This window comes from Sylvia atricapilla, chromosome 14 (assembly GCF_009819655.1).
Source record: "Sylvia atricapilla isolate bSylAtr1 chromosome 14, bSylAtr1.pri, whole genome shotgun sequence".
Lineage (NCBI taxonomy): Eukaryota > Metazoa > Chordata > Aves > Passeriformes > Sylviidae > Sylvia > Sylvia atricapilla.
Window position 1 is genome coordinate 14,066,648 of NC_089153.1, and position 132,250 is coordinate 14,198,897.

Sequence of the window (132,250 nt, forward strand, 5' to 3'; positions counted from 1 at the left end):
GCACAAATGGCCTTAGAATTGGAGAAAAATGGGGAATGAGCCCAAATAAACAACCACAGCCCTCAAAGCTATGAAATGGAAAGTTTTGCCTTCTGGAGCCTGAAGTATGTAATGAGGCATGAGTGAGTAGCCAGGAGTGTTGTTCTGGGATCCCAGTGGTGAGTCCTGAGGTGCTGGAGGATGGTGGTGGGCAGTTCTGTGTCCGTCTGTGGGGTGGGCAGGCTGAGCCTGCCCTGCAGAACAGCCCTGGGAGCCTGCAGGGAGAGAGGAAGCTGCACAAATGTAATGTCTGGGTTTGACAGTTGCTACAATTTGTAACAGGAAACCATTTTACCAGACAGAGGTAAAAAAGAAAGCAGAAATTTGAGTGTGGAGGGAAAAAACTGCTTGAGATTTTGAGGTTTTTCCTGGCACTTATTTAGTGATGTTTTAGCTGAAGGTACGACCAAACCTGTTTCTCAGCTGCCTGGTGCCTTGGGGAGGCATTTGTGGAGCAGGAATGAGTTTTGCCAGGCTCATACATATTCCTGCAGCCTACAGTGATGAGGCACAACTACAGACTCTTTCTGACCCAACATGAAGCCACCCCAGGACTGCACACTGTGCCTCCCCCTTAGCTGTGGCCCTTGCTGGGTGTGTTTGTCTATCCATGGATGTCCCAAAGCCATTATTCTTCCTGCTCCCAGTGCTGGAAATAAAAAGCAAACTTATTTTCTTGGAAGCAGTGGGAGATGCTGTTGTGACCAAAGGAGCTGCTGTGGTTGTACTCGAGGGATGTTCTGCTGTTATATTTGGTGCTTGTGCAGACACTGCCATAGTCCCTGTGTCCTGCTTGCTACCCCATCTGGCAAAAAAAAAAAAAAAAAAAAAAAAGTTGCAAAAGCTTAGAGAAAAGCCAAAGAGATGATTAAAGGATTTGAGAACATGCTCTGTAATGAGGCAGGCAAAGAGCTTAGCTGGCTTGCAGGGTGTTTTACTGAAATGTGTGAGTATCTCAATGGGAACTTTGATTTAGGGAGCTCTACTGTCCTGCACATCAGAGCAACGAAACTCAAAGGCTCACATTTCAAACTAGACAGGCTCTGAGAGAGGCAAGAAGCACTGGAGGGGGTTGATTTGTTAATTGAACGAGGTGTCAATATTTAAAGAATTCTCTCTCTGCTAATGTCTAAGTGCAGCAGGGTGTTTTTCTGGGAGACACAGGCTCTAGGTCAGCAGCAGCTATTGCACAGGATTAGGCATTAACTGGGGAAGCCCTGTGGCTGTGATTACACAAGGGCTCAGCCTGGGTGACAGCACTGTCCCCTCGTGCCTGAGCTCGAGGAGGTGAGAGCAGGGGAGCCGGGGACACACGGGTTTGTTCTCTGGTTCCCACTGGGCGCCTGCCTGGGGTAAGCACCAGCCAACTTTCAGTAGCGTTTCCCTTTGATTTTATTTGGTGTATTTATTTTCATTTTTGCAGCTGGCGCTGTTGGCAGCTCCAGGGCAGGCTGGGACTGGGCAGGGGATGCCACGTCAGTGGTAAAAGCAGGGAAATTTAACAGCAAATTTTTTTTTTTTTTGCTGCTTGCAGTGCCACAGCTTTGCCTGCGCAGCACTCGAGCCTTTCCAGTTCACCTCTGGGAATTAATGCAGTTGGTTGTTTACAGTTTCCAGGGCTGTTCATGTGTGTGAGAAGAAGAGCATGTGAGTGTCAGCATCCGTCGTACTTCTCTAATCAAGCTGCTTCAGGAGATATTCTTGATAGCACCACTTTGCATTTCGGAGCACACGCTTTCACCCCGGGCTGCTAAAGCTGCACTGCAGCACCCAGCTGCTCTGTCTGAGAGAGTTTTGCATAGAGTTTAGAGAGAAGTGCCTGTGTGGGTAGCTGTGTTTCTCTTGTTCTGCATTCCTGCTCTGCTGTTGAATCGCAGAAGGAGATTGTTGAAGGAGAGAGATGACACAGAGGTTTAATGAGATGCATGTACGTTTAATGCACAAGAAAAGGGAAAACAGATAGATTGGGATTTTGTCCCCTGCAATGCCAGCCAGTTGCAGCTCTGGTTTTGTCCTTTCCCACTCAGTCTCCTGCCTGCTGGCTTGTTGTCTTGTCTGTCTACCACCCTCTCTTTTGCTTTTAATTTAGCAGGGCACTGAACATCCGCAGCCATGACGACTCATGTCACACTCGAGGATGCCTTGTCCAACGTGGACTTGCTGGAGGAGCTGCCCCTGCCAGACCAGCAGCCATGCATCGAACCTCCTCCCTCCTCCATCATGTACCAGGTACTTCAGCTCCCCGAGCCACGGGGCTGGAAGGGTTGTTCCAGTGCTGTGAGAACCAGCCAAAAACATCCAGGGCTCAGTGTGTTGAAGGAAGCCTTCAGGACAGATCTAGCCACAGATCTGTTCCCAAGGACTCTAAAAGGGAGGCACCAGAGATTGGTGAAAGGGACTTTTAAGGCCGAGCGAAAATGAGGACCAGAGTGCCTGAATGGGTAGGAAGCAGGAGATAAGATTTGTGATAACAACAGAAAGTTCTCAGCCGTGTTTATTTGTGCACATATTTCTGTGCTTCCCCTTTCATGACCGTGCGTGCATCGAACTGAGCGGGGCAGGCTCAAAGTCCTGCCTGACTTTGGCTGGCCTGTGCCTCCAGCACAGCTGGAGCTGCTGGCATGCAAGGGAGGGCAGCTGCTAGAACCACTTCTCTGCCCTGAACAACTCAGATTTAGCTGCAGCTGCAGTGACCAAGCAGAGCTTGGCAGGTGCCCAGGGCACGGCTCCTGCTTTTGCTTCCACAGTGGGATGCCTTGGCTGCTTGGCCACCACACCCTGCCCTATAGCACACACCCAGGGTTAAATATAATAGGGGGTTCCTTTCTCCATCCTGCCACTCCTGAGCTGCTGGCTCACCCCTGGCAGTGTATAAATACACCAGCACTGTGATTGTTGTGCCTCGTACACGGGGCTCTGGAATTGCAGGATCACTTTCAGCAGGTCAGACCCCAAGCTTATGCCAGAGCCTTGGTATCTCTGTGGGTTATCAGACCCAAAGGTCATTCTGGGCTGTTCAAATTTCAGCTCTCCCTGAAAAATCTTGATGTAATTATTTGCTTATCTCTTCTTTCAATAAATTTTTAGCCGTTGCTGGCTTGTGTCTCAGGAGGGGCTCAGGGTGCAGCCTTATGGCACAGCCTCCTTTCAGGGCCATGAGTGTGTGGGGCTCATGGCTCATGTGGGCTCATGGCCCACACAGCTGGGCCCAAAAACCTCCTCTAAGCTGAATGTGGAGATGCTGGCCAAGCCTGTTTCCTCGTCATACTCAGTGTGTGTGTAGCCCTCTCCCCTGCTAGCCAGAGAAGCACGTGCAGTCTCAGCTTTTGTTGTCACATTGGTCTCATGTGCTGTCCTGGAGGCACTAAGAGGAGTAGCCCTGTGGCCACAGGTCTGTGCTCCCAGCTTTCCTACTCAGGAAGTCAGTTATTGAGGTGAGTGTGGTCACTACAGTGCTGCTGTCATCACAGGGAGCAGCTCTGGGTGCTTAGGACCTCTGTCTGCCCTGCAGCTGATACCATCAGCCAGCCTTGGCAGAGGAAATTACCAAGCACGGAGCGTGTGGAGGGCATTTCAGAGAGCCTCTGCAATTGCCTCTGCAATTTCTTGCTCCCCTGTCCCAACCCAAAACTCTATCACAGCGTCCAGAACAAATATTTGTCCCAACATCTGTTTGTGCTTGCAAGAGCAACAGTAGCAGTGATAATAGCACCTGGATGAGGACTGACTTTCATATTTATGTTTCCCAGACAGCTCATTCCCTGCCCTTTCTCTGTGTTTATCCCTTCCTCTTCCTGCTGACAGGATGTGGTCTTCCCCTAGCAGCCAGGGCACAAACAGAAGTTAATAAGGCCATATCTGTCTTTGAGTTACCAAGCTAAAATCCTTAGAATAAGTGCTGTAGCTTTTCTCTCTGGTGTGGCTGCAGTAAAGTTGGGCTTGGTTTTACAAGGATTTCTCAGTCTTGACTGTCATATTTCCACACATATTCCCTGCAGGATGACCATGTGTGATTCCAGAGCATCTCAGAGCGTGTTTGTGTATGAGACCGCTTCAGACCCAGAGCTGCAGCCTCTCAAATAGCTCATAAGCTCCTCCCATGCCCCAGGAGCCCTGCTAATTCTGCTTTTTGCCAACACATTCCATGTTAGGCTGTACCAGGTGAGAGCTGTGTGTTTTAATCCCCATCTCTCCGTTTTGCCCACAGGCTAATTTTGACACAAACTTTGAGGACAGGAACGCCTTTGTGACGGGCATTGCCAGGTACATCGAGCAGGCCACGGTGCACTCCAGCATGGTGAGTCCCCTGGCACTGTCCCCAAGGTGCTGCTGAGCCCCCAGTGCCTGCCCTGTGGCACTCACAGCCCTCTGTCTTTCAGAATGAGATGCTGGAAGAAGGCCACGAGTACGCCGTGATGCTGTACACATGGAGGAGCTGCTCCCGAGCCATCCCTCAGGTAGTCAAACCCTTCCCAGGCAGGGCTACTCCCAGAGCACCTCTCTGGTTTTGTCTTGAGGGTGGGTTAGTTTGGAGTGGAGACAGGAGAACAGAAAAAGCAAAGCAAATTAAAGCAGATGATGCTGAGACCCAGCCATGAGGAGATTGTTGATTGAGTACTTTATATGTGCTGCTGTGCTGCTATTGGCTCTCCACAGCAGAAGGCTGTGACCAAGCTGATGGCAAGACAACACTAGAAATCATCTGGTTTAGTGTCCTCCCTGTGACATTTGTGCCTCTCTGAGCAGCTTGTGAGGTCCCTGTCCTTTCCCCCTGTGCTCCCCTCAGGGCTGTGTGTGATGGAGGAGCAGAGAATGCCACAGCAGAGGGTTCAGTTACAGATTGATCAGGTTTGATCTTGCAGTGAGCCCTGTGCTTTGCCATGGGGCACATGGATGTGGCTGGGGGGGTTCTGTGCTCAGCCCCCCGATCTCCCTGCTGGCTCAGGTGCAGCTCCAGAGACTGTGGCTTCACAGGTGAGGGACAGATCCTGCACCTGAATGTGCACCACTCCTCCCTACCCCGACTGCATCCCCATGGCCACTGATGCGTGGTGGGGTTCTCAGGGCTGTCCTGGGCAAGGCCAGGAGCTGGACTTTGGTGACCTGTGTGAGTCCCTTCCAGCTCAGAGTATTCTGTGATTCTGTGGTACTGCCTGAGTGCAGTGTGGAACACCAAGGGGACATTAGATTGCCCACTGCTCCTTTGGCATCATCCCCCATGTCAGGCTGGCTGACGTGTCCCCCCATGCCCTGAGAATCAGCTGCTGGGTTACTGAATGTGCACCAGAGCTGTCAGCCCCATCACAGCCTTCTGGGAGCAGCAGCTGCAAACAGAACCAGAGGAGGACAGCAGGATGCCCTGGGCAGCTGGTGTTTTCCCTGTAAGTTTGAAGATGACTCCAAGTAACTGTTTTGGAAGCGAGATGGATGACAACTGAGTAAGCCTTTAAATTTAGCTTCCCAGGAGTCCGGCTGCAGTTCATTACTGTCAGCCACAGACAAGCCCAGGATTTTTAATGGATCCTCAACAGAACCAGAATAATCCCAGTGAGGCTCTAGCAGAGCTGTAACCTGGTGCCTTGTGTGTCTTGCAACACAAATCTCAGATGACTTCGTGCTACAACAATCCCACATTATACAGCAAGTCCAGACTGCATATTGCTTGTGTTCTAGGCCAGACAAATGCATTAGGAGACTTTTATCCCCCAGAGTCAGGATTGTGCCTTTTTAGAATGCATGGAGAGAATTTCAGATCTGAAATATCCCCTTTTTGCTTTCACCTGTTGTATTGAGAACCAGCTCCTTCTCAGGTCCCTCTGTTGTCCTTGGGTGGGGACAGGACTCCCTGTGAAACAAGGACAAGATGGTGCCACAGTGACCCACAGCTGGCTTAGAAGCTGATGCTGACGTGGATGATTTTCTTTGCGATGCAGGTGAAATGTAATGAACAGCCAAACCGAGTGGAGATTTATGAGAAAACAGTGGAAGTCCTAGAGCCAGAAGTCACCAAGCTTATGAAGTTCATGTATTTTCAGGTAAGTGGTAAAGGAGAGAGGCAAAAATGATCTATTTACTTTAGTGTTAACATCCTAAGCAAGGATCCTGTGCTATCCTTGCCTGTCAGGAGGTCTCCTCCACCTGAGCTGAAACCTAGGACCTATATGAAGGAAAATCTATGTGTCCTTTGCTCACCCCCAAAATCTTCTACACAGGTTAAGGAAGAGCACATCTCAGCCCTTCAGGTTCATGGAGCTAAGGAGCTAAGGGTGTCACAGGCTCCTGTTTTTGGGGGATGTTGGCTGATGTGAAGAGCTGTTTTTCCCTTGCCATGTGGCAGTCACAGAGCTGCTGTGGGCTCCCCATCACCACCTGCATTATAACTGATTGCAGCTGAGTTTCACAATCATCTTTAGGTTTTATATCCTGTGAGGTCTCTGCATCCCACTTTAAAAATGCAGCCTTGATTTTGCAGAACCCCCCACACTTGGGGTAGGTGCGGCTGCAGTGTTTTCTCCCCTCAAGCACCGAGCACGTTTATCAGCAGTGATTTATCACAATGCTTCATTGCATGGGAACAGCAGAGAGGAACTTGGAGCCTCCATCCCCAGCCAGAAGATGTTTTTTTTAAGGGTGGTGGGTGGAGGGGTTGCCACGGTGGTGCCTGACGCTGTGCCCCGCAGCGCAAGGCCATCGAGCGGTTCTGCAGCGAGGTGAAGCGCCTGTGCCACGCTGAGAGGAGGAAGGACTTTGTGTCTGAGGCCTATCTCCTCACTCTGGGCAAGTTCATCAACATGTTCGCTGTCCTGGATGAGCTGAAGAACATGAAGTGCAGCGTGAAAAACGATCATTCTGCTTACAAAAGGTGAGAGGGGAGGAAGGAGGTGGTGGGAGTGGGGACAGGACTGTGCCTGGTCTGCAAGGGAGCTCCTGGTGTGACCAGCACTGAGGGCAGGAGGACTGGGCTGTCCTCCAGGGCTGGAGATGGGGATTCTGTGCTGTCCCAGGCTCTCTTTGTGAATTTAGGCAAATCTTTGAGCCCTGTTGCTTTTCAGTTCCCTCTTGGTGAATAGAGCCATGGTGCAGGGGGGTCTGAGGCTGCAGTGTTGCTGCATGTCAGGTGGAGAAGGTGGGTGGTGACAGTCTCACGCTGGCTGAGTGACCCTTGGTGATGCTGGATTTGTCCCTTGCAGAGCTGCCCAGTTCCTGAGGAAGATGGCAGACCCCCAGTCCATCCAGGAGTCCCAGAACCTGTCCATGTTCCTGGCAAACCACAACCGCATCACTCAGGCACGTCTCTTTTCTCTGGGCCACTGAACCCTTCATGAGCAGGGAGCAGCAGTGATCTTGCTGAGGCTGACAGCACTTCAGACCAGGCTGTGGCTGGAGCTGTTGGGTCTTTGCCACTGACTCTGGTGGTCTTTTGGTCAGGCTGTGTAATTCTAGCAATGTCTCTTCATGTGTCATCCTGGGTGGCTTTGAAGGCCTCTATGTCAAGACAAAGATGAAGGTCTAAAAGATATAAGCTTTGGGAGGTGAAGGTTCTGCCAGAATTCCTGACTGAAGCTCAGCCCCCATGGCCCTCCAGACTTCACAGGCTCCTTTGGGTCTGCTAACTAGTTAAAATATTACACAGAGACAAGAGTCAGATAGTTTACTCAGTCACCCTTATTTATATCTCATTGTCTGATATTTGGGTGTTGTGATCAGTCTAAAGAAGAGTTGTCCTGCAGAGGAAGGTTTGTCTTTCCAGGTGGTGCCATGAGTTCAGTCTTCTGCTGGTAAACTTAAGTAAAGCACACAAATGAGGTTTGAAGGAAACTCTTATTCTACTCTTAATCCTTCAAATGTTTCCCCCCCTGGTTTCTGCTGCTCCTCAGCCTATGTGGATAATGTGGCTTCTGTTGTGTTTCAGTGTCTGCACCAACAGCTGGAGGTTATCCCTGGCTACGAGGAGTTGCTGGCTGATATTGTCAACATTTGTGTGGATTACTATGAAAACAAGATGTATCTCACCCCCAGTGAGAAGCACATGCTCTTAAAGGTAAAGTTGGGCCATGCTTGTGGGGCTGGGTGCTTGCACACTTTCACTGTTCTTTAACTAAAATGAAATTCACTCCTAGGACAACATCTCTCTTCAATTTCTTGATTTTTTGCCCCTTTGGGCTGACATGCATCACTTCTCTGCAGAGACAGAGCAGAGCTCACACAGGTTGTTGTGAGGGCTCTGCCTGCCTGGTACAAGCACATGGTGGGTGAGAGCACTGTTGGGTGCCCTACATCCCCCAAGGCTGGAAGGGATTTTTCTGTTGTGCGTGGAAGTGCAGAATCGTGGGCTTGACCTGTGTAACTGCAGAGGATATTGTAAAATAACCACCAACTTTGTAACCCAGAATTTTCTTCTTGATGCCCATTCCCAGCAATAATTCCCTGCAGAAGGCAGATGTTCCCAGGTTTGTTTTTCTGGCTGTAAAGAGTCCTCAAGATAAACATGCCAAAGTATGTCTTTGTTTGGTATTTGTCCTTGCAGTCAGTCAGTTATAGGTAATCATTGTAGTCACTATTGTTACCATAAAAACTTCATTATAATGGTGTGAGTCAGCTCAGGTTCTCTGAAGGGTAATGTGGGGAATTTGACTCTCTGTAATGATTTGTACTGAATTAATGGGGTGGGAGGAAATCAATCTAGGAGGATATTTTAAATCCTTCTCCAGGAGTAAACTTTTGCCTTTGGGTGGAGAAAGCTTTTGGATTGTTGCTATGTGGAGAGAGGAGGAGCAAATAACCAAGGGAAGCATCCTGTGTTTTTGCACAAACAACAGAAGCAATCCATCGTGTGTTCTCTGCCTACCATGTCCATCCTGGCAGATGCAGGCACATTTTAAACATTTCCTCCTGAGAATCAGGTGGCAACAGGAACATGAAATGGTCTTTCCTCATGCTGAGTGATGGAGAACTGTCTTTGACTTGTGCTGCTGATTTCATGCTGACAAAATCTCGCCTTTCCATCTTCTCCAGGTGATGGGGTTTGGCCTGTATCTCATGGATGGGAATGTCAGCAACATTTACAAGTTGGATGCCAAGAAGAGAATCAACCTTAGCAAAATAGACAAATTCTTCAAGGTCAGTGACCTGTCTGTGTGAGGCTGGTGTTTATTGCAGAGCCATGGATTAGCAGCCTGTACCCACTGCACGTGCTGCTAGCAAAAAGCAAACCACAGGAATCATTTACACATCCAAAAAACCCAAAGGCTGAGAAACTATCAAGGCCAAAGGCTGGGGAATGGAATTGCTGTGACCAGGCCCTGGCACAGAGCTGCAGCAGGGGTGAGGTGAGCAGTGCTGGCCCTCAGTGCCTGCAGATGTGGAGCAATGCTGGGGCTGGCTCTGCTCCCATGGCTCTGGAGCTGCAGCTCTGGCTGCTTCCTGCCAAGGGGCAGAGGATGGAGAGGCTCTTTCATGGATGAGGGAAGAATGTACCTGACTGACATGGCTTCTCTCTCCTTGCACATTCCTGAGGCAGCTTTGCAGTCTCTGTGGTTTCAGACTGCCAGCAAACCTAGCTGGTTTGCTGAGGTCACTGTGGGTGATGGTTCTGCTTCTCTTTCCTTCTGCAAGCTGAGGGACAGAGGACACAGCTGGTGAGCCAGTGTGTGATCTGGCAGTTTTATTTCATGTATAAACTGTGCTCCCTGTAGCACAGAGAAAGCTTTTGAGGGAGTTTGTGTCAACTGGGACTTGGAGGTGTTCAGTGAGATCCTCAAGGGTCACTCAGTGGTTTGATGAACTGTTTGTCTGAGATGTGGGTTTTGGGGAAACCATGAAACCTGGCTGTTCCCAGTGGCAGGGTGGGCAGCAGCCACACCTCTCTCTGCTGGAGCACATCTGGCCATGGTCTGATCCACAGCTGGAGGCCAGGCTGCACTGCCCTGGGACCACTCAGCACAGGAAAGGTTTGGGATAGCCCTGCTGGTAGAGAGGAGGGCTGAGAGCCCACACAGCACCTCAGGGAAGGTGGTGCCTCCTTTCCACTGCTTCTGGGCACAGCCTGGGACTGGGAGGCATTTAGGGTTTGCAGCAGGCAGCTGTAGGAGGCATGGTGGGATCTAGCAAAAGACAAATGAGTTGGTGGCAAAGAGCAGGAGGACAGCAGAAGAATTTCCCAGATGGAGCAATTAGTTTTCTTTGAGACCTACTGATCTTGAGAAGTCTTTCCTGAGTCCTTTATTAATCTTTCCATAGATGGAAAGATTAGTTTCTGTTACCAACACTTGCTCCAGATCAGGGAAAATGAGAAGGTGGTGATTTGTGGGAGGGCACAGAGAACTCCTTCCCCTCACTCTTCCAGCACAGTGGATTCTCCTTGGCACCTCACCCAGAGGTGGGGTGAGGAGCCTGCATGAAGACATGGGTTGTGGTGTTGGATAGAGGATGTCTCCCTGCTTATTGCCCTGAGGTTCAGTTTGTGGGTGATGTGCTGGGTGTGTGCAGGGCAGGGAATGGGTGAGCCCAGGTTTGATGGGAGGTTGATGTGCTGCATCCTCCTCTGAGCGAGTGGGAACCTTTTTACCCCCAGTTTGCACCATTTCCTGGTGACAGCCCCAAGAGCAGGGGCCACAGACACCATAACCCTATGGACAGGGCAATGGTGAAATGTTCAGAAACCCTCCTGTCACTGGGGAGACTGCTCTGCAAAGGTGATTTATCATGTCATTCTTTAGACTGTTCTGGGTTTTCCCTGATTCAGCTTTGCTAATTCAACTAAATCTCTAAATGAAACCTTCAGTGTAACCTGTAGAGTTTGGTCATCTCGGTGCATTCAGACAGATTTGCTGGTCATTGCAAAGTGCTGTGGACCATCAGAGAATGAGGTAAAATACCTTCCATTGCATGGAGTAACTTTCTCCTTTCCAGCTTGATTTCCATTTGCACTTCTCCAGCATCTGCTGTGGCCTCACCTAATCAGTTAAGTACCTCTCCAAACTATCAGATCTCAATAAGGAAAGACCAACTACTCCTTCACTACATCTGCTTATTGCCTTCTGATTAAATTTCTAGTGGATTGCCCGGGAATTTGAGTAGTGAAAATGAACTACCCCTTCATTAAAAACCTCTTATGGAAGTGCCAGTGGGAGTGCCTGATGACAGCATTACACATCCTGTGCACAACTCAGCCTGAGAAGTGTGTGGTAATAGGACAGGGAATTTGCCCCCATCTTCCCTGAATTTTGGGGCAAGGCTTTTGTAGCTGGGTGAAGTTGAAGCTTCATATTTTATTGATGAGATGTCAGTAGCCCTTGGTTGGATTTTGTTTGCAGGTGGAAGGAAATTTAGTGAAGGAGGGACCTGTCTGAGCTTGAGATATCTTCAGAGCATGTGGAAGTTATTTCCCATCCAAAACTTTCTGAGATGTAAAGGGCAAGCAGAGCCATGTTACGTTGCCTGTGTCTTTCTCTTTATGGAGAAGTTTTAAGACACATCACAAGCAACCACAGTGCTGAGTCCCTGGGGAAAGTTGACACCTTCCTGGGTGTCCAAAATAGCAATATGCTGGCTTTTCATCCCTCTGTTCTCTTGGAAGATTAGGCTGGGAGACAATAAGGCCTGCTCAGGACCACACTTCTCTCTTTTTGTTGTAAAAGGAGCTTTTCCTCTGGCTGGTTACAGCACTGAGCTGTTCTGTGCATAACCAGGTAGCAGTGAGCCCAGGGCTCCAGAGCTCTCACAGGGGGTGATTTCCTGGGGCAGAAAGGAGGATCATTCTCAGTCATTTCCTAGGTGTGAAATGACCCTGGCTCCAGGTTTGCACTTTGCTTCAAACATCCTGACACTTTCCAAAGCTTCAGAGGTGCAGCATTTCTCTTTGGAGTCCCTTGTGTTGTGCTGGGGCCAGGCTCTCTCTCTCTCTTTCTCTCTCCTACTCTCCTTCTCTCTGCCATGTTTCAACCATCTTTTGTTTTCTTTTCCAGCAGCTGCAGGTGGTTCCTTTATTCGGCGATATGCAGATAGAACTGGCCAGATACATTAAGACCAGTGCTCACTATGAGGAGAACAAATCCAAGTGAGTGCCTGCCATAATGTCTCTTGGCTTCTGTGTGTGTCCTGAGGGCCGTGGGGGCTGCAGCCCCGCGGGTGTGTGAGGTCTGTGCACACGTGTGTGTGTGTGTCTCTGTGAGGTGTGAGTGCTCTGTGCCAGCTCTGTGTGTCCCTGCATGGGGAGATGTCCTCGCCCTGGGGTGCAGCCAGCTCCCTGTCACCATCCCCTGGGAGCAGGCAGGGCTGGGAGGGGGCTGCCAGCGAGGCAGGAGGAAGGAAGGAAGGGTGGCTGGTGCATGGATTTGGGGCAGCGCCGAGTGCTTGCGAGCTGTGTGAGTGTGAGCAGCGTGTCCCTGCTCTGGGGAGATTTTAATCCACAGTTTGCACCCCCCAGGACAAAATCCTCCAGAGCATGAACACAGCAGTGGATCTCTGCAGTAGCCAGGGTGTCTCCTCTAGCTCAGGCAGGGTTTGTGAAGAAGGACAGCAGCAATGAGGATTAACTCTGGAAGTTAATGAACTGGAGAAGATTGGATGTGGCACTAAGGACTGGATGTGGCACTAAGGACTGGATGTGGCACTCAGTGCTCTGGTTTAGTTGGCAAGGTGGTGATCAGTCAAAGGTTGGACTTGATGGTCTTAGGGGTCTTTTCCAGCCTTAATGATTCTGTGATTCTGAATATTGTGAGATAAGAGCAGGAGTGGAGAGCTCAGGAGCAGCCTGGGCTCACGGGCAATTTGCTGCTGCCATCAGATGAATCCACAGACGTTGTTTCAGTCACAGCAGGCACCTGAGAGCTCCCATTTGTGTTTGTAGCTTTGCATCACACTCAGTGATTGCCAGAAGAATCGTGGTTAGGTTTGGATATCCTTGGAATGAGGTTTACAACCACACATGAGCAAAGCCTGTCTGGGCTGTGGCTGGCGGTCGTGGCTGGTGGGTGGCAGCCAGGCTTTCACCAGGCAGTGGCCTTCACCTGTGGGACTGTATTGTGTGGAAATCAGCTTTCTCTGGTGGCTGTGAGGAGCAGCCAGGCCAGGCTGTGTCTTCAGCAGGACAGGAACTAACCTGCAGTGTCATGGCTTCTGTTTGCTTGTCCCCTTCCAGCCCAGAGGGTCTGGCTTCTCTGCCTGCCAGGAGCAGCCCTCCTCCCCTGTCCTCCCAAAAACTGGTTGAAAAGTGCCCATTAATTGCTCAGGAGAGGTTTGAAAACAACGTGGCAAAACTCCTGAGCAAAAAGTTTTCAATTAAAATTGGGGAAAGAAAAAAAAGAGAGAAAAAATGATTCTTTGTAATGTGAATTTAAAGAATACTTTTGAAAACTCTTTTTAAAAGAGAAAAAAACTTCTGAAGGTTTGCACCTTTTAATCCCAAATCATTCAGAAAGCACATTTCAACAAAAACATGTGTTGGCAGCATTCCTCATTTTCTCATCTCAAAAGCAAGGTAGCTCATGGGCTGTTTTACCTGTGCACAATTTTAATGTGTGTCTTTGAAATCTGTCTCACCAGGTCTGTGTGCCGTACCGTACTAACCAATGTTTCTTCCTCACTCACTTTGCCTCCCCAGCAAATTGCATGGGACTCCCAACTCTAACTGCTGAGGTGCTTCCATGTAATCCCCATTTCTTACTAATACTGTTTTTGTCACTTTCTCTCCCTCCCTGTCTCCGTGCAAGTGGAATTAATTGGTGTTTTTCCCGCATGGCGCTTTGTCTCTGCACTGTGGAGTAGGTTGTGTGTGGCAGGGAGGGCTGGGGCAGCCCTGGCCAGTCCTGCCCATTGTCCACTGGGGAGCACGTGGAAACGGGTAAGAGCCAAACGGGGGCTGGGGGAGGATGGATTTCACAAGGGAGGACGTGGCCCAACATTTCCAGCACCTTCTACCACCACAAATACTGGCAACAAGGGCAACAATTGTAGAGGTATGTTATATCCATAATTAGGGGCAGGCTCGTCACCTTTCTTTTGTATGGCCAGTCTGAATTGGAGAACAGGACTATCATAAGATGGACAATCATTTAGGGGAAAAAAAAAGTATAATCTGAACCTCTACATGGTGATGACAGAGTAAGACAGGAGAATCTCGCTGATACACATTTGGTTGCACAAAACATTTTGGTGGAGCCGTTCTGGTTCTATATCTGGGGCTAATACATTACAGGGAGAAAGGAGATATTAAATTAAATAGACCTGGTTTGTCCTATTCCTTCATACAACTGTGCCTTTGGAAGGGGAGTGCTGCCTTTTTTTAGGATGACAATACACTGTTACATGGTACATGTGGCTCAATGCAAATGAAAATCTGGTTCAGGTTAATCATATTCTGCTCATAATTTATACCCAGGGTTGTTCACTGAGCTGATGGCATGAGCCAGAACCAAAACCAATGGGAGGACTAGTTCTTTGCAGAGTTTTTCTTTGCAGGAGAAGGCAGCACAACCCAGACCTGGAGGGAGGACCTCTAAGGGGAGGATTATCCTTAGGTTTAGCAGAAAGGATGCAAACAATGCAGGTCTTTGAAGTTCATCCTTCCCTGAAAGCTTGTCCCATGCTGGCCTGGGAAATTGCCATCTCTGCCCTTGGGGTAGGTGAGCCCACATGGAGAGCAGCCTTCAGGGTGGATGGAGCAGACACATTCAGGCTGAAAGGTGAGACAAATGTCCCCACCACGCTGTCTGAGGCCACCTCTGGAAGACCCCCCACACCAGAGATGTCACACAGGCTGACATTGCCATGAGGGTGGCACGCCTGGAGCACGCTGAAGCCAAGAGAGCAGCTGTCCCTGGGGTGTCTGAGTGGAAGCTGTGTCCTGTCCTTGACCCCGTTGCTCTTTTGCCCAGGTGGACGTGCACCCAGAGCAGCATCAGTCCCCAGTACAACATCTGTGAGCAGATGGTGCAGATCCGAGACGACCACATCCGCTTCATCTCGGAGCTGGCGCGCTACAGCAACAGCGAGGTGGGCACAGCTGCACCCTGAGCCAGGCCCCTGGGGTGGGCACCCTGGGGCAGGACACTGCCAGGAGCATTGTCTGTCACAGCTGTACAGCGAGGAGGGATGGAGGGCATGGGAGGAACAAACCGCTCTTGATGCAATGCAATAAAAAAGCAAGTTGCAAAAGGCTCCTGCAGGTACAAAATCGTGTGCACCAGGAGATCTACAGCAACAGCTTCTGCTTCTCCACCACAGCTTTGTTAAAATAAGCTGGCAACTTAAAATACTAAAAATTTTAAATTTTTTTAATACTAAAATTTAATGTATTTTTAATACTAAAAATACTTGGCAACTAAATGTTTATAGTCAGGCAAATGTCAGAGCACCAGTGACTTGCAAATGGGGCTTTTCAATTACACAGGCCTATCGGTCAGGGCTTTGAGGAAAGTTCAGGGAGGCATCTCTGTTCTTTTCATTCCTGAATGCCAGGGCCCTCTCTGATGCCATTGGGACTGTTTTTTGCACATGTGTGATCCTCATTCATCAGTGTCAGTTTAACAAATCGTGGCATTCTCAGGAGCTTCTTTTGTGGTATTTGTAAGAGCTTATTTGAACTTTAATCAGTAAAGGATTCTCAAGGATGTCAGTAGTATTAGACTATCCAAAAGGAGTGGGAAAGTGGAATAAAAACAGTCAGTTATTTGCTCTGAGGTGACAGGTCAGGCTCATTTTTTTTTTTTTTTGTAGGGAATAATTTGACTGCCTGTATAAAAAGAGCCTTGCCAAGGTCCCTTTTTCTGAGGGATAATACATGCTTTCCTCAATTCTGGTTTGGTCATAAGGTCAGGAATTCATTTCAAGTGGGATTTGGGAGAGAAGTCTGTTGACTGAAGCCCCTGCAGCATGTTGCTGATTGTAGCCCTGACATGGTGTGGTGTCTTCCAGGTGGTCACTGGCTCAGGCCTGGACAGCCAGAAGTCAGATGAGGAGTACAGGGAGCTCTTTGATCTGGCTTTACGGGGGCTGCAGCTGCTGTCCAAGTGGAGTGCCCATGTCATGGAAGTGGTGAGTGCATCACTGACAGCAGTTTGGGATGAGTCTGGGTCTGGGACAACTAAAACTGTAATTCAAACGATGATGGAAATTCTTAATTTGCAAAGTTTTGACCACATCTCAACACAAGTCTGTGGATGTCAAAAGCCTGGTATGACTGGCAGCCTCCCAGATAAAGAAAACCAATTCACTAAGAGATTATGAAGCCAAGAATGTCAAACTGTAGTTATGTCTAGTGAATATTTTTTTTGGCATATGGCTTAATTCAGTCTTTTCTAGCCTGTCTTCTTCCTCATTGCAATGTTGACATGGTCTCTTTCCATCTTCTAGTACTCTTGGAAGCTGGTTCATCCCACAGATAAATTCTGTAACAAGGATTGCCCAGGAACAGCTGAAGAGTATGAGAGGGCCACCCGGTACAACTACACCAGTGAGGAGAAGTTTGCCTTTGTGGAAGTAGGTGCCACTTGCACAGGAGTCAGAGCCAGTCCATGCTGGCTGCCTGTCCATGTTCCTCAGGCCAGGGAAAGAGAATGGAAAGGTGTTCTCACCATACTCTGCCAGTTCCTCATCCCTGTGACCCATGTTAAGGGATTAAGGGTTCCCACATCCCTTAATTTGCTTTAAATTTAAATTTTAAATTTTAAATTTAAATTGCTCCTTCAGATTGCTCCTGGCCAGCATTGGGTCTGTCATGGAGCAAGCTAACATTGGCTCTATTGGACATCAGGGAAAGTCACTCCTGCAGCCTCCTGCTTCCAAAATGCTGCCACACAAACAGAACAGGGGGTTTGCAGAGCACTGTGATCTGGAGCAGGAGCTGTGCAAACACAAGAGACGCTTGGCCGGTCCCCAGGACACATCAGCTCTCAGCCTGGCTGTCTGTCAGCAGTGGGAACACTCCTCTGAGCCAGGCTCTGGGAGGCCCTCACCTTCCTCCTGCCTTACACAGCCCAGGGTGGTTTGGGTGCTGCCCTATGGGTCCCTCCACTGTGCTCTTGGGCAGGGAAGGCTGTGCCCTGTGCAGGTGCAGCTCTGTGCAAGCTGGAGCATGTGCAGTTTCCTGGGTTTTTGTGGTATCAGGAGTAGAAACAAGGGACAGGAGCCATTTGCAAGAAACTGATGGTATAAATGCTTTCCTCAGCTTCTTGTGACCTGTAAAGCAGCTAACACCCAAAAATTAGCTGCCTGATTTCCAGGCCTATGTTACTTGAGTAGAATTAATTCAGTCCCGAATTCTCTCAGTGCTGGATTTACAGCCCTCTTCACACAACGGAAGAAAGGCAAATACATCTGGGTTTCACTTTTTCTTCAGGTGATTGCCATGATCAAAGGGCTGCAAGTGCTGATGGGGAGGATGGAGAGTGTCTTCAACCAGGCCATCCGCAACACCATCTACGCAGCCCTGCAGGACTTTGCCCAGGTGACCCTGAGGGAGCCTCTCCGACAGGCTGTCAGGAAGAAGAAGAATGTTCTGATCAGGTCAGTCTGTCCCTGAATGCAGTGCAAACCCCGTGTGTTTATTAGTGTTACACTTGCTGACAGTCCTTGGCCAGCAGCTCCTCCAGAGGTAACTTCTGGGCATCATCCCAGCAATCCCAGCTGTGTGTGACCCCACCTCAGGGACCTTTCCTGTCGTATGTGCACAGCCATAGGTATTTTCATCTTGGAGTGAAATCAGGCTTAAGCACTGCTTTCCCTCTGCCCCCACTCCAGTGTCCTTCAGGCAATTCGGAAGACGATCTGTGACTGGGAGGGAGGTCGAGAGCCTCCAAACGATCCTTGCCTGAGAGGTGAGAAGGATCCCAAAGGTGGATTTGATATTAAAGTCCCACGACGAGCCGTAGGACCATCGAGTACACAGGTATGTGAGGGTCTGTCTCCTGTGTGGGGAATTAATGGTCTTAGAGCCATGTAGGAGTCTCCCACCCTGTGGATTAGTAGCTGTTGTTCTGTTCCACAAAGTCTTCATGCTGTTGTGTGTTAAATGTTGCTCTCATGCCTAATTTGTTGTATAATTCCCAAAGGCTCTTCTTTTAGAAGTTTAATTATCTCTAGCTCTCTATTTCTGATAGTGGCTTATATATGCATAAGGTGGTCACCACCTTGGAGAAGTGTTGCTCCTTTGCTCCCAGAACACCAAGGCTGTGTGTGATGGTGTCTGGAGAGTGGTAACTGTGTGTCACCTTTTTCCCAAAGCTTTACATGGTGCGGACCATGCTGGAGTCCCTCATAGCAGACAAGAGTGGCTCGAAGAAGACTCTGAGGAGCAGCTTGGATGGTCCAATAGTCTTGGCCATTGAGGAGTTCCACAAGCAGTCCTTCTTCTTCACCCACCTTCTCAACATCAGTGGTGAGGTTATGGCAGGGGGAGGCTTGAACCCAGCCCTTGCATGCTCAGAAAGGCAGGGGCAGATCAGCTTTGCTCCTCGTTGACCTATGCAGAAGATATTCCTTGATTTTTCCCAGATGTCCCACTTCTGCCTGCTTCAGGCATGCTTCTGTGTAGTAGTCATTATGTGAACAGGGCTGTCAGCAAGAGCAAATAGCTGCAGGTGGTAGTTTATTTTCTAGGACTGGACTTTCCTTCTGTCCAAACAAACTGAGTCACTGGACACAGAAAAAGCCTTCCAGAATAACTCTGAGCCATTCGAGTGTTCTCCCTGACCCTCTAGAGCAAAAGGGGTGATCCCTTCCTTCTTGCATCACCAAGTGCTCAGGCAGTGTGGACACGGTCTGGGTTTGAAAGCAGAGGCATCCTAGAAAAATGTTCCATACCCAAAAGCAAGGCTGCAGCAGCTGCCTCCTGTGTCATGCCCAGGGGAGTAACGTGGGGGTAACATGTGTCCTCTCTGCATTCCAGAGGCTCTGCAGCAGTGCTGTGACCTGTCCCAGCTCTGGTTCCGGGAGTTCTTCCTGGAGCTGACCATGGGCCGCCGCATCCAGTTCCCCATCGAGATGTCCATGCCCTGGATCCTCACAGACCACATTCTGGAAACCAAAGAACCCTCCATGATGGAGTAAGAGCAGATGGGCTCCGTTGGGCCTGTGCACGTGCTGGGGTTTGGGGTTTTGTTCAGGAAGAAGGATAGGCTGGTGGTGAGCAATCTTTTTGACGTGGGAGGTAAATAGATGTTCCTGGATCAGCTGTCACATGGTGCTGTGTGAACACCTCATTAGCAGACACAGGGGCGACTTCCTGGCACTGGCACTTCTTTATGTGTCGTAAACAGCAGCTGGCAACTGTTGGGATGTGGGCAGGACACGCTGGCACTGTCACCTGCACACAGCACTGAGACAGATGTGTCACCAAAGGGGGTGGGCACGGGCTAAGCCACCTCAACTTTATTTTTTATATGTGGGATAAATGATGAGAGGAATTGCTGTTCTGCGAGCGTAATCATCTTCATAATGTCTTCCTCATTAGGAAAACTTGTGTTTTTGTTGCATGGGCATTGTCAGAGCACTCTCTGAAGTGAGGGCAGGGTGAAAGATTTTTTAAGGGCAGAGAAGAAGCAAGTGTTGGTTGAACAATTCATAATTAACTCACCTCCAGGTTGGTTACAGCTGATTCCTGCAGAACTCAGGGATAGAGGGACTATTTGAGAGGCTGCAGGGAGTGGCAGTGATTGGCATGAAGTCAGAGAAAAGCCTTTTTTTTTTTTTTTTTTTTTGCATCAGGCAGGGCACAGCATGCACTGGCTGCTGATATTTTATGCTTTATGCTGAAAAGCTCCAAAGTTAATTTTATATGTGGTCTGTGTTCTTGCCCTCAGGTATGTGCTGTACCCCTTGGACCTGTACAATGACAGTGCATACTATGCTTTGACCAAGTTCAAAAAGCAGTTCCTGTATGATGAAATTGAAGCTGAAGTAAGTTGTCATCATCTTTATTGTATGGAAAAATACAATACTCAGTGGGGTCGCGCTGCTCTATTTGACCCAGCAGTTCATTATAGGTACCTTTCTCCTGAAAGAAATATCCCATAAGACTGAGAAGTTTTCAGAAAGATCAGCATTTCCAGAGACCCTACAGACTCTCCTGATTAAGGGCTTCAGCTCAGCTGTACCTGTAAGGAGCCATGGAAGGCAAAAGCTGTCAAACACTGGGGACACGGCAGAGTTTGATGAGCAGAGGGTTTGAGACATCAGAGGAAAATGAGAAATTCCCTGAGAGGGAAGGATGATTGAGGGTGGGGGACCAGGACCTGTAAGAACATGCAGAAACTATAAAGAGAGAAATGCAACTACAATTTTCTGCTTACCTTCAGCATTTTGAGAGCTGCAGTGTGGTTTTTTAGGTAGTGTGACCTTTAATACATGTTTGTGTTAAATGAGAGATCTGTGTTGGGTTGTATTGATCTTGCATGCGTAGGAAGGAGCTGTTCTGTGCTGGTGACACCCTCACTAAGTCTTGTTTTTTCTCCCCCAGGTGAATTTGTGCTTTGATCAATTTGTGTACAAGCTGGCAGATCAGATCTTTGCCTATTACAAAGCAATGGCTGGCAGGTAGGAGAGCTTGACTGCTGATGGTGACTGATGATATCACTGCATCCAATTTGCTGTTAACCAAAAGGTTCCCCTCAGGGAGCAGCCACTGCAAGCAGACAAAACATAGATCATCCCTGTTCCCCAGAGCTGGCTGTCCACAGCAGAACGGTGTAGATGGGGAAAATTAATTAAGGAGACACAGTTAAAAGCGAAAAAAAAAAATAATTGGCATCCGAAGTAGCTGTCAGAGTCCAGTTTGTGAGAGCAGCAGAAAGGCAAACTGAGCTTATCACAGGAACGTCCTTGCTTGACTTCTATTTGTGTCTGACCAGGCAGAGGACTGGTCCCATCTCTACAAAACAGGAATATGCACTTGTCCTCACCCTAGTAAAGCAGCAGGATTTGTTCTCCCTTTGGGGAGACAGAACCTTTGCAGCATATCCTCCTTACCAATTTAAAGGACATGCATGAAATCTAGTGAGAGTCTTCTTCTCATGGCCCCAAAGGTGAACCAAGTCTGCCATGTGACTTCTAGTTCTGTCTCTAGGCCACATTTGGCCTTAGAAAAGGAGGACAATCACCATCACCAACCAAATGCTCCCACAGCAGATCTTCAAGGAGGGAGCGCACCAGGGGAACCAGCCAGTACCTGGCACTGATATCTTTCAGCAAAATTTTTAATCTTTTTGAATGTTTTAGCTACAAATGACAAGCAGGGCAGTCCCCAAGATAACAGCCACTGTTCTGTGATTTGGTGTGCAGAGATTTCTTGACATTCAGAGCCAAGATTAAAAGAAGGGCAAAACCAGCTCTGGAAAGAGGCACAGAGAAGCTGATAGAGTCCATTTCTATTTTCCTGACGCTGCTTCCCTTTTTCAGTGTTTTACTGGACAAACGTTTCCGGGCTGAGTGCAAGAATTACGGGGTGATCATTCCGTACCCACCATCCAACCGCTACGAAACACTGCTCAAGCAGAGGCACGTCCAGGTACAGTGCAAGCAGCAGGCTCCAGTGCTCATCACTCCTGGCCTGTTATCCTTTTGGTGGTGGAGGAAATCCTAGTTGAGATTGGCTCTGGACTGAGAAGAGTTGAACCTGTTTGCAACACAAAAATTAGTTGTGCTCCATGTTTCCCTCATTCCTTCTTAAGTAATCTACACTCGGCCAAGGCGTTTGTGCCACCACTTTCATGTTTAAGCAGACTTTGAGGTTTGGTTTTAATTTGTGTGTTGACTAAAAAATAAAACACTTTTTCCCATCAGTACACAGCATGCAAATCTCTTCTTTTGCCAGTTGCTGGGCAGATCAATCGACCTGAACAGGCTCATTACCCAGCGCATCTCTGCAGCCATGTACAAGTCGTTAGACCAGGCCATCAGCCGCTTCGAGAGCGAGGACCTGACATCCATCGTGGTGAGAACTTTTATTGACTCTGAGTATGAGCAGGGAGACAAATACACTGCTGTGGGTGCACAGTCAACTGTCTTCTGTTTTGAGTTCCCCTGCAGCAGGTTTCAACCACTCATGTATCTTCCTTTATGCTGCTGGCTCTTTTACTATTTCTGTTTACGCAGCTTCAATTGCATTATTATCAGACCATTAAGTATCTGTGTAGTCATAAGGTGACAGTCAGCAATTAGACTTTGCAGAGCTCGTGTAAGAGAGTCCTGTAAATTGGAAGAAGGAAATCTTGGCTTTAATTCCCAGCTGGATGAAGGGGGCTGTGACATTGTTCGTGTGTGTACAGGATTTGCTGTCTTTGGTATGTTACAGGAGCATCGGAGTCAAGTAGTGTAAAATTACCAGTTTCCACCTTCGGAGGATTCTGAGGTGAAAGCCAGCCAGTGCTCAGTGGGGAAGAAATTAATTTTGCTTCCTGCAGGTTCACAAAATACTGGACCAGGACCCCCCTGAGTGGAAGTGCAATTGGCCTTGGCCGCTGAGTTAAATTGATGTCTTTAGTTCTGCATGCGTGTGGATAAAAAACCATTCCCCTGGCAATTAAATCAGCTGTATCTGTTGTAATACGTTGCATTTTCTGCTGCTTTATGTGCTGCAGGAGCTGGAGTGGCTCTTGGAAATCAATCGCCTGACTCACAGGCTGCTGTGCAAGCACATGACCCTGGACAGCTTCGATGCCATGTTCCGCGAGGCCAACCACAACGTGTCCGCGCCCTATGGGCGCATCACCCTGCACGTCTTCTGGGAGCTCAACTTCGACTTCCTGCCCAACTACTGCTACAACGGGTCCACCAACAGGTGAGGAGGGAAAGCAAAGCCACCTGGAGACCCTGCTTTGCTTTCCAGGATGGCAAACCTGCCACGTAAAATTGACGTGCCTTGTGGCGAGGTTTGTGCTCCCTGTGGGTGCAGCAGGTACTCTTAAAATGAAGTTGAAGCCCACCGTGTTCCTTAGTTATTGAAAATGTTAGTAACAAATTCAAGCAGCAGTTAGACAGTGATTGAAGTGGCTGAGGGTTGTTTTACTCAGCAGGAGACCTCTGGTAGCTGCTCAGATAGTGCTTTCTTACCTGCCAAAAATGAGACGAAATCTCTCTTTTAGTAGATTTTACACCAACAGCAGATTGCGGCAGGATTTTGCATTCCTGCTAGGGTAGCTGAAGTGATGAATTCTAACTAGCCTGCAGCTGCAGGTAACCCCAGACCATGCCCTGTGTGTGCTGTTAACTAGGCTCTCACCACTTCCCTCCCCATCTCCCGTGCTCGCCGCAGGTTTGTGAGGACAGCAATCCCCTTCACACAGGAGCCCCAGCGGGACAAGCCAGCCAACGTCCAGCCCTATTACCTCTACGGCTCCAAGGTCAGTAAATGAGCCACAACAGCCAGCAGCGGTGGGTGTTGGAAATATTTATTTAGGAAGAGAAAGAAATGCAAGGATTAGTTCATTAACAGAGTGGTGGGTGAGAATGAGCGGGGTCACATTGCTGTGTGCAACCAATTGGCCATGCAAGAAGCACATTCAGTGTGCTGTTGCTGTTGCTTTTCCATATTCTTCTCCGTAAAATGCCCATGTTAAGGGATGTCAGCACTGCTCTTGCTTGGTGTTGGCACTGAGACTGAGTCACCTCCATCTAAATGCACAGGGAAGTGAGCAAGTTGGTGCTTTGATGCAGTGATGCTCCCCAAGGAAGGTGCCACTTCAGGAATCCCATTTTCTGCTCAAAATGGGAATTACTAAAATACTTGTGTGTGCACTACTTAATACTGACAAAAAGCTTTTTTCTCAGGCTGCAATGACTGTTTATACAGGCGTTACAAGGGCTTGGGATGTGATGCTAGTGGAGGGGCACTCAAGTGTGAAACTGCTTGAGTGGAGTTTATCTCTTGTGCACATTGATTGATGACTCTGAAGTGAACCTACAACACGGATGCACGTGAGCTAATGACACTACAGTCTGCCAAGCCTGGCTGTTCCCAGAGAGCTAACTTGGTTTCTTTTTCAAAAATCCTCAGCAAAGGAGAGTATTTGTATCACCTGATGAAAATCTTTCTTCCTGTGACCAATGTCTATGCCTCGTGTTCTACCCTGGGACAGACAGCTGCCATGGACACACAGACAGTCCTTTTGGCAAGAGCTGGGAAAGAGCAGGACAAAACAAACCTCTAAGCAAGATTTTCTTTTCTTCTGCTTTCATTGAAGGCCATGCTGTGGCAAGATGGCCCTTTTATCATCGCTGTTTTTATAGGAAAAAAAGCAGTGAGGGGAGTTATACGGGCTCTCCTTCATGAAACTGGAGCTCCTCATTAGCACAGTGGTCATGGGCACTTCCAGGAGCTCCTCTCTCAGTCCATCACTCAGTAGCTCCTCTGGTGAGCTGCTTCCTTCCACCACCTCTTCAGGGCTGCTGTCGGGGTGCTTCATCCCGTGTTCCCGGTGGCACCGTGCAGACCAGAACTGCAGGCAGCCGTAGGCCAGCAGGGCGAGGAAACAGAGGAGCAGCAGGCTGCTCACCATCCACATGGACGTGGTGGGCTCGTGCTTGGAGCCGCCGAAAACCAGGGGGATTTTGTCCAGGGTGTGGAAGGTGGTGCAGTGGTTGCTGGAGGGGTAGGAGTTCTTGCAGGTGATGCAGAGGACGTAGATGGTGGAGGGCGTGAGGCGGTGCAGCACCAGGGAGCTGAGCGGGTGCCGGACGCGCTCCTCGCGGTGGAAGTTCTGCCGCAGGTACCCGGCGAAGACGCTGTTCCAGTTGGGGCGGTACATGACGTGGTAGTAGTTCTCTGGGCAGGGGCTGCTGCTGGCCCAGGACACCGTGGCGCTGGTGTAGGTGATGTTGTGCACTTCGATGTTCATGGTGTCCCTGAAAGCAGATGCGGGGAGAGGCTCAGTTTTCTGATTCAGGGCTCAAAGGACACTGACATCGGTGAAGTCTTTGCACTGGCTTTTACTCTCCTTTAGCCTCGACTCAGGACTATCCTGCCTCTCTCAGGTTACATGCTACAATTACAACAGGCAAATCCTGCTCTTGCCTACACTATTGTATCACTCTGCTTCATAACAAAAACATCCAGCTGGAGCACAGGTTATATTGCTCCAGTTAGATTTTTTACAAAATCTCTCTGATTGCTTTCTTTGTATCAGAAGCATTTTTAGCTTTTTGTTTCACACAAAATAAAAAGGGTACTGCAAGTGTAATTAACATAAAGTGATATTAAACTAGATCCAGCTTGGTTTGTGCAGCTGCCAGTCAACAGATACTTAGATTTTAAGCCTAAATATCATTTAGAAAGCTCCATAATGGTTAGTTCACTGTTCTAAGTTGTCGCTGCGTTTTCTGTATCTTCCTTGCTTAATAAAGTATAAACTCTTTCTGTTCCTGTAGCATCTCACGTTGCAGGGTGATAACAGTAGGGTAATAACAAGATCTTAAATGTGAAGTCTGTAGGTTGGTGAAATATAAAAGCAGTGCCGTTAGGGAAACATAAATACATGAATAACAAAAACAAAGACAGAAAAATACACTGCCCACCTCGCAAATTTAAACATTTAAACTGACTTGTGCCAGAGCCAGTGAGTAGTAGATTATGATCCCTGATGGTGCATGTCCAGTAGTTTTTTTAATACTCTCTGAGCTCTGTGGCTGTTCAGCAGCAGCCACAAATTTCTTGAGCACATTACTCCTTTAGATCCCCGAAGTGCTCTCTGAGCCCTGCTGCAAGGTTCTCTCTCCCAGCCAGCGAGTGCTCAGAGCAGCACCTCCGTTCCGTTGAGCTGGTTTATTCTTTCCTTTTTCTCCTCTCTCTAACAATAACTAACTTTCCTTTAATTCACTCAAGAATAAGCTCATCCTAATGACTGCTGATCTGTTCCTGCATGAGGCTGTGTGTGCCCACGCTGAGCCCTCCCAGAGCCAGCACTTACCTCCAGCCAGGTCGGCGGTGGCCCCGTGGTGGTGACTCTGGTGACAGAGTGGCCTCAGGCAGTGCCTTGCCAGCACTCACCTCCCTCCTGCTCCTGCTAAATCCCTTCCCCTGAGCACTCCCTCATTTATACCCAGCTCGGGCTCCGTCATCTCTCACCATGGCAACCAATAGGAAAGGATGGGCATCTTTGTGTGATTTAGGTATGTTATCCCTAAAAGCTTCTGCCTGGGAGAAGTGTGAGTCTCCAAGGCAGGAAAAAACAAACCAGGTAGGTGTGGTTTTTTTGCTGGCTTATTTGGTTTTGTTCTTTTTTTTTCCTGTATCCATAGTCCCTCAGCAAAACTATCCCTGAACCCCAGCAGGGTCTGGGGTTACAGACACATTGGCACATGGTGTAAAATCTGGGATCCTGGACTGGAGTACCCATTGACTCAGGGACTTTTTCTTCAGTTCTGTGATTTCTTGCACACTTAAACTACTGATTTATGTTAGAGCCATAAGCAGTGCATTTTGATCCCTGATGGTGCTGCAATTTCCAGTATTTTTAATATTTTCTAAACTGCATGATGAGAGTAGGAATTGTGTTTTCAAAGACTTTGATCTCCTGCTGAGCTACATGGGATTAAGCCCCACTCTTCTTTGAATGCCTCTGACTTGGGGATGTAGACAGCTTGGGGATGTCCCCTGTCAGTCTGGTGAGAGGGCAGGAGGGAGAGGCAAAGCCAGTGCCTGTGCTGTTCAGGGAGGCAGGTCGAGCCTGTGGCCAGGAGGGGACAGATGGGCCTGGTGGGGAGAGGCTCTGAACAAGACTTGCTCCTCTCTAAACCCAAAATGTGCTCGAGAGGAACTTTCCCAGAAATGTTGATGCTGAGTCTGGAGTTACTCATTCCACTTTCTAAGACACTCTCAGCTGTTGCACTGAAATTAGGTTGGCTGGAAGCCCTGACTTGTCTTGGGCTGTGTGCAAGTTCTTTTTTTGGCTCCGAGTATATTGCTCTTTCATTAGCTCTTCATCTTTCCAAGGGAATTCTGTAGCAGTCAGTCCTATCTATTAATCTCTCTCTGTTCAGTTTTATCAGATAAAGCGCTCTCTGCCTTTCCTCAGGTGAGCTTAGACAGGTCTGAGTGATGGCCAGCAATAAGGTCAAAGACATGGAAATAGAACTGGGGTTTGATTTGCTTCATTTGTTGCTAAAGCTTCTCCAGAGCATTGCTGGTAACCTCCTGAGCTCCTGAAGCAACGCTGGGACCTTGCCCACACACTCACAGTTACAGATGGCTGTCCCTGAGACCTGGGTACATTGAGGGCTCTGTAGGACACTGGGAGCTCTGCCTCATACTGCAAATCCCAGCCTCCTATCCCCAAAACCTGTCCATTTGGCCCTAAACCAAGGATGGGCCAACCCTCCCCAGTGTCTCCAGCAGCTGCTGCTCCCAGGAAGGCTCAGGGTCAGCTTTTGCTTTGGTTCTCTGAGGGGTCAGAAGCAGCCACCCAGTGTGGGGGAGTGAGCTGTGCTGTGCTGTGCTCTGCAGCCAGCTTGTGCCTTCAGCTGCTTTGGCTTAAAATACCCACTGGTGTCATTTTTTACATCCTACAGTCTTTACCCCAAGCTGTGTATCTCGCCCTTAAATGGAGTTATATTTTTAATTGCTGGCAGAGCATTATTATTAGATGTGAGCCTGCTGTTAGTGCTCTGCAGAGAGCTCCATGAACACACCTCATCCTGCAGACAGGCAGGCATGAATCATCCTGCTCATCTGCAGCCAGTGCACATCCTAAAATGTGTCTTGTCCCAATCAGGCTAATTGCTGAGATCCCCCCACTCAAGGGAGAAGCTGGCTGGGAGCTGCTCTCCAGCCCCTTTATCCCATTGAGGAGTGAGGGAGTGCTGTGAACTGGGGGCTGTGCAGCAGCACCAGCTGCTGGCTGTCTGTACAGCCAAATATCAGCCCTTTGGTAGGAAAAACCTGATGAGATGCACCACAACTGGTACCATTGGTGGTATCCCATCTCAGGGGAGCAAGGCACATGCACAGACAGGAGTCCCCTGGCCATGGAATAGCAAAGAGGCCTCCAGAAATGAATGTGGATTCATGAACCCACTAAAATAAGGAATTTTTTATTCCCCCAGGCCAGGATGAGCCCCAGTGTGCTAAGCCTGGGGAAGTAACGGGGTAAAGGAGCCTACAGAGGGGTATGGAAGGAAGGTGTAAGCAGCCATTTCTGGGCCACTTGGATCACCCCTGCAATGATCACCACTCATTTTCTGGGGACACCTGGGGCTGGGACAGTGCCTTGCAAAAGTTAAAGCAACAAAAGCTGCTGGACAATGGCTGGGCTGGGGCCCTGGAGCACTGACTTCCCTCTCAGATTGATTTGGCAAATATTCCAGGTTGGGCATTACCTGGTGTTCAAACAGAAACACTTTTCAAAAAAAACGCATTGCAGTTTTTCAACTGTATTGGGGTGAATAACCAGTGGCTTTGGGTCTGTTTCTACCAGATTTTTAAAGACCTGGTTATCTGAGGATGCAGACAGAAGCCTGAGCAGGGTGCTCAATTCTCTTAAGAGCTGGTATCTAAGGAACTTTGAAAGTAGGCTTCTGTCTGCCTAAATAATTCCTAACTCTGACACATACTCAGGGACCTTTTTTTTTTTAAGTTTTAATGGGAGAGAAAGTTCTTGCTTATTGTGAATGAGCCTCCAAGGTGGTCTTTCTGCACTTAATAGTGTTTCAGGGCTATTTGCACCTACCAGGAACAAGAGGTGAAATTACATTTCACAGAAAATGAGAGACTTTCTATCTGCGCCTTATTTCTGCTGGTTCAAAGAGCACCTAGGAATTACAGCAGGTAACAACCTGCCAGACCAGATCAGTAAGGCTGTGACAAAATGAGGGACAATTAATTGATTAAAGTAATTGACAAGTCTGTGAAAGCATGCTCAGTACATTGGTGAAATTCTATAGCTGAGAGCAAAAGAAGATAACAATTTTTAGCAAATGACTTTGTAACCCATTAGCAGCTCAGATGATGTGTTAGAAGTAAATCCTGTGGAGTGAGTCAGGAGTGGAGGATGACGGGAGCCTCCAGCTGAGGGTACTGCAGCAGTGATGGAGCAAAGATGTTCTGCTGCTCTAGCCCCTGTTCCCTTTCACTCAGTGCCTTCCTCCCACCTCTCCCTTGGCTCCATTACTGGCAGGAAAGGGGATCCCTGTAGAGTGGAGTCTGCAATACCCACAGGGAGGCATTTGGGATTCAGTCGAATTTGTTTCCTTATCTCTGTTTTACCTTTAGGTAAGCAAGAGCCCAGGGTTAATCTGTGTTTTGCTGGAAGAGGCCACTATCTATGTGCCAAGATCTTTTCCAGGATAGCTTTTTTGCTGTTCACTGAGGCTGAAGTGGAGATGCCATGAGGGGAGAGTGCAGCCCCTCTGCTGGGCTGAGTTGTGATGCCAACACTCCCATTGCAGAGCCCTCTCTGAGCATGTGGTGTCTCAGCTAAATCTGATTCTCAGTACTTTTTCTCTGCAGAACACACAAGGGAATTAATTCCCCCTACATCTCCTTGCCTCACACCAAATGGATCCTGTAAATCTTCCAGTGATGAAATGTTGCAGCAATTTCCTTGTTTTCAAGATGACACTGATAAAGTACATTCCTGGAAATCACTTTCTGTTCTCTGCTGCTAAGAATTTTTTGGGGCAGTGTCCTGGGCACCAGTCTCCCTAGACCAATGTCAGATTCTTACCCTTGTCACAGACCCATGGAATGTCTGTTAAGTTGAGGCTGATGTAAAACTTTGCAGGGTGCAAAAAGGATCTTTTCTTTTGTCTTTTCCATCTGCTCTTAAATCCCGTTGCTTCAGTTCCTGCTTTTCTTAATAAGCCTCTTTTAAAGCAAGTGCTCATAGGGAAAAAAAAAAATCTGTCTGCTGAGATGTATATAAAACTTGTCATTTTAGTAGAGAAGAATTTGATTTTGAAGAGGCAAAGGGCCACTGAACTGATACATTTCATGGGGAATTTATAGGAGAGCAAATTACCTTGGAAAGGAAAGTGGTGTTGCTACGTAGGAGGATAATAAATAGGAAGATAATAAATTGGAGGATAATAAAACCTTATGACATGACGGTGTTGAGGTTAGAGTGTATCTGAGCACATAGGAAGAAAAGCAGTCTCTTCTCCTACGAGAGGCAGAAGTGAGAATGGCCATCGATATTATCATTTCTCCTCCTCCTTAAAAATTATTTATAGTGATGGAACATCATAGTGTGATAAGAGAATTAGAGGTCTGGTCGATGGCCCTGTCTGACTGTCACTGTGTTTCCACTTCCCCAGCCCCTCAACATTGCCTACAGCCACATCTACAGCTCCTACCGCAACTTCGTGGGGCCGCCTCATTTCAAGACCATCTGTCGCCTCCTGGGCTACCAAGGCATTGCTGTGGTCATGGAGGAGCTGCTGAAGATCGTCAAGAGCCTGGTAATTCTGAGCCTGGCCCTGGTGATGGAGAAACCCCAAAGCCTGGATGGGTGCAGGATAGGCAGTGTGGGCTTTGGGATCGGGGTGTTGGCGTCGGGGCACCTTCGTGTCTCCTGATCCACACTGGAACACTTGGAGCCATTTCCACTGATGGGGGAATCCCAGCGATTCCTGTGGGATGATGGAGGGTTTCCAGCAGGATCAGACAGCATTCAGCACAAAGATTTGATGGTTGACTAAATGGACTTCAGTGCATTATCTCTCATAATGTGTCCACAGGGTGCAGGTGTATAGCTCCAAATGACAGCAAGGGCTTTAAACTAAGCAGTGTGCTCTGCTCTGATCCATCTGTGTCCAAAACATCAGATCTGCAGAAACTCACTCTACATGGACATAAATTCTTTATTAAACTCTTGTATATCCAGTGATCATTCCTCAGGTGGAAGGAGCATTTCCTGTGCTAGGGAGTGAGTCCTTTGGCAGCTCTGGTGAAATGCTTTTTGGGTTAGAAGCACAAGTCCAGCTGCATCTGAGACTGAGCCTTGTTTTGGATTTCAGCTGCAAACAATGCAAACACAGCAAGCTGTATTTTGAAGTCGAAAATCCATGCAGCTGGGATTTATTCCTTGGGAGGAAGCTGTAAAAGCACTCTGACTCCATACACTTGGCCTGAATTTCTTATTTGAGTGAAATCCAAATTAAGCAAGTTCTTCTCAGGCTCCAGCTGAAGTTTCATCCTGTGCTGTCAGTTGTGGGCCCATCCACAAGCAGCCTCTTTGAAAACCAGTGCCAGGAGACTGGCATTCCAGTTTAACCTCCCTTTGTCTCCAACAGCTCCAAGGCACTATCCTGCAGTATGTGAAGACTCTGATTGAAGTAATGCCCAAGATCTGCCGCCTGCCAAGACATGAATATGGCTCTCCAGGTGGGTGCTGCAGATGGATCTGTGAGCAGGAGCTCAGCCACGTGCTGCTGCAACATTTACTCACACTCATGGTTAATCCAGGCTGGGCACCTGTCCTGCCAGTGCCACTTGCAGCCAGGTTTGCTGGGACACTTTCAGCTGCTCTGCTGTCGACACCGGAACAGGTGTAGGAAACCTTTCCAGGAAATCTGCTGGAAATTTCCATTTGAAGACATAGATGGCTGATAAGGGAATCTCTTCTGGTAGCCTCTCTTATGTTTTCAGGATTCTGTAAGCTTTTGTGAGTTCACTGGTGTTTTTTTAAATGCTCTGCTTAGCTGGTGAAGAGTTTTTTTGCAGCGTGGCTGCAGTCAGAAACTGTAGCTGCTGTACATGAGCCAGCACCAACTCATCCATCACAGTCTGGAACCTCTTTCCTCCTCTGATGAAGAAATCCAGGGAGTTTATATGACTTACTCCCTATTTCCCAAGGCTAACTGAAAGCAGGATAAGACACTGCATATTAGTTCTTCCCAATGCCAGTCTCTGTGTCTCCATTTAGCAGCTGCAATTTGTGATTAAGGAAATACCAGACACTGATCATCTTTTTTATCCAAATTACCAGGAAGTGATTCCAGTCTCTTTCTGACTGCCCTTCCTTCTCTTTTAAGGAATCCTGGAGTTTTTCCACCATCAGCTGAAGGACATCATTGAGTATGCAGAGCTGAAGACTGACGTGTTCCAGAGCCTCAGAGAAGTGGGCAATGCCATTCTCTTCTGCCTCCTTATCGAGCAGGCTTTGGTAAGGCAAAACCCCCACACCAACATCGTACCCGAAATTTCCAGCTCAAGAGTAGAAGTGCAAATGGGTTCTCCAGCAGAAGAGTTTAAGAAATGCTCCTTTCCAGCTTCTCGTGTTCTCAGAGTCTCTCTGGGGCTGTGTTGGTGGAGTCTTTGGGGATGGTGTGCCCTGGCACTCGGTCAGGCCTCTGGGATGGCTGAATCTGAATACTGGAAAATCCAGGTTTCATTCTTGGACCCAAAGCTCTGCCCCTTGTTTGTCCTGCTTAGAAATAACACCAACTGGAGATAATTTCTAGATTGTAAGCTCTCTGGGGCAGGGATCAATACTTTTATGTATACACATTTGTACAGTGAGAAGTAGATTTGATCCATCTGCTCTTTTGGGGTGCCAGTGCAATGGAAACAACCTGATGGATTGTAATGGTGAAATGGATAAAGCAATCCAACAGGAAGGAAACCTGCTGATGCTATATGTCCTATGACAACTTCACTGAAAATCTGGCTGGAGTAACAACTTGCTATTGCCCCCTGCACAGGAGTTTTACATGTGCACAAGTCTCTCAGCCTCCCAGCTCATGTGATGCCCTCTCTGGTGTGGGGCAAAAGCTGTGGCTGAGTGCCACTCATCTTCTTAGCTTCTAGTTTTTCACATAACAAATTCACCAAGCAATGAATTTAGTCTCATAATTTGGCCCAGAGCCAGCTGAGGAGTACTCAACAACACAATTGTACATTAAATGTGCATACTGTGTCGTAATGTCGTTTGGGCAGGGTTGTTTCAGTTTTTCCAGAAGTGTTTCAAAATTACTTCCCCAGCATAAGACAGGATTTTCAAGCAAAACCAGGAGTTTTGTTCAGAGCAAAGCCATAAGAAAGTTCAAAGATTCCAAGTTTTATCTGGCCATAGAGCACAGAGGAAACTTTTTAAAAGTCTCTGCATGTCCTCAAAATGGATATTTCTGCCCTTGCCTTTGCATTTTAACTCCAGACCTTGAGAGGTTTGATTCTTGATATAGTGTATCAAACACATTCAGTGAGCAGTGGTTGCATAAGATGAAGAGAACAAGAGATGTGTATCACCCAGCAGCTTGGCTTTTACAGAATTTTATAGAATGACCAGAGTTGCCAACTATATTCTGGCAGTTTCTCTTCCTTTTGTGGCTTTGTCAGTGCTTTCTGCTGTTCTCAGTGTTGGGTTTTCTGCTGGATGTACTGCATTTGCCTTTCCTGTCACATCTTTAATGGGACACTCAAGGGACATGGTGGTTCTTTAGAAATCCTTCATTTCAATGCAGAAATGTTCCTTCAGTCCCAGGAACTGTACATCAGCAGTGTACTGGCATTTTAGAATAGCAGAAGATAAAGATGGTGGGAATGTGGGGATCCTTTATGGAAGGCTGCCCATCAAAGTCCATATCTGCCTATTTTCTGTGCCAGACAAAGTCTCTCCCTTTTAGATCCTCTGTTTTTCCTCCCAGTAACAGACTCAGAACACAAAGCCATTTTGCATGCAGTGGGCTCTGACTCCCACTTGCTGGAGGATGTCAGATGCACAGAGCCATCACAGAACAAGATTTTCCCTCTAATGGAGCTCTTGTGCAGCAGGAAGAATTGCTTTTATACTGCAATTACCTTCAGAGCTGTCTGAGTGATCTAAGGCTGGTGGTATTTGCTGGCAAAAATGGCTCTGATGCAGATGTCCAGTCTGCTGCATTTTACCCCCATTTTACTGTTTAAGTTTGAAGAATGAGGGGTTGCTTGGGATGAAATTTCTAAGCAGAGTTTGAACTCTCGGTTAATGGGCCTTGGGGAAGAGGTCTGTTAATAACATGACTAATTTTGGGACAGATATGAGGTGAATGCAGGCTGCAAATGGCTGAAAATGCTCACTTTATTAGAGGAAAACAGCAGTGGAAGAACATTCACCTAGGAATGAACAGTATTTTGCAAACAAAATGACCAAGGTGACAGGCCCACTCCTTTAGCATCAGCACCTCTGTGCCCATGGAGGGGCCCCAGACTGTTCCTGTCCCTCCAGCACTGTGTCACAAACTGCACTCCCACAAACTTGCTCTCATCCCAGCATCCATGCGCCAGTGCAGCCTCCTGCAGCTCCATGCTCCACTGTCCTGCTGGCTGGAGGGGTGGTATCCACCCCTGCATCCCAAACTGGCCCAGCCCGGTCATTCCATCCAGCCCTGGGCACCTCCTGCTGCGCTGTCATGATCTGCTTCCCAGTGTGTCTACATCTCTCTCCAGTGAGCTCAGAACCGAAAGCATGTCCTAGGACAGGCTGTTGTAGGAGCAGGCTGGTGCCTTGTCGTGACACGATGCCTCTGTGTTGAACAGCTTTGGTTTCCTCGCTGCTGTTTCCCATTGCAGACTCGTGTACAATGTACTGTCGGCCATCGCTCCTCAGTCTCCACCTGCCTATTTCTAGGTTTCTCCTCCTTGTGCATCTGTGTTTGGGATTATTTTTTTCTCAAGTGCATTGGCATGCATCCCCTCAGGTGGCATCTCATGGTGTTATTCCTCTCTGGACTTCTGTTTTATTCTTCCTGGTGCCTGCACCACTGGGATTCTGATAGGCCCTGGCTGAGAACACCACACCAACAACCAAATCATTTCAGACCGGTTATGATGTACCCATTTGCAGAAGAGCCACATGTCAGTGTATTTTTCATGTACACTTCCTAAAATAACTAAGCCAAAGGGTAATTTCCACCTGGGCACTCTCTTAAAGAACAGGCTGCAGAAATTTATTCAGAGTAAGATGAAACAGAAACTTCCATATTCTTTATCCCCTCTTACTTTCAGGGCTAGTAAGTAGGACAGAAAATCTGTATAAAGGTCTGGCCTTGTACAGGCAGGAAGTAACTTACTGGAGTTAGGGAAACTTCCTGATTGAAGCTGAAGTGTCACTTCCAGTTTTAGATCATTTAGGTTCAAACCACTGGAGTTACTACTGAGCTGGGTTGGATCTGAATAGGTGCTGTAGGTGTGAACTGTTGTAGTGTTGCCCAGGCTCCTGAGCCATTCACTCTCCCCCATAGGTATTTTTTAACTTACTTTATCTTTCTTTCTTCCTGCCTCAGTCCCAGGAAGAAGTTTGTGATTTGCTGCATGCTGCTCCCTTCCAAAATATTTTGCCCAGGGTCTACATCAAAGGTAAGAAGCTGAGAGGGAAGCAGTGGGCAGACTCAGAGGTCTCTGCCCAGAGGCTGTTTTCTCTCCCATCTCTGCTGAGGGTTAGCTCTGACCCTGCTTCCCCCTCCAAAAAGATCAGTGGATACAGCCAAACGTCAGGTGCAGACAAAAGCCAGGGGTGCATTTCCTGTAGCGCAGTTATGACCCGAAACCTCAGGCAGTTTGGGGGTTCCCTTAAGGTTTGGAAGGCATTTCACAGCCTCTCTGGAGAGTGACAGCATGAAATGTCCATCTCAACAGGAGTGCTCGGTAACAGGGACACGCTTTGGACATGTGTGATAAAGCTGCTGCTGAGTCTGCACTCGCCCATCCCTCCCTTCTCTGCATCACCGGCCCCTCATTGCTGTGGTTTGGCTCCCTGATCCCACAGTCTCCTCGGATGGTTGCTGGGGGGCAGCTCTGAGCTGGAAAGTCGCGGGTCTCCACTTCCTCCTCTCATTTCACTGTTTGCTGCTCGCTTGACAGAAGGAGAACGCTTGGAGGTGCGCATGAAGCGTCTCGAAGCCAAGTATGCCCCACTCCACCTGGTTCCCCTAATAGAGAGGCTGGGCACTCCGCAGGTAAGGATTGCTTTGGAAGGGATGGCTGTTGGAAACTCGTAGCAGTCCCCACACGGCCTGCTTGGCCTTGGGAAAAGTGATCCTTTTTTTTTTTTTATTGATTGATTGATTTTTTTTTTCCCCCCTGAAGCATCAATTGGATGAGCAAATCCGAATCCTTGCCCCAGCAAATGCTCTGAAGGGAAATTTGTGAACTGGTCCAGAGATGTGTTTGCTGCCTCCAGTCAGGAGAGCTGGCAGGGAGCTGTAAGGCTAGTGTGCTAGAAGCCAGTTCTGAATCAGAACAACTCCAAAACCCTCTTCTTCTCCACTTTAAAAAGATGGGGAAATTGCTGGAGTGGTTTGAGGAGAATCTTTCCAGGGCTGTCCTAACAATCAATTGCCATCACTTTTGGAGATCCCATTTTAGGACTGCAGTGTGGTCCATTTAAGCTCATCCCTGTCAAGGAATACATCTGAGAATGGTTTCCCTCCTAGCACATGCTTAGAGCTTCAGCACATGCTTAAAATTACGGCTCCATTTAAGTATCTTCTTGACGTGGGTCTCAGCTTGGGAAAGATCTTTTGTGCAGACACTCAGTACTCTTTAAAATATCTCCATAAGACTGAGCAGTGTAATGGGCAAAATTTGAACTCCCTTGATAGTAATAATCAAACTTCAAGTGCCCATTTACTTGGGTTGATGGGATAAAAATCTTTCAAAGTATCAAATGAATCAACACCCTTTTCCTGTAATGTACTGATGAGGGAATGGAACAAACACTCAGCTGGTGTAGGAGGTGACAGATCTATGGCAGGCAGAAAGTGGTTGATACTTGTTCCTGTATTTTTTTTCTCATGGATCAAGGACATTTTGAACTTTGCATCATTGGAAATCATCTGAAACAGAGAAAGTGGCTGGATAACTGAGAACTTTGTCTTACTCTGTAGACACTTCCTTTTAAAGGAGACACTCGAGAAAAAGAATTCACCTCTGTGTTTTTGTGTCTTTGTGTTGGTCTTTCTATCTCTCCTTCTTTCCATGCAAAATCATCATTGAATTCTGCTATTAGAGTCCACTTGTTGCTTATCTCTGCTGTAGTTATAATGGTGATGAAAACAAAAGATATTTCATGTCCCACTAGGAAGTTCTTTTTCTGTAAATTGTTCCCATATCCATCACACAGGTACACTTGGGTAACAGATTTTTTTGGTTTTTTTGAGCTCAGATGTAAAGGAACACAAGAATTGCTTTCTATAGGTGCCTCCATAGCTTCTAAGCTTGCTCCTTTTATGCAGTTTTGGACACGCATTTTGGAAATGCAGTTTTGGACACAGGCTATACAGGATTTTTCCTGCAGAATGCATAAATGCCTTGTAGCAATTGTCCAGAATCTAAGCTGAAATTGCCTGCCTGATGCCTCTCCCAAAAGGTGGCCCCATGTGTGTTATAGTGGGGATCTATTGGTTTTTGCAGGTTTGGGGTAGGGTTCTGACAAGTTCACCAGTAAACAGGCTGCAAAAGAGGTTCAAAAACTGGAAAACCAAAACTGGATTTGTGCAATGGCAGGAAAACTGCCAATGATTGTTGTAAATAATTACTTTGCACTGGAAATCCAGAAGCAGCTGTTTGATGGACCATTTATAAAAAACCAGGGGGGTCAAAGTGATTCATTAAAGGAATCCTCTCCCTTTTAATGCTGACCATAAAGGTATTTAGTAAGGGGTTTTTAAAAGGGCTTGATCAGTCTGGTTTATTCCCTGGAAATAATCAGAGCCTTTGCTTCTGAAGACAGAAGGAATAATTGAGTCAGCACAGTGGCATCCTGTGACAATTTGCCTTGAGAGCATCCTTCCTCTCCTGATCTTAGAAATCAGTGGGAGCCCAGGCTGTGAGGCAGCTCTGCATACAGAATCAACAATTCTCCAGCTGCTTTCCCCATGTTAAGGTATCTACCCTAGGATGGTAGTCCTGTATCAAAGACTGGTCTTAGTGTGATGAATTTTAGAACCAAAATCTGTCTGTGAATGTGCATAACTGAGTGGCACTACGTACACTGAAAGCCAGATGCATTCCTTTATAAATTAAGATTTCTTCAGAAATTGTGTATTAAGATCACTGGAGAAGTTTGTTCTCAAAAGTATCCCTTTTATCACTATGTTTTAGCAAACAGTAATGCTAACAAATAATTTATATTTGAAATGGCTGTGTTTCTACTGTGCCCTCATTTTGCCATGATAGACCAGTGTGTGCAGGTCTGTGCCCATAACAGCTTGGAGCAGGTGAGGAGAGGGACAGTGTACAGCCTTTACCTAAAAATCTGGATAAAATAAACCTTTACTTGCCAGGCAGACACGTGCAGGTGTGTGCCATGGAATGAGTGATACCATTCCTGCTTTTAACAGGTCGGGGGATCCCAGACCAAATGTGGCCTCTGCACATGATGACAGCTTTCCCTTGATATTTGCTTTTAGTTGAACTAGTGTTCAGCTAACTGAGGTGAGGTCCCCAGAACATCCTTGAAATTGTGGCACAAGCAAGAATTGAAACGCTTCTGATTTCAAGAACAACCAAATTAATAATGCTTGAGGTTACAGGCAGCATAAATTGATAATCAGAAATGGGGATGTGCAGGCACATTCATGCATTTTTCAGAGTGGAATGAAGAGGACCCAAGTAAACCAAGCATAATTCATGTTCCTAATGTCTGGCCAGGACATGTGCCTGCCCTTTGTCCCAGCTGCTGCAAGTCCCCCTGGTGACTGATTGGGATAACATTTTTATGGGCATTGCAGGGACTGCTGGAAGTGGAGCAAATGCTTAAAAACTGCTTAAAGCTCCAGGAAGTCCTCTGGGATAGGCAGGGTCTCAGTCAGTGTCGCCCTTGTTCTGTGTGCCTGTTCACTCCTCTGCTGAGGTGAGCAGGGCAGAGCCAGAGCCTCCCACAGCCACAGGCACGGCTCTGACAGCACTCAGCTCCCATTTCATGAGTCATTTTTGGTAGCACAGCCAAGAGGAGTCAGTCCTGCCACTGGAACAGCAGGGAATGGGGCAGCTGAGAGGATACCAGGGCACTGAGGCCCCCATGCTTGCACCACTCAGTGAGCTTGGGGGAAAGTCCTGCTCGCTTGTTTTAAATCCTCACCTTTTTTTTTCTTTTGGCCTCTTGGGGAGCAATGGGCTGAAAGGAAGTTAATTCTCTTTTAAATTTACTCTAGTGTAAAAGCCAAAATAACTTCATCCAGTGGAGCTATTCCAGATTTGTATATCTAAATCTGAGCGGGGATGCCACAGAACTTATCCACACCTGTAAAGCTTCCACATCTGGGAGAAAATTATTTGGCTTTCTTATAAACCACAGATTTTTCAGTATCAAGTTTGCAGTGGCTTCTCATCTTCCTCAGAGCTTTCTAAGCCTAACTACAAAAGAAATCAAGAAAGCCATAGGCTATCTGCATTTTGAAGAGATGATGGCAATGTCCTGGGAAGCAAAATGTCCCTGTTCTCTCCCGTTTCATCTTCATAATCTGCAGAAATCATGAGACGAAACCCACGAAATGAATCATTAAATGAAAATCATGAAACGAAACGCTGAGTAGCACTAACAGGGCAGAACAGCACGCAGGCAGAATTAAGGATCAGTATTTCTGGTCAGAGCCTTGCCTTCAGCTCTGGCGTTCTGACGTACATAGCTGCTCCAAAAGTTACTGAGGTCGGTGCAACAGAGCGGAGCACGATGTTAAATCCTCCTGTTGGAGAGGGATGAGTATTCTCTGGTGGGAAGTGCAGCCACCAGAGGTAAGGTTGGGGCCTCCCACGAGGCGGGGAGAGACCAGGCAGCGTTACCCCCGGCGGGCGTGGGGTCCCCTCCTCACTGGTGTCCCTGTCCTCAGCAAATCGCCATCGCCCGGGAGGGGGACCTGCTGACCAAGGAGCGGCTGTGCTGCGGGCTCTCCATGTTCGAGGTGATCCTGACCCGCATCCGGAGCTACCTGCAGGACCCCATCTGGCGTGGACCGCCCCCCACCAACGGCGTCATGCACGTGGACGAGTGCGTGGAGTTCCACCGGCTCTGGAGCGCCATGCAGTTCGTGTACTGCATCCCCGTGGGCACCAACGAGTTCACGGCAGAGTGAGTGTCCCCAGCTGCTGCTGACGGGGCTGGACGGCCCTCGGGGTGCCCTCAGCTGTGAGAGCTGCTGCGGAGGTAGAGGGGGGAGTGTTGGTCCTCGGTTGTGCTCAGCTTTGTGGTGGAGCAGCTGGAGGGAAGAGGAAGGTGAAGGGATGTGCCCAAGGTGAGAGGCAGGAGGTGGGTAGATGGGCTGACAACCAGCATTAGGTTCTCACCTATAGCCCTGGTTTGTGCCCAAGATGTTTCTGTTTTCTGAAATTCTTTTCCCAAGGAATTTTCTGTAAACGAGAGACATGTTTTGGTAACTGTAAACTTGGTTTACATTCTTTCCCTAGGAGGGACTTCTTCTTGATGTCCCTCTGGTCTGACCAATGTGATTCAAGAGGTTTGTCTTTCTTTCACCAGTTGAACCGGTCTGTGTAGAATAGAATATAAGGGAGACACATCCCAAAAAGAGAGGAATCATTTTCAGCCTTCTGAAGTCAGAGTCTTTGTATTGTTGTGGTGTACAACAGCATCACTCACCCATCTTACCCTGAGGTTCATCTTACACAGCCTGGCCTGGGTGTAATTATTATCTGTATGTTCTGTATTATCTCCTTCTGGGAGAATTATTATCTGTATGTTCTGTATTATCTCCTTCATTTTCTCTAGGCGTATACTCACTTTCTTGGAGCAGGACTGAACCTGATTTCCCTAGGAGTTCACCAAAGAAAGTTCCTGGTGCCATGGTTACTTCTCTTGCCTGACCCTATCCTGTCATCTCTCCCCACCCATCACCCTGTTCCTCCCTGCAGGCAGTGCTTTGGAGATGGTCTCAACTGGGCAGGTTGCTCTATCATTGTTCTCCTTGGACAGCAACGGCGTTTCGACCTCTTTGACTTCTGCTACCACCTGCTGAAGGTGCAGAGGCAGGATGGGAAGGATGAAATCATAAAAAACGTGGTAAGTTGAATGGTGAGGTCCCAAAGGACCCAAACCAGCACACTTCTTTCTGTTTTCTATCCTGCTTTGTCCAAACTCATCAATTACAACGAAGCCTGGTGTTACTCTTATGCCTACTGCATGCCCTTGCTGTAAGGTTTCCATCTGCAGTCTCAGCAGAGAGGCCAAGGTTTTAATTGGCTTGAAAATCAAATCTTTTTTCTCCCAAAGCTTTTCCCTTCTTCCTGGGGTTGGGAAGCTGTACCTGAGGAGCTGATATTTCCAGCAACCATCCTGTGATCTCTGTGGCTTTATCAATAAGCAGTTGGGAGCCTAGACTTTGGAATGGTTAACTTAGGACCACTCACTGATCCTGTTAATGCTCTGTCTTGAGTCATCAAACCCAATAATGAAGCCAGTCACCGGTCCCTGCGAGGTGCTAAGTGGAACAGGAGCATGTGTTAGAGCTGCTTTGCCTTAGCAGAGCTCTCCAGCAGCACGGCCCAGGTTCTGCTACTCTCTAGCTGGTCAGATGGCAGAAGACCCTTCATGTACTGTTTCTCTCCCTCACCATCCCTCCAGCCCTTGAAGAAGATGGCCGACAGGATCAGGAAGTACCAGATCCTGAACAACGAGATCTTTGCCATCCTGAACAAGTACATGAAGTCGGTGGAAACAGACAGTTCCACGGTGGAGCACGTGCGCTGCTTCCAGCCCCCCATCCACCAGTCGCTGGCCACCACCTGCTAGTGTGGACACGGACCCTGCGTGGGGTGGGAAGGGAGCAGGGACTGAACCCAGACCAGCTGGGAGGGGTAAAATGATGGTGTGAGGCCTGACGAGGGAGTGAGGCCGGGTCAGCCTCTCCACACGAGGACGCATCTTCCCTCGGCCCCGTTTGAGTGCATGTTCCTCTGTACCATCCCTGTGATCGGTTTTACTCGTAGCTTTCGGACTCGGAGGGGGGGTGGGGGTGGGCGGGCAAAATGTGCTTTTTCTTCCATGGAGTGCTCCGGTTTTCCCTGTGGCTCACCCCGTGCACACATCGCTCTGAAGCCACGCTGCAGCCTCGGGTGGGACATCCCCACGCTCCCACGGCGCCGGGGACCCCCGTGACAATGTGCCACCAGCCACGGAGCAGGAGGGGCTGGAGGCAAGGCCCTGATCCATTCCTCGAGGGGAAGAAGGGATGAAGGCAGGGTGTTAGCCGTGGCAGTGCCCTGAGGATCGAGTGCTGGGTGCAGAGGAGCCTTGCCAGGCTGGTGGTGGATGGATGCCTGACCCAGGCTGGGGTGAGCTTTGTGCTCTCTGCTGTGTCCTTGGCCTTTCCAGCAGCTGGAGGGGGAGCTATGGCATGTGGGCTTGAGGATAGCAATGATGCAGTCACCAGAAAGCTCCTCAGCACTTCAGAGAGCTGGGGAAAGAGAAAACAGCCTGGCTTTTTCCATGCTATGGGACGTCCACTTACTTTAATGCAGAGGTTCTCCCCTGAAGACACTTATTTCATGGACTAAACTAGATTTCCTGTGGACTACAGAAGAGGCTGCATTCATGTGAATGTGCTCTCAAACATATTTAATTTGGGTGGAAATAATCACTGGTGCTGACAGGATGCAGGTGTAGTTACCTTGAACATACGGGATCTTTGTTCTTCAGCCAAGGCTGAGAGCCAGGGTGTGTAATCTGTGTTCTGGGATGCTATTTTCCCTTGGTTTAGTCAAATTGCTAGTGGCACAGCAAACAAAAATACCTTTCTCCAGAGAATGGTGACTACCAGCAGGGCTTAGGAAACTTCCCATCACTCAGAAATTATGTGATCATTTAGAAAAGATAAAATACAGGATATTTTAAAAAATACCCAGAATTTTCCACATTCAGAGATTTTCAGAGAGAACACTGGAGTCTGTTTCTTCTCCCCACTCAGCTAATCTAAGATCCCTGGATACTGAGAAGAAATTCAGGTGGGACTTCAAGGAGAGTTTCATAACTCCTGGTCTAACCTGCTTCCCCTCAGTAGTGTCACTGGAGTGATGCAAAAGCTTGTGCTTGATGTGAAAGAGGATCACACCATGTGCTCCAGGAGAAAATGATGCCAGCCTCACCACTGGCAGTGTTTCCTCAGCTCTAGCCTGGCCACAGCAAAAATTGCTGTGTCCAGGTGTGATAACATATATTTGTTCCGTGCATTTCATCATGCCTTGTAAACTGCATGCTGTTACAGATGTTAAAAAGGCAGAGCCTGGGCGTTTATTCTCTCAGAGGGAACATATAATTAATTAGTAGAAATGTCCCAGCTGGAGTTTTTGCTTTAGGAAACAGCAGCCAGCAAACTACTGCTGGCAAGAGGAGATCTTGGTGTGTGGCATGAATTTGTGCTCCCAGACTCTAATCATCTACTCCCTTGATAATCAATAAATACTCCACATGTGACAAGTGCTGGACATTTTCACACCTGGAGTTTCCTTTAATTACTGAGACAAGACATTTTCAGCTGCAGGGAGGAAATTGTGCAGCACAGTAATCTGAAAGTAAAATGAAATCTCAGGAAATCTGGCTGAAATCTTGGAGTGGCAGGAAGGACCCAGCCCAGCAAGGTGAGTTCTTTCCTCCATGTTGTGAGGAAGAGCAGCAGAAGAACATCTGGGGCTTCTCTCTGCTTATTCTTACACTAAGGATGTCACTTCTGGCATTCCACCATGTTCCAGCACTTCCACGCTACTGGAATGAGGGTATCTAGAGATATATATTTTTAAAAGGAAGAGAGGAATCGAGCACTTTATTTTTTGTGGAAAACAAGATGCGAGGAAGATAGATCCAACCAAGATCCTGCTTTTCCTGACCTAAATAGTAAGTGCTTGTTATTTTGGTATGTAAGTCGTGCTGAGAAGTTTGCACAAGTTCCTGTTGGCTTTCAGAGCCACCTCTAGGCACAGCACAAATTAGGTGTCCTACTACAGCTGACAAGCTATGGAATGCTGGAGCCTTCTTGGAAACCAGCATGAAACAAGAAGTTGCTACAAAAGGATGAACTGTACCAAATGGCCCAGTCTCAGCTACCTAGACAAAATGGGATACAGTAAGGTGAATTTAAATCCCTCTTTTAATCAGTTTGGGTCTGGAGTGAGTCATGAGATATTTCACCTAATAATCTGTAAATCTCTCTGCATTCTTTTCCTGTAGTTTTGCCATAATTCCCTGAAGCCCTGAAAATCACAGTTGCACTGGAAAGCTCTTGTACTTCTATAGGCTGTACTTGAAAAGAGCAGGTAGTTGAAATCTATTTGTTGCCCTCAGATTTGCTAGCAAAAATGTAAAATCCCTCCAGATTCCACGGGATTAAATGTTTTGAGCAAAATGTCAAAGTGCATGAACAAAATGTTTATTGTTTTGACTGTAGAGTGTGTGCAGATCTTTTGCCTTGTTGCTCAAATAGTATGAGACATCAGCTAGTAATAGTCACAGTCCTAATTTCTGAGATTTAATGTTACTGTCCTTTGATTATCTCAAGGATTAAGATACTCCTTAGCTTCAGTTTTCTCACCTTCCTTGTCTGTGTATGAGAAAGGTCCAGGCTTAGGTCTTTAAACAACCCCATGAAAATGTTTTGGGTTTTTTCTCACATGTTTTTTTAAATGTCATAATCGTTAATGGAAACAGGGAGCAAATTTGTAAGGGTAGGGCTAAATAGTAGCAGATTGCCAGGGGGACAGACATATTCCCCACACTTGCAGACTTTCTGCCAAGTTTGGGAGTCTTCCTTGCAGATGTGCTTCAGTCCTATATTTTTCAGTCTTTTATAATCTGCAAGACTTCTAATGTTGTTTTCTTAGGGAAACGTTGACCCCTGTCTGACTCATCCCAAGTCCACTGACAATGGACTTTTTTTTTACCTGTATTTTCCTGCTTATGCTAAAGTAGTCTGCAAACTCCCCAGCATTCACCAGCCACCACTTGGAATGTCTACTCCAAAGACAAGTTGTTGGATCCATGCAGGAATTACAGGGGGGAGAAAGGATGGTCTGTGTCATGAGTGAAGTCAGACTGGTTATTTTAGTGTTCCCTCTGGCTTTGCCATTATAAAAGGTGACTGTTAGCAGTGCACATGCTTTTCTGGGATGATGCTACACTTGCAATACAATAGGGGAAGCAAACTAGATCAAATTCAGCACTTCAGTGGTTTTCCTTTTAAACTCTGACAGCACTTAGGAGAATTGAACAGCATTAGTCCTTTTCCTCCTGCTTTACTCCAGTCCAGTAGGTTCATGTGTATTGGAGAACAAAAGAGAAAAGAATCTAGGGTGTAAAAAAACTGAGAAAATATTCTCAAAAACTGTTGTCAAATGTACCATATTTGTATGAAAGGCTGCTTGAGTTATTTTGTACAATGAATTTTATTTATGGTGAGGTATATTTACGCTTGTGATCTGATACAGTGTTAAATTTTTGATCCATATTTGCTATGCAGCTGAAGATGATATTTTCATTTTGTATTATTATTTTTTGCTGTTGTTCTAAAATTCAGCCAACAGAAGCTTCCATCTCCATTAGAAGTGCTTCTGCAAGAGTAAAGCATCTGATACCTGGTGATATGTCCTGTAACACAGCAACCAACAGTGTGTACAACAAATGTGGGATGACTTTTGTGATGAAGACAAATAAAAATTGGGCTCATTCATGAAATGGGCAGAATTTACCTTGTGGTACCATCATCATTGTGATAACTGTTATTTGGGGGAAGGTTTCAATTGTACCTTGCACAAAAAGAAAAAAAAAAAAAAAAAAAGCTAATTTGATAAAAATGTCAAGCTTCTGTAAAAAACAAAGGAAAAATAATAGGAAGCTTTGTGGACAACACCAAAACAGACATATTTTCCTATCAAAAAATTAATGATTTTTGAGAAGAGCTTCCTTGAACAGCACATTTTTCACTTTAAAACTTTTTTTAGTATAACGGGATCAGGGGAGGGAAAATTATATCATCATTTTTAATAGATCTTGACTGGCTCTACTCAAAGCCAAACTGGGGAGCCGATTTCCTCTCATCACTGCAGCCTTGCCAACTCCACAGGGCCCTTTTTGTATCCCAGGAGATTCTCTTTGCTATTATCTTCCCAAATTTCATTTGGAAACCATTCTTAGTTTTGTGGTGAAAGCACCCAAGGAGCAGCTGTGGTTGTTGACTGCTGAAGAGAAGTGGGAACCAAGGGGAAAAGATCTTCTGGGAGCTGAGGAATTAGGAAAAAACAACTGACATGGATCTATGGGAGCTGAACTCCTGTGCTCACCAGCTCCAGCCCAAACACTGTAACTGGTGTTCCCATTCACAGCTTCTTCCCAAGGTTTCCTCATGGGATCAGCTTCCTAGCTGAAGAGGAGCAGAAATGCAATGATTCTTCACATAACATCGGAAATGAACTTTACACCATGACCAGGGAGTTCTGTTGATCTTTCCAATGTGCTCTGAGGCTGTGTTGCAGCTCTGGGTGACATCCTGCTGTGCAGGACTGTTTGATTGCTCTACATTGCCCAATATTTACTCGTTTCGACATGATTCTGCTACAGGGAATGGCAGAGAAGAGAGAAGGGCTTTATTCCTGCATCAGCCACTGATGCTGGGCAGGGTGTTTGGGTTTCATCCTTTCTCCCATCAAGATGTCTCTTTTTTTTCTTTCTTTTTTTCTTCCTTTTTTTTTTTTTTTCCTTTTTTTTTTTCCTTTTTTTTTCCTTTCTTTTCTTTTTTTAAACTAATTTTAGCTGCTGCGTCATGGACACCTCAGCCCTAGGAATTGCTGAGAGCTCCTGGGAGCTCGCATGGTCTCACTGGAGCCAAAAGCAATTCTTGCTTTGAGTGTCAGGGTCTAAGACACTGAATTTTGACCAACCAACCCTAAGGGAGCAGTACCAAAGATACAGGTCCCCATCTTTCTTCTTCCTAATATGTTTACATCTCCAGATAAAAGTCACTTCACCGATGCAAATAACAGTTTATTAATGATTGTTTTATTCTTTCAAAAGCTTAACGAAATTACCCTTTCTGTGACCCCCTCTGCAAGTCAGGAGTGCCTTTCACATGTAGCTCTGCTTGATTTAGAGTTGTGATGCAAACGCCTCCAGATAAGAAGTCTGCAAACAAACGATCTGCTGATTACGTGTCACTTCACCCACTGCTGCCCATCACCAGCCCACCGCTCCTGCTCTGCCAACATGTGGCTTTGTGGGGCCTCAGTGACCTGGATAAAGTATTTAGCAGCCCTGGGAGAAAGGAGCCAGGATGTGTTTTATGGCCCTGTGACCCTGGATCACTCCGCAGCTCGGCACAGACCCACAAGTGCATGCACTGGCATGGGGAGGGCAGGGCTGCAAGGGTTGGAACCCACCGTGGGTGTGGCAGGCTGGGGAACTCTCTGTTGGTGCTGTCTAAACTCTGGTGGCACCAAAGGACAGCCTCAGCCACTGCAGACGTGGTTACCTTGAGATAGGCTGAATTAAAAGCTGTCTGTTCATCAAAGTTCCATCTTTCAAGCTTTGGGCATCCTTTCATGTAGTGCTGCAATCATCCAACACCAGCCAATTCCCTTAACCCCTACCACATCAAATCATTGCCAGAAAAAGGGTTCACCCTCTCTTTGAAGCAGAAAACAGCTCCTTGGAGCTCTAAAATGATACCAAGCCAGAGCAGAATATTACAAAGCTGTTCAGAAACTTTCCACAGAAACCATGCCCAGCAGACATCCAAGGGCAGAAGTTTCTATCACCTGTTAGCAGGATACTTCCACCATTATTTTTAACAGAGGACAATTGGTACTCAGTAGTTTTCCATCACTTTTTCCAGAACAGAAGAGATGAGCAGATGAGAGCAAGGGAAAGAACAGCCTTTGGATGTTGCTGGAGAGGTTATTTGCATGCAAAGCTGCCTTGTTCTGCTCCCTGGTTCCAGTCAAGGTTTTGGCCTGGAAACAAGTATTTCAGGAGGAACTGCATTGTTCAACCATGAGCTACTGAGGAAGACTCCCTGATTTCTGATGAGTTATTTTTAAGGCAGCATCTGATGTATCAACCCATGAGGTCATAGCTTGGAGCTAAATTCCCTTAATTACAGCCTTCCCATTAAAATAAGGATATGAAGCAATAAAAGAGGCATTGGCTGCATCCCTGCTTTATTGTTATCAGTCTCAACTTGCCCTTGACTAAGCACAGAAGGTTCCATGCCAGCCCTACCTGGCTCTTCACTCCCATATTGCCATAGACAGCCTTGCTAAATCCAGCAAATGCAACTCCTGTGACTTCGTGATTTTATGGGCTGCACCCCCTGCAGTCCCTGTGCCAGAAAGAAGGAAATACGTGACACACTTGTATCCGTGGCTGATTTCAAAATCTCGCTGAAGCTTCTCCCTTTAGTGGTGCCACCCAGGTACGCTCCTTCTCCAGTGTCTGATAGAGTCGGCTCACAGTGCAGTGTCCCCTCCTTTTGGGGACATCTTGCTCATCATGTCTCTCTTCCCAGGACTTAGAATGGCTTCTTTTGGAGGTCTCACCACTTGTCAAATCTGGCAGAAGTGGCCTACAGGCTCAAATTTATCTTTGGGGATGAAAAGGAGTGCATAAACACACATGGATGTGGTCACATCAGCCTTTTCCTTTAGGAAATCTAGCTGACAGGGGGAAGTAAAGATGTGGCCCAAAGGGCCTTTTTCGTCTGCCTGCACCATGCTGTGGCACTAATGCATGAAGCTGCACCATGACCAAAAGGATTATTTTAACCCGAGATCTCTTCCATGAAAATTTGCTGCTTCCTTCACACTTCTTTGTGCACAGTGAGCACAGATGTCAACAACACTCATCTGAAAAAGCTTGAAAATTATTTTGGACACAGTTTAAATGCCAATAACCACACCATAATTACTCCCCAGCTAGGAGCAAGACATCAGGGTGTTGGAAAAGGTCCAGCAAAGGAGAGAGCCCCAAGCACCAGAGTGAAGAGGCAGAGCAGCCTGTGAGGGGACAGGGGACACAAATTGCCCCAGCCAGCACTGGCAGCCAGCACTGCAAACCCAGCAAATACTTGTCCCACTTCACCATCACACTGGTTTTATACAACCAGCCCTGTAGTGACACATTGCACGAGTAGCTCCTAACCAGCATCAGCCAGTAAATTTACTAAACACAGGGCAAATCTCACCATCATCATCTTGCCCAGGATCTTGTCCCTTTTGGTTGCATAATAAATCACAGCAGCAGAAGTTGCTCCCAGAACACCGATAAATCAGCAAACATTTCATTTCCTACTTCAAAACCTGCTGCCATATGATTTGGATTGATTATCAAGTGCCCTGCCATAAAGGGGAGGACGTGGGATTTGGCTGGCACAGTCTCTCCCAGGCAGTGACCTGCAGGACTGCAATGGATGAACAGACTTGATTAAAATCAAATGACTCACAAAGCGCTTGAGCATTACATTTGCTGGAGAAAACAGTTGCTCAGAGATAGGATTAGGCACAGAATGAAGGAGTCATGAGGTGTTAGCAATGCTGCAGCCTGATGGTCTAAGGGTGATTCCTGTAGTAACAATTTATTTTATGAGGGGAAAAAAAAAAAAAGAGCAATTTTCCAGACATGTTCAGATCTTGTAAATCTTGTATCTTTATATTGCCTTATGACAGTGACCTTTTCTACCTATGAATGTGGGCTTGCTGAAGCAAAGCTCTTGTTTCACTGTTGGTTTTACTTATCTCTGTTGACCTACAGCAGAACTTGGCTGATGGCAACGAAAGGACTTTTCTATCAGCAATAGGTTTCTGTGTACACACTGCCACTGAGCACGAATGCAGGAAGGGAGGTCAGCAGAGGAGGATGGGGATGAAGGCAAAACAAGGGAGGTCGGCAGAGGGGGTGGGGATGAAGGCAAAGCTGATGTGCCACACTCTCTGAAACGTTCACACACCAGAATAAGCAAGGGAGGCTTGGGCTGCCCTGGGAGGGGGAGCTGATGGAGATTCCTCCAGTCTGAACAAACCAAGTGACCTCACATGGCAACCAATTTACTCTTCACATGGCTTCTCCTCCAGACCCTTCTTCATGGCCCTCCTTTGGATGCTCCATAACACCTTTGTATCCATATATCATTCAGCCCAAAAGGCTGGAAAATGCCTCTAAGTTCCAGTCCAACCATTTACCTGACATTGCCACTAACATTTTTCTCGTTTGCCTTTCATTTCTGTTTCCAGCACACCTGTGTTCAGCCCCAGATTTGCACAGCAGTCTCCCCTAACCCTCACACACCTCCGAGCCACCCTCCTGCTGCCCCAGCGCCTTCCCCAGCCTCTGCAACAAGGAAAACATCCTCCAGAGGAGAAAGCCCCTCAGCCCGGCTCTGTGCGAAGGGGGCAGAACCCCCCCCCGGAGGTGCCACCGCCCCGACCGGGCAGACAGGATGGAGATAAAGGGCTGGGAATATGGGACCAGGACTGGGAGGATGAGGACAGAGGGCTGGGAGGATGGGGACAGTGGACTGGGAGGATGGGGACAAGGGCTGGGAGGATGGGGACAGTGAGCTGGGAGGATGGGGACAGTGGGCTGGGAGGATGGGGACAGAGGGCTGGGAGGATGGGGACAGAGGGCTGGGAGGATGGGGACAGAGAGCTGGGAGGATGGGGACAGTGAGCTGGGAGGATGGGGACAAGGGTGGGAAGGATGGGAACAAAGGCTGGGAGGATGGGGACAGAGAGCTGGGAGGATGAGGACAAGGGTGGGAAGGATAGGGACAGAGGGCTGGGAGGATGGGGACAAGGGCTGGGAGGATGAGGACAAGGGCTGGGGCTGCGGAGGCGGCCCAGGGCACCGTGCGGGGCTGTCCCGGGCAGTGTGCCGCTCCCAGCGCAGCCAGGGCCGGCCCGGGGGAGGAGCGGGGCGGGCTCAGGTGTGTCCTGCGCTCGGCCCGGGATGCGCTGAGCGGCCGCAGAACGAGGGCGATGGAGCCGCTGGAGACCAACAGCAGCTGCAGCAACGGTGGGTGCAGCCCCGGGACAGCGGGAGCGGCCCGGTTCTGCCCGTGGCGGTGCCGGGACCGCGCTGGGCCAGGACAGGACCGCGCCGGGTCCGGGACAGGGCGGCCGCTCCGGCTCCGAGCGCGGGGCTGAGCCCTCGGCCCCATCGCCCGGCCGTAGGCTGTCCTCTGTCACTGCTCTGCTTTGGGGGCTTTTTCCTGGCTTTGGGGCTTCTTCCCCCCCACCTTTTTTTTTTTTTTTTTTTTTTTTTTCTTTTTTTTTTTTTTTTTAAGTCTCTGTAGGAATGGGGAAACTCGAGCAGCCGGCACCACGCTCTGCCAGCCCTAGAGTGCGCAGAGTAGCCGGGAGTTGGGTGGGTTTTTTTTCTTTAAAGATTATTTAATCCACCCCACCCTGCTGCCTTATGCTTGTGCCTGGTAGTACCTTGTGAAGATTTTCACCCAGCCGAGGAGGCAAGTTCCCCCTTTATTCCCCGGGAAATATTTCCACGACTAAAAATATTTTTCTAGTAGAAAAAAAAATATTAGGGTACTCTTGGAAACTTCAACTAGAGAGTCACTGGTATTTTTTCCTTTAGAAAAACGTTTATAGTCAGTTCAGATCCAAAACCTTAGCTGTGTTTGCCTGGGCCAGGATTGCAGCTGTTTAAGATCTAAGGCAGGCTCCTGGTTCAGGAAAAATGTGGGGCCCAGGCTCCTGACACTGCTGGGAGCCATTCCATGCTCCTGCCTGCAGAGGCACAAATACTTGCTGTGTAATTCCTATGTGAATTCAAGAAAAAAAAAAATTGAAGTCTCTTACTACAAAGAGACTTTTGTACTCCACCTGGCTGCTCTGTTCCTCATGGTCACAGTCACACCGTCTTTACTACACTTGGAGTAAAGATTGCGATAAAAAGATGTGCTGGGTGTGGTGGGAGTGTCAGGGGAAGGAGAAACTCGGCAATTTTCCCACCCCCACAAAGCAACACACCTTGGCCAGAGCCACAGGGCTGCAGTGCTTTTGGTGTTAACAGCAGAAGGCTGTGCCTGCTCTCAGTCCTTCCACACTGGCAGGACTGCGTTTGCTTTAGGAGCACTCAGGCACTCTGCAAATAGGTAGAATAAAACCATAAAAGACTAGAGGAAATGAATTGTCCGAGATAAATCTGATGTTGTCTTGTGACACAGCTCAGCACACAGAGCTGGAACAGATGCCCAGTTACAGTGTTGGAATCACTCCACGTTAAACCCAAAGTTACAACTGCAGATGAGCTGGCCGGTGTGAGGATTGGTTGGCTGGAAAGCACCAAAGCCTTTGGATCAATATGGTTAAGTGTTGATAAAGTTGAATTCTACCCCATAACATTGGAGTTTGGTGGAGATACTTTGGCATATGTGTTTGGAAATTCAAATTGTTTTTTAGAGGTCCTTGTGGCCTGCCAGCTCGGTATGTAGAGTCATTCAGTGTCAAAGAGATGCTTAAACTGCAGGCCATAAATCTGTCAGACAACACCCTGCCATTTCCATGTGGGAGTAAAGAAGTGTCCTGAGCTTTGGAGATCTTTGGGTATTGCTGTTAGGGTGCCAGCACGGGTGGCTGTGCAGGGGGACACCTGAACGAGCCTAAGGGAGTGGGGACACTGACAGTCCTGTCAGTAATTTGCTGTTTTATCTCCGTGGTCTCACAGGGTCTCTGATCACCCTTTCCTGCCTCTCCCACCGAGTCGTGTGCCAAGTGATCAGCAGTGCTGTCCCAGCCGACCCTGCCCAGGACAATGGCACTTCGGATAGTTCCTGGATAACTCGGCTGGAAAACAATTATGGATTCTACATTGGCCTGGGCTTGGCTGTCTTCTCCAGCTTCCTCATCGGGAGCAGCGTCATCCTCAAGAAGAAGGGGCTGCTGCGGCTGGTGGAGAAGGGAGGCACCAGGGCAGGTCAGGCTTTGGTGGGGGGACCACCTGTGACTACACACACAATCCAAATTCCAGCACTCCCGAGGCAAGGGAACACCTCTGGGTACAGCCAGTCTTCCATCAGCAGTGTAAATAAGAGCTTTTGTGGATGCATCTTGGTGTGTGGGACCCAGACAGCAGCACTGTGTGGGAGCTGATTTACAGGCCTGGCATTGGAAAGGAGTTAATTCACAGTCTCTGTGTTGGGAAGGAGCTAATTTACAGAGCCCTGCGCTGAAAGAGCTCGGCTAAAAGCAGCGTTCCCTTGGCTGGCAGCACAAATAGCAGGTGATCAGTGTGAGCTCAGACGTGCCCCCGCAGCAGAGCAGTGCCTGCCCATCACTCAGGAGCCTGTGAGGCCAGGAGCAGGCAGAGGGCTGAAAGCTCTTTCCAATGGGTCCCTTTGCACAAAGCCACAGCTCAGGGCTGTGCCCCAGCCCTGAGCAGAGCAGCACAGCCCTGAGCCCACTCCTGCTCCAAGGGAAGCAGCTTTGCCACCAGGTCACCAAGACAAGGATGCAGCTCCGTGTGCCTGGATTAGCACCAGCCGTGTGTGAATGCAGGACAGGCAGGCTCTGTGGGAACTCTGTGGTTTCAGAAGGGATCCTTTGGAGCTGTGTTGCACAACAACCTGCAGATAACTTTCCTCTAGCAGCAGGCTCTCAGGGCGAGGCCTGTGTTTATGTGTACACACACATATATATATATATATGTTTATGGATGGGCAGTGGTGGAGCAGCACTGCCTAGAGCAGGATTGCACTGTGGAATTGGACACATCCCATCAGCATTGCAAACATGCTCCAGCAGCAGGGTAAGTCCAACCTGAGTGCTGACCTACTTGCATAACTGCAAAACAGAGCAGTGATAATTAAAATACTGCTGCTTCCCAATTCTGGCTTAGGAAGAGTTTTTAAATAATCTTCCAGAGGAAGTAAATATCACCATCCCTGTTTTACTCTGTGGGGACACAGAGGCATGGAATGATGAAGAGACTGTCCAGAGACAGCCAGCAAAGCTACCAACAGCAGCTGAGCCACTGGGCAGTCTCGGGTCCATCTCCATCCTCTGCCACTGGGCTGGCCACATGCTGCTGCTGAACACAGATGGGTTTGCTTTTTGACATTATACTTGCACAATGAAATGTCAGTATTGCTCCAACTGTAGATGTCTCTCTCCTCCTTCCCTCCATGAACTCTTCCCACAGCAGAGCCAAACGAGTAAAACAAGAGCAAACCCTTCCCTGTTTTTCAGAATGTTTAACATTCTGAAAGGAATTAGAGATTAATGGCAGAAAATTGCAACTGACACAAAGAGCTCTTGGGAAAAACCCCGACCAAGCAAAAAGACCCTAAAACAAATAAACCAGCAATTTCTGAGGAATTGCAACCAAAGCATAACATTTGAACTTCAGCATTTATGGAGTTCTTGAGGAGCCAGAAGAGGCTGAACTCTAGCAAGAGATTTTTCCCTGTGTCCTGAAGTCTTCCCGTTCAACTCTTCATTGCCCCTTGTCCTATCTCACCCTGTAATCAATCTCTCAGTCCCAGTGTGTCACCCCTGCTATGTGAGCACATCACTTTTCTCCAAGACAAGTCAAACACTGCTGTTACTGCCAGCTCCAGTCAGGTCAGATTTATCAAAAACATGGGCTCTCCCTGACCCAGCAAAAACAGGGTTCATCACTGTCAACAGGCTCAGGCTCCTGCTGTCCAACAGCCTGTGGGTTAGGACCTGAACTGGATTAGCTCCCAGCAAAGTCCACTCTTCCCCTTGGAATTTATCCCCCTCCAAAGGAACATTCCCATCTCTTGTTCTGAAGAATATGGTTGTTAACTCCTGCATGTGCTTTTCTTCCCCAGGAGATGGAGGCCACGGCTACCTAAAGGACTGGCTCTGGTGGGCTGGCTTGTTAACCAGTAAGTAGGAGCTGTTTCCCTGGGTGTGCAGCTTTTCCAAGGCCTGTCCCTGTGAACGAGGTGTGAAACAAACTGAATATCATGCTTAAAGCCTGTTTTCTGTCGAGCTCCCCCATCCTCAGCAGAGGCTCCTCAGGGGAGAGGAGAGGCAGTGATCCATACAGAATCTCCCTCTCCATCCTCCTGCAGGACTGGCAGGACCTGCCGGCTCGGTTTTACCTGATCAAAAGCATGAAAAGCCAGGTTTTAATGGGGCAGGTGTGCCTGTGTACCAGGCACAGGGCAGACAGCCTCCCCTGAGTGCCTGGGGGCTCCTGCTGCAGCACAGGGAGATAACCAAGAGATGCTCGTTCCTTGAAAAAACTTGCTTTCCCTTAAAACAAGACTTAAAACCTTTATTTCCTGCTGCAGCATTACAGTAGCTCCTAAAATTGGACTCAAAGCTGCGGGGAGAGCAGCAGATTTTACAGCAGGGTGTTTCAGAGCCCTCTGTTCTGGCTCTCACCGTGGCAGCTGCAGCTCAAGGTGCCCTCACTGCTCAGGGACAGGGACAGGGACAGCCCAGCCAGAGAGGGACACCACAGCCCCAGGGACACGGTGTGGAGGGGACACGGAGGTTTCCTTCCCCAGGGGTGCCTCTTTGAATTTGAAATAGATTTTCACCCACTGTTCCAGCAACAGGATGAAACCCCCAGCATAAAACCCACTCTCCAAGTGACGTCCTGCTGGTTTGCAAACCCCCAAGAGAAAACGGAGAAAGTGCTCTGTAACTCACTGGTGTTTATTTTTCTTGTGTTTGTTTAGTGGGTGGAGGGGAAGCTGCCAACTTTGCTGCCTATGCCTTTGCTCCTGCAACTATTGTCACGCCTCTGGGGGCTCTGAGCGTGCTCATAAGGTGATTATTGTCTCTATAATTTGCAATTTGCCTTTTTTTTTTTTTTTTCCTGTAAAAATAGACTTGAAGGGATATTAATATGATTTTTTTCTGCCCAAAGGAAAAAAAAAAGTCTCGGTGTTTTCTAAGAAAACACTTTAGAGTTGTTGTCTTTTTGGGGGATCATTTGGGAACCATTGAATTAAGTAGCTTGCCCTTCTGGAAGTGCTGGATGTGGAGAGCAGCCACATACACTGCAGGGTAAATGATTGCACATATCTGCATTACTCCATTCCTTATTCCAGCTCTTTAACCATTGGTGGAGTTTAATGTTTGTTTCGTTTCGTTTTGTTTTTGTAATCAAGAGTACTAAAAATTTAAAAGGGTCAAAAATACCAGGCTTATTTTCAAACTGCCTTTCACCTGCCTTTTATTTTATAAGCTTTTAATGTCCTCTCATGTTGAAGGGTTTTATACTTCTGGCTGATCCCAAAAGGGCTGAAACCCTATTTTATTTCTTTATTTTTAAATAGGAGATTCCTACCAAAATGCATGACTCTGGCTACTTAAGGTTGTATAGAAAGACTGTATTATGAAATGCATGAGCAAACTGAGAGTTAGGACTGCTCTGGTGTCCTGCCTCAGATTTTTTTGGACAACAGCTAGATATTTTTGCAGATACATCTGTAGCCCCAGTACTTTCAGAGTTCCTCTGAGGCTTAATAGTTCTGATGATTTGGTCAAAATTAACACAGTTTTTTTGTTGTTAGGTTCACGTTTTTTCTCTGTTACACCGGCCCTTGAAGTAATTTTCTTGAGCACTGAAAGCTTCATAATGCTCAGCAGCTCATGAATGATTCTGCTGACCCTGAAAAAATGTTTCTGAGGATGTGCTAAAACATTCAGCATTTTTGCACCTTGCTGACACTGGAGCTGTGATCCACAGGTCACACCTGCACCCCTTCAGCTTCAGCTGTGATAGATGCCATGTGATTTTGTATTAACCCACCGGAATCCAGCTAATTTACACCTAAATTAGTCCTCGTGTCACTTGGAAGCATTGTTAACTTTCTTAGAGCTGCTGTTCCTTCTTTAAAGGAGTGCAAAGCGCCAGCTGACGTTTCTCTGTCTCATGCAGTGCCATTCTGTCCTCATATCTGCTGGGAGAACGGCTCAACCTGCTGGGAAAGCTGGGCTGCCTGCTGAGCCTGGTGGGCAGCACGGTGATGGTCATCCATGCCCCGGAGGACGAGGAGGTCACCACTCTGGAGGAAATGACTTCCAAGCTGAAGGAGCCGGGTACGCGGCCAGCCGTGTTTTCCCTCCCGGGGCCGGGCAGTGCAAACCTCTCCCCTGCCCCACCGCTGGTGTTCTGAGTTCTTCTCTCCCCTCTGCAGGTTTCCTGGCTTATGCTGCCATCCTCCTGGCTCTCTGCTTCCTCCTGATCTTCTGCCTGGCCCCCCGTTACGGCCAGAGCAACATCCTCATCTACCTCACCATCTGCTCCGTCATCGGCGCCTTCTCCGTGTCCTCAGTCAAGGGCTTGGGAATTGCCATCAAGGGCTTCTTTGCTGGCCAGCCTGTGCTGCAGCACCCACTGACCTGGATCCTGGTCATCACACTGGTGGCATCCATCACCACCCAGATCAACTACCTCAACAAGTCTCTAGACATTTTCAACACCTCTTTGGTGTTCCCCATCTACTACGTGCTGTTCACCACCATCGTCATCACCACTTCCATCATCCTCTTTAAGGAGTGGGTCACCATGACCGTGGTTGACATCATTGGGACTGTCTGTGGCTTCCTCACCATCATTTTGGGAGTGTTTTTACTCCATGCTTTCAAAGACATGGACGTCAGTTTAGGGAATTTACCCCAGGTCCTTCAGAATGAACAGCCAGCGCCGGTCACCAGAGATGACAAGAACATCCTGATAGAGGTGGACAACTCCAGCATCGCCCCAGAGGATAAACCCAAAGTATTTATGCTCTACACTTAGGGTGTTACCACAGGGGACTGGAGGTTGGGGGGGGATGATGTCAATATTCCAGGTGCCGGGGGAAATTTTAAAAAGGAAAAGGCAGAAATTGATAAGAATAGTGTCTTTTCCAAAGTCAGATCTTTCTCCAGGCTTTTGGACAGGATCTCTCTCATGGTGTGGCAGCAAGGGGTGTGTTTAATCCTCTCAAGGGCCCTAATACATGCAGCCACTGGAAACAAAAATCCTCTAGAAATATGATAGTGCTGGAACAAAGCTCCTCTCTGAGGCCCCTTCCCATCTCTTATTCTTGGCACGGCTGATGTTTACCCTTCACTCCTTCCCCCGGGTGGCCATTGATGTCTTTGTTTCCAGGCCTTGATGGATCACTGATTAGTGGTTTCTGTCTTTTTTTGTTTCCTTTCTAGACACTTGCATGAACTCTAAAGTACACACCAGCGTCTCAAGAGGAGGTGAGAGACAAGGACTGAACGGTGCTATTCAAACTCTGCTCATCCATGTTTAATCACTTGCTCTGCAAATAAGGGGACAAGAATATTGGTGAATATGGGCAAAACACGGTGAATTTTGCAGCAGCTGCTCACTCAGGCTCAGTGACAGGACTCAAGCCATGAAGTGTTTTTACAGAGATATCTTTTTCAGCGCTTTTGTGGGGTTTTTTGTGAGGTGCAGGAGTTTCCCTGAAGCAGTGTTAATTATTTTTATGGGAGTTTTGGTTGGTTGGTTTTGTTTTGTTGTTTTTTTTTTTTTTTTTCCTGAGCAGCTCTGGTTCCCAGAAGTTGCTGACCCAGACCCCACCTGAGGAAGGGCAGTCCCTGCTCAGGCTGAGGAGCTCTGGCAGGGTAAACTCCATGTCAAAATAAACTCTACCACTGTCTCCAAGGCTTCCTGTGACAATTTTTTTCAGCCTGAAAGACCAAGTGGCTGTAAATACTAAGTGTTTTTTTCCTCAGGGAATATCTCGACCTTGGAAAATCCCCCAAATTCTTTGAGCCTATGAGGTGTCCTGCTCCCCTCTGAGATGCTCACCTGATTACACCTGGATGTGAGAATCACTGAGCAAATACAGTGTGGGGCTTTGGGAGAGAGGATCATGCAATCTCCTATTTTAGTAACATTTCAGTGCTATCATTTTGGAATGTGAAAAGGGAAATAAAGGGTTTTTTCAAAAAAACAAAAAGAGTTGGAGGTGGATCTGAATCCTTTTCATTATTTCATCTTACTGGTGTAGCCCTGAAGGATAAAGAGCTGAGGGACATCTGAGAGCAACAGAAAGAGCATCTGGAGCAGAGTAAAACGGCAGCGACCTCCTTTGGTGGCAGAAAATAATCCAAGTCACTCACTCCAGCTTTGGTTTTGGCATCTTAATCAGTGTGATGCTTTTACATTTTATTTTAGAAAATTGTTGTAAATGAGACTCATCTTTCTTCACTCTAGAAGTGCATATCAGTAAAGCAATCCTGCCATCCCTGGAGAAATGCCATGTAGAAAATGAAGATTTGAACGGAGGTAATGAAATAATAGACAGTGAAACAGTATTTGCTAATGACAACCAACAAATTTTATTAAAACTAGGCAAAAGGCACAATGAATTGCATTCTTCAAGTATTTGCATAGATGCATAGAGAGCATTATTGTAAACCATTAAAAAGTGGACACGGGAGAAGGAGAGATGTATTTTGTAATGAGTTCTCCCAATATTATCTTTCAAAAAATGTCAGGTGTTACCATCTTTTAGTCCTCCTGCAGTTCCCCTGTTCTCATTCACTCAACTTGCACACATCTGAAAATTTAAAAGGACTTACTTAAAACTACCTTTTGGAGATTTTTGTAATATTCCAGCAATAAAGTTTTCTATGAGAGTTTGGGAATGTCCAGTTGTTCTCTGAGCACTGTGTGTCTGGTGGCATTTTTTGAAACCTTGAACGCATGCTCACATGAAATGCAGTGAAAATAATCTTAGTGATTTTTAGTGGCCATTTGCTGAAGATCAGGGGTTGGAGCAGAAGTGCTGCTGCCCTCAGTGAGGGCTCAGGTATGAGATCAAGTTCTTGTGGTTGAATCAATAGTTACAGTGTATGTACAGTCCTGCTGCACTGGGAGCAGCCAAACCTGCCACTACATACCAAGAAACAACAAGTTTGGGGTTGTAAGAATACACATTTTTATATGTAATATACCCCAACTGTTGGAAAAGACAGAGGTTGGAAAGCTGTTCTCTTATACTTAACCCTCCCTTATTTCAGAAAGGAGTTTTTTTTTTAGATTGGTTTGTTTTCCAGGCACATAGAAGGTAAGAAAAGGTCTAAAACTAGTAAGGTAAGGAATAAACTGTGAGAATTTCAAGACACACCACGTGAACTGTTTCCTTGTGGAGAAAGAGGTAGTAAAGTTGTGAAAACTAATGTGATGTAAGTCATCCTACAGACACACTACTACATGTAGCTACAAATTTATTGGGTTCTTAGGGTTTATCTGGGATTTCTTTAATGAGCAAATCTTAGGGAAAGAGAACCAGAAAACAAGACTCATTTTCTTTATGCCAATAATACAGTTTCTCACATGTGGAGCAGCAGTCATGCTCTTTGAGGATTTGTCCTTAATAAATCAGACACAAGAGGACTGTTGTAACCACAGCTCCAGAATTCCCTGTGTTCTCCTAGGAAATGATTTCAAGGAAAAAAAAATCTGGCATAAAAAATGGTCTTATTTTAAAATCCTGAGAAAAAAAAAAAAAAAAAAAAGAAACCCACATACAAAAGCCAAACTATTAAAAGAAGAAAAAACTAAATTCATAAGGGAGGGTCCTCAGGGTCAGAACCATCAGCTGCTTAAAGTGCACACAGACAGCTCTCTCCATCCAGAGCCTGGAGAAAAAACCCGGAGTAAGAGAGCTGCCCTACAAAAGCACCATGTGTTAATATTTTGGCTGTTTCACCATCTGGGCATCTTTCAGGTAAGTTTGTCACTGGTTTGGGGAGCAGACAGCCCATGCTGAGTTACAGCTCAGCACAGACCAAAGCCTGAGGAGACACAAAAACCTGCTGCTCACGGTACCGCACATTGCAGGGCACTCTCTGCACTGCCTCCTGCTCAGCTCCCTGCTGCCCTTCTGCCCTGTCGTACCTTCAGTGTGTCCTAATGACATGGATCGGAGCTCCTGGGCCATGCTGGGGCTGCTTTTGGGATTTACAGCACCAAGGGAAGACAAGTGAGTGCCGGAGGACAGAAGGGTTGCAACGCTCCTGCTGAAGAGGTTTATGGAAAACAATTCCATATATTCCATATGGGGGAAAACAATTAATCCCCTCTGCTAAAGCTGATCAAAATCCACAGTGGCCCCACAAATTATATTTCCACGGTTGGCTCCCTGTTGGGGCCCCACTTGCCACCCCCTGTAAACAGAGAATAAACTGAAGAATGTTATCACCAGCTGCCTTCTGCTCTCCCCAGAGGCAGTGGGTTCTTATAGCACCAAAATGCTCCTGCAGCTGCATGGGGGGGCTGAGGAAGCCAACAGGGCTCACATGAAAGCCCATCAGGGCCAGCACCTGCACTCACAGCTTGTTCCCCCTGGTAACACTTAAATAACTGATTAAAAACACGTGAAGCCCCCGTCACCCCATCCCTGCCCAGGATATTGCACAACAATATTTAAATACCGTATAAACAAGTCATCCTGACGTGGAAAAGGCAGAGAGGGTCCAGCTGAGCCTGGCGTGTACCTGGGGCAGCCCTGCCACCCCTGGCTGCAGCCTGGGGAGTCCCAGAGGGAACGGTGGGGCAGGAGGAGAGGAACTGAGCCACTGCCCTGGCAGTGAGGGTGTGAGTGTGGTCCTGCGTGATGAAGGCCATCCAGTGCCCTGTGAAGGCCAGAGCCAGGCAGGAACAGGCTGCTGCCTCAGGAATGCCCACGGGAGCCTGGCTGTCCCACTTTCAAGTTGTTCACTGCTCCAGCTGTCCAGGCACCTGCATTCTGGGTGAGATGGAAAAAGGGGAAAAGGAGTGAGCACTGATGGAAGAAGGAACACCATCCTTGCCCTCTCCTGGAGCTGATGTCAGCCTGTCTGCACTCACAACCCAATGCAGCACACGGGAGCTCTCCCACAAGGAAGCTCCTGCAGTTTTCTCCATTTTCCACAGCTGGCCTCCAGTATATTGCAGGAAGGAAACATAACTCTGCAGTGTGGAGATGTTTTGTGTTAAAAGGCCCACTTCGCAGAGCACTGCACTCAGTGCCTAAAAATCCCTTATTAAGTGCCTGTATTCAGAATGATTTTTGTGAAACACACCCTGCAGAAAAAGCATCTCCTTAGCTACAGCTAGAGAGGCTGGAAAGAATTTTTGTTCTTTACTGGCATCTTCAAGTCTTGTGTGAATCTTCATGTTTTGCTGCTCTTCACTAACACTTCTGGGTCCCACAGCCCCTGACCCCATTGCTGTGCCCCACTCTCACAAATGCACTTGAAGAAATGTTCAGGGATGTGGAGGACTGAACTCACTGAGTTTTGCTCAACTCAATAAATTCTTAATATGAAACAGATTAAAACAGCGATCCCTGCTATAGATGTGACCAACCCAGAGCCTCTCCGTCTCCACCCACCTGGGATGTGCACAAAGGTGTTTTGCAGGCTGATATTCCCTTCAGGGTGCTTTTATTCCCCAGGGGTGAGTGGTGCTTCCCTCCACCCCTCTCAGTGCCTACCTCTGCCACAGGCTGGAGGTGTCCTGGGGCTCTGCTGTGCCCAGGAGGCAGTGGGACAGCAGGGCTGCTCCCCTGCCAGCCCCTGCACCTGGATGGGATGGGATTTGCTGGCAGAGCTCTCTGGGGTGGCCGGGGCCTTGAAATATCCTACAGAAAAAAGAGATAGTTTTGAATTTAAGCCTTAAGTTTTGGAACTAAGAGGTAACCTGTGTTCCAGAGCCTCTTTAATTAGCCCCATTAACTGATGCACTTCATGGCTGGAAGCAAGTTCCACACACAGACACACTCATTGCTTGTTTGCTATACAATGCCTGTAAACACTACACATGTGCATGCTCTTGTGCCCATACAAACACACACAAGCAGTCATTATTTGTTTGTGCACACAGCTGGCCCTAATAGGATGCTCAGAGCATTATATTTTCCATTCATCTAATGAATTTCAGTGGAAAGCTTGTCCCAGGGGGTGAAGTTACCCCCACAAGAGCCAATTGCCTGTTGTTGCTCTGTGCTAAGCTGCTGCCTTACAGGTGTTGATTTAACAAACACAGCTGCACTCACGACTTGGAGGGCACCCAAAACCCCTGCAGTCTCCTCAGAATGTGCATAAATGCAATGCTTGATGGGTTGGGGATCTATTGCTCTCCAAGGATCTTGCCCTGTGACTCCAGGAAGGACAAGGCAGACTAAATTCCACTGACTGCCAAGTCTGAAGAGCTCCTATAGGAATAGCAAGAGAGCAAATCTGGCAGATGCTGCAAACATCTAGGAAGGAGACTGCAACTAGCAAAAAGTGACATTAATTATTTCCCCTTTGTCTTCCCCAACTCGTGGCTCTCCACTAAGCCAGAAACAGCAAGGTTTCTTGTGGAAATCCTATGGAAAGTGTTCCATCTCATAAACCTGACTGAGATAAAGAGACTGGATGTGTTGGGGAGGGAACACAAAGGAGATCACAAGGAACTTGTCAACAAGCAGCTGGGAAGAATACCTATTCCTTACTGACAACACTCAGCTTCCTGCTTTTGTTTTAGTTTGTTTTCCTGCTGAAGTGCTGGGTGTTCAAGGAACAATGGAGCTAGAAAAAAAACCCCATTCAACTGAGATTTTCCTCCATAAGGTTTGTTTTCCTCTATGTCCTTCAGAGAGAGACTTCCTGGGAGCCTCCTGCTACCTGCTGCAACTGAGCCCTTTGCTTCTCTGAGGGCCCCAATATAATAATATTATTTTGCAAAATGGGTTTAAGTCTGTCTGAATGATTTACCGTCTTTCCAATAAGAATGCGGGGTCCATAGTGAGTTTAGAACAGAGCTGCCAGCAAAAGAAATAAATCTTTCCTTTTAACCCTCCAAATAAGCTCATGGAGAGGACGCTCACATGAGATGGGGTCAGGCTGGGTGAAGATTAACAGTTCCCCCAGGGCCAGAGGCTTCACCAGAAGAGACCTCCCATCAAACAGCCATCTACAGGGCAGCAGCAGGACTCCATACCTGAGAGGTTGGAGGTTTGGGAGCAGGAGGGGCTGGCCTGCTCGGAGGTGTCCTCCGGGGAATGTCCTTCGGAAGCGCTGGTCCCACGGGCTGTCCCACCCTGCAGCTCTGGCTGCCAGGGAAGGTGCCTGGCTGCTGCCTCTTCATCTGGAGCCCTGGAGCTTGCTGAGAAGGAGGTTTGGGTGGGATTTCAGGGAAGCCAATCACCTGTGCAGAAGAGCCACAAGTCCTCATGTATTTCCTCTTCAAACCACCCTTTATACTAATTGCGTAGATCCACTTCTGAGGATCTGCGTGAGGTTTGTGAGCCACAGAGTAGAAAATATTGCCTGCAGCACCAGTTTGTGCTGTGTATGTCTAGTAGGTGCTGGTTAGATGGACTGGGACAACTTGGGATCATGAGGCAGAAATGGAAATCCAGAGAGTAGAGTAATCCAGGCATCAGTGTGACACTGATAAATAAACCCAGGGTGTCTCTCCTGTTTTGAGTTGGGCGATGTGACAACAGAGGATCCAGCAGGAGACACAAGCAGCCACACAGGTCTGGTGAAATCCCAGCTCCTTCCTTTGAGGAAATCACTAGGAACAGGTGCTACACTCAGCTAACACTGACTTGCAGCCACGGGTGTTGTCTACCTCCTTTTCCCATCCTTTGCTAAAACCACTCCCTAACTCAAATGTAAGGAGAAACCACATCCCACACCCTTGGGGCAGCTGCAGCTGCTCTGCAGGTGGAAGAGGACCCTGCCCTTACCTTCCTCTGCTGCTGGGGGGTTCTCAGCTTGAAGGCAGGGTTTGCATGCCCAGTTCCAGAGGCATCACTGACAACGAGAGAAAGGAAAGATTGTTAATGTCTTGATATGTTTTCTCCTTTATTTTCCTGTGTTTACTATTTTATCTTCACTGGAGTGAAAAAATGAGAAGCCAATAGTGACTGTACCAACAAATCAATTTAGTGACATTCCTCACAGCATTTGCAATGTCTCTTCTGTCCTGGCAGAAGAGGGGGGACAAGAAGACAAAGCACAGCACAGAGAACTTACCTGAACTGAGGTGTCTTCTTTAGAGAACAGATGGTGAATTTACTCCAGCATTTCAGATAATACAATAAAAACAAGATTCCTTTGAGAAAGAGGATGGGAGCCAGGATTGCCAGAGCTATGACCATCACTGAAGAGCCTGAGGGTGAGAAAGCAGAGTTTGTTAAATGGAAAACTCTCTGCTCCCAACCAACTTGAGTCCTTCTGAAGTGGCCCCGTAGCAGAGCTGGTCCCTCTCACCTTCAGGCAGAGGGGGACCACTGTCCAAGCTTCCTCCTGTCCCCTCCTTGTTGCAGAACGGGGGGGCCCACCCTGGGTCACAGTGGCAGTTCTTGTTGTTGTTGCACACCTGGAGTGGGAAGATTCAGAGATTCGAGTGGAAGCTACTAAGAAACCTGTGAGTGAAAACCAACTAAGCCCTTGCTGAATTAAACACTCCAATGGCAGCTGAGTGCCTGGAAACTCTTTCCTTCAGGGAGTAGAAGTGGCTTTTACTGCCTCAGAAATTCTCTCTTTCTCCAACAGACAAGGGTTCTTCAGCTGAAGTGCCAATAACCTGAACTCAGCAGAAAAAACAGTATTTAGAAATGCCTTTCTCTTATCTCTAAACTGAAAGACATGAGTTTTCCCTTTCATCAAGTCAAGATTTCTTATTTTTTAGGCTTTAGAGCTTGACCCATTGGCATTTGTCTTTTCTTTCCATCCCCTGGGGGCTTTATCTTAAAGCAATTTGGGTTAAACTGCCCTAATGTGACTTTTTGCTATGTTTTTTCTTTAGTAAGTCTGATACTTTTAATTCAATCTAAACTGGGCCCAGGATTTTTTTCTTTAAGATTACTCCTTGTTTTTCATTTATTGCAATTCATATCCCTCCAACAGACCTCCTTAAATCCTATGTCAAAAGGGCATTCATGGGCCAGAAAATGCATCAAACAGGAAAGAAATATGCAAATTGATAGCAAAGAAGCCAAAATCCAGACCAAATCTAACGAAGGTGTCAGAACAGAGCTGAACAAGCAGCCACAGAAGAATGGAAGTCCATCCTGCCTCAGCCTGGAATGGAAATTAAAAAGAAGACACTTACTCCATGCCCATGGCACTTCTTGTTACAGCTCTCAGAATCAAAGATGATGGACATGTTCTGGCAGCGCCCCTCAAAGCAAACCTGCACAGAAAACACCCAAACCCCCAGTGTTATCTCTCTGAGTTGCCTACCATGTCACTGCCTTGTGCTATTTTTCTGACTTGCAGGTTCCAGACACCTTGGAAATACAACTAATTAATTCCCTGGGCAGAACAACAGGAAATGAAGTTAACCTGGTTCCCAAGCAAACAGTTAATCACCACCCCAAACCCCAGCTAATGTGCATCAGAGAAAAGTGGGAGCTCAGCTGGCAATGCCCATGCCCACGTGGCAGGCCCCTGAAGGAGCTCTCACATCTCTTGGTTTCCAACTGTGTCTCATCTTTAAGTGAGACAACTTCAACCAGCTAGCAAATGCCAGATTCAGCATTGGCCCTGAACTTGGCAAAGACATAAAGCCTTTGGTGTGTGTTCTTCGAAGCCTCTAATGAATTATTTTTCTAGCAAATGCAGAAACCCCCTAGAAACGCATTAGACATAAAAAATTAATAGCTTGATAACCACAAAGCACATTCTGGGTGGAAAAGTGATGCTCTGAACCTCCCCCAAGCCACTCCAGGCAGAACTGTACCTACATGATGGCTCCCACACTTTGTTCCTGTCAGCACCAAGCCAGGGTCCATCATCTCCTTCTCCTCACTGTCAGATCTGTAGACGTGGGTGCCTCGGCACCTCTGTGTGTTCACAGTGGTGTCTATGGCCACTGCGTTGGGCTGCAGGGGCTTGAAAGCAGAGCTCTGGCACTGGATCTTCCCACATTTAGCATCTCTGATTTCAAAAGAAAGGCTAAAGTCATTATTCCTGGCCTAAATGTAGATTAAAGCAGCAGGGCTGAGTCATTGTTAAATGAGCAGGCACCTCCCAGGAATTATCCCAAGAATAGTGTCTGAGGGATACTGCTGGGACCACCCCACAGTCCCCACGGATAGGGGTTGTCTCCCATGGATGGCCAACCTCAACAAAATCAGAAGTAAGACTAAGAATTTTTTCTCTTGATTAGAAAGCTACCTTTATCTTAGAGATTAAAAAACAAAAAAAACCCCAACTTTTCTGTTGCTTTGGAAGAATATCAACTAGATGTTTGAAAATGGTGAACTGAAAGCTTCAGCTGTAAAGGCTCCAAGTCCCACCAGCAGGCAGCTGCTTTCCCAGGAGGCAGAGAGGGAGGGAGTGAACCAACGCATGCATCAGTTTTATCTGCTGGCCCATCATTTTGGAACATATAAAACCTTCTTCTCCAGTGGGCAACTCTGGGCTGCCACTCTGCTCTGTACCTGAGGTCACACTTCCTGTAGTTGCCATAGATGTCCTTCCCACAGTTCCCATAGATGTCTCCTGCAGCATTGACCTTCTCAAAGCAGGCATCTGGTGCTGGCCGTGCCCCTGCACGGGAGAGACTCAAGTGGCTGCTCCATCTCACCCCATGCCAACCACTCACTTGTCCTTTTTCGTGGAATAGTTGGAGCATGGGAAATTTTTTTGCTGCCTCCTCCACGTGAGTAAGGCAGGAGAAAAGGCTCCTCAGACTCTGCTGACAGCAGGTATGGAAGAAGGCACTCCTGCCTTGCACAGGGCGAGGAGCAGCGGGGTGAGGAGTATCAGGAGTAAAACATTTTCTGGCTCAAAGGCCAGCATGTTTTGCTGCAAGCAGTGTCCTTACCAGGCCCCCAGAGCTGCACACACTGGTCCCTGTAGGTGAGGCACATGCCACTGTAGCAATAGGCCTTTCCTCCATCACAGGGAGCCCCATCGATCTGGTAGGAGTTGAGGGGGCAGAATGGAGACTCGCCTGTGCAATACTCTGGGAGGTCACAGTGCCCTGACTTCTCCCTGCAGAGGGTTCCTGGGGACATCAGCTAAAAAGAGACAGTGAAGAAAAAAATCCAGAATTATTACTTGGCTCCTCTGTGGTTTCATGTCTGTAGATAAGACAGAACTTGGTGTGTGTCACTTTGTCCTCCTTGTCTTGATTTTTGAGGTCAGCAGTGACTCGTGCTCTGGGACTTCATTAACTGGGTCAACTGTGTAGAATAAAACTGCTGACTGGATCCCTTCCCCGGGTGGCAATGAGATCATGCACAGAATGTAAGGCTGCCAGACCTCATGGGGACCCTGATCCATCTCACTGTACCCTAGGGTAGGATCCAATTTACCTGAGCCATTTCTGACAGATGTTTGTGTAATCTGGTCTCAAAACCTTCCCTGGCTGAGAAGTTTGTTTCTGTGTTTGCCTGTCATTTCTGCTGGAGACATTTTCCTGATGAATAACTTATGTCTCCCTCACGAGTTTACTCAGTTCATTCTTCTCTTGTCCACCACACACGTGGAGAACAAAAGGCATTCACAGTTACATCTGGGAGGTTGTTCCAAGTGAGTCCAGGTGCATTTCTGGAAATTGTTTTCCCCATGCTCAGGATAGGTCAGTAAGAGAATGCAGTCCATGTGCAAACATAAAGCTTAAGAGAAATGTTTGCCCATGTTCATTTTTGAGTTAATATGTTGTCAAATTTGAGATCTTTGGCTCCAAACCCAGAAACACATTTTAACCAGTCACTATAAGGAAAGCTGAGATTTAAAATTATACTCTTTGCTAGCAGTTCTTCAGCAAACACCTGAGCTGAAGGAATTCAGCTGCACCTCAGAAAAGCGGGTTCAGAGCAAACACAGCATCCAGCCTAATCCCTGGAGGAAGTGTTTGCTCCAAGAGCTCTGTCTAAATTTCCTCTAGAGCAAATGGAGAGAAAGATCAGCTCTGATTTATTCCCCACTGCTTAAGATAGGCAGTGTGACTTCACTCCAGCAGCATTCACAGGTCATGTTAAGATACCACAGGAGTCAATTTAATCAGCCAGGAGAAAGGACCCCACTAGTTTGATTACACCCATGGCTGTTGCGCCTAAAGAAAATTCAAACCAGTTGAGGAATTAAACCCCGTACTTGGCTGTGTTTTTTCCCCTTCCCCCTCTAGTTTTCAGACTCACACTTGCACCCCTGTTATTCCCCCTCCCCTTAGGAAACCCAGAGACCCCACCTTGCACTGATGGCAGCAGCTGCCATGGGCACACTCAGCACCAGGTTTCAGGGAGCAGGTCCTGGGGTCACAACAGGGGTTCCTGCAGTCCTGGAAGACAGTGAGTGCAGCAGAGTTCACAGGGCAGGTCTGAGGCTGGCACTGGTGACTTCTCACACACACAGGAACACAATCCCTCCCACGCTGTCTCATGTGCCCAGCACCAGCTGAATGCCAGCACTGCACTGCCACCCTCTGATGGGACACAACTGCTGGTGTTTATCACATCTGGAGAGTCTGGGCTGCTGGTTCCAGCCCCCTTTTCTCTTCTGAGGCAAAGGGTGGAAATGCAGGAGAGATGCAGTGCTGAGAGAAGTCCCATCCTTAACAGGAGTGGAGACATACGTAAAGTGATACTATATTTTAAACTGCAACATCTGGAAGAGTTTTTTCACTGAAAGGGTTGTTAAGCACTGGGATGGGCTGCCCAGGGACGTGGTGGAGTCACTGTCCCTGAAGGTATTCAAGATATTACTAGATTTGACATTCAGTTCTGTGTTTCAGTTGCCAAGGTGGTGATGGGTCACAGGTTGGACTTGATGATCTAGGAGATCTTTTTCAACCTAAATGAATCTGTGATTCTGTGACCTAAAATCACTTTTTCATCTCCTTTTTAAATGAAGTTTTAATCACCTCTGTTCAGCCCTGGACCACACCATCCCTGAGTTCTGGAGTGGATTGCACCACACACACTGTGAAGTCAGATGTAATATTTTAGAATCTTGATTTATATTTACATACAGGAAAGACATTTTTGTCTCCTGTACAAGGAAAAGCTAATTACAGATCATATAACCATATTTGCAAAATACATAATAAAAAAAAAAATGTTTCCCACTAAACCCAAGATAGTTGGATCTGAACAATTTTTACCTCCACCTCTCCACAGTCACACTCCTCTCCTTCTTCCAAGTAGCCATTTCCACATTTCCCTCCACCATACATTTTTTTGGTGTCTGGCATGTTGGAGAGACACATCCCTCCACCAGACTGCAGATACTTCTCCAGCTCTTGTCTGTTGCACTGGTTGAACACCTTGGGGAATGGGTGCCTGAATACAGACAGGGCAGAAGAACATGAAGGCAGGTCTGGGCAATGGCTTAGAGAAGCAAAAAGAAGAACATCCAAATCCTGAAAAGTGCCAAAGGACAGAGGAGTCTCCCTGAAATTCTTGGAGTTGTGCTAAAGCAGATTGTGATTTCCTGTGCCTGCACTACACTGAAGACAAGGTGAGACTGCACTGCAAGATGGTTTAGTAAAATAATGGCCTTACAAAATAAACTTTATAGAACCAAAATATGTTGTTACATTTGACTGTGATTGCTGACCTCTCCTCAATACTGGAGCTGTGGTTTATTCCTAACTGCTTGAACAAGCCTGAGAATCCAGCACTCGGCCTGTGAATAACTGCCTGTGAGCCTAACTGCTAAAAAGTATATTTCATTTCTCCTATCTACCACCTCATTTTGAAGAACATGAATATTTTTCGTCACGTGAATTATTATTTCTTATTTATTATGCTATAATGCCTGTGCACTCCACGTGTGGCTGTGCATGTGTGTGGATGTTGTGTGCTCTACTTTCGTGCCACTGTGCTTTCACTTCTCACCCAAATGATTTTGGAGGAAATGATTTACATAAAAGAAGTTGCCCATGAGAAAAAAGAAAATCTGTTCAGATAGAGGAAGAGAAGATGGTGGATGTGGTTTTAAGCATATGGGTTTGTCTGGCATGTTTCGTGACTGAATGATAGAAATTTTTATTTCCTCATCCCAAACCATATTTTGAATTCCTATGGGCTCTAGAGCTTGCTTCCCCTTTCTCTCAAAGAGTTCTTTCCTGTTAAAACAGGCTCTCAGAAACTAAGGAGTATTCTTGAGAAAAGGGAACAGAAAAATTTTTTGCCAGATAGTTCAGAGCTTCACTTTTAAATGCTGCCATTACCTAATGCCAGTCTCAGGCAGGAATCAGTTCCTTGGGAATTAGCAAATTGCTACTGCTCCACGACCCAGGTTTGACCAGCAAATTATTGTCTATAAACACTGACTCCAGCGGGCAGCAACAAACCCACTTCCACCCTACATTTCTAGTTCTTACTCCACTCTTGTAACAAAGCCCATTTCATTCCTTCCTGGGCCCATGCAAGATGAACTCACCCAGTTGCAGAGGCCATGATGCAGCCCCCATCTGCTGCAGGGGTGGTACAGCAGCCAGCAGAATCGTGATTCATGCCAAAATTGTGTCCCATCTCGTGGGCAATGGTAGCAGCAACACCAATGGCATTATCAGAGTGGTCCTGTGCAAGGTCAAAGAGCCACGTCAGCATTTTACCTGTGCCTGTCCTGTGCTCCTCTGGGTCAGTGGGGTGAGATGTTTTCTCTTTAGTACATGTAGAAAATATCTACTAAAGGTATTCCTGCCTATAAGCAGGTGAGTGGAGAACTTCCCAGGGAATATTTTCTCCCTGGGCTTTAGGAGGCACCTACCCTATGTATTCACTGCTGGCAAGAAGCTTTATGCTGGGTATTGGCGATTACTTACCATGTTTACTCCTCCTGACTGGAAATCAGAGCACATGGCCATCACGGGAGCCAAGCCTACTGTGGTACCTTTGAAGGGCACACCCCTAAAATCAACCCAGAAAAAGCATGAAATGGCACTGAGGCACTCGAGGAGGCAGACAGAGAAATGCACCCTGCAGTGCACAGCTCCTTATACAATGTCAGGGGGAATCATTGTCTTTGTAGTGTCTGCCAGTGCAGGACATCACAGCAGAGCTACACAGCCTTAAGGTCTGTTTATCTTGGACTGATACTCTGCTTTATGGGCCAGCCAGACAATCCTATTTTTTATAATGGTTTGGTTCCAAAAAGTGTTCCTGCTGAGCTTTGCAACAAGCACAGAAAAGACTATTTCTGGATCCTTAGCTGAGTATTGTTTGTGAATACTTAATTTACCATAAACCTAATATTTGCCAGCTTGAGATTTGGGGACGAGAGAGAGTAGGAGGTAACACCTCTAAGGTGCAGCCATGCTCTGCTCCTGCCTCTGAGCTGGAATTTTGCACCACCCTGACAACATCTTTGAAATGAGAGCCCTGGATATTGTGCTCAGGACATGACCAGATGGAAAGGAAATATAGTAATGTTAAAGGAAAAAAAAAAAAAACCAACCAAACAAGGGAAAAGGCATTGTATCTCTGCATTTCAACCCTACAGGCCCTCTGACTCATCCTGGTGGATGAATTTCCACAGAAGAGGTAAGGAGATCTGAGAGCTGCTACAAGTCTTTCTTCCAATGCCATCTGCACTGCTGGCCAGGTACTGGCCCTGAAGGGATCAGTCACAGGCCATCCTCAGCTGGCTCCCAGCACCAGGGCTCTGTGTGTCAGTGGGATGGGTTAGGAGTGAATGCTTTCCACAAAAACCACCTTGAATGCTGGGAGGATATTGTGGTAAAAACTGATTTCTCACCCAACCCACTTGTCATAAACAGGAGAAATGAGCTTACGTGATTAGTTGGGCATTATCGTGTTTTCTGTGCAGCCTCTCTTTGCTGCTCCAGGCCAGAAAGGACTTGAGGGTGGAGTAAGGATTCTCTGTTACATCACATTTATCCCCATAATTCCAGATCTCCAGCCCCACCAAAGCTATACGGATATTCAAGGCCCTGTAAAACTAAGACACAGAAAAGAAAAGAGATGATAAAATGAACATGACAAAGTTATTTTGCTGTATTTTAAATCTTGAATATATGCTGTTAATTGCTACTAGAGATCCACATGTCCAGAGAAGATGCTTCATCTGGAAATTAATTTCAGCTTAGTGCTGAGCTCTGCAGACAGATATGTGCAACCACCCAAAAATCTAAACTTGACTGAAATAGAGCCACTGAGCTTCCATTTTTTAATGAATGGCAAAGACTTAATCTGAAGAAACAAAGACTGGAGACTGACAACGCATTTCATCTTCCAATATTTCAAAATTCCTGAAAAGAGTAAGGAAATAATCTTCTGCCCATGTCAAGTACAAACAGGAGAAGCATTCATGGGTAGTGGGGTGAGAGGAGTGGTGGAAGGAGTTTAGGGAGAGCAGAAAGGAAGTAGATCTGAAAAACAAGGAAGTTTTACTTCAGCAGTACTAGATACCACTGCAGGGAGATTTCTGAAGGCTCCTTCCAGCTCTACTTCCCAGGTTTTCTACCATTTCAAGTGAATACCTCAGTCCCTTTTCAAAAGTCATTACTTAGGTAACAGTGTTTACAGAGATGTAGTAAAACACAAGATGCTCATGCTGGCTCCAAGGGAAGGAATGAAGATCCCCTCACCCTGTTGTGGATTTGGAACAGCACAATGGTTTGGCAGAGGCTCTCCCTAAGTCACTGGGGAGAACTTCCAAAATATTATTCTCTCTCCCAAAAAGCCAGCCTTCCTCTGGTCCAATTAATTCTCATATTTCATGATCTGGGCTTTGCCTTCCTCCTATCACACACACCCAATCTCACCTTATCTACGTAATTAGCAGCTTCCACTAATTTTTGCCTCGTTGCATCAACGCTGAAGTGATGTTTCTGGAACTGAACAAAATGAACAGGTCAGGCAGCACAAAGGCAACTACAAAAACCTGAAATGTGTTAAAATGAGCCACATTATTCTGGAAATAAGAAGCTAACTATGAAGGGAAGTCTCCCTGCACTGCATATCTGACTTTAAACTCACCTATACATATGAGTACAGAATTCTTGTCTGGCACCCCATCACTGTGCACAGTGCAGCAACCCAAACTTATCAGTGCCCCTAGAGCCAGGGGCTGACAAAGAACTGGCAAAAGTGCCAGATAAAATGTGTGATAACAGGACTTCATGTCTGAGGTCAAGGACCTCTCACCACATCTCACTCATCCAACTAATTTGCCTGTACTAAACCACCTGGCAATTAAAGAGTTAATTTTAGCAAACTGTTTGGTTTGAAGAGTTAAAGTGGCAAAATGTTCATATTTTTGTTTAACAGATGAAAAACCCAGGACTTTTCCTCTAATGAGGGACTCAGCAAAGAAAGGGCAGTTAACAACAACCCTGTGAGACTCTGTCCCAGTTTGTCTGATCAAATGGTGAACAACATATGGCAGTTCCTGGGTATTATGTGTTTTCTCAGTTTCCCTGGTGTCCTGCTGCCTAACAGAGAAACCAAAATAGGTTCTGCCTCTTTAGCTTTGTTCAGAATAAATTATAGCCCAGAGCACTGTGTGGTTTTTTCCCCACTGGAGTTTCAAGCTGTAAATTATGGATAGGACCAGCCTGGCTCCCGTCAGTGCTGGAGATTAAACAATCAGGACAGCACTGTGTGGTTTGCACTGTCAGTGTGTCTGGCCTGCTGTCCAGGCTGGGGGTGGGGGAGGGATTGCTGACTTCACTCAGCTTTTCCCAGACCTACCCTGTGATCTGGAGCCTTAAAAATGTATATTTATATATCTGCTAGCAGCTCAGAGCAGAGCATAACCATGGTTATCTTCTCTAGAGATTAAGTGTACTGCAGTTAGAAGCACATCACTCCTGGAAACCCCGAAATTTCCCTCTTCTGAAGGCAAATTGTCCCAGCCATAACTAGAACAGACCACTGCTACCCTGGGAGACCAGAACTGACCCTCAGCCCTCATCCAAATGTGCATCTGTCCCTGGGCAGTGGTGGCTGCCAGGACAAAAGTGACCAAGGCACAGCTCTCCCTGTCTGCTGAGAACCATCGGGATTGCAAGAGAAAACTTGCTGACCCCCAGCAGCCCTCCCTGCCCCAGGAGATGCTGCAGGTGGGATGTTCTGTGCCCAATGCTCCCTGGGTACAAAAAATCCCTCTTACCTCTGCATAATCAGCCACGAGCAGCAGCTCCACGTACTTTGTAGCCTGCAGAGTGTCCCGTTTTACCTGCAGCAGCAGCCACACAGGTTATTGGGTTAATCCCCCAATATTCCCCAATAAATTCTTCACAAAACACAGGTAAAGGTCATTTTTCCCAGTTTGTGTCTCACTGGCCATTCACCCCACCCCATCACACACAGGGACCTCCCAATGTGATTGATTTAGGACAACCAAGGTCAGAATAGCTACAGCAAGTGCCCACAAGCCTGTCCTCAACCCACCTTCTGTTCCCATATTGGATGCAGGAACAGCTACAGCCCACCACAGCCCCCAACACTCATTTATTTTTCTGCTGGAGACAGTATTTCACAACCAGCTTGCTGCAAACCCTCCTAAATGTTCTCCATTTCACTTTCTCAGCTATGCTCCTAGGGAACAGCAGGGCTGGGAACAAGTGGGATATTTGGAGCATCATGCCTGGACTCAGGCTGAGCCCTGCTCACCCTCTGGCCTGGTGATTTCATCACAGTTGTGAAGTCCCTGAGCCAATCTTCTGCTGCATGCCCAGTGCCCTGGTAGGCACAGGCTCCTCTCTGCAGCCTCAGGTTGTCCACCCTGTAAATCAAGTGCTGGTTTGGGCTGTCAGGATCTGGCTCCAAGATATAACTGGAATTGCTGCTCAATACGATAAGTCCTCTGTTGAAACGGGAAGCAATAAAAGGGAAAGTTAATTACTATCACAGCAACTGGAGATAAATCCTTCTGCTGCTGCTGAGCTCTCATCTGACTCTGGCAAGGCATTTATCCTTACCAGGCCAGTCAGTTCATTAATAAAAATGGTGGTAATATTTTGAGTTCAGAGGGGGAAATCCCTGAGCTTCCATATATTAAAATCCATTCAGTGGGCCTCAGACATTGAGGGGCTGTTGGAGGATGTGCTGCAACCTGAGAAGTTTAACTCACAGCTTTTTCTTTAGGGCCAGAGGAAGCTTTTCTACCAATAGAAGAAATTTGCCTTTAACAGACCTGTCCTGAAAAATGCAAAGACTTTGTTTATCAACAGGAAAAGCAGAGTTCTCTCTGGGTCATGCACATTCTGAGATGTTTCTAGTTTTCTCAATGAGCATCTAACAGCCAGGAGAGATGGAAATCTGTGTGTGATGTCCTCTAGAAGATGTGTGGCTTGATGGCACCCACAGCGTGCAGCTCAGAGTGAGAACAGCCACGTGTGCTCAGCTCCTGTGCCTCTCCAGCAGTTAGAAAAAGATATCAAAGAGCTGCCAACAGATACTGACAGCTCAGGGGTGCAGGAACCCTCTGAACAGGCACACTGAACATCTCTGCTCCTCTGGAGCTGGAAAGCAGAGCCCAGGAAAACACAGGCTGGCAGAAGCATGGCACACCCGTGACTGCTTTTGCTTTTGGAGTATTTATTGCAAGCCACAGGTGGCTGCGCTGTCCTGTTTATCTCACTGGGCCCTTTGGGCTGTGCTGCACTCACCAAGATGTCTCAGGTTTGTTTTGGCAGGGGCTGTTTCCTGGCTGGAGCCAGTCCCACCAGCACAGCTTCCAGCCGGGCTCCAGAGCAGATGACCACCAATGTCAACAAAGCCCGTGTGATGTTTTGGAAACAAACTCTGAGGTGGTGTAAATGAATGTAGCTCCTTGGCCACAACAAACTGCTTCATGTACTCCTGGCTGAGGATACAGACCCCCTTTTCCAGCCAAAGGCTCCATTACAACCCAAAATAAAGGTTTCACACACACAGCTCTGGCATCGTCTGGGGACAGAGCAGAGAGCAGGGCTCCCAACCCAGGAGGGAGCTCAGACTTGAAGGCTTTGCCCCCAAACACACAGAAGATTTCCAGCTGTGACAGGCTGGGAGAAGGTTTCTGCACAAGCATGGAGCTCTGGGCTGGGACACGGTGAACCCTGTCCCTGACTGTGACAGACACAGCCCCGAGCCACTGACAGGAGTTTTGCTGCAGTGGCCTCAAGTTAAACTCAGTCATTGCACCGGTCCACACTGGCAGCACACAGGGGAAAGGGTCCTGCAGCTGCTTGGGAGGCCATGGCTACCAGTGATACCCCAATTCCTGCATTTTCCCCAGCGTGCCTCTTTTTAGGCCCTTTTTATGCTTTTTGAGAGCTGGTCCATCCACTCGGAGTGACACAGGGCAGCCAGGCTGCTGGGAGCAGGGCTGGGCTGTCAACACCTGAGCAGAGGCATCCCGGGGACATCCCAGGGACATTCCCGAGGACATCCCAGGGACATCCCAGGTTCCCGCACCTCACCGCACTCACCGCAGCCCCCGGCAGGTGCTGAGCGTGACGCTGGAGCGCTCCCAGCCGCGCACGACGCCGTGGTAAAAGCAATGCTCCTGCAAGGCAGAGGGAGGCAGGGTTGGAGCTGCACAAAGAGGATGGACACGGCTCTATGTGCTATATTTAGGCGCTGCCAACGCTCCGGGAATTGTTGCCTTCTGGCTGCTTTTGGCAGCTGATTTTCACCGCTGCATCTCCGTGACTCCGCAGCGAAATTCGCCCTTTCAGCTGCTCGTGTGCCAGAGCATCCATCAGCTCCTTGTTGCCAGCGAAAATCGGGAGGTTTGAATCCCCAAGGAGAGGACTCGGATGGCTGCAGCACTGGGGCAGACCCAAACCTTCCTGCCTGTCACAGGAGGTGCCCATCGATGGCAGCTGGCCCCGGGTCACCCCCCAAGGGATGTGACTTCAGCCCCAGAGAGGGTGACACCGTGGGCAGTGACAAAAGCCGCCTCTGGCTGGGAGAAGGGGTAGAAATGCCAACACATTCATCATATCCCTTCCCCTCACCCCGGGGCAGCAGTAGGAAAGATGATCTCATGGGGATTTTATCTCTTATTTTTGCTTTGTGGCCAATGCACATCTTTGTGCTGCTGCAGCAGAGCCAGCCAAGCCTGTGTGAGATCAGTAATTTGGGGGGTTTTTAGGACCAGGAGCTGGCTTATAGGGGCTGTGTTCCCCAAAGGCTGGGAAGGTTCCTGGTGTGGGGAACCTGGTGGCAAAACAAAAGAAAGAGGGTGAGCAGTGTGAGGAATAAACAATTCCCCAGCACCCAGAGAGAGGGGAGCAATGCTGGCAGCTGACCTTGGCTCTCATAAGAGAGCTCAGGCAAAACAGAAAGATGTTTTTACCATTTTTGGGGGATGGAGCAGCTTTCCCACTGCAACCTCCCAGAACAGAAAGCTGGACTGCCCTCCCCTTTAGCTTAAAGCTGTGGGGATCTGTGCCCTCAAAAAACAAAACAAAACAAAAAGGCTCAGGAGGAAGAGGGAAGAGGTTCACCTGCTTCTCCAAGCCCCAGCCTGGTGTCCCATGCAGGCACAGGCAGGAGGGATCTCTGCACTCACCGTGTGGCTCAGGGGGGTGCTCTGGGCTTGGCCAGTCTGGTTGTAGTGGGTCTCAGTGTAGCCTGGTGCAAAGAGGTTTCTGCAGGCACAGTGGAAGGGGTGAAAGAAAAGTAAATTTAAAAATCATGATGATAAGACCTTTCTTTTGACCTGGATTTCTGCTTCTTAGGGGTGCTGGAAAATCAGCTAGATCCAGCTCTTTCTGAAGTCAGTGTAAATATTCCTGCTGCTGTGAACCACTGGTGTGGATTTGGGGCAGACAGTGTTTTTTTACCTGTAGTGTGAAACCACCCGAGGGGGCAGGTGAGAGACAGGGATTCACAGGACACCAGCTGTGCTGTCTCTGCACTCTGCTCTCCCTCCTCCCTTCAGGGAGCAGGGGCAGCTCCTGGTGGCCCAGGAGCCTTGGGATCCATGGCAGGAGCATCCCCATGGGCTGTGCTACCTGTGCAGAGCACGCTGTGAGGGCAGAGGGTCAGAAGGGGGGAGCACAGCTGACCTTGCCACTTCCATCTCCCCGCTGCCCTGGCAGGAGCTGAGCACCTCCCACAAAGCACATCTGCTCCTGGAAGGGCCCCACAAGCCATCTAAGTGCTCTTTCAAGCCATTTATTAAATTAAAACAATAACAGAGAGACTGGCCCTGAGTTCAATTAGGCACCAAGATCCAGTTCCAACAGCTCCAAGTGAGCAATTCAATTTTTAAATGAGGACTTTTAAAGACCCAGCATCCCAACCCAATCACTCACCCTTCATGGGTACAAGTCTCTGTGCAAAGTTTCTTTCTGTTGCCAGATTATGCCCCAGATATAGTGGGATTAAATTCAAAGCACTAAGTCCAGCATAGCAAACACAACACAGGTCACTTCAGGACACATCTGGGTGTTGGTGTGAGTCCTCAGCTCAAACCCAGACTGTCTCCACTGCCCAAATCTGAGTACAATCATAAATCAATCTCTATCTGTGTCTCAACTGCTGCCCAGAAGCTGGTTCACATCTTTATTGCAGGAAAATGCTGATTCCCCCAATTTGAATTTGTTCATGTCATTCCCATGTACACAATATTCTTCCTGTCTTCAACCCAGCATCAGACCAAAAGTCTATAAAAGGAGCTCCTGTGCACTGAATAGAAAGCATTTTGATTTTGTTCCAGAGGAAACAGCCTTCTCCTTCTTTTTAAACATCTGCATTTGCTAAACAGTGATGTAAAAAGTAAAGCAAGTCCAAATCTGGGCCAAACCAAGAAGGTCATATCCTGTGTCCATCTCAGCAGCCATAAAATGTAGGTTTAAAGCAGTTTTTAAAAACAATAGTTTGTCTTGCAAAAAATCTGGAGAAAGATCACAGAGCATGAACACACTCCTGCAGCCACCCCAGGGTGCTGTCAGGCCACCAAAGTGCCACATTTGCCGTCCATGAGGATGCCACATGCACCCTGGGCAATGGGTCGTCAGATGCAGCTGCAGCTCAATCCCTTTGCATCCTTGTTTAAAACATGTCATGCACCAGATTTTAGAACTGAACTGCTAGAAAATAGGAAAAGAAGTTTTCTTTCCTTTGCCTGATTTCTTTAAGATGGATGAAGAAAGCTGTATCACAAGCAAACACAAAGATTTTTCCATCTTGGCTTTTGATACCTGTCAGTCAGATCTTATCAACCTTGAAAGCATCCCTGTTTAAAAAAGGGAATGGGTGCCTGTGGTATCGAATTAAATTACACCAAAACAAAGGGAAACAAACCCTTTTATCAGTGTTTGAAAGTGCTCCACCCACCTGGCACCCAAAGGCTCAGACTGCTCAGTACCCACAGCTTAACAACAGACAACTGTGCCACGGCTGTGTTTGATAGCATGTGATGTCAGGAAAACAGCAGCTTTCATCTCCACTTTTAAAGTTCAGCACTGCCCAGAAAGGCTCATTCTGTGTCTTTCTGATGTGTTAATTCTTATCACCAGATGCTGTCAGTGATCAGAAGGCGAAGTTGCTGCCTTCAGCTGGCCCAGGTCTGTAAACCCAAGATAAGCAACATCCCGTAGAACATAACTCCCTTCATCTCCCTGACTGCAGCGGCTTGCTCAGCAAGGGTGCAAGAAACAAATATTTAATCAACAGATTGCATTAACTGGCAGGAAATTGCCTTGAGCAGTGGTCTGGCAGGTATCTGGTCTGTGTCAGGGGCAGCCAGTGAAGCAGTGTCATCTGCCCTGGGCTGTTAAAGCCAGACACCAGCCCGTGGATTTCCAGTAGCTGAGCCTTTGCACAGCCTGCTTGTTTCATCCCCAAACAAGCACGCTTGTGTTTTCCTCCTGCTCCTTTATTCTTGGAAAGCATTAGCCATGAATAGCCACTTGATCTCCCCTTCAGCACTGCCCAGGAGGCTCCTCAGAGCTGTGATTCCTGCCCAGCACCAGAGCCAAGGGCACAGGATGAGGCCACACAGCCCAAGGGGCGTGCACATCCCTTCCCACTTGCACACTCAGGCTCCAGCCCCTTCCTAGAGTGGATCAAGGAGCTCTGCCTGAATTTTTAGGGACAGCTGAAAGCCTGTGTCGTCTCTATGCTGCAACTTCCAAGCCTCTCTGCACCAGTTGATTCTTACACTACACCACAGGGTGTCTAAGAAAAGTCCAGTTTCTTGTTCTGAGCTTGGAACAGTAATATTTTGAAGACAGTCCCCAGCCTCAATGCAGGGAGGGCCTGGGGCTCTTGCAGAAAGGGTTATCACAGGGGATTGCACAGGGTGTGGTGGGGAGGGCAGTGAGGAAAGAGGAAAAACAACAAAACATCTTGCAACACTCTCGGTGTCTTATTTTGAGCCCAAATGACTTCTTTAGCAACCACCAAGTTTTCCACCAAACTGCAAATAACCAGCAAACAAACCTTCTAGTCACCAAGAGTACACCAGAGTTATCGGCCAGTCTTGACTCTCTTTTTCACGTGTACCAGCTGTTGGATAAACAGCAGAGAAACACCCATACCCCAAAACCTTCTCTGCCATCATCCAGGACAGACAGCAGGACAACATCCCTGCCAGGCTGAACAGCTGATTCCAGGGCAGCTCAGTCCTGCAAAGCACTGATGGAAGTTTCCAGAAGAACACAGAGTTCACCTCCTTGCTGGAGAAGGAAAGTCTGGAAAAATGGGACAATTTGATTCTTTCTTCTCAGTTACATTTCATGGTTCAGTGACCACTTCTCCAGCAGCTCACGCTGAAGCTGCAAAAATCTGGATGCAGAATAACATCACTGAAAGGCTTCTGAGATCCAGTCAGGCAGCTGGCAGATCACTAGCACACATCATCTTCCTAAAAGGCAGCACAGAGCCTCTCATTAGAGGAGTTATCAGCATGAAGAATTGATGAAGTCAGAGAAAAAGCTGGTTTGGGATGGGAGCAGTCTCCTTTGCTAAGGCTGGACAGCAGCTGCAGCCAGTTTGGGGCCAGGGAAAGCTGCACACGAGCATTTGGGATGCTCCAGAGGAGCCTCACACCTTTCCAACAGGGACCAGCTTTCGGCAAGATCAGTCAGTCCCCAAGATCCAGCTCAGCCTCCAGGCCCAGGGTGGGACAGCCTGCTCTTGGCAGGATTTGTTCCCCAGAAAGCCTTGGGAGCCAGGTTGAGCACAAGAGAGGAAGGGAGAGTGGCTCGGTGCCATCATGTACAGATGGCCTGAGCCGGTTCCTGCTGATGGCTGTCCTGCTCCCCCTCCAGCCTGTCAATGATATCATTGTTTGACACAAAACCCTCCTCCCTGTGCTGCTCCCTGCCCTGACACAGGGCAGCCTGGCTCTGCTGGGACACTGTGCCAGGGGGTCACATACTTCACTCATGAGCTGAGATGGTTCTCAACAGGAGAGGCGGGCGAAGGGCTCGGGGCAAACCCAGCTCTCCTGGCAGCAGCTGCCCCTGTAGCACTGGGGATGGGGAAAGGACGTGGCTTCCAGCTCATCTGGCCACTGCTGAGGAGCAGAGAAGCAGCTGGGGGAAGAGGGGCTGCATAGCACAGCCAAACACTCCCAAAAGCAGCAGAGGCAAAGCTGGGGCCCTGCTCGCATGACCATGTCCTCTTGAGGGAGTGCACATTTCCCAGCTGCTCTAAAGAACCTCACCCCTATTTTCCTGATAAATGGGAGCAGTTTTGACTATAAAACATCGTTTGTCAGCACAAGCCTAAGGGGAGCTCAGGGCTGCCATGAACACACTCAGTTTCACCAGCCTGAGATTACCCACAGGCACCCAGAGTGCCCCAGCAGCATTCTGATGTTCTTACTAATTAAAGCAAGAAGGACTTTTAATAATTTGATCCCATCAGCAACTCTGTTAGGGTTCATTTTACAGAGGGGCTAGTCTGTATGGACAGCTGCCAGCTCAGAAACACCCAGCAGTATCTAGGAGATGGACATGGTTTTTATTTCCTCCCAAAAACAAAGGCCAAATGGCCCATGAAGCTCTCATGAGAAACACTGACATTGATTTTTCAGTCATGGGACCAAGAAAAGTGAAGCCTGCAGTCTCTTACATCTCTTTCCCTGTCCCTTTCCTCAAATCACAATAAATCTGTCCAGCCAGGCTGCCAGCAGCTGGGGGTGGAGGGAATTGATTTTCCCAAGAAACTTTAGACATGAGATTTCCATCGACAATTTGTGGTCCCACTCCATTGCCTCTCGACAGGATCCAAGTAGGGTAAGAAGGGGAATGTGAACTCTTGCCTCTCAGTCACATAAATGTTCCCTAAAGCCAGAATTTATTATCAAAACCTGAAGTGGCCCCATTTTGAACATCACCAACACATGACTCATGACAACACAGGCAGGCCTGCTTTCCATATCCACCACTAGTGGGAAATGGGAGATTTCAAGCCCCTGGAATATTGCAGTCAAAACCTGGCACTTCATAAAACCAATGAAATCCAATTTTTTTTTTTTTTTGTGAGTTCCAACCAGATGAATCCTGGAGCTCTTAAGCTCCCTTCCTCTAGAGCTTTTGCTAAGAACCTTTATTGTGTAAACACAGCAGTTTGGAAGGAAAAAGTGGCTTCCCAGCTATTGAGGTGGAACTAAACAAGCCATTTGTAAGGTCTGGGAAAGCATCATAGACTAAAGACTCTCCATCCCCTTCTCCCACCCACATCATCTGTGACATTCACTGTGTAAATTATGTTACAGCAAGATTTGTCACACAGACCCTTGACTTACCAATAGGAACCATAAAGGTTGCCTGGAGAGGAAAAAGGAAATGAAATAAATGGAAAACTGGCTGATAATGAGCCAGCACACAGAAGATTTAAAATGCTTCATTTTCCTGTCTCTTCCTCTCTGCCCCACACAGAGGAATCGCTGAATATCCTGAGGGGATCAGGAAGCTGAAAAGCAGCTGTGGCTTTCCAGGTCCCAGCCCTGTTTTTTTCTGATGATTCCAGGAGACAGTAGAGCAGGATAAACTCAATTTCCCCCCTTTGCCTAACCCTTAACCCCTGCCCATGAAGGAAGCCCATTAGACATTGATGATGTGTAGCCCATCAGTGGAATAATCTCATATATCCTTCCTGCTCCGAAACGGGCAGCAACTTCCTCACTCAGTTGGTAGGAGAGGCCCTGGAAATGTGCAAAGGCAGGAAACACTGGAATACAACTGACACACAGATCATTTACTGCTCTACTGAGAGCACCAGGCTGGGTGGGAGCACTTGTCACCTACCCAGGCAAGGCCAGCAGAGCTTGGAAATGATACTGCTCCCTATCAGAGTGGCCTAAAAACAATTTTCTGTTGGCTCCTGAGGTCAGAGCAGGTGAGCTCTGGACCCTCCTTTGCAGGCAGCTCCTGCACATCTCCACTGGGGCTCTGCCACCCAGTGCAGTGGCCAGAATCAGCAGCTGAAACAGCCCCAGGCTGTACCAGGAATTCATCCACAGGGACAGCCTCTGGAGAAACCTCCAAAACCCTTGGCAGCTGAGAGGGCTTTTCCCAAGTCTGTTCTTGAGGAAAGAAGAGGAAGAGAAGAGGAAGAGAAGAGGAAGAGAAGAGGAAGAGAAGAGGAAGAGAAGAGGAAGAGAAGAGGAAGAGAAGAGGAAGAGAAGAGGAAGAGAAGAGGTCTTTTTGCTCCCTTTCCTTCACTGAGAAGACAAATTCCATGCAGGTTTCTGCTGTGCAAATGGGAGCTCCCCACTAAGAAAAGGCTCACACTAGGCAGTGCTGCCACACACATTGAGAGGCTCTCAGCCTGTCCCTGCTTGGCTCAAAGCTGCTTTTTATTAACAAATGCAAATGCCTTTTAAAAAAAAAAGTCACTTTTCATCCAAGGTTTGCAACTCAGATTCTTCCGCTCCTAAGCCCCAGCCAAATTTAAAGCTGCTTTATAGGCAACTCTCCATATATTTGTTGTTTGTGCAGCTTTCCAATCCCACAGCTGCAGGACACGGATTTGAGTCATTTCAAACAAGCCAGAGTCATTTGAGCGATATATTTTGTCATTATATTGAAATTTTAGCGTGTCATGAACTCTGAAACTCCAGTGTGCTTCGGACTTCTTATCAAATTCCTGGACAGGAAATAATGCAATATTATGCTAACTGCTAATGCAATAATTGTATTTACAGATATATGAAGCCCAAATGCAGATGTGTGATGGGCTTATTACAAAACACTGGGTTGGGTACAGCTCTGAAGCAAGACATGAAATCATTTCTGTGTTTCACCTCTGTGGATGAACACGGTGTCCTTTTCATATGGAATATGAAATTGGGTGGTGTGAACATTTCTTCCATATATTGAAACTAGAATGTTTCTTCCAAAGTTAGTGCATCCCTACCAAAGTACAGACTATGACACTTCCCCACTTTTCAAAGCAATTTTACCAGAAAGAGAGTGGAGAATGTGCAATAAGGCTGCCTAATCCACCAATAACATAATTTGAACTGGTTTCAGTGGCTTGGCGTATCTCCTTTCTAGTTTTGGGAACCGCTGGGCAAATCATATCCCAACCAAACCCAAATTATGCCAATCATTTCATGCTTTCCTTGAATTGATTGGAGTCTGGGACATGGATCCAAGATTAAAATGTGGGTCAGGTGGGTGAATTCACCTGCCTGTGCTGAGCCCAGGGACAGAGGGGGGAGCACAGCACCAACCTCAGCAGCAAAGCTGGTTCCCAAAGCCTCCTCTAAACTGGAGCAATTAAATAGCCCAGTACTCTGAGGCTCGTTTTAGTTTAAAAAGCCTCAAGTACCTTCCTTGAAGTTGCAGTTCTCTTATGCCCATTTTGATACAAATCTGCTCCTGGAGCTTGGTTGTACAGCTTTGAGGGGACACTTCCCACTTGGGGGACTTCACTTCCTCTCCTACTGCCCAGGCAGCCAACTCTTCCCAGAACAAGTCCTGGATGCTGCAGCTACTCAGCACCCCAAACCTCCAGAACCTCAGCTTCCCCTGTAAGACAAGCAAGAGCGGTAATGAGCTCCTGGCCATGTGTCACACTCTTCAACAACGAGAAGAGGTTTGTCTCCACTTAAAAGTGCTCTGTGGATGCTGATAAATACACAGAGATCCCAGGGACTTCATCATTCCTCTTTCAATTTAAGTCTCTAAACTACTTCAGCATTTTTACAAGTTTCTGAGAAGTGGAGCCTTTTCGCTTACTGCATTTGGGGATTGTACCATCACCTTTCTTGAGCAAGGACTTGAGGCCTGGCAAGATTCCCACATGAAGCACTGCTATCTATGAATCGCCTGCATTTTCCACAGAAAATAAAAATTAAAAGTTCCAAACCAGTTGCTTTGTTTCATCAGCACTTGTAAAGGAGATCCATCCTGCAGTGGAAGTGTGTGCACACACATCCAAGCCTGTGTGTATACATCTCAATGAATGAAAATGTATTTCAGGAAACAAACACAATAGGAACCTTCTATTATTATAACCCTGTTTACTAACACCAGCAAAGGGTTTTTCTGTGCTGGAAATAGAAAATCCTGTGAGCACCTGGAGCTTACATCACTGTGTTTGGAGCTCAGCGAGGACCCTTTCTCTGGCCATCTTCTGCTGTGCCAGAAATATTCACCTTTGCATAGCAACTGCAGAGTCAGCAAGGCGTGGCAGTCCTGGAAGGAGACCCCCAGCAGCAGCAGGGGTTGTGCTGCTTCCAGGCTCAGTTCAGACCTGGCACAGTACCACTGTCACCAGCAGCAGCCAATCCTCCAGACAGGGCTGCCTTGGCAGTGCTCACGGTGCCTGGCCTTACTTTCCCGGCTAAAACATGCTAAAAACCACTGAATTTAGAGCTTTTTCTGTTTAGTTCTACACAGGTGCATGACTGCCTGTGAAAAGCATCCAGTTTTTGTGGCACTGGAACTCCCAGTAGCTTTTATGACTTTTTACAGAAAACGCCTCATCTTCTATCAGCCATCACATTTCAGGTTTTACTGCAGACAGTGACAAAAATAATCTGCTTTTCCTCCAAAACACCCTGAATATCATTTAGGCCTCTGCACAGCCATCAGAACTAGCAAGATCTTCACTCTTTCAGGAGGAAAGCTGAGCCCTCCATCTCTGTGGTTGGGATGTCCATAAAATACATTTGAAATATAACTAGGGTCATTATTCCAAGGTTATTATTCCTACTGATTCTAGCAGACAAACATTTGGTTGTATTCCCATAGATAAATCTTCAAACCCATCTAAAAACAAATAAAACACCAACAGTGCAAGTGGACTGCTGAGCAAAGACAAGCTTCTTGCAGCTAAATTCCCAGCTGCTATTCCACTACTGGAAACTAATGTACTCACAGGGCAGAGGGGCTCTGGGGTGGCCTCCAGACCAGAATCTTCTCCCTACCTCAATCTCCTGCAGCTTCAGCTGAATTCAATATGCAGCACACCCTATGACAGCACACAGCATTGCTCTCTCATGCCTGAGAGGAGGTTGCATTTCAGTTAATGCAAAAACAATTTCTCAGTCTGCTTTAGCATGAAGGGCACTAATGGAATTGAAACTGTCAGATCATTTCTCCTAGGAAGCAGAGCAGGACCTCTTTGGATCACAGCAAATGAAATCCTCATTAGAGTCACACTGACTCTAAAGCACTGAGCCATTTGGTAAGTAGGGAGCTTCATATCAGCAATATTTTCCAGTTAATGTAGGAAGAATTATGATGCAAAAATAAGTTTACACACTGAAGGCCAGGTCACCATCTGGTTTTTTGCTGACAAAGCTCTACTATAGTGTGCTGTTTGACTGATTAACATCTGAGGAGACTCAGAATAGCCTTGAAATCCAGTGAAAGACTTCCCCATCCTGTCTTTATCAAAAGCCTGTTGGAGTTAGTGCAGGTTTTCCTGTTGATCTCACTATAGTCATTATTATTTAAGTGAGATCACACTTACCTATTTTTCTCCAGTTCCAAGACGAGTTCCTGACCTTCTGCCTTTACTGTAACTTCAGCTCGGGGTGGATGCTGCAGGAGACAGGGTGCCTGTTACTCATCCATCATAATTATGAACACGTCCACAAACACAAACTGGAAATTGCAGCTGCCCTTAAACCACCCCTTGCCTTCCTCCTGCTTCAGACCTGGAGTGATGGGGAAGGGAAGGGATGCACCACGGTGGCTCCCAGCTCCAGGCACGCTGCTGCATCCCATAGCCAGGAAGCAGTACAGGCATCTGCTGGGATGCTGTACCTGAGCTGGAGACACCAGCGGGTGTCTTAGGAGGAATAAAGTGCTCAGGAGAGGCAAGTCCTGGTGCTGGAGTGCTTGGAGGTGCACTTGGATGGGAAGAGCTCCCTGCTCCCCCCTCTGCTGTAGACTGTGCTCAGCAGAGCATCACAGGACAGCCCAGCTTGCCCCAGGGGTTGAAGAGTCAAATATCTGAGTTAACCAAAGCTGCCTTTGTTGTCACAGCAGAAAGACATTTTTAGGAGCCTGTTTCAGGAGGAGAGGAATCACGCCTCTTCCAGAGATTTTCACCTTGTTCCTTTACTTGTAGAAAGTGCCAGTAAAAGGCAGGGAACAAACAGAGACCCTTGGATGCCTTCAGACTCCAGCCATTGCACAGAGAGTATTTCAGGGCCTGCTGGTTTGAACAGAATGCACCACAGTTTCTTAGTGCAATGGCAAATGCATACACTAACCCAACATTTTAAAAAAATAATCATTCCAGAGACTTAAAGCAGAGAATAAGGTTTCTAAAGAAGCAACTACAAGAGGCTCTGAGGTCTTTAGTTTTACCTCTCTCAAAACAGAACAACTACCTAAAGTCTGCTTGGGGTTTCCAAGTCTGAATGTTTTCTTGTAGAGAAAATGGATGAACAAATTCCCCAGAAGAGAAATAACTCACATTAATATAACAATGCACTTTATTCAGCTGGAAGAAAAAAAGAAATCATGAGGGTTGGTGAAATTATTAACCCATAGTATTTTCTAATTCAGTGTTGGGGGAGACTTTGCAGGACAGAACATTGAAAGTGAAAGAAAGCAAGGCTGACTGAATGAGACGTTCTGTCAGCCCGGAGATATGCTCTTGCCAGTTCAGCAAATACAAATATCTCTTTTCATAAGCTCCCTGCTCATATTCTGGATTTTGCTCATCCTTCCACCAGTTTCCAGGACGTGGCATTAGGCCCACGCAGATGATGCAAAACAAGTTAATGCATTTAGGATACACAAAAATGATAATTGCAAGAGGCAGAGCTGCTTTTACTAAATCAAGGTGCTCAATTCATCTCAGGGTAGGTCTGTGCTCCACTCACTAACATGAAAGCACTGTAAGTTGCCTTGCCTGTGGCTGAGGGTCTCCATCACCACAAAATCTCTTCACAAAGGTTGTGCAAACATCATTATTAGTAATATCACCCTCCCTTCTCCTTCAGTAATCCCACTGCTTCAGTCCATCAATTGCTGTGTAAATGAAATATCCCAGCTGTACATAAGCTTTGCTAATGCTCATTTCAGAGCCAATGGGAACTTGACTGAAACAAACCAAGTGCAACCCCTGAGACCCAGCAAATTTATATAAAGGGAAATGCTCTCCAGATGTATTTGCATCACTATCAATAACAGAACCAAAACTTGCAGGCAGTATAGCAAGGGCATTTTAAAAAGAACTGAGATCAAGAGAGAGTCATGGTAGGGTTTTTGTCTGTAATTCATAATACACACAATGATAAGTTTTAGAAGGTCTCATCATATGGAAAAGACCCATTAATGAATTCCCAAATAAGAACACTATATTCAAGAAAAACTGAATTGTATCTCCATTATGCTGAGCTTCCCTTTTTTTTTTCCACAATGTAAAAAACACCCTACCACAACACTGCAATTACTTCTTGATTGCAACAACACCAAGCCTGGGAAGCTGAACAAAACCCTGTGGTTTGTGTTTGATGTTGTCTGGACCTCTGTTTTTGTCAGAGTCTGGAGACTGCGGACACATCACTTCATTCACCCATGGAACAGCAGCAGGGGTGAGATCTGTATTAACACACAGTGTCTGAGACACAGCCAAACCCACCTGAGCTGCTGGTTGGCTTTTCTTACCTGGTGAAGCACCCTCACAGCTGGGATTCACAGAACCAGAGAATAGTTTGGGCTGGAAGGGATCTTAAAGATTGTCTTGTTCCACCCCTGTGCCATTAGGCTGGAACACCTTTCACTAGGAATGATGGCTCCAAGCCCCATCCAGCCTGGCATTGCACACATCCAGGGATGGTGCATCCACAGCTCCTCTGGGCAACCTCTCCCAGTGCCTCACAGTCAGAAATTTCTGCCAAATATCTAATCTAAACCTGCCCCTTTTCAGCTTAAAGCCACTCTCCTTTGTTCTGTCACTCCACACCCTTGTAAAAAGTCCCTCTCCAGCCCTCTTATACCTCTTTTAGGTACCAAGAGGTGCTACAAGGTCTTTCCAGAGAGTTCTCCAGGATGAACAACCCCAACTCTTTCTGTCCTCACAGGAGAGGTGTTACTGCTTTTGGAGCATCTTCACGGCCCTGGCCTGGCCTGGCTCCAAGAGGTGGAAATGTTTCCTGTGCTGTGGATCCCACACACAGCACTGCAGGTGGGGTCTCACCTGACCAGAGCAGAGGGTCAGGATCCTCTCCCTTGACCTGCTGGTCACTCTGATGCAGCCCAGGACACAGATGGCTTTCTGGCCTTATCCCACAGCAGATTTTTCTATCCAGCTGTTCCCTAAATGTCACCGATTGTATGGCCCCACTCCCCTCCCACAGACACGCATCAGGCAGATACAGATCGCGGCTTTAAGGCATGGCACAGGGCAGGGTGGATGCCATTCCCAGATGCACCAGGCGGCTCACACAGCCTTTCCTGCGATCTGCAGGAGCTATGGCAGCTCCTTGCTCATCCCCGCAGCTCAACAGCCCCAAACGCGCATCTCCAGGTGCTGCGCTACCCGCGACATCCCCGGCCAAGGCAGGGCTGCAAACAAAAGAGAAACCGAGCGACGCTTACCTTGGGGCTGCCGGGGCCACCCGGGGCTGCCCAGCGCGGCACCACCACCTCGGGCTGGAGCCGCACCTCAGCGGCCGCGGCTGCGGAGACAAGAGGAGCGGCTCAGCATCCCCGGGCCCTCCGCACCCGGCGGTCCGGCAGCACGAAGCCGGAGCGGGAGAGCAGAGAGAGCTCTGCGCTGGTTGTAGGAAAAGCAGGAGGAGCCCCCAAGCCACCCGTCCATCCATGCATCCATCCATCCATCCTCCCACCCAGCCTCCCTCCTCAGGCACTCCCGCAGCCGGAGCTCTGACAAGGGGCTGTGGCACAGCCCCGGGCCGGGCACCCCGCATTCAGACCGAGCATTCCGCACTCAGACCGGTCATTCCGCACTCAGACCGGTCATTCCGCACTCAGACCGGGCACCCCGCACCCAGACCGGGCACCCCGCACCCAGACCGGGCACCCCGCGCTCAGACCGGGCACCCCGCATTCAGACCGAGCATTCCGCACTCAGACCGGTCATTCCGCACTCAGACCGGGCACCCCGCACTCAGACCGGGCACCCCGCACCCAGACCGGGCACCCCGCACTCACGGGGCGGCGGCCGCAGCAGCAGCGAGATGGCGATGCCGCAGAGCAGCCCCCGGCCCCGCATGGCTCCGGGCAGGGACCGCTGCCCGCTGCCGCCGCCCTATAAACCCGCCCGGCGCCGCCTGTCCCCTCCCACCACGCCGCAGCTCCGCCGCCGCCCCGCAGCCCCCTCCTCTCTTGTTGTCCCTCCGAACAGCCCGGGATGCTCCCGGTGGTCCGGCGGCTCTGCGGGACTCGGTCCCCGCTCCGGGGGAAGCCTGAGCACCTCCCTGGGGCTCCCTCTGCAAAACCTCCCCTCCAGCGCCTTGGCCAGCACGGAAATCCATTGTGCTTCCAAAGCTAGGAAAAAGGGGAGAGCTGGGGGAAGGAAGGAGCTCGAGAGTTGCTTGTTTATTCGTTTGCTATATTTATGTGCAGTGTTATCATAGCTGATCCAGTGGTTCCAGCGACATCCTAAATTTCTCCGTTCCTAGGAAATACTGTATTCCTGGACAGCTGAAGTGGCACAGGATAGATTTTTACGCGCCTGTATAAAAGGGCAGAAGCAAAAGGGTGTTCACTGCCTCTCTCCCCTTATGGCCTATGGGAAGGACTCGGGAACATCCACAGCTCGTATTCCCGGCGCTGCCCTTCAGGGATATCCCGTCACCGCCACGAGGCTCCCAAAGGAGCATCCCTGTCTTCTCCTGCATCCTGCAGGGCTGAGCCAAGGCTTGAAGTCCGCACATCATCTCTTTGCTGGATCTCTGCCCTTCAGGGAGCTGAGCACCTGGGGGACTGCACGACCGTGTCTCACTGCTCAATTAGTGGCGTCGGGGTCACGCCAGGACAGGAGAGCCCAAATTAGCGGTGCCACGCTGAGGTTACCGGCTACGAACACTGGGGGGACTCCACGGTGCTGTAGGAGCTCCTGGCACACTCCGAACCCACAGAAAGCCTTCCCTGTGTCGCTGTGCGACTCTCAGCCAGCTCAAATTTAGCCCCCCTGAAGGCTGAAAGGGTTGGCTGACATGGATTTTATGGGGGTCAGCTCCGAGTGGCAGGAAGAGCCATTACCTCTTAGCCACACTCTTCAGACAGACATTGATCTGCGTTATCCATTCAGCCCTTTCCGTTCATCTCTATGCTTACAGTGAACCACCAGGGAAATGAGAAATGGGGAGAATTTGCATGTGGATGGGTTTTCAGAGTGTGTAAGTAAATCAGGCTGGTAGGAAGTGAATACCTCCTTCAAAATAAAGGTTTGCCAGATTACAGAAATGATTTTGTCTCTTGTCCAGGGGATTATTTATGCTATTGAAAACTCTAAACTCTTGTACTGAAGGTCTTTGCAGGCTCCTGGCCGTGACTGTATTTGCAGATACCATTTTGGTTTATATCTCACATGTGTCCCCTTTGTCACCCGTCACTTCACACACTGAATCTCTCCGACCTTGTGAAGGTTATTTTATTCCTGATATCACCCAGAGGAAAGTCAGGCACTGTAGGGACACCTAAAAGGAATAATCAAGGTGAGAGGGTTATAACTGATATTTTAGCTGACCCATAGAGAGGTCATGAATTTTCATGGCACCACTAAATCTTCTTGTTCCAAAGAGCAAAAAATATAGGGGAAAAATTTCAGCTCTTTTCTAATCATATGGAATATCCTGAAGGGAAATCTTGGTTGGTTTTTTTTTCCTGTGAATTCCCCTACTTATTTATAGCTGCCTGTAATATAGAAGAAAACAATGGCACTATTGTGCATGTCTATATTATAAATAAGTAAAAATTCAGGCCAAATTTAGACATGAATTTAGCTACTCTGCTTTCATCCCTGCATAAAATTTCTGCCTACCCAAAGGAAAAAATCCCCACACTTTGATAAGGAACATGTGTGCTTGAACTAAAAGATTGTCACAAATCTCAGTACAACAAATCTTGACAGGGACTGCTCCATATATTTCTCTAAAAAAAGATAAGCTCAAAAAAGTACAAAATGGAATAAAATTAGCCTTATTTTAATATTATTAAAATATTTAGGCCAACAACTATCTGCTTGTGGTTGTTTTCAGTGTTCAAGTATCATAAAAATAAAATATGTGCAACATTTGCATTTGTTATATAGTGATATTTTTACCTTTGGATCTTGGTAATATGAGAACGGATATCTCACTTTAAAACCACCAGAAAGTCCCTGTATAAAAATGTAATGACAAGCTGTGCAGTGGTTATATATAGGTTAATCTATCTATGTATATAACATTTACATTACTGAGATATTGTTGCATGAAAAAACTCAGGGTATTTTGGCCTTATTAACTAAGAGCAAAAGATGACCATTCTCCCTTTATGTTCATAGTAAATTAGGAATTAAGGACCTAGAAAGAAATGGATCTAGGGAGAGGAAAAGGCCTGCTCAAGAAACAGACTTGAGCAGAGAATGACTGAGGTGTGCATCAGAGCTCAGTAATATTTCACTGGAACTCTCTTAGGAAAGGCTGTGGAACAAAGTGCCCTAAGAAGACTCCTGCTTACACTGAAGGAAACGTTACCTAGAGTCAAAGTCTTAGCAGGAGAAGGGAGACGACTGTCCTGCCTAAGCTCTGCCTCACAGACACTCTCACCGATGAGAGAAATGTTACCACTTTGGCTGACTTGAGCCAGGAATGTGAGATCTCCCATTTTACACAACATTCTTCTGGTTCAGATAATTTGAAATGATCAAAGGAAGGAGGCTGTGAGACCATGAAGGAAACTGGAGATCCAATAATTAACTCCCTTTATCCAGTGTCTTAACAGTTGAGAGCAGCTTCAGCTGACCCAGAATATTCTGTTTAGCTTGGCTTTTCCACCACCCATGCAGGACAGCAGGAATATTTGGAAGGGCCCTGGAGCAGCTGTCCTGCCAAAGAGGGAGAAGTGCTGTAAGATGATCAGGAGCTGGACAAGGGCTTGTCCCCATGTGCTGATAGCAAAAGGGTATCAAAGCACTCCCTGTGCTTCTTTTTAAGGGTGGGTCACTGCTACCTCTGTCTGCTATGACTTTTGCTTCGTTCCTACAGGCAAGTGAACTTGAAGATGATTCTATCTGCAGACACATCTTTTTAACTCTATTTCCACATGTGAAACACTTATAATCCTCTCTGTGCTGCCTGCAAACTTCTCCAACACAACAGTCATTATACTGAAATAGTTAATTCTAATAAGAGAAGGGAAACAGGCATAACAGCACAAGGGCTTTTAATAACATCTAGTCCATAAAACTGTCCAGTAATTTTGGAGAAGAAAGTTGTCTCTGTAAATGGATAGCAGTGATACACTGGGAAGTGTCTTTAGACTTTTACAGTAGCAGGAAGAAAACAAACTTTGTACAGAAAACCTTCATCTGTTTTTCAAACTGAGAAGGACACAAGGTGGTTTTTAGTTTAGATTATAGTAAACAGTAAGGAGGAAAATAATTATAAGAGAGTAGAACGTGTCTCTCTTATGTCTCAATTACCCTCTGCACTGCCATGAAGGCAGGAGGGCACACAGTCACCGAGACATCAGCCCTGCCACCACTGACCTACACTGGCCACTTCAAATATTTCAGAAGTAACAGTACAGATACTTGGCACTTCAAGAACCTGCTTTAAGGGAAAGTTTGTGGGTTAGCTGAAAATTACCTACAAATGAGACCCACAAACCTCTCCTATCACATTTTCCCGGCAGCAGGGCAGCCAGACATGCTGAGGGATGATGCAGAGGAAGCCAGGTTTGAGTGGGTTGTTTGTATAAATTTCACTTCTGTCGTACACAAGACACGAGAGCCTTGAAGAGAGCTCAGCTGAGGGCTGGCTGCAGACACAGATCCCTAACAACCTGTCCAGACATCAGCTCTAGCTGGGAGGGCAGAAGGGATCACCCTCTCATGTAGTTTCCCATTAGTATGTCCAGGATGTGTTAAAGCAGGCTTCCCTTTCTCTGGGCTTGGCAAAATCAATCACAACAGTTGTGTACAATTCTAGATGCGGGTGCATTGAAATATGTCTGATATCCGACTCCACAGGGTATAAAAAGTAAGATGGGAGAAGAGGGAAGCTAGATCTAGAGAATAATCTCACAAACAGCTGTTTTATACCCTGAAACATACTTGTGGAGGAATTTGTATGTTTGGCCACATGCATTCCTGCAGGCCAGATCAGCTTTCAGTGAGAATTTAGAAATGAAAAGGCATTTTCTGCTATTTATAAGACTTTGCTCTTACCCAAACAGCCCATCAGACTCTTCAAAATGACCTCTTGCAACTGACTAAAGCTACCTGGGTTTCCCATTGAACACATTGACTAGAAAAGGTGGTGTTGAGGAAAACATTTATTTCCCATTCTATAATATTCCTCTGGATTATAAGACGTTTTGAAAATTACAGTACTTGAAAAAACTTTACTTCTTCTTCCTCATCGCTGTCAGTTACATTGACAATGTAAGTGCTGGAGGGAGTAGATGGGGGGGATGGCAAAACCTCCTCCACCACTTCCACGTCCAGCTGCGGCAGGGGGCTCAGGACTCGCTCCTCACTGCAGGTGCCCTGACAGGACACAAGCTCAGGGCTCCCACAGACACGCTGGTTCTCATGCAGCCTCTCCTCTGAGTATGCTCTGAAACGATAGTCTTCATCCAGGGTGGAAAATATCACCTCCTGCCTCTGGTTCCTCTCCTCATAAAAGCCAAAGCACTGAGGCACTGAGCTGGAGAAATTCCCGTAGCCAAAGGGAGCTCTGAGGGGGAATGTGCTGCAAGGGAAGAGATTCGAGGTGCCTTTCAGAAATGCAGGGCTGCACAGTGACATTGATGTTCTGAGCTACTCAGCTTACCCTGTTTTTTAAACCATACAAATTTAAAACTGTGCCTAATTTCAGCACTAAGGCCGTAACAAGACCTGTTCAGATTCCAGTTCAGTGCATAAGCATCTCTTCAACCTCAGGCACACGAGGTTGCTCTGAGAACAAACATAAATCCCATTGTATTTATCAATCAAATAATAATACCATGGATAAACCAGCATGCAGTGAGTTAACCAACATACTCAGATTAATAAAACAAAAGTCAATTTGTGTAACTTCTGTATGCCAAAAATTTGTGACGGACATGGGGTAAAACGCTCTTATTTATAATTTTTAGTGAGTTCTTGAATCTCTTACATTGTTACCAAACAGGACAGAGAATCTTTGTGCCCAATATGTGGTTCTCAATGTTAATATTTAAAGAACTCACAGTGATAAATTTTTAAAAAGTAACCACATAGTAAATTGCAGGAAGTTACTACATCAAATGGAACTGTATTCCTCCAGTGGCAGATGCTTGAACTGTTATTCTGATGCAGAATGACACAGGGATTGTAATTTACAGTGTTTTAGAGAAATTTACTACATTGTGAAGAAAACAAAATATCTAAAGAAGTAATAGAACTCTACAGAGCAGGCATTGTGAAGACATTAATACAATACCTACTGAGGCTTCAAGGGACTATTCCTCATTCCAAACTAATATTAAAATTTTTTGGTGTGTATATCTGCACTTTCAGTTCAGAAATCATGACTCTTGCATGCAAGAAATTTGTTTATAAAACAGAGGACTTATAAATCATTGTATTAGAAAGACCCTGGAATTTGCAAAGCTGGCAGCCTTCAGAAGTCCACTAATGTGTAAAACCAGAACAGTCTTTTATGTGACAAGAACCCTCTTCTCTCTCAGAGGCCTCACAAAACTGTTTCATCTCAGACACCAAGCCTTAGCAAAGATCATTTTTAGCAATTTTGGGAATACGTGTGCTGTGTTTCCTTAAAGGACATCAAAAATAGAGATTTCTTGTATTGAACATATCTGAAGTTCTTCTGAGTTCGATGGGTCATCACTAGCCCTAATTATAGACTAGGTGCCAAAGGAACATATTGGTTGCTGCTACTAGTGAGAATAAGCAGTGCATAAACACTGGCAAAATTTAAGTCTAATAACTGTAATTATTTGTAAGGTTTGCTACTGCACAGTCATTAAAGAAAAACTGTAAAGAATAAGCATCAGATGACTGGTATTTGGGCTGCCCACCTGCACCAGGGCACTGGGGTTGTTTGTGCAGGCTCAGCCCAGTAAATACCCAAGGATACAACATGTGTTAGCTTGGAAATTCTCTGATTAGGAGACTTCTGATTGATTGATAAGGAAGAATGAGGAATTACTACTTACACAAGAGTTCTGCAGACACTTCCCACCAGGCTGGGTTTCAGAAATATCAGCACTTATGGCAATCATAGTATACCCAGGAGACATCTCCAGGACACACCTACTTTAATTCTATCTGACCATTTTCAAAGTATATTTACATTATCTCTACCTAATGCTCTTCTGCCAAAATCAACTGCACTTAGACCCATAAAATGGAAAGAAGATACTTCTGTTTTCCATGGCCTTGGGAGTGCCAATTACTGCAACAGTTCTATGGAGCCTTCAGTAACTGAGCACATATTACGAGCAGGCTGAGGCCAGGGGATCTCACCACAGCAGCTACTGGAAGCTAAGAGCTCCTTTCCCTCTGAATGCTCCACCTGCTGTCTGCAAGTCAAAACACTTTCTGCTTTTCAGCATTTTATCTTACTGGTATTGAAATGGTTTCGTTACCTTGAGGGGAAACAGCGAGGTCCAGGTATAAAGGAAGGGTGGCAAAATGGAAACTGAGGAGCTCCTCCAAACAGACTGGCTGGCTGTCCAATGGGAGCAGACACGTAGGCAGGTGAGGGAATAAAAGGAGTAGCCTGGGGAAGAGCTATGCCTCTAGGAAAAACAGAAATCCCTGGGATCTCATTGTTAGAGACAGAAAACCTGCCACTAGTGCTGCTGATGTTATTTGGGTTTCTGCTGCCGAAGTTCTCAGCGAAAACAGGCGCAGGTCTCTTCAGGGAGAAATTGAGCCCAGGTGACACAAAAGCTTCTGTCTGAGCAGGTTCAGCAAAGTGCTGAGATGAAACTACAGGGTGCAGGGGTAGGGTTGGAACTGCAACAGCCACAGATGTGGTGCTTGCAGCCGTGGTCTGGAAAAGGGTCATGGGCCCGGCGTGTTGGATAGAAGAAGCCGGCAGATGGATGGCGGGAGACTCACCTTCAGGAAACAAAAGAGTTATTTATCAGACATGAACACAGACTTCTGATAAACATGGTCAGAGCAAGACACAGTATTTCTGGGTACAGACAGAATTCTCCCTGAAACATTTTCCTGTAACTTGTGTTGTAACACCTAACATGACATCATTCTGAGTGACGGGTTTGGAGCCCACACGTTAAAGCCTTCTTTAGACAAGAGGGGTGGAAGGAAGTGGCTAGTGAGGGTTTGTTGGTCTGGTGAAGCTGTGTCTTGTCCTAGTAAGGCCCTACAAAGGTTTGGAGCATGCCTTCAGCTCAGAAGTCCTCACAAGTCTACTGATGTGAAGTGTGCTAAATTTATAATAATAAATCTGTGTGCTGAGGTGCCTAAAACACCATAGTCACCAATATATTTCTTTATTTAATCAATGAATGTACCCCCTAGGCAATTTTACTTTGAAATGTTTTGCAGAGCACAAACTTCAATATACACTTGCAAATTACACCTCATCAACAGGGCTGCCTTTATAGGGAAAGATTTCAAAACACATTGCATAGGAATTTTCAAACATCACTAACTCAGAACTTTACCAGAATAAAGCTGAGTAGTCTTTTAATATCTCCAAGTACTATCACACAGCATAATCAGGCATTTCATTTTCTTGTCTCATTGTAAAGAAACCAGCCCTTTACAGGATGCTTAAAGAGGAAAATGCCATTGCCTGGATCTGAGCTATTTGCTGTTGAAATCCACTATCCATGCACTGATAGAGCCAGAGCTTTCTCTAAGGAATATGCAGATCAGCTCTTACACTGGTCTGGGGGTTCTCACACTATTTCACTGCCACTGTGGACTTTTAGTAAAAAGAATGATCCTTCCAGAGTATCTGTGAGGTGGAAACCAAACAAGGGAAAAAAGCAGCTGTAGTTAAACATCTTAAGCAAAAAGGAAGTGTTAGTAAACTATCACAGTTTCTCTGGGCAACCTGTGCCAGGGCCCCACCACCCTCACAGCAAAGTTTCTTCCCAATATCTAATCTAAAATTACCCTTTTTCCGTTTGAAGCCATTTCCCCTTGCCCTATCACTACATGATCTTGTAAATACAAAACTCTTACTGGAACAGGTAAAATCTGAATTTTTAAATGATTCACGACTGAAAACTCACAGACTGGATGTCCAATACTGTTCTTAACATTGGAGTTGACAAAAGAGTAAGTAGGTGATGAGAAGGGAAGGGTGCCAGTTGGATTTGTAGTGATGGTACTCTGGGAAGTGCCCGAAAATGCAGCAGAGCCAGATGGTGGAGAACACTTCTTTTTGTTCGGCTGATAAACCCAACCTGTCAGAGACGAAAAAAAGATGCAGACATCCAATATTTTGGATGGTTTCATTATTTATCTAAAACTATGTTATCTGTAGTTTGGAAGGATCTGATAAGGCTAGTCCAAAACCTGCTCTTTTAGGTAACGGTAATGTTCCACTTGTTTTGGTGAGCTGGAAATGGGGAATTCTACTGGAGATGGAAATGAAATAGAAATATTTGGGTACTGTTTAGAAGTTACCAAGTAATAGCTGTTTGTGAGATGAAGAAATACCAGACACTGGGGAGGGATGTGGCCCAGCTGAGGAAACTACATTAAGGAAGCGTTCAGTGCAGATGAAAATCATAAATGTTCAAAATGTGGTCTTTCCTCATTTCTTCCTCAACCCCTTAAGTCTCACATATATCTTATGTTATAGGTTACAAGACATAACAGAAAATATGACCCACTGGGAACCCTGGAGAGATTTTGGAAGATCACGTTTGCCTTTAACATTAACCAAACACTAACAGAGAGAAAAAATATATTATGAATTTACACTGAGCTGCTTGGTTTCTTAGGTTAACTCTTAATGCAACTTTAAAGAAACACCTTTTCTTTTCTTTTTTTGAAAGATGCAGGACAGAGGGACAGTGATGCTCTTTTCCTTGCTTATGACAGATTAGGCAGGATCATGAACAAGGAGCATTACAACAGAGAAAGGATCACAACACCTGGTATCTCAACAGCTTTTAAAGAATTGTTCAAAGTACTTATGCTCCGTTATCTTCTGAATAAATGAATTAGTCAAGCGTACAAATTTTAACACTTGACAAAGGGCTGAGAAACATTTCCCACGCCATTATGTGGGAACCTCACTTCTACATGTTGAAGAATCCCACAGAATACAATGCTGTTTGTGCCTCCTGTAACATTTCCCTTTCCTGCTTTTAAGGAATGGATGCATGTGTCACCACAGGCCACCTGGGCAGTTGTTTCGGGAGTAAGGAAACTGATGCAGCAGGCCACATTCACAACAAACTCACTCTCTGGCCATTAGACTACTAAAGCGTTCAGAAGAGCTGCTGTAGCTGCAGTGTTCAAAGCACCAGCATTTAGGATGTTTTTAAAAATTCATCATTTCAATCCACACAGAATGACTGCATGCTTGATATATGTGTATTTTTTTGTCTAGCTCTTTGAACTGCTACAATGCAAGAGATGGATTTTCCAAAAAGCCCTGCACTTCTAAAGCATTCAGGTAAATAACTAAGATGTTTACCAGGAAATTCCTCCCTGTGCCTCAGTTTTATTTTGTTCGCTTCCTCGTAATAGGGCTGCTTCTGCTCCTCAGTGAGTTTGCTCCACTCCAGGCCCAGCTGAACACTGATCTCTGCATTGTTGGCACCTGGGTTGGCTTTGGCCACAGCAGCCCTGTGGATCCTGGCCCACACCATGAATGCATTCATGGGACGCTTCACACGGCCACTTTTGGTCTTGCTGAATGGAGTGTCTGGCATCCCTGTGCAACAAGGCAAGGAAAGATCATCACCTTCCAGGGAATACAGCAGGTCACACTCAATATTACACCCAGAGGACGTTTGGCAACAGCGTCACCAGAGCTTTGGAACAGATGAAACTCAGCGCACATTTGGAGAGCAGTTCCTACAACATCCTCCACTGCCCTCCGCTGAGTCACTGCACAAGGAATCAGTTGTCTGGCTTTTGTTATGTATAATTAAAAAAAAAAAGAAAAGAAAAGAAAAAAAAAATAAACAGACTGCTAATGCACTAGTCTGCATTTCAGTTGGCTTGTTTTCTGATGAATTTATAAACTAATGGTTGTACAGCACGGACCACACCACTGCAAATTTATTATCACCACCAGAACTATGTAAGCAAAGCCATAAGGATGCAGGGACTTGGACTAAGGATGGTGAGGCTGCTTAGTCCCACACCTGTGCAGTCCCTTCCTTCACAACCACGGTTGTTGCTGTTTTGGGTTTCTGCTTGGGGCTTGTTGGGTTCTTACATATATGTGTGTATATATATTTGGATTTAGATACTCATTTTGTTGGAGGAACCTGTGTTCTCAAAGGATTGTTACATGATACCTGGCTTTGGCTCTTTGTAAACACAGGCTGCATTTAAATTGAGCTGGCAACATGATGAATCCACAGGCCCCTTAAAATTGATCCCTGAGCAAGCAATTCCCTCCTGGTAAAGGTTTAGAAATTAACTCTTTCACATAATTGATAAAGGGAAAAAGTCTTTAAGAGCTTACTTAAGTAATTAATTTTGAAAGCCTAGATATCTAAAAAGAAAAAAGCTTCTAATATAGATGTTTGAAAATACTCTTCATTTAACATGTCCAGATTTTTTCAGAGAGGTATACGAGTACTTTATAGTTTTAAAAATCAAGTAGATTCCTGACATTAAAACTGTAATCACAACTCAAGTGTAATTCTGAACACTGTCCTAAGGGGTTTCATGCAGACAGTGACCAACATGACAACACTGCCTTGACTGTAACAAGCCACTACAGAACTCTGTGTTCCTGTGGTTTCATGTCTTGTGCTGACAAGAGTTGTGCTAAACTCTGCCTATGCAAATCGATGGTTTTCTAACGTGACCTTTCCACTTGTGTTCTCCTGCCTGAAAACCTGTCACCTGCGTGTCACCCTGCAAGCTCTCTGACCATAATACCTGAATCCGAGGGCAGGACTGTGAGGGGAACGTTTTTTGTTTCAACCTTTGGCCGCTGCAGTAGAGGCTGCAATTGAACCGGCACTTGTTTCACCGGCACTGGAGTGGCATGCATCAGCTGCGGGGGCAGAGGGCCTTGGAGCTGTACGTGGGACCTGGAAGGTAAGGACTGAAACAAGACCGGGATATTCTCATCTTGAGGAGGGTTCTCAAGCTCGCACAGGGCTCCAGCCGGGGCATCGCTCTTTACTGGGCGGGCCTCAAAGGCCACGCTGGGTCGCTCCGTTTGGACGGCAGCTCTTCTCCAGGGCTTATTCCCCGTTTGCTCCAGGATCTTCTTCTCCTCGTTCTGGCGGTCACCGCTGCCCCTTTCACGGTCCCTTTCTCTCCTGATAGCACCGCGGGCCTCCTTCTCAACCGCCGCCGGAGCGGAGATGCACCTGCCCTTCCTCGCTGCTCCTTGCCCGTGCCCGGCCCGGCTCGGGTGCTCCTGCACCTGGACGCGCAGCTCTCCGAGGGGACCCATGACCTCCCTGTGCCCGGGGGGCGAGGCGGGGCTCGCCCGGGCGCGGAAGCGGCAGTGTCTGACCCTGCGCTCCATCGCTCCGCGGCCGCTCCTCGGCCGCCGCCACCGTTGCGCCAACGCTCCCCGCGGCCCCGCGCCGCCGGCGCGCACCGAGCCCGCATCCCGCACCAACCGCGGGGCGCGCACCCAGCCCCAGCCCCAGCCCCAGCCCCGCCGGCCCGGTCGCGCTGTCCCCCCGTCCCGCGCCCACCGGTGGGGCCTCCCCGACCGCCCATCCCGTGCTCGTTGCTGGGCGCGCTCGGACCGGGGCGCACAGATCCCCGGTTCCGCGCCCCGCGGCTGCCATGGGCGCCGTTGCCGGAGCCGCCCTTGCTCCGCCCGCCGGCTCCGCCCGCCGTCCGCCGGCACCACCGAGCGCTGCTCCGGGCAGCCCAGAAGGGCTCGGCTCCGCTCTTTCCGCTTCCGCGCCGGTCATGCTGCGCTGCTGCCGGGCGGGCGCGGCCATCGCTGCGCGCTGCGGCCCCGGCTCCGTGCGCGGCCTCGGCATGGCCAAGAGCAAGTTCGAGTACGTGCGGGACTTCGAGGCGGACGACACGGTGCTGCCCAACTGCTGGATCGTGGTGCGGCTGGACGGCCGCAACTTCCACAGGTGCGGGCGGGGGGCGGGCTGAGAGCGCCGTGCCCGCAGCAGGGGCCTGGCGGTGCCCGGGTCGCGCTGGGATGGTCCTGTCCGGCCTGTGTGAGTCCTGCAGGTGCGGGGTGAGAGATCCGCGTGTCCCCCACTCGGCCTCTCCGGGGCGTGGAATTCCACCGGGATTTTGTTTTCACGGGCGGCCGCAGAGCCGGGTGGTAGGGAATGGTCCCGGTAGGGAAATGGTTCCAGTGCCTTGGGTGCGCTGGGGAGGGACAGCAGCTGCTCTACAGGGATGTGTATTGGTGTTTGGAGTCAGTGCCTGTCTGGGATTCGCCTTCCCTCGGCATAAATGGGCCACAGTTCCTTCGGCTGGTAGGTAACACAGATTTTCTCGCTGGGATGTTATCTCTGGTTTTGGTAAAGCTCTTGAGTTTTGACACGTTTATTGATAATGTTGCCCTTATTGGACTGGGTATTAAAGACACCCTGTGAGAAAGGGAGTTTACAGCAAGTAGCATCTGTTATCCCTTTACATTTAAAATATATAAACCAGCTGCTTTGAAAGACTGGTTAGGGTCTGATACTGGTGGGAAAGAGAATGAGTTGTCCAGAGTGAATAATGAGGATTTTTGTTCCTGCTTTTCATACCTGGAGGGAATTCTTTTGTCACTATTGACAGGATACTGGAAATCAATATTCACATTGAGCAAATATGAGGAAAATTATTGGTTTAGCACTTTTAGTAGCTTTTTAAGGGATTCTTATGCAACCGTTTTTTCTTTGAAGGTTTTCTGAGCAGCATGAGTTCAAAAAGCCAAATGATGACCGTGCTCTCCAGCTGATGACCAAGTGTGCCCAGACAGTGATGCAAGAACTGGAGGACATTGCAATTGCTTATGGACAGAGTGATGAATACAGTTTTGTTTTCAAAAAGAAGAGCAGGTGGTTTAAAAGAAGAGCAAGGTAACAGCTGGTTTGATACTGAAGTGAAGTTGTTTTTAACATCTCTTTATAATTCTTCTTCAGATAACCTACACACACAGGTTAGGAGGAGGGCTGGTGCTTCCACTGCATTAGTTCAGGTTTTTCATGTGATCTTTTAGGAAAATATGTTGAATAATACAGAGCTTGTAAAAGAGTTATATGAACAACTTATTGTATAAACAATCAAAACATTATAAGCAGACATTCTTTCAAGAAAAAGTTACAGTTCTCAATACCTCTGCTGTTCAAAAGTCTCTGTGCCATTCCTCATCTGTTTGGCCATTATTTAAGAAATGCTGCTCTCCACTGGAGTTATCACTACTGATACCTCAGATAACCACAGATGTGTAATCACACTCATGTATTTCTTTTTCTTTTTTTCTCTTGCTCTGTGTTTGCAAGTAAGTTCATGACTCATGTGGTCTCCCAGTTTTCCTCAAGTTACGTGTTCTATTGGAAGGATTACTTTAAGGACCAGCAGCTTCTGTACCCACCAGGATTTGATGGACGAATTGTGTTGTATCCCAGCAACCAGAATTTGAAGGACTACCTCAGCTGGAGGCAAGCAGATTGTGAGTGTTCCTAGAAGAGAGAGATTTGTGCAGTTGGGTTGACTTCCTCTGAACAGAAATGTCCCTTCTGCTGGTGTATTTGTATATACAGTTGTCAGTAAAAGAGCAGCAGGTAGGGTGGTAGTTTTCAATAATACGACACCTGTTCTGGGCTTTGTATGGGTATTGGCTGAAACATGGAGTGTTCAGGCTACAACTAAATTTATTGCATCCTGAGAGTGAGTTCAGCACAAGAAATATTAGAACTGCTAATAAAATTAAGAAATTAATTTTGCTGTTCAGAGTTGGCTTAGCCGAGGTAATCTTCTTTAATGAAGAGATGTGAATATTCAAATTCACAGCAGGTAGTTATCAAATGTGCTGAATATTCCATGTTAGAACAGACCACTGGATTTGTTTCTTGACCTTTGTCAGCATCTAGTCACTATTGTCAAATGAAAATAGTTTACTTTATACATAAACACCCTTCAGCCTCTGCTGTGCCCTTTTCACTTACGAAATCTGTCTTCTAGTCATGATATATAGTACCTTAAAAATGTATTATAAACATTATATTTTTCTTTAGAAACTGGTTGTATTAGTTCCCCATTACTCTTGGCTGTTTCTTGGATACAGCCCTGGAAATAAAGGTGTTTTGTCCTAAGTAGTCACTCAGATTTGGTAAATAATTGTCCTCACACTCATTTCTGTGTTTTTTCTAGGCCATATTAATAACCTTTATAATACAGTGTTCTGGATGCTTGTACAGCGAGGTGGTTTGACACCAGTGCAAGCACAGGAGAGGCTCCAGGTAAGAGTCTACTGAAGTTATGTTTTTTTACAACTAAAAATTAAATCATAAGATCTTCAAAGTATCTTGCTTGCCCAGCAGCCCTGGCTTGTCCATTCTTACTGTAATAAGTTTGTGGGTGTAGTCAACAACTTCTTCAATTGCACAGGTAGTAACTAGCAAATAATGTAATTTTGGTCAGGCATTAGCAGGGTTTTAAGTTCTTAGTTAGCAATTTCAGAAATTGTAGAGATGTCATAAAATGTTCAGTATCCAAACACATGAGGAACAGTGGCAGAATTCAGGTCCTGTTGATTGCCAGTTCCTTCTGTTGTTTTTTGTCTCCTTTTGCAGACTTCAGCAGATTATTCCTGTTTTATCCTGGAATCTGTTGACTGTCTTCCATTTGTCTTGAAAATGTAATAAAAACCCTCCCAGTTTTAATACTCATTTGGCAGTTGGAATTAATTCCTCTGTTGAGAGAAGCAGTTAAACTTTGTGACTTAGAGGTGAAAAACCTTTACAAATGTCTGTCTTGCCTCCCATATTCACCCCTCCTCTATCCTAGAGATACAGTTTGTTTCTGTTCTCTGAGAGTGTTTTTCTTTTCTTTTCTCTCAGGGAACTTTGGCTGGGGATAAGAATGAAATCTTATTTTCTGAATTCAACATCAACTACAACAATGAACCTTTGATGTATAGAAAAGGAACTGTCCTAATATGGCAGAAGGTAAGAAACCATATTGCCACTTGCTTGGGGCTCATGTTTTAAATAGTTACACTGTGGCAGACAGACTGCACTGTAAGAGCACCATTTATATCTCCAGGGTACCTCTAGGATTAAATATATTTTAAATTAACTATACTTGCCATATAATTACATGTAAGATGACTCATTGTTTTGGAGATGTTTTTGAGAGCTGTTTCTATGAACATAATACAAAAACCAGTCTCTGAAGTCCAGCTTAGATACAAATTATGACCATTGAGATGAAACACGTATCAGCAGATGACAGCATGTGCATCACTGGGGCCAGGCCCTTCCCTGGATTAGGTCCCAAGTATGTCCATGGGAAAGGAATTACAAACTTCTGTTCAGTATGGTAGTTCAGCTCATAGTTGGCTTAGTCCTTTTCTGCTTTAAGGTAACTTGAAAATGTTCATTATTTTGCAACTGATTGCATCATTGATTTAGTGGGAGAAATTCCTGTCCTGTATTCGGTTTTTTATGAAATTATTTTTTTATTAGAATTCTATTAGAATTCCATTCTAGGCTCTTTTATGTCTGCTAATGTGTAACTGTATTTTCAGGTCAATGAAGTCATCACTAAGAAAATCAAACTGCCAAAGGAAGAAGAAGAAAAAGAAGTGGAAGTGACCCGGACTAAGACTAAAGTTGTTCCTCTGCACTGTGATATCATTGGGGACCAGTTCTGGGAGGAATATCCCGAGATTCTGGCTGAGGGTAGTTGATATCTCTGATGAGCATAACTGGTAGTTTACATTTTGCTCTGCTTGGGTTGTTGGCAAGTGAGGAATACAGATGATGGCTGGCAGAGTTGACCTGGGTTTAGCACTGTTGCTGCTTAAAAAGAAGACACTGATGCTGTCTGACATAGAAGGATATGCCCATATGGAAAGCTAAAATCATACTGTATTTTGAATGCTAAGAACTCATCATGAATTAAGACTCTTACTGCCTTGTACATGTGTATTTGTAAAAAAAGTATGTGCAAATTTCCTGTATTTCTATAGCATTTAAACAATGAGGTATTTTATTGAACTGTAAAAAAGCCCACATATTTGAACAGAAAATTATTATTTTGATTTTTGTTTTCGACTGAGATGGACCAGAGATCCATTTAGGATTTAGTATTAAATTTCAAGGCTGGTGTGTTTAGCCAGATGAGTGATGTCTGATTCTTACTGAAATGCAATGAAGTAACTCAGCAGTTTTCTATGGTTGATTTTAAAAGCATTTTTCAAATGTACAGGATTTTTATACTTTAAAAAAAATAAATAATAGTACCTTCCCTGCTGTGTTTTATTATGTGGCCTTTCTCATTCCTGGGACTTGTCCTAGTAAATGGTGACAGTTCCAAACAGTAAAGTCAATAATAAAGATACTGGTGTACAGGCTGGAATTCTCTTAGGACATGCATAGACATCTTTCCTTATGTTCCATGGCCTGGGAGTTCACCTGTCTCCTATTGTGCACAACACAGCATATTAAAAAAAAAAAAATACAGCACAATGTACAGAACATTCCAGGTGCCTGCAAAGAGGGAGCCAAGAACAATTTGTGCTTCTGTTTTCTGATCTCCCTGGGAATGACAGAGCAGTGCTGCCCATCAATATTTGTTAGAGGAAAGGGAGGAGAGTGTGCTCCCTACTCTGTGCACAGTTCTCTCCTGATTTAGCTGTCACTTAAGACCCTTTGTCAAAACTGACCTCTCAGAGCAGAAATATTTCTGCTCATGGATAGGGGCTTGTCTCAGTGCAACTGGAATTTGAGGGAAATAACCTATTTCAGTGTAGAAATACAGCTATTTGGATAGAGGTTTATATGGCTATTACTGCTTCTAGCTGAGCTGGTGTCAAAAACATCTCAGAACAGTAACTGGGCCAGTGGTTGCCAATGAAGAGATGGGCATAAAAATAGAAAGAAAAGATCCAGTGTGACTGAAGAATATTACAGTACTGACATTCCTGTCAATTCCCTTACCAGCCTACTCTCTTTCCCCTCCCTGCAAAAGAACTTGCACATTTAAGGCAATGTGTTTTTGATGGGGTTTAAAAAAAAAACCCAAACCCTGACCAGGTGCTGATGTAAACTTCAACTTTCCAGGTAAGGCAATGAGTCTGAGTTTATAATAGCACAGGGCTTCCTCCCTGCTTCTCTGTACTGATTAGATACATGGAATGAGAGAATGTATTTTGGTTTTAGTTGGTAGAATGGGCTGCATGATTCCTAGGAAGAGGATGTGGCTTGATGGTGAGGTAATGATTCAGAATGAATCATTGTACCAGTCATTTACTCCTAAGAACTTTTTCTCTGTTGGCTTTTTATCTTCTAACACAAATGCAATTTCCTTGGCTCTGAAATTCCATGTTACTACTTGGTGCCTGACTTTGGACATTACATACAAAGCAACTGTTCCAGAACTGGTACCAGCTGGATTTATTCAGCCTGGTAATAGACAAAAGATTAAAAAAACAATTTGGGAGCCATGACTTATGTTTGATAAGTATTATATAGGTTTTTTTTTTAATATATATTTTGGCTGCCTGATACATTCTACAATATCATTATGTATATACATTGTGTGTATATATAAAAAATAGGTCTGTATTAGGTCATAGCGTTTTAACTCATTATTATATGGAATTTAACTCATAATAATATGGAATAAGTTAACATAGCTGTTCACATACAGATGCATATTCCCAAGGCTCAAGCAGCAGCCTGGTGTTGGTGACACACACAACACACAGGTCTTTCTGTAGCTGCAGGAGTCCTGTACTGTGACCCAGTGAAGAAAGAGGTTTCCTCTCAATTTGGTGAACAACCTGTGGCTGATGTATTGCCGTAACAAGAAGCATTAAAGCTGCGGGAGCCCCCTTATGAAACACTAATGGAGCTGGTGAATCATTATAGTAAAAGCTATTAAAAAAAGTGTTTCCTTGCTGTTCCTCAGTGAAATGGCTCTGCCCTGTGTATCCTTTTATACATTCAACTACAAATTACACTGCAACCGCCTGTTGCCCAGGTGGGATTTCATGGCCTGGGGCAGGGAGGTTTGGTCCCCGAGCCAGGGATGGGCTCTGGGCTGAGCTGCAGGGGGAGCGTTAACACCAGTGAGGGGCAACTGAAAATAATCACAGATTTATTAGGGTTGGAAGGGATTTATGGAGATAACCCATCCCGACTGCCCTGCCCCGGCAGGGTCACCTGGAGCAGGTTATCCAGGAGGGTGCTCGGCTGGGTCTGGGATGTCTCCAGAGAAAGGACTCCACACCCTCCCGGCCCAGCCGCTCTACTGCTGTGCCACCCTCAACGCAAAGAAGCTTTTCCTCATGTTGAGGTGAAATTTCTTGTATTTTAGTTCACGCGCATTGCTCCTCCTCCTGTCACCGCGAAGAGTTTGGCACCACCCTTTAGATACCCTCCTTTGAGTCTTTTAGCTAAGCAGGCCGAGCTCCCTCAGTGTCTCTTACAAAAGAGAGATGCTCCAGACCCTTCACCATCTTTGCGGCCTTTGCGGGATGCTCTCCGGTGCGGGATGCAGCGGGGCGGTGTCTGTGCTCCCAGCGGACTCCTCCCGAGCCCTCGCAGAGCCTTTCCCGGTCCCTCCCCGGTCCCTCCCCGATCCCTCCCCGGTCCCTCCCGGGTCCCTCCCGGGTCCCTCCCCGGTCCCTCCCCGGTCCCTCCCCGGGTCCCTCCCCGGTCCCTCCCCGGTCCCTCCCCGGTCCCTCCCCGGTCCCCTCCCCGGTCCCCTCCCCGGTCCCTCCCCGGTCCCTCCCCGGTCCCCCCGCCATGGCGGCCGCTCCTCCCTCAGCCCGCGGCCCTGAGCGGCGGCGCCCCCTGGCGGCGGCCGTGGGCGGTGCGGCCGCCCTCAGCCCGGCATGGAGGAGGACGAGGCGGGCGCGGAGCCTCGGGGCTCCCGCCGGCGCTCGCCCAGCCCTGGCCGCCTGGACGTCAGCTCCAGCCGCTTCGACCCGCTGCTGGCGCTCTACTCGCCGAGCACGCCGCTGCCTTTCCCCGCCGCGCCTTGCTTCAACAACCTCGCCGAGTACGAGAGCTTCCAGCGCGGCCTGCGCCGTCCGGGCGGCCGCCGAGCCGCCGCCGCCCGCCGCGGTGCCGCCGCCTCCCGCTCGTCCCGCCGGGGCCGGCCCGCCGCCGACCCCGAGCGCATCCAGCGCCTCCGCAGCCTCATGGTGAACCCGGGCCCCGAGCAGGAGGCGGCTGAAGGCGGAACGGCGCCGCGGCGGCGGCGGGCACCGCGCAATGTCCTCACCAGGATGCCCCGTAAGGGCGCGGGCAGAGCGGCCCCGGGCTGGGCGGCCGGGAGCCGGGGCTGAGGGGAGGCGGAGGGTGTGAGGGCCGCGGTCGTGCTGAGGTGGGCCCGGCGTGGAGTTGCGGTGGAGTTTGGGGGTGAGGAGAGGGCGATTGCTGGCGGAAGCGGTTTGGGTGACAACGGGGTGTGCGTGGGGGGTGTGAGGGGAATGTTTTAGTTGGATGGGAAATGACAGGTGCAGAGGCGCTGGCGCAGGTTGCCCAGAGAAGCTGTGGCTGCCCCATTCCTGGAAGTGTCCAAGGATAGATTGGCTGGGGCTTGGGGCAATCTGGTGTATGGAAGGTGTCCCTGCACATGGCAGTGGGATCGGAATGAGATGGGCTTTAAGGTTCCTCCTACTCCAGACCATTCCACGACCCTCTGAAATGGTGAGCAGGAATGAGGAACAGCATTTCACAGAGCTACTCACACACGGATGACACTGACTTTGTTTGTGGTGATGTTCTGCTCTGTTAATTGGTTAATTACATACATCCTCTTGGTTTTAAGGAGAAAAAGGATGAGACAGTGCTGTATTCTCAAAAGTACTCTTTTAAACGAGGGCTGATATTAGCCCCATGCTCTAACCGACTGAGCTAACCTGGGGGTCATATTTGGGTCAGTCCACGGTGTAGTTAAGCCAGAACCACAGGGTAAGTCTGTAACACACTGCTGTTACTTAGTTGCTTAGTTACTTAGTGCTAACCAAACATCCTGCAGGCAGAAATACTGGCATTTCTGGTAACGGGATGCCAGAATAGCAGAGTGAGGTGCGAGAGAGCTGTGACGTAAATTCATCAGCTATGTTGATGATACATATTTCTTGTAAAAATGTTATGTGTGCAGGCAGGGTAAAAATGCCCTAAACATGAAGAGGTGCTGCTTGTGCCCCCTCACACCAGGAATCAAATGGCATTGCTGTCAGGTGAGATGTAATGTTAGTGGGCTTAATTAAAATTACTGGGGTTCATTTTGGAATCAAATTATCTTTTGCAGCATCACCTTATTTTTTTTTTTTTTCTGAAAAGCAAAGCCCAAAACGCCCAATTCTGAATGTCCAAGGCAAAAACCTTTTTCTTACTTCGACTCTAAAATACAATGTGTTCATTGCAGTAGATGCTGCATGATCTTAAGTATCACACTTAGTGTTCTGCACAAGTGCAGAGGTTCTGTTGGCACAGGATTTCCAGAAAACTGACCTTTAATATTTATTTCAGATCTTAATAAAAAATATCTCAGTTTGCACTGGTGATGAAAACTGAGGGGGAAAAAAACCCTGTAAAAATTAAGAACCATTAAGAACACATACTTAATATCCACACATCCATGTGTGGACTTCAAAGAAGAGTGGCACAACTGATACAGAAAGTGCTGTTCTGCAGCCAGGGGTGTTTTAAGAGTGATTTATAGCTAAAATCCCCCTGTAACTGGGGGGATGTCTGCACCAGAGGTGTTTGGAACTTGGACTGTCTTGGATCAGTTCAGGAGGAGCTATTTATCCTTCCTTTACATTCACCAAGGGACAGAGAATTCATGTGCAGGGCAGGTGGAAAGGTGTTTGATAGTGTTCTGAGTTATTTCAACTTTTCTCTTGTGGTTTTTCTAATCTTGCCTCTTAATAGAGTCTGCCCTGAGGACAAGGCCTTGAACTTAACCAGAGTTTAGATCTTTATTTTCACCCTTTTAGGGTGCTTGCCCTCTGCTTACAGTAGTTTTTGAGTCATTTTTCAGAGTCCTGGTATTAAGCATGTGTTTATTTTATACGGGTAGGGGTTGGATTTTGAGTACCAACTAAGTAACTCTTTTTCCTATCTATTGAAAAATTGTTCATGGTGGTCCTTAACAACACAGAAGGCACAGGCAGATTTAGCTGTGTGCACAGCCTGCTCATTGCAGCACTTGGTGCTTTGCAGAGGAGGTGTGTTCCCAAAATAAATGCTTTGCGTTGCTGGTTTTATTTTTTTTCTGAGAATGTCAGGTTGTTGAAGGGTTTTTGGATGATGTGTTCTGCCCTTCTGCTCCAATGAAGCTGGAGGTGTGCCATGGAGGAGCCAGAACCTTAAACAGCAAGGAAAAAGTGGGCAGAGTATAGATTTGGTAGAGCTGTGTAGTGTTTTCCTGGGTGCTGAGAGGCAGAGGCATAGTTGGAAATAAGGGTTGGATGTAGAATTCTGTACAAAGTTGTCAATGGAGTTCTGACTTAAAGGGCATATTGGAACTTAAAATCTAAAAATAAGTCTGGATTTTAAATTATTATGTAAGTTCTCAGAGTTGATTAGAAAAAATACTGTTTTCTGATTGGAAGCATCAATTTGATTTCATGATGGTGTCATCTGTGCTTCCTATGATGGATCTGACAATCCAGAACATGTTTGTTATCAGTTCAGCTGAAGGAGACACAGAAGCCCGTGGAAAGACCCCCTAAGCAAGGCTGGGAGGTGCTGAGACAGCTTATGCTCTGTGTGAAACCAATTTCCTGCAGTTATCCAGCTGGAGAGGGCTGGCAAGGAGACAATGGATCTCAAAAAATAAATGTGATTAGGTTAATTCAGAGGAAACTGATTTAGATTTCCCTGCTGTGGCCATGAATTACCCTGCAGCCCAGTGCTGCAGATCAGCTGTTTTACACAGTCACTCTGCACTCACATTTTCTGATGTGCAAACCTTGAATCCACAGTCCCTTAGGCGCAAGGTGAGAGATCATGTCTGGCTCACATATTTTATTAATGTGGAGAACTGTGTGAGATTTTAGACCCAAGTCTTTTTCCTGATTTTCAGTAGAATTGTACAGCAATCCTGGGGCTGTGTTTGCACAAGCAAACGGGTACCAAGGCATGGGTGGAAGTTGTAAATGATATCTACACCTCTAGATAAGTTACACTTGCAAAGATTTCTGGTGTGCAGACAAGGCTTGTGTGAGCCAGGCAAGCTGTACATTTTTCCAAATTCCTTCACTTTTGCCCTGGTAAAAGTATTATTTTAAAATAATAATAATAAAAGCTGGGGTTTAGCATGGTTTAATTGCTGGCTGCTCCTTAGAGTAATTTTATTTCCTTGCCAAAGGCTTGTATGACTTTGAAGAATGCTCAGCTGGCTGCTGAAATCTTAACCAAAACAATGCATTTTCATCAGTTTAAACGGGTCCAGTTTAGTAAGTTGAAAGATTTTGAGTCATTCATTGTTTCAGAAATCCTATTGTAAAGAAAAGGAACAAATCTGCTACAATTCTTTATTCTCAGCTCGTAACTAATCTGAGGTAGCCTTAACCAGGCTTTTGTCTTCTCTGTGGAACTAACTCTGCCCCTATGAGCTTTCTGTTCCCTCTCAACCACTACAGTTTGGATTACTTGACATGTTTTTGAAACGTACCAAAAAGATTTTCAGCTAAGGCTGATTTGGCTGTGGGCTACGTAAAGCAAAACCTTCATATTTTCTGAAGCCTTGGCTCTCCCCATTGTAAGAAAAGTTTTGGTGGTCTGGTAATGGCAACCACAGTGTGCTGCAGTGCTTAGGGCTTCTTCATTGCTATTGTTGTGAGCACAAGTATTGTGCCAAGCTCTGCCATAGAGTGGATTTCTGCATGGTTTTTAAATAGATAGATACTGAAGAGAAAGGTTTTACAAGAATGTGTCATGACAGGAAGAGTGGGAATGGCTTCAAACTAAAAAAGTAGGGTTAGATTAGATAAGAGAGAGCAGTTCTTGGCTGTGAGAGTGCTGAGGCCCTGGCACAGGTTGTCCAGAGAAGCTGTGGCTGCCCCAATCCTGGAAGTGCTCTAGGCCAGGCTGGATGGGGCTCTGAGCAATCTTGGTCAAATGGAAGCTGTCCTGTCTGCAGCAGGGAGGTGCAAGAAGATGATCTTTAATCAATGTTCCCAGCTCAGGCCATTCTATGATTCTGTTCTGCAGTTCTGTATATTTTGGTGAAGATGGGTGATGTTCTCTTTCTGTCGTAGTCCACGAAGGCAGCCCCCTGGGGGAACTTCACCGCTGCGTCCGAGATGGAGTCAGAATCAACGTCCACATCCGAACCTTCAAAGGGCTTCGTGGAGTCTGCACAGGCTTTTTGGTTGCATTTGACAAATTCTGGAATATGGTAATTCTTGTTCCATCCCTTGATTTGTAACTGTTATATCGAAAACTTGAAATTTGCAACAGGTTTAAGCAAATGACGGATGGGGAAGGTTAATGTGGTTTTGTGGTTCACAAACTAATTTGCTCTGGCACCAAGTGCTGAGTTTCAGACTTAAGTGGTACTTGGTGTTGGACTGGTACATCCAGGACGTGCCCAACCATCTTAAAGAGGTTTTAAGTGAGACAGAAGCTTTGAAGAGTTCCCAACATCTTCAGAGGTTTTGTATAAGAACATGGGAAGGTGGAATATGAGGAATATCAGAAGCTTCCAGAGCTTTCTCTGCAAAACCCAATCTTTCTATAGTGGTGGGTGCTTTTCTGATTTCTTTCACTAACATCGCTGAGCTGCCAGTGACAAAAGCTTTTCCCTGTTTTCTACCTTGTGAAGATCTTAAAGACAGTAGATAGAAAAGCAGCTATTAGATATCTGAGCCTGGAGGTGTGAAAAGTTTGAAAGTGGGGAGGAGGAAAGGCTTTTCCAGGCAAGGATCACAGAGATTTTTGCAAGTAATGCAGAATGACCTTTGCTGCTGCTTTTATACCTCAGTACAATTTAGATGATTAACAAACCAGCTCCAAAGCACAACTTGTTCCTGGAATGAATTTTCTCTCAGAACATAATTTCATAATGCTTTGACACAAAGCTGGTCTAAAGCCGCTTCATGTTTTGTTTTAATTTGGATTTTCTGTTTCTTTTATCTTTTTTTAGGCCCTGACAGATGTGGATGAGACTTACAGGAAACCAGTAATGGGCAAAGCCTTCTATGCAGAACCTCAGCTCTCACTGACCCGAGTAGGTGACATCTCCTGTTTTCTTTCTAATTAGCAGCTCCTTTTTCAAAGTAATCAAAGGGGAGCATTGATTTGGAGCCCAAGTTTACATTTGAAATATTTTACCTCCTTTTATTATGGATGACTCTGAAATAACTTGAACTGAGCAAAAAGAATACCCCAAATGCTTCCTGATCTTTCTGAAAGTACTTTAGTAGTTCAGTGTTACTTAAGATCCACTTTAGAATCAGATCAGAGTTGCTGCCACTGCTTAAGGTAACAGGCTGAGCTTCTAGAAGCTTCCTCTGTGGGTTTTGATGTGGGATTTGTTCAGTGCGTTTTTTGCACCTGTGACTGATCAGGTCCATGTTTGTCTTGCCAGGGAATGTGGCAGAGCATTCCTCTGGTACTGAAGTTCCTCATGGCACAGTCTGTGTCTGCAGCAGAGAAACAACACAGCTCTTTGGTCACTTGAGCTTCCAGTCTGGGTACTGTGAAGCCCAAGATCTCCAAAGGTCTCCACTCTCTAGGATCCAGCTGCAAATAGAGTTGTTTGCCACGTTGACAACTGAAGACATGATAGATGAACTTCTGAACAATGGAGGGAAAAAAAATGTGACAGGGCAGTGGCCATTGAATGGCAACAGCTGCAGGCCTTTTGAACATCAGAGAAGCATCACAAAAACATTTAAGCTGTTTCATTGTGAGGAGTTTGCTTTCAAATTCCTGCCATTTAAATCTGTTTTCTGATAGATCCCACCCTTCCTTTTTTTAAAGATGAGTTAAAAATAATCAAGTTGTCATGGTTCCTTTAGCTCACTCTCACAAGCCCTGGCGTTCCATCCTGTTGCTGGGAAGAGAGGGGCTAACCAAAAATCTCATTTGTCATTATTTCATAAAAGCTTGTCTGTTGCCAGAATAAAAGCAATTTCTTTTCCAGTTTCAGCACCATGTATTCTTAGATTGATGAGTTCATACAGTGCTTTGGGTCTGTTGCTGTAGCTTTTATTATTTTTCTGTTGTTTGTGGTCTGCTCACCTCCCAGAATACCCACATGTCATCTTTTAGGTTGTTTTGGGGAGCACAAAAGATCCCTCAGTGTTTCAGTGTACAGACTTTGCTAATGGAGGGCCCTTACCTTAGGGATTCATGACACAAGGATGGAAATCTCTCTAAAACTGGCATTGAAGAACATGGGGAAAAGTGAGCTGTAGGAGCAACTTGACATCTCTGTTTCTCCTGACCAAAATTAAAGGCTACCACACAGCAGTGTTGCTCCCCAAATTAAATTCCTTGGTGCTCACATTAAGACATGACCATGCAAGAGACTCCTTCACCTGTCACTGTTTGAATTTGGTAAGCAAACACGGTCTTTATTGCTGGTGGAGATTTGTCACTGTGTCTTGTGAGCTGATTTGGGATTGTGCATGAAGATACCATGGAGAAGTGTGGAACAAGTGGCCTCTGTTGTTTTACAAGTGTGGTCACAGATACAACTGTCCTTTTACAGCTGTTTGACAGACTCAAGCTGCAGGAATCCTCGGGGAAGAAGGGAGCCGACTCAAAGACTGTCTCAGAGCAGCTGGCCCTGACAAATGACTCTCAGACGCTGAGTTTGAAAGCTGGATCTGGACGAGGGAGAGCAGAAGAGGAGCGTGAGAGGCAGAAGCACGTGGGCAGAGGTGCAGAGAAGAAGCCCCCAGGTGACAGGAGTGAAGCTGATGTGGGCAGCAGGACTGCCCACACCGAGGGGGCCGGTGCTGGGGGGGCCCGAGCAAGGAGCCAGTCCCGCAGGAGGAGGCGGCCCAAGGTGGATTATCAGCAGGTGTTCACACGCCACATAAACCAGATCTTTATCCGAGGAGAGAATGTCTTGCTTGTCCATTTAGCACATTGACTTGGCTGGGTCTTTGTCAGCGTATTTATTTGATAGCATGAACTTGCTGCTGCAGCTCCCATTGCTATTTAGAGTTGTCATTGAGTAGGATGGTACCGTGGCTGGTTTCCCATTGCCACCACAAGGTAGGGGAAAGAATTGTATCTGGAGTATCCTGGGCTTGATGCCAAAGCAGCCTCCTTAGATCCCTGTTGGAGGTCCCAGGAGAAGGTCAGCAACGCAGTTATTTCTGTGATATGAGGGAGTTAAGCACAGATCCCACTGTTTCTTAAAAGAAGCTAAATGAGGGGGTTGTAAGAGTATTTTGGTGTACTCTGTTACAGGAGCTGCGTGTGGCACATATTTAAGGATAAGATCTGGACCTGCAATAAATCAGAAATGCTCTTTTGCACATTTTGAGTAATATCAAGAGGAAATTGCTAGTGAAATGAACACTTTATCTGCTGCTGTTACATGGATGTCCTCTTTTCCAGACATATTCTGACAGTCATTTTGAAATAGTTTATAAAACACTGGAGTCATCCTGCTGATGGCTACTGGCCTCTTTGCCGTAGTTAGCTCTGTAGTGCCCTGCTCTTTTAATGTGGGTGATGGCAGGACTGTAACTTATTTCCTGTATCAAAGCTTGGGCTCTCTTTGTAATGCTGTGCTTTGGCCCTGTGTCACCAGCAAGCAGATGATGTAGCTGATCCAGAGACCTCCCTGTTTGGAGTTTATCTGTGGGTGAAGATGGAAAACAATCCTTTTATATTTCACCCATTTCCTACTTAGTGTAACAGTGAAGCTGGCAGTGATTGGGTTTTTCTCAGGTGTGTTTGTGCTGAGCACACCTGTCCTGTATTTAAACACCTTTCAGGCTCCCTCTATTGAAACCAGAGCTGCTGTGTCTCCAGCAGTTCTCATGGAGCAGGAATCTTCGTGGGTCTTTCCTGTCTGTGTGAGGGATGCATCATCTAATTCCATTTGAGCTTTGAAGATGTGCCTGAAAAGGTTTTGAAGTATAGAAGTCAAACTCGACTCATCAGTGTTTCATTTTAGCAAGGCTGTTGAATTATTGCAGGTCAGGCCAGGGTTCTGTGGGTATAAACTGCTTTCCAAAAAAACCTACCTGCAGAAGTTTGAGGGTAAATGAAGCTGTTCCATTATGTAGCCTGTTCCCTCTGTTGTCAAAGGAGATTTCGTGCTGCTATTCTGTATTCATCTCAACTGCCTTGTGCTTTGCAGCAGCTCTGTATGTTTAAGCTGAGTTGGGAAATTGCTTTATAGCAGGACTTACATTGCATATAGATGCCCTGAGTTCTCAAATTGAGTGGTTGTACTGTGGGTGACATGGATTTGTGTTGCTGCAGATGCAGCATTCTGCTTGCTTGGTCGTTAGGGATATGTGTGGTGTTTGGGTGAATCACAGAAATCATTTAGCAGGCATTCTGGACACACAAAGCAGCTGTTTGCCTCTGGGGGAACTTGAAACTTATGTCAACATTTCACATGACATGGGGATTGATGAGCTCAGCCACTGAGCTCAAAGCCAAGTTCAGCCTGGGACAGAATAAAAAGTACTGTTGAGGCAAAATAGTTTCATCCGGGGTAAAAAAGAAAAGAAAAAAAATTAAATACTCTCTACACCTTCTTCCAAAACATTGCTTTACTGCTGTAACCCCATCCCTCTGTGAACTGAGACTAGGCACTGAAAAGATTCTTCTCATGGAGGTTCTTGTTTCTCCTTCCTTCTTTACTGTTTGTGTGTTCTGCAGTTTTTCCTTTTTTTTTTTTTTTTTTTTTTCCCCTTTCTTCTGTCAGTACTTTGTCTCCTCAGGACATTCTAAACTCTGGTTTACAAAGACTGTTCTGGTTGTCCTGGCTTTCTGCACCATTTCCTGGTTGGTTTTCTATGTACTAACCAGAACCCTCATAAATTGCTAGAAATATGTGAAGCTCAAAACAAGGTGCTTATCTCTGCTTCTGACTTCTCAGCAGCTTTTATTGCAAGTGAATATTTTCTTCCTTATATTTGGTTGTGGGAATTTTCCTCTCTGTTTCCTGGCAGCTTTGCTTTTATTTCAGCTGCTTGGGATGACTCCTCTCTGCCTTTTGTATTAGTACCAAAGGCCACTGGTTTTGACCTCTCCTCTTTCCTTCATATTTGACCAAAGGGTGTCAGATCACCCTCAGACTGATGTACAGTGACAGCTCATTGAATTCTTGCTTTTCTTCACCTCATATTCTTAATTCTGTTTGCCTGCTTAGTTTATGCCTTGTGGATTAACTAAGATGCAACTATGAATTTTTTTTGTGGCTATGCTGCCCTTTCTTGTCAATTGACACTTCCCCAAGTTCTCAGTTGCTGCTGGAAGTCTCAGTGTTTCCTTTCATAATGGGTTTTTCCCTAAAACCTTACAGATGTTTGTTGCTTCACATCTATGAGTTTCTATGTTTACATTTTATGAAAAATGCTGGTGCTTAGACTTAAGTTTGTGCCTTGATTTTTGTATCATCCCTGACCTGTTCTTCCAGAATCATCACCTTGGTGAGCAAACCTGGTTAAGGATTATAGTTTATCTACTTTTTTTGCACTACCTCATTGTTAAAATGTTCCTCCTCTCATCCTTGAAGTTGGTTAAACCGCTCTCTTCCAATTTAGATTTAATGAATTATTTTTTGGTTCTTTCTTTGTTTCCTACTCTCCTGCTCACCTTTCTCATTTTTGCCAAGCTGCTTCCTAATACTGCTGCTTTCTCTTCTACAACTTCAGATCTTCCAAAATGTCTTCCTTTTCCTACTTTTTCTGGCATTGTGTATTTTTAAAATGCATTATTAAAATGCCACCTTATGGCCTTTGTCTCTTCCAAGCATCGGGATTGTGATGAAGCAAGTGATCCTGTAGGTGTGTTGTCACTTGCTTTGTTCAATACTTCAGATAATGTGGCTCTTTAAATAAAATTGAATGTCATGTTCTGAAATGGATTCTGCTACCTCACTGAAACATTCTCCTAAATCTGTAAAAAAAAAAAAAAAAAAGAAAAAGAAAACAACCTTTGGAAACAAATGAGCTTTGATTTTCAGTGGGTTTTTTTAAAATTGTTTCTGATTGTTTCCTTCTATGGTTTTCCAAACTCAACATCAAGTTTTTTGCTCCCAGCCCTTCCTCTGTTGCTGCAGTGGTGCTGTGAGCATAGACACACCAAAGTCTTTGTGCTAAGGAATGAAGAGTAAGAAACTGAGAGCAACAGTGAGAGTGAAAAAGCTTTGGGCAGATATGAAAACCTCCCTGGAAAGGATCCACAGGTTGCCACCTGTCCTGTATTTCTAGGACTTTGCCCAGCCTGGTGCTCAGCAGTGGTTCTTAAAGTGTCTTTGGGGTGAGGAACCCAGTTACTGCAGGCAGCAGTTTTCTGCAATAACCTCGAAGAAGCATTGGGATAATTTCAGAAAGTTTTAAGTCTCATTTCTGGGATTATTTCTTAAGAAATGTTTTTGATCAGATGCTTAATTTTTCTCAAACATTTCTTAGGCTGTGATAGTAGAAAAAGTAAGGCCAAAGGAGAAAAAAAAGCTTATAAAGAAGTGTGTGGGTTTGGTTTCTTCTCTCAACTGACTTGTCCAGCTTGTTAATTGCCTGGAAGGTTTTTTTCTGACCTAGAGTGAAGTACTTAGCATATCCTCTGCAGGTGATTACTGAATTAATCAGTGAGTGCTGTTTTCCATCTGCTTCTTCTCCTTCAGTGTTTGGATGCATTGTTTCTTTTGCAGCATTCCCTCGGCAGGGCAGTGTCTCAGCAGGAACAGGCCTGAGTGCTCACTGGTTTTTACCCTTCCCTAAGGAATGTTACCCCATCCAGTTTTGAATCCAGAGAGCCTTTGGCTATTCTTGACTTTCATACTGTGCTCTTTAGATTTTTTGAAATTATTTGGTCATCTTGGATAATATTACTTTTTGGAGTAAACTGATTTTTTGAAACTTTTGAAAAATAATTTTGTTATTTCTTTTCCTTCAGTAAGTGCTGGTTTTTCCTAGTTTGTTGTTGCAGTCACCCACTTGCACCTGTGATTCACTGGGTGAAGAGGTGTGCAGGATAAAATGAGGCAGAGTAAAAAGGTGTCTGATTTTTATTGAATTTGACATTCTGTCCAATATTCTGCCCACACTCATCATTTCTGTTTCTTACTGGCACTGACCTAGGTAAGACAAGTGGAAATTAATTCATCCAGAATCTTGAAGGAAAATGGAGCAGGGGCTGAAAACACTGAGTTTATGAAGATGTTTATTCCAGGTAATCTTCCTGTCTTTGATTAAGAAGTTCAGAGTTACAAGCACCAACTTACACTGCGAGCTCTGCCACTGGATTAGATTGGAAGGCACAGTCCTGCACCTTTTCAGGGGTGATGCAATGATTCCCTCAGCCAGGACGGCTCTTGCCTGAGAAGCTGCTCAGGTATATGCCAGTGTCTGCCTCAGAGCATAACTGCAAATACTGCCAATTAATATGAGGATGTTTTCTCTCCTGCCTGCACTGCCAAGTGTAAAATATGAATGCTGAGGGCTGCAGATGCTGCAGCACTGAACTACTTCAGTTCATGCTTTCGCTTCTTGACATTGGCTTAAAAAAATTCAAGTTTCTACTAATATCAATCCTAAGACAGTCTGTTGGAACCATAGGAAAGGCTGCTGCTGACTAGAAATAGTATTGGAAAAGAAAGTTGTTACAGAATTTGTGAAACTCTGATTGTAATTCAAGTATTGCAAACCAGGAAAGGCTGAGAGAGTTGGGGTTGTTCAGCCTGGAGAAGCTTTAGGGTGACTAATTGCAGCCTTTGAGTACCTGAAGGGAGCTTACAAGAAAGATGGAGAGAGGCTATTGACAAGGGCCTGGAGTGCCAGGACAAGGGGGAATGGCTTCACACTGACAGAGAGTAGCATTAGACGGGGTATGAGGGAAAGGCAAAGGAAGGGAGAGGAATTACTCGGGTGGTGATAATTCCTTGACATGGGAAGGGGCTTTCTAGCCTGTGCCTTGGGCACAATCCTGCCAGCACTGGGCAGCTGAGCTCTGTACATGAAGGGGAGGATGCTGAGCCAGCTCTTGAGTGCAGCCTCGCTTTTGCTGTGAGCCTTTCACAGCACCTGAGCTGCCCCTGGAATCTCTGCCAGGTTCCACCTCTAATCACTGACACGTTTGATCCTGCCTCTTAACATTTTGCAGAGGAAACCCAGCGGGAGAAAAAGGAAGTAAAGCAAATTTGCCCTTTTGGGCGAGGATGGAAGAGGTTTGGTTTTCCTTGTTGGCTTCCTGGGGTGCAGGAGAAAGGACTGCTTTAATGGGGAAAAAGCAGAGATGCTTGTCTCATGATGTTTACAAGTCCTTTCAGATGTCACTGTAAGTGCTCTTGCTCTTAGCTGGTGGAAGTGAAGGCCTGTCAGGGAAGGAAAATGCCTCCTGATGTTCCTGGATAACTCTCTTATTAGCTTCTAGGTTTCTGGTGTACCCCTGGATGACTTTGTTGAAAAAAAATTAGTACACCTGAGACTTTCATTCAGTCTTGTATTCGTTCAGAGTGAAAAGTAGTTTGATCAGTTTGTGTGAAAACATATCCATCCTTTTTTCCTCTCAAAAGATCAGTGCTCTCCCTCAGGAAAGAAATGAAAGCTGCTCCTGTAGCGATTGCTTCTGATTTCCACTGCTTCAGAGCAAAGTGTAGCTGTGCCAAGGTGTCTTCAGCTGACACATTATTCTGAGAGGATGAGATGAGAGAAATGCTTGGTTTCCCTAAAACTAAAATGGGCATTGCGAGGGGAGCAGATGGGTTGACCTCTTTTCAAGTGGTGCACCCACCCACTGTAATTGCAGGGGTTGGGACTTGTAAACCAATCAGTCACCTGTAAAACTTCCTTAGGGAGCTGCAGAGGAGCAGCATGAGCCACCAGACTGACACGGGATTGGAATTCAGGGGCTGACAAATTCCGCTCTCTTTACTGCCTCTCGCTCAGTGAATGGCCTTGGCAAGTCACTCCCATCCCTCTCCCTGACACTCCACAGCTGTAACACATCCAGGAGCACTCCTTGCCTGTCTTGTGAGGAGCTGGGGAAGTGGGAAATGCTGTACAAGTGCCAAGTGTTGTTATCAAAACTCTCTCTGTCAGGTAATGCAGGTACATCGACCCTCTGCCCTCTCCAGGCTTGTGACTGTTAGTTAACCTCACCTTGGCACATAAAAACCATGTGGGGAATCAGGTAAAAAAAAACATTATTTGGTCTTGAAATCACTGATGTCCTCAAGGTCACATTTGGTGACTTCAATATCTGTTTCACAGCTGCAGTTCCATGTTTGGGTCAGATGGTGATAAATGAGGGTGTAACTTGTAATTCCTTCTCTGTCTTCCTAAACATTTTGTTTCTTAGGAAGCTGATGCTGCTATGAACATATTGGATAATACTGAATTTGCAATACTCTGCTTTCCAGATATAAATGTTTATATTTAAAATTGCTAAGACTGCAATGCAATAAATATATCCATGTAACACTTTGCCGCAAAGCATGATTTTTTTTTTTTGTGCTCTACCAATACAGTGATGTGTATTGTGTCAGTGAAGGAGCTGGGACTGCTGTGGTTAGTGGAGACCCCGAGGTGTGAATAAAGCCCTGCTATCTAGTCACATAACTGGGGAAAAACCAGTCATTTGTGTATTCAAAAGGGTATTAATCTATAAAATAACAATACCATGATACTTGTCTTTTAGAGATGCAGGAGGGAAGTGAACTTCATGTTGATAAATGTAACCACCAGTGGCCTGATCACTCAAAGGTCTGTTACCTTAGTGTGTGGTCTTCCACAATGCTGTCAGGTTTTCCAGGAGCTGGGGAGGCCCAGAGCCAGCATCCAAGCATCTCTTCCAGTGTGTGTGCATAGCCAGTGGGGAACCTGGCTTCCAGGAACCTTTCTAATCCCGTGGTAAGTGATGTTGATACATTTGTATCAGAGATGTCTTTTTAGGAAGAAATTCTTCCTTGTGGGAGTGGAGAGGCTGGAGAGATGCTCCTACTCCGTGGAGGGGCCCTCTCTCTGGGAAAGGGTGGGGGAGATTTTCAGGGCTCTGGATTTCTCCCTTCCATGGGCACTAAATGCTCCTGAAAAGTTGTCCAAACACTCCCCCGTGTGCTCCAGCCCTTCAGGTTTATCTTCCTTCCGCTGGGAATCTCAGCCAGAGCCTTTCCCTGGATCCGAGCAGCGCAGCCATGGGAGCGTCCGGAGGGCTCTAACGAGCAGGAATCCGCTGATGCTCCCGCCGGGAAAAACGGGACATTCGGGCTCACCGGAGGTACCCGCAGCCGTGCGGTGTGGGGGCTGCGGGGACGGCCCGGGCCCTTCCCGATCCCGATCCCGGTGTGGAACAGCCGCGGCGCCGCCGGGCCCGAGCCCCGCCAGGGGGCAGAAGCGGGCAGGGAAACCCCCGGCGGCCGGGAGGGGACGGGAGGGGATGGAGGGGACGGAGGGGCAGCGACGCCACAAACACCGCCCTGGAGCCGCTCCTGGAGGCACCGTGTGTGTCTGTACGTTCCTCTGTGTGTCCATCTGTGTCTGTGCTCCCCGATGCTTCACACGGCCCAGGTCAGCCCAGGTCAGGTCAGGCAACAGGGGGCGATGGCATGCATTGACAAAACTTAGTCCCTGTACCTTGGCTTAGGTGTGCTTCTCTGCAAGCTGACTTCTAGTTTGCACCAGAGCCTACGAACATGGGAACTCCATGATGGGCAAAACATCCCTGGATTTGTCACAGAGAATGTACAGACACACACTGCAGGGAGGCAGCGCTTGGTGGAGGAAACCATGGCCAGGCCGGGCAGGAGCGACAGCGCAGCTCTGCCAGGGAACTGCTGTGGGCGCTTTGGGTACAGGAGCAGAGGAATCCTGTGGCTGTCCAGCAGGGATGAGGACGTGCCTAGAGGAAACACTGCCTGTGGGGGGAGTGCAGGAGCTGCTGTTGTGTCTGCTAGAACACATCGGGAAACAGCGGCTGCTGCCACTGCTGCCCAGGCTGCAAAACAAGACTCCGTGGGTGTCCTTACCTTGTCACATATTTACAGGAAGAAATCACAAATCTCTTATACACCACGATGCAGTGAAATAAATCCTATAAAATAGCATTAGTTAAGAATGTGGGTGCTGTGGTAGAGTTATGTGTAAATGCACCAGAACAGGCTGGAAGAAGGAAACCATCCCCTTGCTGTGCTGCCCTTCAGGGGACGAGGCTCAAGCTCGGTACGTTTTTTCCATCAGAGCGTGGTCAATGGAACAATTGTATAACGTGTTGATCAGGAAAAGGATGTGGGAGCTTAAGTGGAAAACCTGATGCTATCGTGCTGATGGCAGAGAGCAGCAGGAAGGATGGCAAACAGGATACTCACCATGCTCAGAGGAAAGAGCTCAGAGTGATGCTGGGGCTGCAGGGCTGGAGCCAGCCAGGGTCCATGCTGTCAGCTGGACCAGAAAGGGGAATGTCCCTGATCTTACACTCCTCTTCTGGGAACAGGGGCTCCTTGCTGATTCTTTGGGGGAAAAGTGAACAACTGTTAGGCAACATCCCAAAGTTGGTGGAAAAACCAACTGGAGAAAAACTTACCCCAGTTGCCTTGGAGGTTTGGAAATGAGAGCAGTGGGAAGCTGACAAAAGGGCTGGGGATGCTCTTGGCGTGTGAAAGCAAGGAAACAGCTTTTAGTTTTCTTATTTTGGAGGAGTGTCTCGCAGGGAAGGGATCCCATATGGAATAAGGAGCAGTTACTGCCTGTGTCAGGAGAGGGTGTTTGAGTGAGGGGCACGGGTTGTGTTTGCTTCTGAAATTCCTGTTTGTGGTGTTTTGAAAACCAGGGGTTTAAAACGTTCTTCTTTCAACAGAGTATGCTGGTCCAAAGGCAGGTGTGTCACCCCAGGTGGGCTCTGGTCCCCTTCCCGCGTTGTGAGGGCTGGCAGGTGGTCTTGCAACATTGAAGTGAAACTGGGTGGTGGAGTCAAGGTGCACCGAAACAGATTGTTGATGTAGCTTTCCCTAAAATCAGCCCCAGAGGTGTGAATTGGAATCAGCTCCAGACCTCTCCTGTTTGCCTTTGGAGCTGGATATTCCAAAGTGTGTTCTTTGGTGTGTCGCTGGTAATGCAGTAACATTTGTGTGCGTGTGTAGCCTCATTTACAAATGCTTTGCATCTGGATTTGCCCTCCTCATGTGCTGACAGTTTTATACTGATAAGATAGTGGCTATTAATTAGTTTACTTTAAAAGCAGCCATGTGCTTGTCATTTCTTGTTGGGTCAAAATGCTCTGAAGTCACCCGTTCCTCAGCCTGGTGTTTTAATTAAAAGACCCTTAGAAGAGGGTGGTTCTGTCTCCAGCTATTGCAGTCATGGCAAGCCTTAGTGCAGCAGAGGGTGAATCACTCACCCAGAGCATCCTCCAGCCTGGCCTCACATCTATTAACAAGTGTAAACTAATGAACAAAGAGCTGCTGCTTGTCACAATCTCCAGTGTAAGGGTTTCCCAAAATTGCTGTAGGCTGACACCGAGAGATTACAAAAGGCTGCAGCCCCTGACCTCAAAAAAGGCTTCAAAGGGAACTCCTGAAAAGTTTTTGCTGCCCAACAAGAAAGTTCTTCTTGTAATGTAGCACTTTAATAGCCAAAACTACACCAAGGTTTCTGCTGGCTGGGTGAAACAACATCTTTGTTTTGCATGTGAATGGTGTTTTGTAAAGATTGTTTTGCTCCATTTATATATATAAAAAAAAAGGACTTGAGGCTTACAAGGTGAAGGCAGCAGCTTACTCAGGCAGCCAGCTGCAGTGACCCAGCTGGGCAGGGTGTGAGGGCCGGAGACGGGAGCAAGAGCCACACAGGCAGCAGGCCCTGGGATGGGCTGGGATGCTGAAATCCCAGCTCCCAGAGAGAGAGAGGACAGGAGCCTGTGGTGACAGGGACAAGGGGAAATGGCTCCACGCTGAAAGAGAGTAAGTTGAGGTTGGGTATTAGAGAGAAATTCTTGGTGAGGGTGTTGAAGCCTTGGTGCAGAGAAGCTGTGGCTGCCCCGTCCCTGAAGTGTTCAGGGCCAGGCTGGATGGGACACTCTGAGCAATCTGGTCTAGTGGAAAGATGGTTGGTTTGCAGGAGGGTTGGAATTAGATGATATTTAAGGACCTTTGCAACCCAAATCATTCCATGATTCTGTGATCCTATGAAGACCCTGCCTCAAAGAAAATGGGAAAACCAGCCGCCGCTCAGGCACCCACATTTGCTGTGAGTCTATCCCTGGGACAGGAGCAGACAAACCTTTCCAGGGGCCCCGCGGGAGCCCGGGCAGGAGGTGACAGCCCACGGGACTGCTCCGGGAGCGGCTGCGGGGCTGTGCCGGAGCTGCGGCCGCTTCCCTCTGTGCCGCTCTCGGTGCTCCGGCGCGGAGCTGCCGGTGCCGGGCTGTGCTCCGCCGCACACCGGGTCGTTCCCTTTGCCCCGGCGCCGTTTGCCTCTTGTCAGGCTGCGAGTGCTGAAGGCAGAGACAGCCCCGCTCTCTGCCTGCGCGCTGGACCGTGCTCTGCTGGCCGTCACTGCCGAGGCCGAGAACCGCCGCTGCCGAGATGCTGAATGTTGAGGAGAGGGGAGACCGGGCAGCTCATCCGGCCAGCGCAGTTTGTATCTAATTAAGTTGAAAAGTGTCATCCTGTCTCCCTTCCTGCCTGCAGCCAGCCCCAGGCCTCGGCCAGGGGCCGTGGGCAGCTGACCCTCATCGCCACGGCTGCCCCGTGGTGCAGGGCAGGGCGCTCCCATCATTTTTCCAACTCTTTTTTTGTTTGCAGATATTTGAAGTTTCCCATGAGCTGCAAGCCCGAGCGCAGGGAATGGAAGGTGACGAGCACCTGGTGTGGTTCTCCCACATCCCAAAGGCGACGTCCATGGGACAAAGCTCAGGTGTGACTGCCGGTAGTCAGCAGCTCCTTTGTCTGCCCAGTGCCACTTCCCTGGCAAGGAAAGAGTCTCTGTGACAGTTGTGTGTAAATGAGAGAAAGATGGGAAATGGCCCAGCACCAGGTAGGGAAATTTATGCACATCAGACTGGGCTGGAAAAACACTTGGAGGCCAGTTCAGGAAGCTCAAGGTAGGAGCAGACACTTCCTCATCTCCTTTACACCCCTCAGGGGGACTTGGGAGGAGAATGTGCTCTCCTGTCTGGAAAGTGGAAGGACAAGGGGAAAACAGAGGTAGGTAGAGAGAAAACTGAAAGAACCAAATTTCCTGACTTTTAGGAATTTAACCCTTAGTGCTCTCCAATCCTGGATTTTGTTTGCAAATCAAAAATGGGGAAAGATTTTGGTAACCTTATAGTATCACCAACAGTTTGTTAAAAGACTAATTGCCAAGTAGCTTATGCATGTGGGACCATTAGTAATTCTGTAGCTATGCAAATTAAAACAGTGATGTATGATTTATAGCTTTAATAATGTTCTGAAGGCTCTTAAATTTTAATCACTTGCAACATCCTTTTTAATATTCAATTACTTTATTAACTAATTAGGTCACTTGCTGAAAAAGCACATAAGGCTGGTGCTATTTTAATATCAGCTGAACATCACAAAATACCTTTGAAATGGTGTAAATGGTTTATTTATTTTAAATAGATCATTAAGATGCTGTAATTAATAAATCAATTACAGAAAAAAAAAAGACAAGGAATTGATAGATGCCAAATCACAATAGTAGTGGCTTCTCTGCTTACTTTATAAATGTTCACAGAGATGCTGAACTTTGTGAACGTGGCCACTGAAGCACCTTCCTGGATAATTCGTATTCAGCTGAAGGGATAAGGTTTGAGATATGCTTGGTTCATTATAGATGCTTTTTGTATGGATTTAGCTTTCCGATTGATAAAAGCTCCACAAATGACCTTGAAAAGTGGAAGTACTTAAAAGGACAGCTCTCCTTTGGCTCGTGCTCTTTTGTCTGCCTCAAGAAAAGATAAAACCATCTGAGAGCGTTGCTGATGCTGGGCTGAAAGGGAGAGCTCCGGGGAGGGCAGTGGGCGGCTCTCACTGACCAACCTGCTCCCCTCACCGCGGGCAGCACAGCAGCGGAGCAAGGAGAGAAAGTCCCAGCCCTGCAGAAGCCGGGAAGATGCTCGGCTGTAGTGCAGAGTTTTACATCTCCCCTTTACACCAAGTCTTGCAGTAAAACTTCAAGTCTCAGAAGTTAAATTTGTCACCGGCGCGGCTGCAACTCTGAAAGGGACTGTGAGTAATCGACTGTCTTAAAACTAAGGGTAAGACAAACACTATTCTAGGAATTAAGTCAATCTTATTAACAGATTTTGGTTTAAATTATATTGATGTGATGATACAAAGTGCAAATTTTCTCTCTTGAGAAGCTGCTAGTAAGGTCTGCAGTAATTACAGAGCACTCATCTTCCCATTTTAACTTCTCTTGCTTCCGTTTTCTTGTAACAAAGACCTGTAAATCCAGGGGCAAAAAGCTTCATGTTACAATTTCTGCCAAATTGTTGCCCGTTAGAATTGAGCTGCAAAAAAACCTACTCCAAATCTCAATTTATAGAGTTTCCTGGGAACTGACACATACATGGTGCAAGTCTGGCCCTAAAGCAGAGTCCAGGTGAGGTAACAGACCATTACTCCAGGTCCCCTAACCCAAAAATAAATGCTGCCCCTTGCCCCATCCCAGGGGTGCCTGCAGCTGACAGTGCCCTGGTCCAGTAGTGGGGCTGGAGCTGAAATAATGGATTTTTCTTTTAGGAAAACCACCTAGGTACCATTCCTCACTGCTGCGAGAGGCCACTGCATGGGGTGACCATCCCTTGAAAGGAAGGACACACTGGGCTAACACAGGCTGTGCAGAAGGGATGGAGAGCCCTAAAATAAACCCGTTTCACATTTTATGGGACCTGCCACAGGAAACAAAGGAGCAGAACAACTGTAAGGTACCAAATGCTGATGCAGCCTGGGACAACATAGGAGCTTCCCACCTTGGAACAAGCACAGATACAACTCTTAAGGGCTCAGAGATACCTGTACAGTCACATGAGGTCCCTGTCACTGTTTTAAGGGGATTTATTTCACCCTACAACAATCCTGTTGTACAACACGGCTCCGGGGCTGTTCTGAGCTTCCCAACAAAGCCCCAGGTCCCAGTCAAATAGGTGCATTTTTATCACATTGCTGTAACTTCTCCCCAGTCATTTATTCTCGTGAGCAATTCCTGCCTCGCTCGAATCATTGGTGTGGGAAGCCCCCGATCCTCCTCTGTCAGAGCCCAAAAGACACAACCGCTGGAGTGGCAAATAAAAGGCCCCGGTGCCTCGAAGCGAACGGGCACCAGGAGAAATGAGGAGGCAAAAGGCGGCAGCAGCCACCCGCAGCGCTCGGCGGGCCCAGTCCTGTCCCTGTCCCTGTCCCTGTCCCTGTCCCTGTCCCTGTGCCGCTTTTTCCGCCACGGAGCCGCCGGTAGCGCGGAGCCGCCGTTAACCTCCCCGGCTCGATTCAATGTGACAGTGACACTTCACAGCACATTGCATCCAATCTCATTTGAAGCTGACAAAGATTGTTTCTGTTTTATATCTATTGGTTTATTAATGGCCTACAGCCTCTTAAGCAGATGCATATTCATTAGATAGCCAGCTGTTAGGAGGTTCCCAGATGTCGAAAGTAGCTCTGTCTTGGTATACATTTTTTTTTTTTCCCTTCTCATGAAACAAAGTAATTGTAGCTCGATTAAAGAACCAGTTAATTACTGAACCAGTACCTTATGGCACGATTAAAAAAAAAATCTGGAAATTTGTGAGGAGTAAAGACATTTTTAAAAACAGAGATGAGCTGAGCCTTTGCTCTGTTGTACACATGAAGGATTTACATAGAGACTGGATTACTCCATGTAAAGAACCCCCAGCTGCAGAATCCAGGGATACACTGAGTTGTTCAAACACATCTTTCTTAATTTTCCCCATTCTGCAGATTTTCTCTTACCTCTTATCGTTCTTAGGTGAATGGTGGGTGCAGAACCACATAAGAAATGAAAATGAGACATATCTGTTTTTAAAGGTCATTTTACATGGAGAAGAAAAATTCCACAGAATCCCAGCTACATAAAACTGTGACCAGATCATTGAACAAGCTGTAGAGATTGACTTACAAATTCCAGGGGCCATCCTTCTGAGTCTCACAACATTAACCCAGCTCACTGAGTTGTCTTTGCAACTTCTTTCCTCAAAGCTCTAAAAGCAGCTCCCAGCAGCAGAGCTACCACTAGCATCCTCCCACCAGCTCCTCCAGGAAGCCCTTTGCCCATGGAAATGTTTAAAACATTAAAGTCAGCTCCAAGTCCATGGGATCTGGGCAAAAATGTTCCTGGGGATTGTGGTTTCTGCCT

At 46.9% G+C, this 132,250-nt stretch overlaps 7 protein-coding genes across 11 annotated transcripts; 4 read left to right on the forward strand and 3 right to left on the reverse strand.

The window, feature by feature from the left end:
- Positions 1-2,090: 2,090 nt before the first annotated feature.
- CYFIP2 (cytoplasmic FMR1 interacting protein 2) lies at positions 2,091-45,627 on the forward strand. 2 transcript variants are annotated; one of them, XM_066329244.1, is made up of 30 exons: positions 2,091-2,268; positions 4,247-4,336; positions 4,419-4,496; positions 5,973-6,074; positions 6,720-6,901; positions 7,230-7,326; positions 7,952-8,080; positions 9,055-9,159; positions 12,006-12,097; positions 14,916-15,033; positions 15,955-16,074; positions 16,393-16,518; positions 17,378-17,544; positions 17,779-17,926; positions 18,262-18,415; positions 18,926-19,082; positions 19,839-19,935; positions 20,495-20,571; positions 21,433-21,541; positions 21,848-21,967; positions 22,614-22,813; positions 23,288-23,375; positions 30,280-30,423; positions 31,258-31,348; positions 31,999-32,129; positions 35,227-35,299; positions 35,804-35,898; positions 39,772-40,010; positions 40,808-40,955; positions 41,517-45,627. In XM_066329244.1, exons 1-30 carry the CDS (start codon positions 2,152-2,154, stop codon positions 41,682-41,684), a joined length of 3,762 nt encoding a protein of 1,253 aa, XP_066185341.1. In that variant the 5' UTR covers positions 2,091-2,151; the 3' UTR covers positions 41,685-45,627. The 2 variants fall into 2 exon arrangements, with proteins under 2 accessions (XP_066185341.1, XP_066185342.1); XM_066329245.1 differs by having other exon boundaries at positions 12,009-12,097.
- Positions 23,768-25,997, reverse strand: FNDC9 (fibronectin type III domain containing 9). Its single transcript, XM_066329243.1, has 2 exons — positions 25,938-25,997; positions 23,768-24,876 (listed from the first exon to the last, which is right to left on the reverse strand). The coding sequence occupies exon 2, from the start codon at positions 24,867-24,869 to the stop codon at positions 24,207-24,209; it is 663 nt and encodes a 220-aa protein (XP_066185340.1). The 5' UTR covers positions 24,870-24,876; positions 25,938-25,997; the 3' UTR covers positions 23,768-24,206.
- Positions 45,628-50,871: 5,244 nt separating the features above from the next.
- On the forward strand, positions 50,872-59,809 carry NIPAL4 (NIPA like domain containing 4). Of its 3 annotated transcripts, XM_066329248.1 has the most exons (8): positions 50,894-50,939; positions 52,608-52,856; positions 54,736-54,792; positions 55,597-55,687; positions 56,805-56,965; positions 57,064-57,647; positions 58,076-58,120; positions 58,622-59,809. In XM_066329248.1, the coding sequence occupies exons 1-7, from the start codon at positions 50,903-50,905 to the stop codon at positions 58,085-58,087; spliced, it is 1,191 nt and encodes a 396-aa protein (XP_066185345.1). In that variant the 5' UTR covers positions 50,894-50,902; the 3' UTR covers positions 58,088-58,120; positions 58,622-59,809. The 3 variants fall into 3 exon arrangements, with proteins under 3 accessions (XP_066185347.1, XP_066185345.1, XP_066185344.1); XM_066329247.1 differs by having other exon boundaries at positions 58,076-59,809; XM_066329250.1 differs by lacking the exons at positions 58,076-58,120; positions 58,622-59,809 and having other exon boundaries at positions 50,872-50,939; positions 57,064-57,668.
- Positions 59,810-60,953: 1,144 nt separating this feature from the next.
- Positions 60,954-91,487, reverse strand: ADAM19 (ADAM metallopeptidase domain 19). Its single transcript, XM_066329246.1, has 23 exons — positions 91,398-91,487; positions 90,822-90,901; positions 87,736-87,806; positions 78,362-78,440; positions 77,274-77,350; positions 75,472-75,664; positions 74,969-75,034; positions 73,620-73,691; positions 72,627-72,793; positions 71,658-71,742; positions 71,273-71,412; positions 69,990-70,167; positions 69,078-69,167; positions 67,707-67,902; positions 67,321-67,429; positions 66,622-66,814; positions 65,988-66,068; positions 65,144-65,252; positions 64,907-65,042; positions 64,618-64,684; positions 63,864-64,070; positions 62,374-62,520; positions 60,954-61,644 (listed from the first exon to the last, which is right to left on the reverse strand). Exons 1-23 carry the CDS (start codon positions 91,456-91,458, stop codon positions 61,570-61,572), a joined length of 2,679 nt encoding a protein of 892 aa, XP_066185343.1. The 5' UTR covers positions 91,459-91,487; the 3' UTR covers positions 60,954-61,569.
- A 4,195-nt stretch (positions 91,488-95,682) lies between these two features.
- On the reverse strand, positions 95,683-103,184 carry SOX30 (SRY-box transcription factor 30). Its single transcript, XM_066329251.1, has 5 exons — positions 102,499-103,184; positions 101,075-101,314; positions 99,657-99,830; positions 98,031-98,508; positions 95,683-96,148 (listed from the first exon to the last, which is right to left on the reverse strand). Exons 1-5 carry the CDS (start codon positions 103,097-103,099, stop codon positions 95,779-95,781), a joined length of 1,863 nt encoding a protein of 620 aa, XP_066185348.1. The 5' UTR covers positions 103,100-103,184; the 3' UTR covers positions 95,683-95,778.
- A 287-nt stretch (positions 103,185-103,471) lies between these two features.
- On the forward strand, positions 103,472-108,029 carry THG1L (tRNA-histidine guanylyltransferase 1 like). 2 transcript variants are annotated; one of them, XM_066329252.1, is made up of 6 exons: positions 103,472-103,673; positions 104,445-104,621; positions 105,045-105,214; positions 105,916-106,004; positions 106,605-106,712; positions 107,294-108,029. In XM_066329252.1, the coding sequence occupies exons 1-6, from the start codon at positions 103,498-103,500 to the stop codon at positions 107,453-107,455; spliced, it is 882 nt and encodes a 293-aa protein (XP_066185349.1). In that variant the 5' UTR covers positions 103,472-103,497; the 3' UTR covers positions 107,456-108,029. The 2 variants fall into 2 exon arrangements, with proteins under 2 accessions (XP_066185349.1, XP_066185350.1); XM_066329253.1 differs by lacking the exon at positions 103,472-103,673 and having other exon boundaries at positions 104,509-104,621; positions 105,049-105,214.
- Positions 108,030-110,608: 2,579 nt separating this feature from the next.
- On the forward strand, positions 110,609-120,872 carry LSM11 (LSM11, U7 small nuclear RNA associated). The gene is made up of 4 exons (XM_066329254.1): positions 110,609-111,011; positions 114,995-115,134; positions 115,882-115,965; positions 117,454-120,872. Exons 1-4 carry the CDS (start codon positions 110,609-110,611, stop codon positions 117,838-117,840), a joined length of 1,014 nt encoding a protein of 337 aa, XP_066185351.1. The 3' UTR covers positions 117,841-120,872.
- The last annotated feature ends 11,378 nt before the right edge of the window (positions 120,873-132,250 follow it).

Excerpts from the sequence above, each read along its gene's own strand:
- CYFIP2 (XM_066329244.1), top strand. The coding sequence starts at position 2,152 with ATGACGACTCATGTCACACTCGAGGATGCCTTGTCCAACGTGGACTTG. Across the intron at positions 21,968-22,613 it reads AGGACCTGACATCCATCGTG|GAGCTGGAGTGGCTCTTGGA; the intron begins GTGAGAACTTTT and ends TATGTGCTGCAG. Across the intron at positions 35,300-35,803 it reads GCCCAGGGTCTACATCAAAG|AAGGAGAACGCTTGGAGGTG; the intron begins GTAAGAAGCTGA and ends CTCGCTTGACAG.
- FNDC9 (XM_066329243.1), bottom strand. The coding sequence starts at position 24,869 with ATGAACATCGAAGTGCACAACATCACCTACACCAGCGCCACGGTGTCC.
- NIPAL4 (XM_066329250.1), top strand. The coding sequence starts at position 50,903 with ATGGAGCCGCTGGAGACCAACAGCAGCTGCAGCAACG. Across the intron at positions 55,688-56,804 it reads GCTCTGAGCGTGCTCATAAG|TGCCATTCTGTCCTCATATC; the intron begins GTGATTATTGTC and ends TGTCTCATGCAG. Across the intron at positions 56,966-57,063 it reads TTCCAAGCTGAAGGAGCCGG|GTTTCCTGGCTTATGCTGCC; the intron begins GTACGCGGCCAG and ends TCCCCTCTGCAG.
- ADAM19 (XM_066329246.1), bottom strand. The coding sequence starts at position 91,458 with ATGCGGGGCCGGGGGCTGCTCTGCGGCATCGCCATCTCGCTGCTGCTG. Across the intron at positions 67,430-67,706 it reads TGTGCAGCTCTGGGGGCCTG|GGGCACGGCCAGCACCAGAT; the intron begins GTAAGGACACTG and ends TCTCCCGTGCAG. Across the intron at positions 65,043-65,143 it reads TGGTCCCCCTCTGCCTGAAG|GCTCTTCAGTGATGGTCATA; the intron begins GTGAGAGGGACC and ends TCTCACCCTCAG.
- SOX30 (XM_066329251.1), bottom strand. The coding sequence starts at position 103,099 with ATGGAGCGCAGGGTCAGACACTGCCGCTTCCGCGCCCGGGCGAGCCCC. Across the intron at positions 101,315-102,498 it reads AGTCCTGCCCTCGGATTCAG|GGATGCCAGACACTCCATTC; the intron begins GTATTATGGTCA and ends CTTGTTGCACAG. Across the intron at positions 98,509-99,656 it reads CAGTATTGGACATCCAGTCT|GTGAGTCTCCCGCCATCCAT; the intron begins GTGAGTTTTCAG and ends TGTTTCCTGAAG.
- THG1L (XM_066329252.1), top strand. The coding sequence starts at position 103,498 with ATGCTGCGCTGCTGCCGGGCGGGCGCGGCCATCGCTGCGCGCTGCGGC. Across the intron at positions 103,674-104,444 it reads GACGGCCGCAACTTCCACAG|GTTTTCTGAGCAGCATGAGT; the intron begins GTGCGGGCGGGG and ends TTTTCTTTGAAG. Across the intron at positions 105,215-105,915 it reads CAGCTGGAGGCAAGCAGATT|GCCATATTAATAACCTTTAT; the intron begins GTGAGTGTTCCT and ends TGTTTTTTCTAG.
- LSM11 (XM_066329254.1), top strand. The coding sequence starts at position 110,609 with ATGGAGGAGGACGAGGCGGGCGCGGAGCCTCGGGGCTCCCGCCGGCGC. Across the intron at positions 111,012-114,994 it reads TGTCCTCACCAGGATGCCCC|TCCACGAAGGCAGCCCCCTG; the intron begins GTAAGGGCGCGG and ends TTTCTGTCGTAG. Across the intron at positions 115,966-117,453 it reads CTCAGCTCTCACTGACCCGA|CTGTTTGACAGACTCAAGCT; the intron begins GTAGGTGACATC and ends GTCCTTTTACAG.